This window comes from Ips typographus, linkage group LG3, assembly GCF_016097725.1.
Source record: "Ips typographus isolate SLU linkage group LG3, UJ_Ityp_2.0, whole genome shotgun sequence".
NCBI lineage: Eukaryota > Metazoa > Arthropoda > Insecta > Coleoptera > Curculionidae > Ips > Ips typographus.
In genome coordinates, this window is record NC_138424.1 from 16,098,837 (window position 1) to 16,217,754 (window position 118,918).

General features: G+C 35.6%; 6 protein-coding genes and 1 long non-coding RNA gene across 10 annotated transcripts; 2 read left to right on the top strand and 5 right to left on the bottom strand.

Annotated features, from left to right (window-relative positions):
• Nucleotides 1–2,866: 2,866 nt before the first annotated feature.
• Nucleotides 2,867–18,752, bottom strand: LOC145726402 (kelch-like protein 17). The gene is made up of 15 exons (XM_081975452.1): nucleotides 17,761–18,752; nucleotides 16,893–17,130; nucleotides 14,885–14,981; nucleotides 14,704–14,825; nucleotides 14,199–14,313; nucleotides 13,947–14,053; nucleotides 13,769–13,885; nucleotides 13,499–13,715; nucleotides 11,142–11,277; nucleotides 5,469–5,548; nucleotides 4,125–4,301; nucleotides 4,019–4,064; nucleotides 3,860–3,963; nucleotides 3,699–3,795; nucleotides 2,867–3,628 (listed from the first exon to the last, which is right to left on the bottom strand). Exons 2-15 carry the CDS (start codon nucleotides 17,103–17,105, stop codon nucleotides 3,403–3,405), a joined length of 1,854 nt encoding a protein of 617 aa, XP_081831578.1. The 5' UTR covers nucleotides 17,106–17,130; nucleotides 17,761–18,752; the 3' UTR covers nucleotides 2,867–3,402.
• A 5,321-nt stretch (nucleotides 18,753–24,073) lies between these two features.
• Nucleotides 24,074–26,336, top strand: LOC145726603 (uncharacterized). The gene is made up of 3 exons (XR_014177630.1): nucleotides 24,074–25,843; nucleotides 25,922–26,116; nucleotides 26,180–26,336. It is a non-coding gene; the product is annotated as an uncharacterized LOC145726603 (long non-coding RNA).
• A 1,504-nt stretch (nucleotides 26,337–27,840) lies between these two features.
• LOC145726395 (uncharacterized) lies at nucleotides 27,841–31,094 on the bottom strand. 4 transcript variants are annotated; one of them, XM_081975444.1, is made up of 7 exons: nucleotides 29,855–31,094; nucleotides 29,767–29,802; nucleotides 29,622–29,702; nucleotides 29,236–29,560; nucleotides 28,740–29,124; nucleotides 28,523–28,681; nucleotides 27,841–28,469 (listed from the first exon to the last, which is right to left on the bottom strand). In XM_081975444.1, exons 4-7 carry the CDS (start codon nucleotides 29,243–29,245, stop codon nucleotides 28,259–28,261), a joined length of 765 nt encoding a protein of 254 aa, XP_081831570.1. In that variant the 5' UTR covers nucleotides 29,246–29,560; nucleotides 29,622–29,702; nucleotides 29,767–29,802; nucleotides 29,855–31,094; the 3' UTR covers nucleotides 27,841–28,258. The 4 variants fall into 4 exon arrangements, with proteins under 4 accessions (XP_081831570.1, XP_081831569.1, XP_081831572.1 ...); XM_081975443.1 differs by having other exon boundaries at nucleotides 29,622–29,802; XM_081975446.1 differs by having other exon boundaries at nucleotides 28,740–29,091; nucleotides 29,622–29,802; nucleotides 29,855–31,093.
• Nucleotides 31,095–31,377: 283 nt separating this feature from the next.
• LOC145726396 (kelch-like protein 17) lies at nucleotides 31,378–38,512 on the bottom strand. Its single transcript, XM_081975447.1, has 8 exons — nucleotides 37,933–38,512; nucleotides 37,392–37,569; nucleotides 35,248–35,344; nucleotides 35,067–35,188; nucleotides 34,544–34,658; nucleotides 34,292–34,398; nucleotides 34,113–34,229; nucleotides 31,378–34,059 (listed from the first exon to the last, which is right to left on the bottom strand). The coding sequence occupies exons 2-8, from the start codon at nucleotides 37,542–37,544 to the stop codon at nucleotides 34,006–34,008; spliced, it is 765 nt and encodes a 254-aa protein (XP_081831573.1). The 5' UTR covers nucleotides 37,545–37,569; nucleotides 37,933–38,512; the 3' UTR covers nucleotides 31,378–34,005.
• A 15,331-nt stretch (nucleotides 38,513–53,843) lies between these two features.
• LOC145726403 (kelch-like protein 17) lies at nucleotides 53,844–75,700 on the bottom strand. Its single transcript, XM_081975453.1, has 15 exons — nucleotides 75,561–75,700; nucleotides 70,854–71,031; nucleotides 67,562–67,658; nucleotides 67,381–67,502; nucleotides 66,847–66,961; nucleotides 66,600–66,706; nucleotides 66,428–66,544; nucleotides 66,161–66,374; nucleotides 60,195–60,330; nucleotides 57,980–58,059; nucleotides 55,330–55,506; nucleotides 55,224–55,269; nucleotides 55,065–55,168; nucleotides 54,927–55,005; nucleotides 53,844–54,856 (listed from the first exon to the last, which is right to left on the bottom strand). The coding sequence occupies exons 2-15, from the start codon at nucleotides 71,004–71,006 to the stop codon at nucleotides 54,646–54,648; spliced, it is 1,758 nt and encodes a 585-aa protein (XP_081831579.1). The 5' UTR covers nucleotides 71,007–71,031; nucleotides 75,561–75,700; the 3' UTR covers nucleotides 53,844–54,645.
• Nucleotides 75,701–86,673: 10,973 nt separating this feature from the next.
• LOC145726398 (influenza virus NS1A-binding protein homolog A-like) lies at nucleotides 86,674–88,160 on the bottom strand. Its single transcript, XM_081975449.1, has 3 exons — nucleotides 87,893–88,160; nucleotides 87,743–87,833; nucleotides 86,674–87,672 (listed from the first exon to the last, which is right to left on the bottom strand). The coding sequence occupies exons 1-3, from the start codon at nucleotides 87,954–87,956 to the stop codon at nucleotides 87,456–87,458; spliced, it is 372 nt and encodes a 123-aa protein (XP_081831575.1). The 5' UTR covers nucleotides 87,957–88,160; the 3' UTR covers nucleotides 86,674–87,455.
• Nucleotides 88,161–95,372: 7,212 nt separating this feature from the next.
• LOC145725931 (protein diaphanous-like) lies at nucleotides 95,373–117,395 on the top strand. The gene is made up of 6 exons (XM_081974852.1): nucleotides 95,373–95,405; nucleotides 97,012–97,176; nucleotides 97,232–97,389; nucleotides 97,448–97,524; nucleotides 97,713–97,782; nucleotides 116,722–117,395. Exons 1-6 carry the CDS (start codon nucleotides 95,373–95,375, stop codon nucleotides 116,735–116,737), a joined length of 519 nt encoding a protein of 172 aa, XP_081830978.1. The 3' UTR covers nucleotides 116,738–117,395.
• Nucleotides 117,396–118,918: the final 1,523 nt, after the last annotated feature.

Sequence of the window (118,918 nt, forward strand, 5' to 3'; positions counted from 1 at the left end):
TTCCCGACACTTCCAAGTCGATTTTAAGTACAACTTTAAGCGAAGTTGAGGTTTGAGTGTGACAGATCAGGTGCAAAATGACACAGCCTAAACTAAACTTATCTAAGTTGTCTTTAAACTCTTAAACTTTAAGCCAATGTTGGGAAAACGGACATCGATGCTTAATAATGTTGTTGCAGGATTTAGAAACAGAATAGGTATGTTTGTATTTGTAGACGGATTGTCGTCATTTTAAACATTTTTTATGATTTTTGTTTAGCAAATTTGCAAAGTATTAAAACACTATTTTATTCTAGGCTTTATTTAGATTAGAAGGACAGCTATGTACTTGGAAAAAAAATCAGGTGAATGAAAATCAAAAATCAGTCAATATCGGCTCTAGTTTAAGAAATGTCGATTTTCCTAGAAAACGTTAATAACAATTAGCGGTATGAAAGCTTAATATTGTCACGTTTTGGGGGTAGCGTAGGAAGAGAAACAACAATCGTAGCTCAAGTATGTCTTCTTTATTTGGCACTCTATTACTCTTAGCATCGAACATCGTCCAAGAGGGGGGTGTGTAGGTGTGTGGGTGTAAGGCCTTCTGATGTGCCGCCAAGCGGAACCCGCTCGATACGAGCAGGGTGCCCCTATGTCCGACACGCCCAAAGGACTTACTTAAGGCACTGCAACAGGGTAACGAGCCGTCCGGGCACTAGAAAGTTCGGACTGTCGCTCGTGACCTCCCTCTGGGGATGACCCCAGAGTTCGGTGATTTAGCCGAGCTACGGTGCATCCTTTATACTAGTCAGCGACCTCATTACGCTAACCTTGCTGACACAAACATTGTATTGGGGGAGACCGGGGCCCGACTAGGTAACGGAACATAGTGCAATTTATGTTATTCGTGACAATATCTCTCAGTATCTCCGAAACCGTTCAAGGGAAATCAATCAAACTTCACTCATCCACTAATCTTTTTACGCCTAACAAAATGAAGTGAGACATTTAAGCCATCTTCAGGCTCTATTAGGAAGCGTTTCCGGACCCATGTTCATAATAGTATATTATGTTACTAGGAGTAGAAAGAGGCGATTATTGTGCTGAGCTCAAAAGATTCAGCTAAGACAACTACCGCACCAACAATTACCGCATTCTACTCCCGTGTAACATATACAATTTTTTTTCTAATTTTGGCATGTAAAGTGACACTTTTCAAAACTGATTAGAGTGACAAAACGTTTTACTTTATGTAACTAGTTATGAAAAGTTTATTTCATCACTCCCTGTTTTTATGCATTTCCGTAGAAACATATGGGCGACATCCATCATAACATGTCGTTGTCACAGTTTATACAAGGTGCTATGAAAGTGAATATTTGTGTTAAATCACTTTAAAAGATGGTTTTTACCGCTTATTGGTCAAAAGCGTTTTTTAGTTAAAATTGCAAAATATCGACAGATTCATTGTGACAACCACAACATCAACAACCACAACCAAATTTCCTCACTCAAACCCAATCATCATGTGTCAAAAATTACAATATTGAAATTTTTTTATTACTAGTACAACAATTAAAATATTTTATTGTTCTAGTAACATAATATAGTCTTTCTACGCCGACAGTACACGTCGTTTGAGACCGCTTGAAAAAAAAACTTTTTTTCTTGTTTTGATGAGATGAAGCTGCCCTAGAACGGTGTCCGTGTAATTTTGGGACACCCTTTATAACATAGGAGCAGATGTAACAATTGTGCTTAAAAGTAAAGTAGAAGAAAGAATGATTTCAAAGTATTCCGGTTGGCCTGATGAGACTTTTTAATAAATTTGTAAGTCCTTTTCATTAGGCCAGGAGTTTACTTCACTTATTAAACAGTAAAAAATAATAGCAAACTGACAGTTACCTATCAATTGAGAGAGCAATGATCTGCTGAGCACGTCACAGCATGGCTTTATGCCAGCAAGGAGTACCAAGACTGTCCTGTGTGAGTTTCAAGTGAGGGTGGTCGACGCCTTGGACAGCAGGATGTCCGCTATTGGTCTTTTCGTGGATTTTTCTCGTGCTTTTGATCATCCTATTTTGGTTGCCAAATTGTATAGATACGGTTTTCGAGGTACAATTCGGTTCAATTTGATTCAGTCTTACCTCCAAGATAGAAAACAACACGTTTCAGTTAATGACCAGAAAAGCAAATATTCTATTTTAACTAAAGGTGTGCCACAGGAATCAGTAATTGGGCCTTTTTTGTTCTTGGTTTTTGATAACAATTTATTATTATTTATTTATTTATTATTTATCAATTTATTATAGACATTAATGGGGTCGCTGGGGATGTTTTTGTTACGGCATATGCTGACGACACAAATATCCTTATTTTAGATGCGAGCTCTAAAGGCACTATTGCAAAAACCGAATTGGTTTATAATAAGATTTTGTTGTGGTCCGATAAGAATCAATCAAATCTCAATATAAGCAAAGACCCACTTTCTTCCTTTCTCCAATAACAGAGTTTTGTCGGAGAGAGCGACTATGTTTGAGGATTCTGATCGTGCTATAACTTCTTCTAGGACATCGAAGATGCTGGGATTAACTTTTGACTCCTGTTTACTCTGGTACGATCATAATGGGGCTGTTTGCAATAAATTACGCAAAAATTGTTACGCACTAAAGTTTATGTCAAACCATTTCCGTCTTGATGTGCTTCTGACTCTATATTATGTGAACTTTTATTGTCATCTGCGTTGTAGTATTTTATATTGGGGATTGAGTTCCCAGGTGTCAAGGGTATTTCTATTACAGAAATATGCGAGCCGTATAATGACTGGATCGAGTCTTTCGAGAGTTTCGAACGCGGGTTTTCAGTTTTCGGGGATTGACAGACATAATTTTAATTTTTGAAATTATATTTTTTATCTTTGGACGTTTTCGACAGTTACAATTTTTTATGTTAAATTGCGGAAATAAATGGATTATTATTATTAATACTAATTATAAAACAGTATTTCAAGGTATAACCTAACTGACACTAGTCTAAAGAACTAATAAGTAAATTATTGAGAGACAGATGTGCGATAGTGCATTATAATTATCAGTCGATATTATAGCTATTTATGTACTAAAGGACGTTAGAGAGAACATAGTGACAAGTTTCGGCCTTAATTATAAAAGAAAATGCAGCAAAAGCCAATTAAAAAAGGTTTTGAAGCGTTATAAGCGGGCGTTATTATAATGCCCACAGGTTGTTATAATCTACATCATATCCAAGGTATTATTTGTTCATAATGTATAGGTGAAACATAAATATCATTATAATTATGTGATTCATGATTTTACAGATGGTTTGTAAAAAATAAAGCTACTATATGACAATAGGTACTCGATTTAGAACTGAGAATAGCTTAGAATCTACAGTCTACAGTATTCAAAATGTAAATCCAAAGATTGTATTGTTTCCACTAGAGGACTCTATTAACCAATTCAACACTGCTCCTCCGAATGCACCTCTTTCGGAAAGCATACATGTGGCTATTGTCCATGCGTTGGTTTTAATATCAAACTCTTCCACCGAATTTAAGCTCTCATTACGGTTATTAAAACCTCCAACAGCCAATAACCGACCATTCAATGATACTAATTCATGCCAGTACCTTATAGAAAGAAATATAATTAGGTTAAGTTAAAATAAGTGTGCAATTTAGTTATGCATGTAGTAAGTACCTTGCGGTGTGCATTGGCGTAACAGGTTCCCAACTCATCATCCGTAGGTTCAATCGTTCCCCATTACTTAGAACACTCATATCAGATGTGTCACGTCCTAAGTCCGTTAAATATTATGCTATGCTGTAGTAAAGGTAATCTTAATGCATACTGAAAATTACCTCCTATACAGTACAAATTGCCATCTAAAGCCGCTACTCCACACCTATACCTTGAAGTTGACATTGAAGACACTGAATCCCATTTACCTTCTCGAGGGTCATATCTACATTAAACACATTTTAGTTAACAATACTAAATATTTAGAAAAATAAACAAACCTTTCACCCACGGTGTTACACCCACCAATAGCATAGAGAGAACTATCTGTAAGGATTCTGTTATAAAATATCTAATAAAATTGAAATGTTAGGGAAACGAGTTTACCGAGAACTGCAATTTTGCAATAATCCTTTTGAAAGTTCATAGCAGGACAACTGTTCCAAATCCCAGTCAATGGATCAAAACTTTCCATTGAACTGAGTGTGGAAACACCATCGTGCCCTCCGCAAGCGTAAATTAAGCCGTCAAAGGAACAAGTACCCAAACCGTAGCGTTTGGTTCCTAGAAGTAATTTTAATGGATTTGGTGTTAATTTTGATCACTTAAGCAGATATTTGGATTATTTTTTGGTAGAATAATAAAATAGATGTATAAATACCTATTTATGTACCAAGGTCGATAGAGAGAACATAATGTCCTGAAGGTTTCGGTCATTTTTCGGACATTATACTCTCCCTAACGCCTGTAGTGCATACAATGTTTTATGTTTCACCTAATTCAACAATTATTTACTATTTCTGGCATTGGAAACTAAGGTATACCATTACCGGTAAGTTGTTTAGTGTTTATTTTACCTGAATGCAGAAAAACTAACGAAGGTTTATTACCTAAAAAGTCAAGAGCATCCTAGGATAGGGAATACGAAGTTTTTATAGCATGGAGGAATAAAAATGCCATTGCTAGTATTAAAAAAGGTTTCAGGGCGTTATATTAACGCCCGCTTATAATGCCCTCAGGCTGTTATCAACACTATATCCTACACCGTTTTGAAGGTATTATTTATTCATAATGTATAGGCGAAACATAAGATATATAATTGTAGTTTTAAGTAAAGTTTATTTTTCTTCACTCGTTTGAGAGTGGAAATAAGTGCTTTTCCACACAGAATGCGGCTCCTTCCCGTACCTGACTCGACTAAAGCCACTACGCTCGTCTTGAGAGTGCGGGCAAGTCTCATGCACTTTCTACACTTGTTAGAATAATAACTATATCCACCAGAGCCTGCAATCACACACTGAATCTAATCAATGAACACGGTATACAATATGTTTGGTTTAAAAATGATACAAAGTTAGAAAGAGTGAGTTGAGTTGCAAAAAAAGATGTCAGCTATATCTGGAATAGTTATTTACCTAACAAGTGCGGAAAGTGGTACTATTCCCGCACTAGTGTGAAAAAGTGCACATTATCGCACCCGAGTAGTAAAAACCGTTTAACGAACGGTCTTCAGAAATAGAAAGTCAACCTTCGTAAAAGACTACCTCTAGAGGGCCTAATAAAGATGTCAAACTAAAAAAAATATTCCCGGTTTTGCTTTTTTCGACTTATTTTTTTTTATACTGATCATATTCAATACATAATAATATAGCATTTTAAAACAGTCTTCGAAAATGTTGCATGTTTTGAATTATACCTGACATGAATATTTCCCATTAAAACTAAACTTACTCATTGAAGTTATCGAAGTCCAAGTGTTTGTCCATGGATTATAACATTCAGCTGTAGCTAATTGTGATGCTCCATCATACCTGAATATTGCATTTTAATAAAATACAGGGTGTTCCTATAAGCAGTACAAGCAGCTGTTTTGTCGGAAACTATAACATATGTGGGTACATACATAGTAGCACTTTGGGAAAAAAATGTTTAATAAATGAGGCCACGAGAAAATGCTGGAACAAACAAAAATACGATGAACGTTGCCTGTCGTCGATGAACAATCTTGCAAAGTAGTAGAAGTGATTCAAAATTTTCTTTGAAGGAAATGAAATATCTCGAAAACGGCTGATCATAGAGCCTTTCCCATCACTTTTACACATACACCTCCACTTTGAGAAAAATGGACTACTACTTCACGTTGACATATAATTAGTTATTTTATTTTCAACCAGGTATGTAATAACGTTATTTCTTATGTGTAAACCAGGTGGAAAGATAAAAATTACCTGCTTTTACTTTCCACCCGGGTGGAAAGTGAGTACTTTACGCTAAAAGCAGGATATATGTCACTTTCCACCCGGGTGAATGTCAATATGCGTTTTGTCATATCTGGGCTTTCTTTTTATAGTTAAGAGACTGTGCCGCCACCACTTTCTGAAGACGCAGATGTTACTTATCATCACAACAGCTCGCAGCTCATGTGATGATAAGTAACATCTGCGTCTTCAGAAATCTCCATGTTAAAAGCACTTTAAGAAACATTTCAGCTCAAAATATTAAACACAGAATAGCACAATAATGACGTTGTCAAGATTGTAAACAAATCACCTGTCGTTTATTATGGTTGAAGTCATAACTACTTGTACACCTATACTACCTTATTGTTATAGACTATTAGCAATCAATTTTTTTTTTTTATTTTATTTTAATTTTAATAATTTTATTATAACTGAATGATTTATTAAAAGTTCGATGAGATTTTGATAAATGATTGAAAATAAAATAGTATACAAACCACGGTGGAAAGTTTAATTTCTGTCTCAAAATAAAGTTAAATTACCTAATTTCTCGACAGAAATCAAACACTTTCTACCTGAGTATGTAATATACTATTCTTACGATCGGGCGGAAAAGTGTACTTTGCCGCTGTATCTTCCTTAAAACGCATTTTTCAAGGAAATGACACAATGCATGACAACTTATTGTTTGATGATCTATCGAATGGTGAATTATTGACACTTAAAAATGGACCAAAATGTATAATAATCTTATTTAGGAAAAGTACTTTCAGTTCAGAATAACTTTTTTCTACGAATGTTTGCAAATAAGCTACTTTGCATACGTAAAAGTGTGTACAAAGTGGCACTTTCCCGCACACTATGCGGCAAAAATTTTTTCCCGCACACTTTTTAAAATGCTGATTATACCTTGCAACAGTAGTTTTTTTTATATAGACTATTATACATAAAATCTGCTTAGAATTTTGCGTAGAATTCAAAAATGTAATAATATTCAGGGGTTTCATATAAAAAACACGACTTTTTTCACATTATTCTTCCGTACAGTTTAGGTAAATAAACCACCTTGTCTCTGTCTTTGAAAATGAGGCTTGTTTCCTTAGAAACCAAAGCTCATTGTCAAACAACGCATTTATATGCAGTTTAAAGTCTACAACAGTGTTTATTCTTACTTATTTAAGTTAAAAAAACTATTTTAATAATGGATATCACTGAAGATGAACTTCCGGAAGATGTTCTAAAAGCCGCCAACATGGCTAGTTTGCAATTGCTGCCTCTCAAATCGCGAGAAAAATACGAGAAACAGTACGAGTTGTTTACCCAATGGTGCGAACAAAAGGGGATAAAAACCTTAAAGGAAGAGGTACTTTTAGCGTATTTTGTTACTTTAAGCAAAGAATTCAAACCTAACAAAATGTGGTCAAAGTATTCAATGCTCAAAAATGTAATAAAAATAAAAAGAGACATCGATATCGGTGAATTTTATAAGCTCACTGCATTTCTGAAAAAGCAGAATGTTGGTTTTAAACCTAAAAAGGCGAAAATTTTTACAAAAGAAGAAATATTCAGTTTTATGAACTCCGCACCAGATGAAATTTACCTGTTAATGTGCATGTCGAAGGGAAGAGCTAGCCAATTTAACCACTACAGATATTGAAGACAAAGGAAACCTCATAATTGTTAAAATTAGGGATTCCAAAAATCATACAGCAAGAAACTTTATAATATCAGAAGAAGTTCATAACGGAACCTACCTGCAACTGTACAGAAGATACACCGGCCTACGTCCAAAAAAGTCAAACAATCGTTTTTCCCTAGTTTACAGAAAGGGTAAATGTTTTTCGCAAAGTGTTGGAGTAAACAGTTTTGGAAAAATGCCTTCTGAAATAGCTATTTTTTTGAAGTTGCCAAATCCAGAACTCTACACAGGGCACAGTTATCGTCGATCATCGGCAACGTTCCTGGCCGATTCTGGAGAAGGAATCACTGACATAAAACGCTTGGGGGGTTGGAAATCGACTACGGTAGCTGAAGAATACATTGATGAATCCACAAGTTATAAAAAAGGATTAAGTAACAAAATTCTGACCTTCAATCCTAAAGAAAGTGAAGCAGTTCCAAGTACCAGTATTTTACCTTCAATTGCTCAATCTGCGATCAATTTAAAAAACGCGACCAACTGTACATTTAACATTAATGTTGTTAATATCAATAAATAGTTAAAAGTTGTTGTTTTTAATATCAATAAAAATTAAAAACAAAATCTATAGATATTTCATTCGTAGAAAAAATATTGTTCCTAACACGTGTGCAAAGTAGTTTTCCCGCACTTGAAGCTTATCCGAACTCCGCTTCGCGTCGTTCGTCTAACTGCTTTCGCGTGTGGGAAAACATAACTTTGCACACTGAATAGGAAAACTACTATATTCTAAGGATAATATCTATGGAAACCGTGAAATCAGACGCTGCTATTGGCCAATTCCGTCATTTCTATAGAAATTTTCCTAAGAATAAATTTATTCGGAGGTGAAAGTACCGGCCCTTAGTCAATAATGTTTACACATAGAAAAAAAAATCAATTTTCTTACTGATATAATTGGCACATGTTAAAATTAAAAATATTACCAAATGATAGATCTCAAAAAGTTAATATAACAACATGCAAGCCATTTTGCTCTATCTCATTCTGGTTAGAAATTAAGACACTTGAAAACGTAAAAGTGTCATTTTTCAAACGTCAATATCTCGAAAACCATTGTAGATACTGTTCTCGCGGTCTGAGTTTACCCGTGCGTCATCCCCCTGCGATTTAGAAGTAGACATGCATTATTGACTTCATCCTTGTCTATTGTTCACTTTCAGAAAGAGTAAACATCTAAGTGAATGTCTTCCAAAAAAAGCATTTACTGATTAGCGCTTCTATTTCAGTCATTGTCAGTTTGACAACCATCGAAATTTATTTGATTTGTTTACTATTAATTCTTTTCCGTTTCTTTGTGTTGTTAATCATTTATAAAGTTTTCTATTTACCACACCACCACAGTTCTTTTAAGAGCTATTGTTTCTACACTTTTAACATTCTGTAAGTACTTTCATAATATTATTATTAATATTTTTATTTTTTTTATGTCGGCTGTCACGATCTAACCTAAATTGGCACAATTACTAACCTGTTTTGAAAAAAAAGTGGGAGTGTCTATTATGGTTTTTATTTAGCCATTTTGTTTTTCCTAAATTCGGAATTACTTACTATTACAGTATTTTTTTAGAAAATGCCTGGAAAAATTCTCTACAGACAAGCCCAGCAGTTAATTCTTAACCTTTGTGAATATTTTGAATTGGAAAAAACTAATGGAGGACCTTTAGAAGCTTTATCATCTGTTCAGGAAGAAAATAAGAAATTTTAAGACCTTACATATTCTTACTGATGTATTTTTTTTGATACTAGAAGGTTTTAGCTGCTTTGAAAATTTCCCGCAAAACTGTTTATTCGATACGGGAAAGGCAAGCAAGTAATCTTATGATTTCCACACCTAGAAAACCTAAATCGAGACGTTATCGACGGGTCAAGACCACTGATTTATCTGAAAGCATTAAAATGGATGTTCGAAATACATTATATGATATGTACAACGATAGTATGTTAATAATAGTAAAATATATCTACTTTTGTAAGAAACATCTATTAACATTTCATTGTTTCCAGAGACTGAGATTTTTGGGTTGCATTATAGATTTTTCATAAAAATTTCTTCATACATATTAATAATAAAGTCATAGAAAAAATAAAATAAGCGTCTAAAATGTTTTCCAGCCGGTTTAAAATAAAATTAGTGGATTGCAACCTGAAAATGAGATATGAGATACTACAGCATCACTCAGAATGTCTTATTAAATTTTTAATTTGTTGTATTTATTTTAGAGAAACATGTAACCATCCAGAACCTAAATCAAGAGCTTAAAGTTAAAGAAATACTACATATTGGTGATACATCTCTGTGAATTTTGGTAAATAAATTAGGTTTCAAATTTAGACGGAATTCTATGATCCAAAGGGAGACTTCTCATAAATAAAAAATGTTATTTCGGTAAAGATATTTTGGATTTGCTTTGGTATAAGGTTGTTTGAGTGCAAATTTGCAGCCAAAGATCTCTATTTTCTGACTGACAATACACGCAAAATTTTAAACGTGACGAAGCTTTAGACACTCTCTTTTCTATAATATGAACACAACAGGTTTGTTGACGAAAACTTGATTTGATTCATATGATTATAAATGACGTAGCCTTCGTGACGCACGGGTAAACTCACACCACGAGAACTATATATAGGTTGTACATAAAACATATTTGAAATCGATAGGACTATTCAGAAATACAATGATATACAGAGTGTTCCAATTGAAATAAGCATTTTGCATCAACTTCCGGTCAAACCGAAAGTGAGAGAAAATGAAAATGTTTTTAAAACTTCAAAGTACTCATCAAATTTAATTTAATTCCAAAATTTCAAATTTCTATTAATATTGGATCCTAATATACTTTTAATGAATAGTTTGGATGGTTAACCCTGTATTTGCTGTGCTTTTGTCATCAAACAAGTTGATTTAATAAATAATGTTGTATGCAACCTATGCGAAATTTTTTTTTTTACCAAATTATTTAGCATTAAAGTACTGCCTCCATTTAACTAAAGCTTTATCAACTATAGTTTCTGAGATAGCAATGGTAATGCATCGAATTTGTAACATCCTGTATATAGGAAAACGCCTGACCCTGAGTTAACTCGAATTTTCGAGGGCGTCCCCTGGCTCTTCGTGACATCATTCGCTGTTGTTTTTAAAATGCCCCAAAAAAGAAGTCTTTATGATCAGCAAACTTTGGACCCCTTTATAAGAAGATATCGAAAAAAAAGTTAAATAGCAAAATTTTTCGTCGAGGACAGTCAAATACGTTTGTATTTTTACAATACCTGTCCATTTAAATTTTCAGAGTTTTCTGATTCATTTTAGGGAAATCATGAGTCTGAGCGCTTGAAACTTAACATCAGATTTTATTCTTCTATGTATAGTTGCCGAGAAACAGCCGCGTGCACGGTTTTTTGGATCACCCTGTAAAGTTTGCTTGGAAAATGCAACTGTATACTTAATTGGTGGGTACTTACCCTCCAATCACATATAAACGTTGTTTTAAACTAGTCACTCCTGGAGAAGATCTTCTCCATTGCATTGGTGCTATACGATTCCAACAATCAGTTTTGGGATTATAAACTTCACACTCGGATTTGGGCCCAACAAAACCTTTAAAATTGAAAAAACAGTTGAACTTTTTCGACTCTTAATAAATGTGCCTTGCATTGAAATGTGTTTTATAAATTACGAATAACAAATCCGGCACAAGGATTCAATTACATTTCACTTTTATTTCAACAGGAAATTGGCGATCATTGTCTATATATACAATATTTCCCTCTTGTGTTAAATGTCCCATAGGAGCAGTGCATTATCACCAGAATGACAGCGACAATTCCACTCATGTACAAAAAATGCCATATACGTCATTAAAACACGGTTTGCTATCGGCTAATAAGGAAGGAAGAGAGTTTGCTAGCGGATAAAAAAATCGGATAAATTTTGCTGTTGATTTCATCGTTTCCACGGATTTTCACTACACTTCTATTGTTGCAATGTCTCACCTTAGGATTTTTGCTGGCACTGTCAATTTTGATTTTTGTTCGTATTGTTTTGGTTATGGCTCGCTTCGGATAGAGTTCTACTGCAGAAAATCAAAAGAACCAGAAAAATGTATTTTTGCCAGTACAAGGCAGTCGCAGTCTTATTATATTGTTACGGTTTGGGCCTACTATGCTCGATACTCAATGAAACCGATGCGCCGCAATATCTGGCCGGGCGCGTATTAAAGTAGGCCACACTTAGGAAGCGACACCTGGAAGTATCTTGATTATTCGAAGCAAATCGCGAAGCGTTTCGCGGTCATTCTAGAACGTGGTTTGCGAATATAAAAGAAGCGGCCTCGACGACGGTGTAGTGTGTAGTAGTGAATTTGGGAACGCGGTTAAGTTTAAATAGTGGAATAATTGTGGAATTGTAGTAGTGTTTTTAGTAGCTGTGTTAATTATTGTACGGAGTGTTTTGAAGTGTAATAAATTTATTAATTGTTGAGTTAAATTGACTTTGTGTGAACCCACGGGAAAATCGTAACAATATTATTGATTATATTCATGGAATTGTCTTATCAAATACCATTCGAGCTCAGATTTTGAACAGGATAATTTTTCCGCTTGTCTTCTCATACTTTCTTTATGGTACAAAACTCGACCTGTTTGGCAAAATCACTCGAGCTGCGCTCTCGTGATTTAGTTACAACAGATCTCGCGTAGTTACACCAAAAAGAAAGTGTTCTAAGACAAGCACAAAAATTATCCGGATAAATCTGAGCTCTTATGGTATTGCCCCCGATTATTTCCCTCATTGTACTAGCAGCCAATCAAATTCCGAGAACCTTTCTAGTTCCACCAATGGAAACCGTTTTATACTGATTAAATCCCTGGCTGCTAAAATTTAACAGTGATTAAACACCACCTACCTTTTTCGAATACGTTTTTTGAAGAACATTTGATATTAAACGAAACGGGATTTAGACACATATAAAAAAACACACATATAACAAAAATATACATGGCTGAACGAAAATCTGTCGTCTGCTGGGGTGAGTTCAATATTATCATTAATTTCATCACGTTTAGTTTAGTATTTGTGTTCTAACTAAGGTGTCTTCTTTGGAAAAAATCCTTCGACCTGCGGTCTCAGGATTTTTTTTTTTTTTTTTTTTTTTCAGGCAGATCTTATAGAATCAGAAAGCGGAAGTCTTAGTTCATTTCGTCTTACCCCGAATATTGTATTGTTTAGGATATAGAACGTCGTAGTTCAGGGGTCTGTGAGAGAGAGAGAGATTTATTTCATAGTTTGAAGTTTAAGAGAGAATGCCAATTTCATGAATATTCCCGAATTTCCTCGAATCCATGGAAACCTATATAAACAGCTGGGCTAGGACCGGTGGAGAGTCAGTTAGTTGCAATGATTGTTAACAGTTGTCAGTATTGTTTGTAAACAAACGAAATATACAGTGCGAGTTAAAAGTAACAAGTGGTGTTTTGTGTGAAAAACGGTACAATATAACCCACACCAATAAAGGTACAGAAAACATTGTCAACTTTCAAAACAAGAAACCTTGGTCGTATAGTGAATATTGTTACCTTTATGATGAAAACTATTCAACTCAACAGGAATCAATACACACACAAACAGAAGGGCTGCATGTTTATGTATATGATATGATGCCCAAAAAATCTACAATGTAATGTTGGTTCCATTATTATTGGTCACAAATTCAAAGTTGACTGAGACTGCTGGGCACCTTGTCCAAAGTATAAAAGCAACCGCATATAACAAAGTGCAAGTAATGATGAAAGGTACACCAGAAAAAAAATAAAAGTATTACCTCCTATAGCCAATACATAAGGATCATCTCTTAATATTTTCCTTTCCATAGTTCTCCATGAAGAAATTTCACACCGTCTTTCTGGCGCTAGATGGTACCGCATAGCCTCCAACAGTAAGTCCCGGCACTCGTGATTGTCCTTTATCAATTTTTCATTATCCACTCTCGTCATAAGAAACTCCTTGGTTAGTAAAGGCAGCCTCACGTGATTAAACAACTGTAATTAAATTGCATGTTATTGTTATTACAAGACTAAAACAGTATACGAACTTTAGCAGTATACTTCTCTCTTTCTTTTGAATCGTGTTTGACCCAATTCAAAACTGCAGTAAATACGTCTTCTTCTGAGAATATATTCAACTCGCTGTTTGAAACTAACTCGTTAACCTGTTGATGTAGAATACTTAAAATATCGATTTTGCTTTAGACGAAATACTTTAAAACTAACTTCTTCAAACGGAAGTGACAGAAACTCTTCAGTTGCTATAACTTGTGGAAAGTTTTCTAAGACGTATACGTGCGATTGATGGTGCAAATCCTTGCAGGAATGTGTATCTGAAAATATTAAATATTGTTTCCTTTTCGTTATTTTTCTGAAACTTATTCAAATAATTTAAAAAATCAATCGACCTCATGCATTATTGTCCTTATAATGCTATTGGTATCTTAATTACTATTTACCAACTATTCATTAACATACCTGCAAAACTTCTTATTCCGAGACAATTTGAGGGATGCAACTGCTTTAAAAAAAATGTACAGCAAGCTTCTCTAACGTCTTCCATTTGAAGTAGGCTACTTGCTGGTAATAGTATCTATAAAAGACTTTACTAATTAAACATTTGATCCCCAGAATAACTATTTATATACCAAATGCATAAATAGGTAGATATTTATGACCTGAGGGCGACGATTTTACTGGCCCAATGGTCAAGTCGCCCGAGGGCATAAACATCTGGTAATGTCCATGGTGAATACAAAATTTTATGTTAGACCACTTCTTTACTGTGATTAACACTGTACTGTTACTACTAATTACAAAATCAAGAAGTTGCAATGACAAATTATTATTAATATAGCCATACTGTAGATAGGTCTATGTTAGGTTAGGTAACTTTATTTAAGTAGATGCATGTTTATGTATTTGGTAGATAAGTAATACAAACACAATCATAAATTGTTCAAACATAAAATTACTTAAATACCTGGGCATTATCGACAGTTATAGTAATCTGGCCAGTGTATGCGTAATCTAAGATTAAATCCACAGCTGTAGCGTCCATATCAACCATGGTTATTTCACTTTGGGATTGTTCTTTCATCTCTCCTATAATTATGAAACACCTTAAACAAAGCACCTATTGAATGATTTAAAAAAGTGCTTACCGTTGAACATGGCGAAAAAATAAGGGCTAACTGAAGCCAACACTACTTTGTGTGCGCTAAGCTTTTCTGTTCCTATTTTTAATATTACATCACATAACTAAAACAAAAACTGTGTGTATTGCGAGTCTATATTATGTTATTTTGGGTAAAAAAAAATAAGTGCAACTTTAATAACATAACCACATGTCTATTTGTTACCATTTTGGCTAAACTTGTAATTTTATAGAAATATTGCATGTATTAAGAAAATTCACAGAGGTGAAGTCTGAATAAATGGATCTATAAGCGGTGCAATTGGCTATTCCTTGTGAAACTATACATAGTAGAACCTTGGAGATTTCACTCAGAACGCTACAGAGCTCGGTCCTTAAGCTATTTAAGGGGAAGGTGCCAATATCCGAAGAACATCAAGAACTTAGGTTTAATAGATCAACAGTGGACGCAATATTTAACAAGCCTCTCTTTGTTTGTTTTGTGGATTTAACTAAGACCTGAACAGCAAAAGTAGAACAAGAACAATAACGAACGATGGACTGTCTGAGGAAGTGCATATCAATACGAACCTACGACAAGGGGATAACCATAGTCCTACCCTGTTCAACATCATTATGAACCAAATCATTGAAAATATTAAAAAAGTCAACGCTAAATATGGGATAGGCAATTGCACCATTAAAATATTATGCTATGCAGATGATGCAATCCTCATAGCAGAGAACAAATACTACCTACAACGCCTGTAGTATAAGACGAAAGTAGCAGCACACAAATTTACACAAAAACCAGAGCTGAAACATCAACAACAAAAAGTGTTACCATCACAAGTGGAATAAGAAGCGAGGATATCAGAGAAGAACTAGAAAATAATACAGGATGTGGTAAGATGGGCTAGAACACGCAAAAGGTGCTGGACCCAAACAATACAAAATAATCTGGTAGATGTCTTATGGATAAATTAAGTACTTATTGTAAAATCCACTGGATAGTTATTTAATGGTGGAAGATATCTAGTAGATGTCTATTGGAACTGGATCATATCGGTGCACAAATGTATATGTCTTACAGAAAGCTACAAAAGCTATTTACGTGATATCTCGCACGGATAATTATTAGATATATGGTATCTATATCTAATAGTAATAATTGATTGATATCTATAGGATTTGTCAAAAGTTGTCTGAAAGAAATAAAAATCTGACATTTACAAATGGTAAAACAAATAATTATCCTATACATTATGAACCAATAATAGTCCCTACCCTAGTAATCCCTACCTTGGAAACGGTGTAGGTTATAGTGTTCATAACAATCTGAGGGCATTATAGGCGGGGGTTATCATAACGCCCTCCTTCGAGTGGGGCACTTTTTTAGGGAAATAACCATAAAATGCATGAAAGCTGTTTTTTTTTTTTTTTTTTAAATTTTCTAAAATTTTTTTAGAGAGACACTCTCAAAATTATTCTTGTTGACGCTTTATAACTCGTAATTGTTACTTTTTTCTGTAAGTGATATTAAATTTAAAAAATGAACTAATAACCACACAGAAACATAATAAAATTCTGAAATTGAAAGAACTTTTTATATATTTTTTTATAGTTATTGCCACTTCTGCTTAAGAAAATATAAACGTAATTAAAATGTTATCTTTAGAATGTTAGTATTGCTTTTATAAAAAAAAAGAAAAAATTATGAAAAAGCTTAGTTTTGTTCTTGCTAGTTCACCTAACCAAGAACAAAATATAGTTCCATAGATATTAGATTGTTCTGAAAGTTCTTATAAAGAGCTTGCATTTTGTATGGACATTTCGATAAGGGTCGACATCACGACATCATAAAAACATCACGTTTAAAGTCTATAACTTTTCAATACAAACTGAACTTCTGTGATAATAATGTGCATTTACATAGATTTTTTAGTGCCAAAAAGTACCTCAAGTAAAAGGCCCAAAGTCTGTATCGCTTGCGGTGTTTGTTAATATTGAAGAAAATAATAGCAAGTAGTAAATACCTGTCCATGTTGCCTCATTCGTTGTATATTACCTAGTGCATTTACACTATGTTTGTCGTTTTTAAGACAATAATCCTTATTGGTAAACAGTCGCAAATCTATCCCTTTGAAGGTAGTTTTCGAGGTTTCGAAAGTCTCAGGGCTTTCGGATAAATGCAGTCGGTCTAGAACTACACTAGGATCCACCCAGGTTACTACTTTGTTATTCATCATTGTCGGTTTTATATAGTCTTCAGATCTGAAATTAAATAAAGTATGTTCAATATATTCAATTTATACTCCTAATTAATTCACCAGTTTCACTTTATAAGTTAACAGGTTAATTTTGCAAAATATAGAGTTTTTTTATTTTATACACCATTTGGTAGCCCCACTGTCTAATGGTTTAAAAATGACAAAATTAAAAAAACTGACATAGTCATATCTTAAAGTAGGTACTTTCGTTACTACTCATTCAAAAACTTATCTGCAATATTAACTTTGTGGTGTGTTCTGTAAGTTTTTAGGTAAATAATCCAGGGAAAGTCCACGATTATTAGAACCGGACAAACAGGACCGAAAAATCACTCAATTTTTTGTAAATCACAACCAAATCGTAATTCCTTTACCTCAAATAGTTTTTTTAAATTTTGTTCTGAAAAATCTGACAAAGGAAGAATACGGCTCATCCCACATATTTTTTTTATTTCATATTTGATTAGGACGCAAAAAAATATGAAATACGTATTTTATTATTTTTCAAAATACTAAGTAAAATAGCGTCAATACAAAATAGTGCGCTAAAATATATATTTAAAAATGCTATCAAAATCTTTTATACCATTTTATTCTTGTTCAAGCATACACTGTTATTCAAAAAACAACTCACCGAAATGTTTGCCTTGTCACTTTTAAAACTTCAGTTTAAACAAATTGATACGGTTTTGAGCAAAATGTTTGTTCAATAGACACCAGTCTTATCGATTAGATAAGATAGCATTTGTCGGTCCTTAATCTCCATTTATTGCCTAATAAATTTTATCTAATTGCCATTTACAAATACAAACATAAATCATAACCAAAAAATTTAGGTAAATTACAAAGCAAAACGAAATACAATACTACTGCTACTACTTAAAATAGAAAAGGGTGTTTTTTTTACAAAAATTTTGACAGTAGCCGCCCAAGATTATGTACTACACTATAATAAATTTCCCTTACGATAGTGGTGCCATGCCCTCGTATATCATTCTGAAAATTTTTAGAAGTTTTTAAATATTGCACAAGGCTCTAGAACAATCTGGCAAGTTTTAGAAGCTTCTACAAAGATTTCGAAAACTTTGGGACGTTGCAAAACACTGTAGCACGTTCTGGCAAGCTACAGAAGTTTCTTCAAAGATCTGGAAGGATTTAGAACGTTGCGAAAGGCTCTATGACATTCTGACAAGTTCTAAAAGCTTGTGCAAAGGTCCTTTGAAGGTTTGGGACTGTTGCTAAGGGGTCTAGAACGTTCTGGGTAGTTCTAGAAGATTTATAAAAGGTTTTCTAATGTTTTAGAAGGCTTTATAACATTCTGACAAATTCTAGAAGCTTCTGCAAAGGTTTGGAAACGTTGCCAAAGGCTCTAGAACGTTCTGACTAGTTTTAGAAGCTTTTTCATAACATTGCGACAAGTCCTAGAAACTTGTGCAAAGGTCTGAAAAGCTTGAGAATGTTGCTAAGTACTCTGGAACGTTCTGGCTAGTTCTAGAAGCTTCATAAAAGATTTTGTAGGGTGATCCGTGGTTTGTCATTGGAAACAATGGATTTGAGACATTCCAATACAAATAAGTCACAGGGAGACAAATCGGGTCAGAGAGCAGGCTACGGTACGTCACGATCGTATATGACGTGAATACAAAATTTGTTGGCGTTTTCTTTGTACTGTAACGAAGTTACTAATTTTTTTGTTAATATGTAGTATTAGATTTAAGAAAACAATGCGCAGCCTCACACGCTTAAGGTACAATGCGTCTTCGCGACAGAATGGTGAACGCACCGTCGCGATTGATAAAGGTTCAGCGCGCAGCCGCGGTAGCGTAAACGAAGCAACATCGCGCCGTCGCGACTCGCGAGCTGGTAACCAGGTAATGCGCCGCGCGCTACATTGATCAGTTCGTCAGTGAGTTAGTCAGTTGATCCCGGACCATCGACTAGTGATTACCGACCGACGCTTCAGCCAGCTGAACGGTAAATCTTATTGTTCCTGGGGGCAAGCTTTGAAGGGGAAGGTATTTCGGAATCGTTTCCTTCGGACCGCCAGTACAGGATGTTATAACACTGCCGGTTAACTTCGAAGGATCGAAGGCCACGGCTCCGAAATCCTGTAACCAAACCTGAATTCACCCAGGTCTTTTCGGACTGTCAGCTCCGGCCGATTCTTTGACCCTTCTATGCCCCCAGAGCACAGTTTTCATACCGTCCGAATCCGTCATTCATACCGTAACCGTCTGTTTACCCTGGCTGGGAAAACCGTTTCGATACCGTCTTAGTTTCTCCGTACCGTTCCCCGTTCTGAACACTAGGTTGTGTTGTCCGTTTGTTTTCCGTTTCAAAGTTACCCCTGCTCGGGCGCCAATTTGTAACGCCGCCTTTACGTACCGGTCCTGGTACGGTTTTTGCCACACCTAGGGGTAGGTGCTTTGAAACTCGGGCGCCACCTTAGTTTTATTTGAAGAAGCGTAACTAAGGAACTCGCTTCGTATACCTGGGGAGCTTTTAAACAGTCGAAGACAGAGTTCACGTTTATCTGTAAATGAATGAAGGGAGTGGGACAAAAATAAGGAAACACAGGGTTGTTAGCAAAACTAAACAAGTCATGTTAACCAGTAAAATAACAGTTAACAACCATTCTTATCCTTACTTAAAAACTCTAGCACAAATGAACAAACAGAGAACAACACAGCCTCGTGTTCAAATTAATAAACGGTACAGTCGGACCGAGAGATCCTAACTAAATTAATACGGTAACTTTGAAACGGAAAACAAACGGACAACACAACCTAGTGTTCAGAACGGGGAACGGTACGGAGAAACTAAGACGGTATCGAAACGGTTTTCCCAGCCAGGGTAAACAGACGGTTACGGTATGAATGACGGATTCGGACGGTATGAAAACTGTGCTCTGGGGGCATAGAAGGGTCAAAGAATCGGCCGGAGCTGACAGTCCGAAGAAATCAGTTCGGAAAGACCTGGGTGAATTCAGGTTTGGTTACAGGATTTCGGAGCCGTGGCCTTCGAAGTTAACCGGCAGTGTTATAACATCCAGTACCGGCGGTCCGAAGGAAACGGTTCGGAAATACCTAGGTGATAGTGAGATTGTAGCCTCCGGAGTTGACCAGCAGTGTTATAACATCCGGTACTGGCAGTCCACAGGAAACAACTCAAATCACCGAGTGGTTTTCGGAGTCGTGGCCCTCGGAGTTAACCAGCAGTGTTATAACATCCTGTACTGGCGGTCCGAAGGAAACGATTCCGAAATACCTTCCCCTTCAAAGCTTGCCCCCAGGAACAATAAAATTTACCGTTCAGCTGGCTGAAGCGTCGGTCGGTAATCACTAGTCGATGGTCCGGGATCAACTGACTAGTGATGGAGAACTATCGATGGCACTATCGATAATCATCGATAGTTTTGATGTCAAGCGAATATCGATAGTTTTCACTAGCTATCGATAGCTGGCGATAGCCGATCATTTGAGATTTTTCGATTTTTATTTCTTAGGAGCTACAGACAATAAAAATTAAAAACTCGATAAAATAAAAAACCATAACTAAAACTAGTATATTTGCTTTCCAAATGGTGCTGTCAAATAGCCTTGTAGCCATCTAAATAAAACAAAACAAACCTGTAAATTACCCTAACCTAAAATTTTTAAAAATTTGAGTTATGACTTATGACTGGTATGACAAGTTATGAGTTGAATGTTGAAAAGTGAAAACTGGCAAAAGGCAAAAGCATGGTGAAAGCGGTTAAAGGAAAATTATGTGTGTGATTGTACATGTGATTTGAGAGTGGAATTTGGAAAATCCGGAAATAACTTAAATAAGTGGATCATGGAAAAGTTTTTACGTAACTTGGATAAAAGTAAGTATGCCTATTTTCATACTAATGGTTAAATCTTGGGTATTATACCTAAGTATTGAAATCTTTGTTACAGGTGGAGAGGATAAACACAATCAGAACAGCTCTTGTAGCACTTCCAGCATGGAAGTCATCGAACACTCCACAACAACCTCAACTTTAGATCAGCTTACCAATCTAAGTGGATCACAAGAAATATTGAATACTGATAATAATATGGAGAATGAGAAAACTGTTGAACATTCTCCAAGCAAAAGACGAAAACATTCTAAAGTTTGGAAATATTTCAAGAAATCTGCTGACAAAAAATTTGCAAAGTGTCTTAATTGTAAGAAAGAGTATAAGACTAGTGGAAATACCTCAAACCTAAGTGACCACCTAAAAAGATTTCATGCTGATTTATTTACAAACCCTGATAATGAACTGGATGGGGAAGTTTCTCTTCCTAGTACCTCAACTTCAACATCAGCTAGGTCTAGCACACGCTCTATAAGCCCATTTTTTAAAAGGGAATTACAGTATGACGGGAGTTCTCACAGACAAAAAGAATTAAATCGAGCTTTAGTATTAATGATTGCCAGGGACTTCCAGCCTTTTACCTGTCATTTTGTTGTTGTTACCTGTCATTTTGTAACCAAGGATTTTGAGTTGAAATCTGCAGTTTTATCCACAAAACCACTGGAAAATGGAAAAAATCATACTTCGGAAAATCTTGCTGCTGCTTTAAGTGTTATCTTGAATGACTGGAACATTGAAACTAAATTATCATGTATTGTAACTGACAATGCTGGAAATATGATAAAAAATGGCTGAATTAATGAAGAAAAAACATCTCCCATGCTTTGCTCATTCAATGAACTTAGTTGTCGAAGTATGTATAGAGCTTCCATCAATTAAACAAATTTATGTCAAAGTGTAAACAAATTGTTACATTTGTAAAAAGCAGCAATAATGCTTTTGAGATATTTAAAAAAGAACAAAATACAAACACACCATACAAACTCGTCCAAGAAGTCACTACAAGATGGAATAGTGTTTTTTATATGGTAAGTAGGATATTAAAAACATATGAAGCATTGAACAGAACTCTGTTAAAGATAAAGAAAGCTCCACCACCCCTAACAGCAGATGAAATTATGGTTTTAAAAGAAATAGAAAAGATTCTTATCAGTTTTGAACAAGCAACTCAACAAATTTCAGGCTCAAAGTATGTAACAATTTCTTTAATTATACCTATAACCTTTGGAATTTTTAACAATTTAGTAAGTGACATAAAACCAAACATAACTACAGAAGAAGGAATACTATTTTGTAATTCTTTAATTGAGTCCATGCAAGTAAGGTTATTCAGCTACGAAAGGAGAACAGTTGCTCAAATGGGTACCTTGTTAGACCCTAGATTTAAACAAGAAGGTTTTAGAAGCCCAGAGAATGCGAAGTCTGCAGCACAATTTTTAGAACAAGAATTAGCCTTTCAATTAAAGAAACAAAAAGAAATTGTTGGAGCAAATCAACAGACTTAATCTCAACAAGAACAAGAATCAACTAAAGCAAGTTCCTGTAAAAGTTCCTTGTTTGCCTTTATGAACCAACGTATAAGTAACAAAATTAAGAACTGTGAACAAAATAGTGATCCACTTCTGTTTTGGAAGGTACTACTTATACTACATAGACATTTTTTTTATAAATGATTTTGAATACACATTTTGTTCCAGGTTAATGGACGAGATTTTCATCCTCTGGATGTATGTGCACTGAAGTATTTGTGTATCCCTGCCTCATCTGTAGAGTCTGAACGTACCTTTAGCGCTACAGGCAACACAATTACAGATAGAAGGTCTCGCTTGAAATCAAAAAATGTAGATGTTTTAATATTTCTAAATAGAAACACTTGGCTAATTTAGTATCTTAGTAATTATTGTATCTGTACAAATATAATGCATTACATTACATGTAAAATACTCGTATAATTTTCTATAGACTAAAAAGACTTATTTTTGTTTACAGCTATGTACTATCGATCACAATCGATAACTATCGATCGATAGCGAAGAAGACCACTATCGATAACTATCGAGGTTGAAGGCTATCGATATTTCTCCACCACTACAACTGACTAACTCACTGACGAACTGATCAATGTAGCGCGCGGCGCATTACCTGGTTACCAGCTCGCGAGTCGCGACGGCGCGATGTTGCTTCGTTTACGCTACCGCGGCTGCGCGCTGAACCTTTATCAATCGCGACGGTGCGTTCACCATTCTGTCGCGAAGACGCATTGTACCTTAGCGTGTGAGGCTGCACATTGTTTTCTTAAATCTAATACTACATATTAACAAAAAAATTAGTAACTTCGTTACAGTACTATTAAGGGTAGTACCCAAAATTTCAGTCAGTGTAAGCATCTTCGTAGTAAAATAGCGTCAATATAAAATAGTGCGTTAAAATGTCTTTTTAAATATCAAAATCTTTTATACCAGTCTTGTTCAAGCATCCACTATTATTCAAAAAACAACTCACCGAAATGTCGCCCTGTCAGCTTTTTGCACTTTTAAAAGTCCAGTTTGAACAAATTGATACTGTTTTCAAAAGTTCACTTATACATCGTTTTTATCGCAAATGTTTGTTCAATAGACACAGTCTTATCGATTAGATAAGATAGCATTGGTCGGTCTTTCAACAGAGAAAAAAATTGCCATTTACAAATACAAACATAAATCATCTACAAAAAGCAAAACAAAAACAAAAAATTTAGGTAAATTACAAAGCAAAACGAAATACAATACTACTACTACTACTTAGAATAGTAAAGAGTTAATAACAAAAAGTAATAAAAATATACAATATAAAATACAAAAGTAATTTTGACAGTAGCCGCCTAAGATTATGTACTACACGATAATAAATTTCCCTTACGATAGTGGTGCCATCTGGTGGCAAGGCTAATTACTTATCGGACCACCCTCGTATATCATTCTGACAATTTTTAGAAGTTTATAAATATTGCACAAGGCTCTAGAACATTCTGGAAAGTTTTAGAAGCTTCTACAAAGATTTCGAAAACTTTGGGACGTTGCAAAACACTGTAGAACGTTCGGGCAAGCTACAAAAGTTTGTTCAAAGATCTAGAAGGTTTTAGAACGTTGCTAAAGGCTCTATGACATTATGACAAGTTCTAAAAGCTTGTGCAAAGGTCTTTTGAAGGTTTGAGACTGTTGCTAAGGACTCTAGAACGTTCTGGTTAGTTCTAGAAGATTTATAAAAGATTTTCTAATGTTTTAGAAGGCTTTATAACATTCTGACAAATTCTAGAATTTGAATTCTGCTTCTGCAAAGGTTTGGAAGGTTTGGAAACGTTGCCAAAGGCTCTAGAACTAGGCTTTAGAAGCTTCTTTAAAGATCTGGAAGATTTTGAAAAATGTGACCATCTAGTTAAATAGTGTTCTAGAACCACGTGACAATTGTCACTAACCTCAAAACTGTCAACTGTTGTAACAAAGTTACTAATTTTTCGTTAATTTTATTTTATTGGATACGCGTGACCTTCACTGCTGGGTGCTAGACCGCGAACGTCGTGGGGTCGATGTTGTCGGGGCCGTCCGGAGCCGTTCGAAATGGTTCGGTGGGCGCTGGGAGTGGGTACCGCCACTAACAGCCCCCACCGTTGGTTTTGTGTATAAAAGACGGTCCCGCACCGGAAAACAGGGATTCTTCGATCACTAAAAGATCGAAAACAACCAGCCTAGCCGTTCCGTGCCGTTGATATCTCTTATCTCCGCGTATCTGTAAGTAAAAAATAGGCACATACCGACCGTCCGTAACTGTAGATATTTTAAAACTTTTTTGGGGCATTTTTAATATTTTTCCGTTTGGGGGTGTTTCTGGTAAGACGGCGCCGGCTACAGTAACTTTCTTTTGAAAACAGTTAGGTAAATCTTCTGGTCCTGTTCCTGTTTGTTTGACACCGGGGAAACGGTGTAGCAAGCAGGAACGGCGAATCCTGTAGCTCGTTTACTTGGCTCCGGGGAAACGGAGTAGTGAACGGGTTTGGGGTACTGGAGGGATTAGCGGCTGTGTGACTGGCAACGTCACGAGACTTGAAACTTCTCTTGCATGATTCTGGGAAAACAGTGTGCAGCGGAGGCTCTATTTGTCGAACCTCGGGGAATCGGGGCGGCACATAGAGATTAGGTCGAGTGACGGGAACACCGCTGGTCACGTAATTGGGCCTCTTTGGGTTTTTGGAGCAAACTCCGGCGCCGAGTAGCCAGTTCAGACAGTCATAATCTCCAGTAGTCAGGCTAAACAGTAGTGAAGGGTCCGTAGCTAGTTTTCTTTACCGTTACACGCTTTCCCCGTACCACCGAACAAGGTATGGTCCATTTATTTTCCCGTGGCGATTACGTCATCATTTGCCTTTCTTGTCTATTACATGCGTTCCGAGCGCAATAGAATTCTGACGTCATCTAGTCACGTCGGCAATAAATCAGGACGACAAGGCTCGGAAAATCGGCCGCCATTGTTGACAAAAAGTAAACAAAGAGACATTTTTTATTTTTGATGCAAATTTTACAATTTTCGGTAGTCAGTTTTGAAAATGCCACCTTCTTAATACACTTTACAACTATCAAGGGGCCCAGTGAAACATTCGGAAGGAACTAGAGTTTGTGGAACAGAAAAGGATGCCTTTTCTAATAGAAAACACTGTTACAATGAAACAGCCCATATATTTACTTACTCCCAAGAAGAGTTTTTACAAGAACACTACAAAAGCCAACTTTATTCAAGCCAGTGGTTCTCGAAGAAACATGGATATAGAGTAAAGGCGGTCTATTTAGCAGAAGCTGACAAGGTGAGTTACCTAATATTATAAAAAGGACTCAGGTAGAGGTATTAATGAGCTGCTAATACTAAATAGCTTATGTTTTAGGTACCTTTATTTGCCTAATCTGGAGCTTGAGCTTGAGATTGCTTATCATGCTTTGAAAGGGTCCAAATTTAAAAAGTCCCATTATCAATTACTCTAAAAGACTCGGAACAAAGGGTGTTTGAAACTATGGTTATAATGGTGTTGTCAAAATCCATATGCAGAGTGTTGAAAAAACAAATTTCTAATAAGTTTCAGGTAATATTAGAAAGATACAAGTTACTTCATACATAAATTTGATCAAATGCCATTATTTTGCAGAATTAGCCCTTATAAATTTTGCCGTATCTTCTCTGACTATAAGGCTAGAAACAGATGGTGCTAGTGTTAAATATTTTTCCATCAGATAGTAGGTTAAATTACTATTTTAATTGTATTATTTACACATTATGAAATATACAAATAAAATCTTTAAAAAGTACACTCAAGTTTCTTTTTTATCTAAGAAGTCTAGTTTTCTTCATAAACAATCATAAAATTAGATAATTTCTTTAACTGAGGTACCTACCTGCTCTTATAATAAATTGAACTGAAATTGAAAAAACATGTTAGATAAATCACGCAACAAAACCAAATTGATTTGTATTTAATGCTGGGTAAATTTATAAAAGAAAATAAATAAGCAATCTATATCACAAAACCAAGAAGCAAGTTCTTAAAACACCAACAGTTAAAACACTGCTTTAGGATTTAATAGTCCCCAGGATACACACATTGCCTTTCCTTTCTTGCAAATTTTATGGAATAATTCTTGAAACGTTGGTATTGGGCTGTTAATGACTCGTTTGAATGCACCTATCTGTGATGTTCTTTCCAGATAATTTAAATTGAATGTGGTTGTTGTTCCCAAGCCAAAGTTTGATTGGAACTTTCCGCCTTTGTTTACCACCAAATGTTGCAAATTTTCCAGTTTGGTAAAGAAAAATCTTAAATTCTACGAAGGTCTCGCAATAACAACACTAATTAATAAACTTAAACAACCCTAAACTAAGTTTTTCTTTCTTCTGTTTGTAGTTTTTGGTGTTTTTCAACTTTTTAAAATTCCTAACCTCAAAATGTTGTTTAGAATGTTTAGCCGACTGTCAGTTGGAACTGTGCCCTATGTTGCCACATCTTCCACGAGCAGATGTGAACCTGGTGTATTGTTGGTTGCAGTAATAAACGGACTGATGAATTATACAGATTTCGAAAAAAAAAGAAGCATTTATTGCATGCAAAACATGTGAGATTCTTAGAATGTTTTTTTTCAAAACAATATATGGTCGAGGGCATTAATGAGAGCGATGCACGTCATTGACGTTTAACGCGCCACGTTGCCAGATGTTTAGTTTCTTCATTAAAACCTGAACTTTACATACATTTTGTTTTTATTTACTTCATATAGTCGGATTTTTACCTTTTGAGAATGACGTCATCTTTTTACATCTTTGTGTCTCGCATATCAAACATGTGAAATAAACAATTTTAACAAAAAAGGCACGTTATTAATTTTGTCATTCTGTCAAATTAAAAACGTTGACATTTACTGTCACTTTGATATAAACAAATATCAAAGGTATAAAAATTATGCGCTACAATGAGCAAGCCCAAATGCTAGTTCTAAATGTGCTGCTTTTTTTGGAGTACGAAAAGAAACAGTTTCCAGATGTCATCTCAATTGATCATCAGTCACTTCTGACCACACTAATTTTTCAAAGCATTTGTAGGTTAAAACTTGTGATCTAATTTTAGACATGCGTGTTTTTTCACCTGCATGACGTCATTCTCAAAGGGTAAAAATTTGACTATATATAGAAGTTGAGGCAGTTTTTTAACAGATAATTTTGAATAACATTATTAGTCAATATTCAGGTTTATTTCCTAATCCTTTTGAAAATTACTAAAACTATCTTGTGCTTCTAAAAGCAAAATCAAAAAAAATATTTAAATTTAATATTTTAATTAAAAGTTATTATCTTAGAACTAACAATTATTATACTACTTATAATTAGTTTAAAAATCTGCATAATTGCAAATAAGTAATAATTACATAAATATTTTAACTTGAATGTGCAATATAGTAATAAGGCAATATTAACAAGCAGATCTAATATCTAATTAGTTTAGTTTTAATTATTTTATTTTTTTTTCGTCTCTCTTTATTGAATCAGTGTCATCCCAAAAAAAATTCCGTTTATGGTTTTCCTTCCTTGTAATAGGTCAATCCATTTTTAAACAATAAAAGTTATGTAGATGTAAGTAACAAAAAAATCTGTTCTTTTTTACTTACGCATTTTTAACTCTTACATTTTGAAAATACATGTACAATTTACTTAATAACCTAAAAATAGAAATGTTACATTAATCTGAAAAATTATCCTCACTGCTTGAATCATCCTGTTGGTCGTCTACACATATAATCAGTGGTTGTATTTCTTTTCGGTCCATAACCTGCTCTCTATTGTACCATTTCATAATTTCTTCCTCTGTATGACGAATACTATTTTTCCATACGGCTGGTGTCACGGTTGTTAAATCTTCCTTCCACATATTAAGAGCGTTATCAATAGATCTGAAACATCATAGCTGGTAAAACTAGTTATAGAGACTTTAGACAAATTTTACCTGCCATCCCTGCCAATATGCATATTATAGTAGTTTTTGGACACTCCCCATATCAGTTCAATTGCATTGAAAATGCAGTGATATGGGGGTAAACGAAGAATCGTATGGCCATGTTGCTCTGCTATCTGGTCAATAAGGTATAGCTTCTGAGGTTTGTTCCTATAAATACTTAATTTAAGCAACTGAACAGGTGAATGAATGGTTATCAACATCTCACCGCTTTACCAGTCCTAATAATTCATTTTTAAAGGCATCTGGGTTAAAGTTGACGTTCTCACTTCTTAACCATTCCTGTATACTTGCTTTATTCCAACTGCTGTTTGGAATTTTTTTGATTAATTGATTGTGGTAGGGTGCATTATCCAAAACAATGGCGGAAGGCTGGGTTAAACTTGGCATCAATTCTTCTTGAAACCATTTTAGAAAATTTTCCTGGTTCATCTCACCATGATAATCCCCAGACTGGCTCTTTGAAGCAAATATGAGCTCAGCACCCGGAATAAATCCATTTTCATTACCCGCATGAAGAATAATGAATCTAAATGTTCCAGTAGCATTAGTTTCAACATCTAATACATAAATCATAATTTCCAAATGGGATTCTGACAAAAAGCATCAAGATTAGTATCATGCAAAATTAAAAACAAAAAGATAAGCATTTTCTAAAAAAATATAGTTAAATTTTGACTTAAAGAGTTTTGCTTGTAGCTAACCTTTTGCCATCTACCCTGGTGCTCTTCACACTATGTTTGCTTTCATCCTGCAAGGAATGGCCTGGGGTCCCATTTTGGAATATCCATGTCTCATCTGTAAAAACAAATTGATAGAGATTTTGTTGCTTTATTTCTACATACCTGCGTAAGAATTAAATTCTTTTAAAAGCTATATCAGGAAGTTCCATTAATCCTTTTCGGGGGCAATCTCTTAACCACTTAAACCCAATTTTATGAAGCACTTTACACAATGATTTTAATCCACCAACAGAAATTTCTTTACTCCTTAACTTTTCATAAATACTTTCCCTGGTTATGTGTTCTTCTACAAAAAAGTGTTACCAAAACATTAATGAACAGGACATAAAATAAACAAAACAACTTACTTTGTTCATACATCTCATATATGGAGTTGCGAATAGCTGCAACATCAATATTGGCAATGTCCGTAATAGACTTTGGCCTACCTGGAATTTTCTTTGGTGAACTTAACGGAATGCTTTGCTTGACTTTCTGTGATATAGCACTTACTGTAGAAACACCAAGCCCAAGTGCTTCAGCTACACGCTAAAAATACTGTTGGTAAAAAAAAACTCTATTGCAATAATTTTAGTTTTACTTCTCTCACAGCAGCCAAAGGGATAAAAGGACCTCCGTGATCTCGTTCACGTTCAAAAAATGATAATAAAGCAGCGACAAACTGCTGGCTTTGTTTATTTAAAGCCATGTTTATTAACATACAACACTCACTCTTAAACACCAAAATAATAAGTAATATTAATATGTACACAGACACACACCAACGAACTAAATAACTATTAACTACTGCAGTAAATAATGCCAATTAACCGTAAAAACACTTGAATAATATGAGATATATCCAGAAACTTCTCAAGTTGTTAAAATTAGTTGTCTCTCTGTAAGCAGTTTTTAGTCAAATCATTTGTGCAAGTCATCAACAACAAAAACAAAAACAGCAAACGGTCAAGCAATCTGGCAACAACGCACACAAATCGTTAAACGCCAAGATCGAGAAGGTCAGGTTTGTATCAAAATTGCGTTCATTTAATAAGCGCGTGTTAGAAAGAGAGCGCTACAGGTCGCAACTCATCGCTAAGAAATATACACTGATGACGTGCATCGCTCCCATTAGTGCCCTCGACCATAGTTAATTCATTATGAATTCCATGTTTAATCTTAAAATAGTCACGTGACCATTTGTACCTTGAAATGAGTCACGTGATTTAGAGTTCAAAACTAAAAAACGGTCACGTAATCTTTAAAAGTAAATTTAATCATTGAAAATAGTCACGTGACCCGTCAAATAATATTTTGTCATTTACAGTCACGTGATCTTCAGGGTTCAATTTTGGCATTAAAAAATAGTCACATGACCTTTAAAAAATTAGTTTGATTATCGAAAATCGTCATGCGACTTTATAAACTGTAAAAAGAGTCACGTGACTCTTCAAATAATATTTTAAACATCTAAAACAGTCACGTTACCTTTAGGATTCCGGTTTGACGTGACCACGTTTTGAATTGAAAATGCAATATAAAGAGAGTAACGTGTGTCTTTAAAAATATCAGTTTAAACTGAAAAACGAGCACGTGATCCTTTAAATAACATTTTGACATTCAAAACTGTCATGTGACGTTATAAAATCCATTTTTCATCTTAAAAAAGTCACGTGACCTTTAGGATCCGTTTTGAAGTTAAAGAAGAGTCACGTGGACTAAAAATTAAATTTGATTATTGAAAATCGTCACGTGGCCATTTGCGCATTAAAGGGAGTCATGTAATTTAAAAAATCTCAGTTGAAACTGAAAAACGGTCACGTGACCCATTAAACATTATTTAGCTATTTACAGTCACGACCTTCAGGATTTCGGTTTGGCATTAAAAAAGAGTCACGTGACCTATGAAAATATATTTATTATCGTTTGTATTTTGTCGACTCTGAGTTTTGTTTTCACTTACACTCACTACTCCACTGTGGGCTACTACTTTTCGATATTTATTATTGAAAATCGTCACGTGACCATTTGCATATTATAAGGAGTTACGTGACTCTTCAAATAATATTCTGACATCTAAGACAGTCACGTGACCTTTAGGATTTCGTTTTGACGTTAAAATAATTGAAAATTGTCACGTGGCCATTTGCACTGTAAAAAGGGTCACGTGTCTTTAAAAATATCAGTTTAAACTAAAAAACGATATAGTGATCCTTTAAATAACATTTTGACATTTAAAACTATCATGTGACATTATAAATTCCATTTTGAATCTTAAAAGAGTCACGTGACTTTCAGGATCTGTTTTGACCTTAAAAAAAGAGTCACGCGATTTAAAAAAATAATCTCAACATAAAAACTGTCACGTGACGTTAAAAATGACATTTAAATTTTTACATAATAATTTAATTCTCGTACAATTAGATACGTGATTTAGTGTGTCAGTTTAAAACTATAAAAACGGTCACGTGGCCTTTAGGATTCTGTTTTGACGTTAAAAAAGAGTCCCGTGATTTTTAATCTGTATCTGTATTTTATGTGTATCTTTATTATCGATACCTCAAATCATAAATTCTTATCTTATTCGTAACTTAACTCAAATTTATTTGAAAAAATCAAGCTTTCTTACGCAGTTCAGATGGGATAGCAAAAGAAAGCGATTATAGGAAATACTGCAAAAGTTGGCAACTAGGTCTGCAATGACGAGCTGTATTAGCGCCATCTCTTACCTACAACTGAAGCGGCCGAAATACATTAGGAAGTCCTTGAAGCGTAAACGGCTTCCTTTTTGGCTGCCACTTTAATTACATTGCGCTGATTGACTGTTCTTATCATTTGGTCTATGGTATAAGCTTGTTTTTGCCTTTTCATAAAAATATATCAATTAAAAGAGAATAGTGTTAATACATTTAATTAAACGGGTATTTTTCAGTAATATGTAGCAACAAATTAGAGAAACGACGTTGAGCAGTACCGCCATATTATCGTTCCCACATACAACAGATAAACAGGTCATTGTTGCTGATACGGTTGCTCGACAACCGCTTATACAGGGCAGGCTAAAAGTTTAAATTTTCTCATTTTTGTTTGTGTTTTACGACGAAAGGGCTCAAGTTAGAGATCTGGAAAAAATACAGAAAACTAGTCCGTAATAGGTAGTACAACTTTCATTAATACGATTTTTCGTCATCAAAATCAGTCCATCAAATCAACCGCAAAAAAATCAAAACCGTTTTCCCATGTTAATCTTCTATATCCAGGGTGCTCTTGGACATCTGGTATGTTGGTCAGCATACTCTTCTAAAAATGGTGACTGCATGGCGCCTAACCGTCTGAGGTACTGTTTAAAAAGTGCCCAAAATCCTTTAATTTGATTAGTGCAGACACCATCCAGGTCAGAGGATAAACAGAATTTCTCGAATGGTTGACTGTTTTGTGTATATAGGGAGATACTCCGCCCAAGCTACCCAGACTGGAATATCCCCTCTAACAATCCCCGATCCAGGCAAAACGTGGTCGTAAAAATGACTTTTTCTAATTATGGCATATAAAGTGACACTTTTCAAAACTGATTAGAGTGACAAAACGTTTTACTTTATGTAACTAGTTACATAAAGTATCACTTTATGTAACTGGTTAAGAAAAGTTCATTTCATCACTCCCTGTTTTTATGCATTTCCGTAGAAACATATGGGCGACATCCATCATAACATGTCGTTGTCACTGTTTATACAAGGTGCTATGAAAGTGAATATTTGTGTTAAATCACTTTAAAAGATGGTTTTTACCGCTTTTTGGTCAAAATTAGAAAAAATTATGTATGCAACACGTTTCGAAAATGTCTTATTGTGTAACTCATTCAAATTGTAGGACCTCGCTGCGCTCGCCCTACAAACATTCATTCGTTACACAAAATCGAACTTTTCTTAACTGGTTACATAAATAGCTATTTATTAATGTTTCGGCAGAACGGTTTGGATTATACGATCGAGATTAAATTTTCTTTTTGTAACTACCGATTCATCAATTTGAATCGTATGTCCAACACCACTTTAGTTAAATAAAATAATCACAGTATGCTATACATATTATGTTAAAAAAATGTTCTACTACGAAACCTAATCTATAGAATTCATCCATGTTCAATAATTTCCATGAACTCTCTAAAAAAACGAAATTTCTGTATCCCAGCAATTCTGGAACAACGTGCCAAAGTGGCTGCAGATACTGCTCTAATTTGGCATGCCCACTCCCACATAAAGAACAGTACCGTCCTTATCGGAATACGGCAGTTCAAAAAAAGAACCACATAAAATTGATTTTAAGGCGCGACATTTCGGGCACCGGAATGTGCATCCTAATGGAACCGCCTCTCTTGTTTGGATAATAAAATATGGCCGACAATTTCTTTTCTGGCATCTTAGGCGGATTCGAAGAAGCCCTCTTCTCCTTAGCTCCTTAACTCCTCATCATTTTTGTTAAGTATTTGAAATGACTGAAATACGTTATGAACCTCCATTGCGCACACACAACTTCTAACTATGCTTTAACCTCATAATTTTTTATTTTTTTTGGTATTGCGAACATTAATAATATGAATGGAATGGAATGAATGGAATAGTTACACTCAGTATAATACATGCACTTCAAAGCTTTCCATTTATTTTTAAATATTAAATATATAGAAAGATGGTCGGAAAGAAATTTTGTCTCGTTGCCATGATTTACCCACATCAGGTCATGTTGGGATATTTAAGACTTTTTGGAGAATAGCAGAACGTTATTATTATTGGCAACAAACAACAACTGTAATTAAATTGCATGTTATTGTTATTACAAGACTAAAACAGTATACGAACTTTAGCAGTATACTTCTCTCTTTCTATTGAATCGTGTTTGACCCAATTCAAAACTGCAGTAAGTACTTCTTCTTCTGACTTTACATTCAACTGGCTGTTTGAAACTAACTCGAAAACCTGTTGATGTAGAATACTTAAAATATCGAATTTTGCTTTAGAGGAAATACTTTAAAACTAACTTCTTCAAACGGAAGTGACAGAAACTCTTCAGTTGCTATAACTTGTGGAAAGTTTTGTAAGACGTATACGTGCGATTGATGGTGCAAATCCTTGCAGGAATGTGTATCTGAAAATATTAAATATTGTTTCCTTTTCGTTATTTTTCTGAAAGTTATTCAAATAATTTAAAAAATCAATCGACCTCATGCATTATTGTCCTGATAATGCTATTGGTATCTTAATTACTATTTACCAACTATTCATCAACATACCTGCAAAACTTCTTATTCCGAGACAGTTTGAGGGATGCAACTGCTTTAATAAAAATGTACAGCATGCTTCTCTAACGTCTTCCATTTGAAGCAGGCTACTTGCTGGTAATAGTATCTATAAAAGGTTTTACTAATTTAACATTTGAACCCCAGAGTAACTATTTATGCACCAAAGGCATAAATAGGTGGATGTTTATGACCTGAGGGCGACGATTTTACTGGCCCAAGAGTTTTAAGGTCGCCCAGTCAGGGCATAAACATCTGGTAATGTCCATAGTGAATAGGTACCAAATTGTATGTTAGACCAGTTCTTTACTTTAATTAACACTGTACTGTTACTACTAATTACAAAATCAAGAAATTGCAATGACAAATTATTATTAAAATAGCCATACTGTAGATAGGTCTATGTTAGGTAATTTTATACCCGCGAGGAAATAAAGTAGGTGCATGTTTATGTATTTGGTACCTAAGTAATACAAACACAATCATAAATTGTTCAAACATAAAATTACTTAAATACCTGGGCATTATCGACAGTAATAGTAATCTGGCCAGTGTATGCGTAATCTAAGAGTAAATCCACAGCTGTAGCGTCCATATCAACCATGGTTATTTCACTTTGGGATTGTTTTTTCATCTCTCCTATAATTATGAAACACCTTAAACAAGGCACCTATTGAATGGTTTAAAAAAGTGCTTACCGTTGAACATGGTGAAAAAATAAGGGCTAACTGAAGCCAACACTACTTTGTGTGCGCTAAACTTTTCTGTTCCTATTTTTAATATTACATCACATAACTAAAACAAAAACTGTGTGTATTGCGTGTCTATATTATGTTATTTTAGATAAAAAAAATGAGTGCAACTTTAATAACATAACCACATGTTTGTTTGTTACCATTTTGGCTAAATTTGTAATTTTATAGAAATATTGCATGTATTAAGAAAAACTCACAGAAGTGAAGTCTGAATAAAAGGGTCTATAAGCGGTGCAAATGGCTGTTCCTTGTGAAACTATACATAGTAGAACCTTGGAGATCTCACTCAGAACGCTACTGAGCTCGGTCCTTAAGGTATTTAAGGGGAAGGTGCCAATATCCGAAGAACAGCAAGAATTTAGGTTTAATAGATCAACGGTGGACGCAAAATTCATATTACGCCAAATGATAGAAAAATCGATAGAATTTAACAAGCCTCTCTTTGTTTGTTTTGTGGATTTAACAAAGACATTTATAGAGTCCGACTAGATGGCGTAATTAAGATTCTAGACCAGAACAATATTGATTACCGGTACCAAAAAATTATACCAAGACCTGAACAGCAAAAGTAGAACAAGACCAAAAACGAACGATGGACTGTCTGAGGAAGTGCAAATCAATACGAACCTACTACAAGGGGATAACCTTAGTCCTACCCTGTTCAACATCATTATGAACCAAATCATTGAAAATATTAAAAAAGTGAACGCTAAATATGGGATAGGCAATTGCACCATTAAAATATTATGCTATGCAGATGATGCAATCCTCATAGCAGAGAACAAATACTACCTACAACGTCTGTAATATAAGACGAAAGTAGCAGCACACAAATTTACACAAAAACCAGAGCTGAAACATCAACAACAAAAAGTGTTACAATCACAAGTGGAATAAGAAGCGAGGCTATCAAAGAAGAACTAGAACATAATACAGGATATGGTAAGATGGGCTAGAACACGCAAAAGGTGCTGGACCCAAACAATACAAAATGATCCAGTAGATGTCTTGTGGATAAATTAAGTACTTATTGTAAAATCCACTGGATAGTTATTTAATGGTGGAAGATATCTAGTAGATGTCTATTGGAACTGGATCATATCGGTGCACAAATGTATATGTCTTACAGAAAGCTACAAAAGCTATTTACGTGATATCTCGCACGGATAATTATTAGATATATGGTATCTATATCTAATAGTAATAATTGATTGATATCTACAGGATTTGTCAAAAGTTGTCTGAAAGAAATAGAAATCTGACATTTACAAATGGTAAATCAAATAATCATCCTATACATTATGAACCAATGATCCCTACCCTAGTAATCCCTACCTTGGAAACGGTGTAGGTTATAGTGTTCATAACAACCTGAGGGCATATAGACGGGCATTATAGGCGGGCGTTATCCTTCGAGTGGGGCACTTTTTTAGGGAAATAACCATAAAAATACATGAAAGCTGTTTCTTTAGAGCAATCAGCCTAAATGGAATATTTTCTTAAATTTTTTTAGAGAGACTTACTCTCAAAATTATTCTTGTTGACGCTTTGTAACTCGTAATTGTTACTATAGAACAGTTCGCTCTTTATATATTTTATATAAATTAATACTCCGGATGGGCGGTTTTTTCTTCTGTAAGTGATATTAAATTTAAAAAATGGACTAATAACCACACAGAAACAATAAAATGCTTAAGAAAATATAAACGTAATTAAAATGTTATCTTTAGAATGTAAGTATTGCTTTAAAAAAAAAAATAAAAAATTATGAAAAAGCTTAGTTTTGTTCTTGCTAGTTCACCTAACCAAGAACAAAATATAGTTCCATAGATATTAGATTGTTCTGAAAGTTCTTATAAAGAGCATGCATTTTGTATGGACATTTCGATAAGGGTCGACATCACGACATCATAAAAACCTCACGTTTAAAGTCTATAACTTTTCAATACAAACTGAACTTCTGTGATAATAATGTGCATTTACATAGATTTTTTAGTGCCAAAAAGTACCCCAAGTAAAAGGCTCAAAGTCTGTATCGTTTGCGGTGTTTGTTAATATTGAAGAAAATAATAGCAAGTAGTAATTACCTGTCCATGTTGCCTCATTCGTTGTATATTACCTAGTGCATTTACACTATATTTGGCGTTTTTAAGACAATAATCCTTATTGGTAAACGGTGGCAAATCTATCCCTTCGGAGGTTATTTCCGAGGTAGTCTCAGGTAAGTTGTTATTCATCATTGTCGGTTTTATATAGTCTTCAGATCTGAAAGTAAATAAAGTATGTTCAATATTTATATTCCTAATTAATTCGCCAGTTTCACTTTATAAGTTAACAGGTTAATTTTGCAAAATATAGAGATTTTTTATTTTATACACCATTTGGTAGCCCCACTTTCTAATGGTTTAAAAATGACAAAATTAAAAAAACTGACATAGTCATATCTTAAAGTAGGTACTTTCGTAACTACTCATTCAAAAACTTATCTGCAATATTAACTTTGTGGTGTGTTCTGTAAGTTTTTAGGTAAATAATCCAGGGAAAGTCCACGATTATTAGAACCGGACAAACAGGACCGAGAAATCACTCAATTTTTTGTAAATCACAACCAAATCGTAATTCCTTTACCTCAAATAGTTTTTTTTAGTTTTGTTCTGAAAAACCTGACAAAGGAAGAGTACGGATCATCCCACATATTTTTTTTATTTCATATTTGATTAGGACACAAAAAAATATGAAATACGTATTTTATTATTTTTCAAAATACTAAGTAAAATAGCGTCAATACAAAATAGTGCGCTAAAATATATATTTAAAAATGCTATCAAAATCTTTTATACAAGTCTTGTTCAAGCATACACTATTATTCAGAAAACAACTCAACAAAATGTTTGCCTTGTCACTTTTAAAACTTCAGTTTGAACAAATTGATACGGTTTTGAACAAAATGTTTGTTCAATAGACACCAGTCTTATCGATTAGATAAGATAGCATTTGTCGGTCCTTAATCTCCATTTATTGCCTAATAAATTTTATCTAATTGCCATTTACAAATACAAACATAAATCATCTACAAAGCCGCCCAAGATTATGTACTACACGATAATAAATTTCCCTTACGATAGTGGTGCCATCTGGTGGCGAGGCTAAGTACTTATCGGACCACCCTCGTATATCATTCTGAAAATTTTTAGAAGTTTTTAAAAATTGCACAAGGCTCTAGAACAATCTGGCAAGTTTTAGAAGCTTCTACAAAGATTTCGAAATCTTTGGGACGTTGCAAAACTGTGGCACTGTAGCACGTGGAAGATCTGGAAGGTTTTGAAAAATGTGGCCATCTAGTTAAATAGTGTTCTAGAACCGCGTGACAATTGTCACTAACATCAAAACTGTCAAACTGTACTCAAAAGTTGTAAAAATCAGAATTAAAAAAAGTTTTCTTGCAGTATCCGATATAAAACGTGTTTTTGAGATTTATAACAGTTATTTTGGTAGTGGCCACGCGACTGCCTAGCTAAATTATCCTCTGCAACCACGTGATATCTGTCACTAATGTCAAAATTGACAAATTTTGTATAGAATCTGCAAGAATTACAGTTTAATACGGTTTTTTTACAGTTATTGAAACAAGACGTGTGTCTGAGATTTATGATAGTTATATTGACAATTGTCACGTGACAATCTAGTTAAATATCGTTCTAGAACCACGTGACAATTATCACTATCATCAAAACTGTCAAACTGTACTCAAAAGTTGTAAAAATCAGAGTTAAAAAAAGTTTTCTTGCAGTAATCGATATAAAACGCGTTTTTGAGATTTATAACAAGTATTTTGATAGTGGCCACGTGATATCTGTCACTAATGTCAAAACTGTCAAACTATTCAATAGTTGCAAAAATCAGAGTTAAAAAAGATTTCTTGCAGTATTCGATATAAAACGTGTTTCTGAGATTTATAACAGTTATTTTAATAGTGGTCACGTGACTGTCTAGCTAAATTATCTGCTAAAACCATGTGATATCTGTGACTAATGTCAAAACTGTCAAAATTTGTTACGTGACCGTGTAGTTCAATAGTGTTTTAGAACCACGTGACAACTGTCACTAACGTGAAAGCTGTCAAACTGTACTCAAAAGTTACAAAAATCAGGGTGAGAAAAATATTTCTTGCATTATTCGATATGAAACTTGTTTCTGATATTTATAACAGTTATTTTGATAGTGCCACGTGACTGCCTAACTAAATTATCCTTTGAAACCTCGTGATATCCGTCACTAATGTTAAAACTGTCAAATTTTGTCTAGAATACGCAAGAATTACAGTTTAGTACGGTTTTTTATAGTTATCGAAACAAGACGTGTGTCTGAGATTTGACCATCAAGATAAATAGTGTTCTAGAACCACGTGACAATTGTTACTAACATCAAAACTGTCAAACTGTACTCAATAGTTGTAAAAATCAGAGTTAAAAAAAGTTTTTTTACAGTATTCGATATAAAACGTGTTTTTGAGATTTATAACAGTTATTTTGAGGCCGTGTGACTGCTTAGGTAAATTATTCTCTAAAACCACGTGATATCTGTCAGTAATCTAATGTCAAAACTTAGAAAACAGGAAAAAATTAAAATCTGTATTTTTGAAATATGGTTTATAGAGCGAATTGGTATTATTTTTCGATGTAGAATCGATGATTAAAATGTTTCACAATCATTAATAAACACCCTGTATACTAATGTAAAATGAAATTTGTTTGTTTTTTGATCTACCGTTATCTACCGTTTTTGACCGATTATTCTACCGCCATTAATTATTTTGACTTGGCAACACTGCCTCTAGGACCATTTTGCAACTTTCATAGACCTCTAAATGCTACTGAGAATACATGGTATATAAACATTGATTGGTTGGTCATATACTATACAGGGTGGACCATAAGTAATGGGACATATAGCTGCAGCATATTCCTGACATCAAAATAATACGATTTAGCTAAATTGTCCTATACCGAATGTTAATATTAAGAAAGATACAGGGTGTGAAAGTTGAAATTTTGTTCTTGATTTTTAATCATATCGTCTAGGTCTTTTGATATAAGTTAAGAGAGTTTTGACAGCCGGTAAATACGATGCTTTCATCTATTTTGAAGTAGCTAATAGGGGGCGCTACCTATAACCTTTTCAGCTGCTGAATCGGACATAATTTCAAAATATGATTGCAATATTATATACATTAAATATCTCGAAAACGGTCAACTTTTAGGATCTAAAACTAGTTCACCTTTTTTACATAGAAAACATATTAGAACCATATTTTGAAGTCGTATGTTCGTTTCAGTTGCGTAAAAAAAGGTTTAAGTCTTTTTAAGCAGCTGAAATGGTTACAGGTAGCGCCCCCTATTAGCTACTGCAAAATAAATGAAATCGTATTTACCGGAGGTCAAAACCACATTAGAATGGCACAACACTGGAATCGATCTTTGCCGGTTTTGAGACGAAATAATACAATTTGCCACAGATTGACAATAAACTAGTCAAATTCAGCGACCAATGTAGTCCCAACAGACGTAGAATGGCTCAAAAGTAAAGTAACAAATATGCATACTAGAACAACAGGGGAATCGATCTTTGCCGGTTTTGAGACACAAATTTTCAGTTATTTATATGAAAAGACCTTGATGATCGATAAAAAATCAAGAACAAAATTTCAACTTTCACACCCTGTATCTAATTTAGCTAAACCGTATTATTTTGATGTCAGGAATATGCTGTAGCTCCCATTACTTATGTCCCATAACTTATGGTCCACCCTGTATAATGTATCCTCTAACGCCGCATTCGTTTTCGCGCTCCATGGAGTGAGCAGAGCGTTTTTGACGTCACAATGTCGTAATTTGGCAAAACCATAATTTGACCAGTTGTCAAATTACGTCATTATGACGTCAAAAACGCTCTGCTCCCTCCATGGAGTTTGAAAACGAATGCGGCCTTAGCCTCTGCCTTAAGTTATAACCTAAAACTATAATCATGTTCACAATTTGTTTCATGTTGTTTTAAACTTGTATGTTTTATGCGTTCTCCGTCGTTTGCTTGCGATATCTTTTTTGATAGAGTGGAAAATTTTTTAAACAAATTACCATTAAATTCTAGTGTAATATTGTGCGGAGATTGGAATATAGATTATACTCATGCCAGTTTGTGGGCGGTGCAGCACCTTGATTACGTGTGTTCTAACCTCTGCGATAGTTCGGTTGTTTGTATTGTTAAAGATGCGGATCTCTCGGACCATGAGGCCGTGCTTTCTAATTTCATTCTTGCAAAGCCCAAGAGGAAAACTATTAAGAAATTGCAACGTTTGTTCACAAAAACGAATTTTATCAATTCAGCGTGGAATGGACTGCCATTCATGGCAATTGCTTGCTGCTTGACTTCCATACAAGGCTTCAATCTATTTTTAACAGATCCTTTCCCCTGAGGGCTGTAAAATACAAAAGCAGCCTTGGACTACCAAAGGACTAAAGACGTCCTCTAATAATATGAGATGTCTACACAAACTTGAAAAATACTTTATAACTAACAATTTATTTGTATACAGCAATAGGAGTGATAGGGCTAGCAATAAGCAAATGGAAATAGGGTCTATTGTTAATCAGTTTAGGGGAGCAAAACATGATGGAGTATGCTCGAGGGTCGATTTGCCTGCTGAGACACTCAATTTTTACAACTCCATTGCTCCGAGCAATGCCAACTCAGTGAATGTTATAATTATTGTCGCGATCCTTCGGTGGACGTATTTCCGTTTCAGGTTTCGTACCAGTGGATGTCGCAGAATTAAGAATCACTTTTGCTGAAATAAAAAATAAGAGTGCAGTGGGCTGGGACGGAGTATCTGTCAAAATCTACGAGCATCTTCCTGACGAATCGTTAACTTCCAGTTAACGAATCGATTCTTTGCGGTTACTTTCCTTCTTTTTTGAATCTGCAACAGTACTACCATTGTTCAAGGGTGGTGACTTGGCTTCTAGTTATAGGCCGATTTCTTTGCTGCCCCCGATGGGCAAGATTATTGAGAAAATTATGAAGAAAAAGATCAACGGTTTCTTGGAGAAGCATGGGGTCCTGTCTCCGACTCAATTTGGTTTTCAGTCGGGTTTGGGCACTATGTTTGGGGTCCTGTATGTGGGTATAAATGAGGGTGAGGTGGCGTCAGCTGTCTTTGTTGACTTCACTAAAGCCTTCGACTGTGTTTCCCATTTGACCTTACTTGTGAAGCTCGAGAGGTGCGGTTTTAGGGGTTTTATTTTGGACTGGTTCAGATCAAGTTTGTTTGAACGATCACAGGTTCAGATTTCAGGATGAGGAGTCTGGTAGAGGAGAGCTTGTTGCTGGGATCGATTTTGGGTCCAATCTTGTTTTTGGTGTCGGGTAAATCATTGACATACAAAAGGAACTAAAGAAGGAAGATGTATATCTTTTGCAGATGACACTGCGATTGTGTGGCGCCACAGAAATCCTCTAGTGTTGGAAGAAATGGTGCTCAGAGACCTGGCTGCAGTCAAATTGTTGTGTTCGACTCATTCCCTTACTTTAAATCTGGGGAAAACTAACATAATAAACTTTAAATGCTCTATTCATGGCTCATTTGATAACACAACAATTGCGAGCTTGGAATCGGCGAAGTTATTTGGGACTGAGGTTGGATGAGGGACTTAAATTTGACCAGCATGTTTTGCAATTAAAAGGTGAACTGGCTGCTTCTTGCTATGCTGTTAGAAGCACAAGGAAAATGCTAGGATCTCGGGTTGCTAAGAGTGTATACTTTTCTCTTGTGGAGTCTCACTTGCATTGCTTTTTGGGGAAATTGCTCGGCCAGCCTGTTTCTGGCTGTTCTCCGTTTGCAAAAGCGCGCAATTGGTTTGGACCCTCGAGGTTCGTGCAGGGACCATTTTGGACGGTGCTCCATCTTGTGCTCCAAAACGAGTTTTTTATCAATTGTAACACGCTGTAGCTCTAAAAGGCACCATTTTTAGAAGGTAAACTAATAGAAACTCATTTTTATATTTTTGGACGAGCTGCCTGTACGATACTTCGTGGTTGCTCGTCTGTGGACTGTATTGAACAAGATTTGATGGACATACGAAAATAAAAACACTCCGCGTACTTCCAAAATGAATGTTTTATTTCCAAAACGTGATCGATTAGCGAAAGACTGAACCGGACTCTCGCGTCGTCGATACTGACGAACTCTCGACAATAGAAAAAGCATGCAACCGAGGTGCGAAAGTCGCCTCGATGACGTAGCGTCTGGATTTTGCATTTTAGGAAGATTAATACAATGCATTCTAAAAACGTAGCACTTAATTTCTATTTAAGGCGTTAAATTCATAACATGAAGGTTTTGGTTTAAAGTAGAAGTCCATTGTCTAGCAGTGGAGGTGTAAAAATACAGGGTGTGGAATAACACACAGTCTTCTCCACTATAAATTTATTAACCCACCAGTTAATGGGGGCGCGCGCGAAGCAGATCAATTTTTTAAAAAAGTTAATTTGAATGTTTTTAAAAAATTGATCTGCTTCGTCCATTTGCCCTTGTTCTGCCCTCAGCAACATATATTTGTAAAAAGTTTTTGCACTCCCCTGTACGATTGGGGCTCCCGCGCCTACGGGATGGGGTCCCCCTGCCCCGCGGGCTTATTTTTATAATAATTTTATCATCCTTTAGCATATTACTAGTTACTAAGTGTAGTTAAGTGTTTTTTCTCCATGATAAGTTTGGTTGCCTTCCATTAATGTTACGATAATTCTTTGCTACTAATGGGTCTCGCTGTCTATCCCTGTATAGAAAGACAGCGTCTAATGTGTTAAGCAGCTTTTAAGCTCCTGATGATGGGCATGTCTATGCCCGAAACTAGTAGAGCGCGCCCCCATTAACTGGTGGGTTAATAAATTTATAGTGGAGAAGACTGTGTGTTATTCCACACCCTGTATGAAGGTTTTGATTATTGCCTTAACACTGCCATATCCTGAATATTATAAAACACCCTGTATATTTATTCTGAAACTATCTCAGACGTTCCCAGTCGTTAAAAATCGAGGATCTCCCTAACTTTGCTTTGCCCGAGGGCAGAGAAAAGCTTCTGAAAGATTCTGAGGAGTACGGTTATTCGACCACGTCGTTGTTTTTCTGATTGAACGATTCAAGTAAATCAAGCGTGTTTTGTTATGTTTGACGCGTTTAACCCTGGCTTTAATTAATTTTTTTGAATGATTAACCAAATTGATTTTAACTACTAGGATTGGGTGAAGTTATTAGCATAATACACTGAGTGTTAGGCTAGAAAAAGTGACGCGCGAAAAGTAATTTACGACAACGTATTCCATTTCATATTATAAATGATTAGATTACGTTTCTTAAACACAGTAAGTGATTGAATTTGTTTATTATTAGAACTAATTGATACAAACAAAAAAAACTGAAATGCATACAACAATATCATTAAGAATAATCTGTACAGGGTGTCTCACGTCGAAAGACATCGATCGATATAAGAAAAACTACCGAAAGGTAAGTTTTGAAAATTTGGTAACATATTATAGTAAAGTCAGCATGCTTAATTTTTGCACCTCCGGTTTTACTGGCAGTACGTGTCAACTTCTGGCTGTCAACCAAATGATAGTTCTCAAAAAGTTAAGATAGGGACATGCAAGCTATTTTGCTCTATCTCATTTAGATTAGGAGCTTTGATACCCAATTTTTCCAAAACCTAAAAATATTATTTTTCAAACGCTAATATCTTGAAAACCGTTGCAGACAGATATAAATTATGATAAATGAAAAATGGAGTTAAATTTTAAGTATTAAAACGAGCTATTACTGCTTACGTTTCAACGTTATATCGCTAGTAATTTTTTTAAAGCTTAAAAAGGAAGTTAAAGTGAGACATTTCAACTTTATAACGTATGTGAAATCCGTAAAGTTAGGACGCGAAATACACATTCTACAGGTCACAGGGTCTTTTTTTGTAAAAATATCTTTTTGAGACAGTTCTTACTATTGTTTGAACACTATTGAATAACACAACGCTTAAACGGCATTTTTTCCTAAGCATGAATTACTATAAAATAATCATAAAACATAACCTACCCTACAATTTCAATTCCGTCTTCCTTCCTTCCTGGATCCCCTATCTAACTAGGGGAATATGGCTTCTGCTCCCTTTATGGGTCAATTTGCCAGAGGTTTTCTTTCTGCCTAGATTTGTCTGACTCTAGGCCATCCTCAGGCAGGCCTTTTGGTGCCTCGGTATACAAATCAATTGGTTGTCTTGTGTGGTTTCTGAGGTTTGCTTACTCCTTTATATGGACAGTGCGTACGGTGCTGAGCGTTAGAAAGCAAAATGGGTCCAGGAACCTTATTTACAAACAATAAAGGAAAGGCATTTAAGATCAGTTGTCTACAATCATACTATCTTAATCCCTAGATCTCTACTCAATTCTTATTCTAGATCAAATAGATATTTCATAAAGATTTATGTATTTATTTAGTCGGTTGATTAACATGTTTGTTGGGCTCTCAATCAAACTAATAAAACCCATCGGGGATGATACATCCCCACTCTGCAGGTCTCTATAAAGGTCAAAGACTCCATCATAGTTGATAGGGCATTGGAAAAATATGTGATTCAAGCCCTCGATTGCTGCGCATTCACAAAATGGGGAATCTGTCACCCCAATTCTGAACATTGAGGTTTCTCTCTAATTTTGCCCATTGATCCACTTTTTCATTCCCGTTTATTTTGGAATGGCTTGGTATCCAAGCCAAAGAAATATCAAATCCTGCATCTCTTGCTTCAATTAAGTCTTTCTGTTTTTGAAGTGATATGATCATTTTTAGGGTTTATTGGTATTGTTATCCAATTTTTGTATGGCACTCTTGGAGCCGGTGAGAATTAAGGCCTTCTTGATATTCTTATATGAGATATGTTTTTGGGCCAGTATGGCAACACCACTGTGTCCATTTTCCCGATCATTCCTGATAATATTGTATCCCTTAATGTAAATGTTTTTATTATTTTTAATCCATGTTTCATTCAGTGCTATTATTTGTGGTGTACTTACTAGGCTCCAAATATTCCATTGCAAAATTTTGAAGTCTTTGTGTTCAGTCATTTTTGAATTGAATGAGACAAAGTCTCATGATTTCCTGGTTTCTCTTCTTTGAGAACATCCATACATCATTTACTATTTAGTTAGAATTCGCTATCTGATCCCATTCATCTTGCATTTCCTGACTGTTTATAATACTTGGCATTAATGTTTTGACAATAAGCTGAATTCTGTTATTAGGAATTTCCTTAAAAAAATATGTCCTCTTTTGTAGAGAACGTTCTGTTTTGTTGTCGATGATCTGCACTAGCTGGCAAAGTCTGTTGGGTTAAGGGTGTATAGTTTGTCTTCTTGTATTAATGGGTTCTACTTGAGTTCTTGGGTTTTTTCTCTCTTTATATGGTGGGCTTCTCCCATTGGGGTTTAGAAGTGCTTCATTATGTTTCGTTACTTTTATTATAAGGCTGTGCATCTTGGGTGTTTCGTTTCTTAGCTTGATTTCTAACAACTTGATCATATGTTCTTTTAAATCCCGGCTGCTGCTCTACTACCTCCCTTCTATGCGTTATGGATATTCTATTAGTTTCCTGTTGTCTCGATGGAAGGGGAGGGTGTTCTCTTGGGTTATACTGGAAGTCTCTTTCATTGGTGTATTGCTTAGGGCACTTATCGTTCCGTCTTCCTCGACAGTTGACCCATCGACAGTCCATGCATCTCATTCAACTCACTATAAACAGAAGACAAATTGGGCATGTCCCATTCTATGTAACAGATAGATGGTGTATAAAATAAATATAGTAAGTAAGTATCTGACGTATTTTTGCAGTAAAATGTTGCGTTTTTCAAAAGAAAATAATAGGTTTCAAATATTTTTTACTGCTTATTACAGCAAAAAAATTGTTTTGGTTTACAACCCCATATACAGGGAGATCCATTTAAAATAAGCAAGTTAGGCATCTACTTCCGGTATAACAGGAAGTCATAACATTGAAAATAATTTAGTTGGATTGGCCATGCTAACTTTACTATGTTTGAAAACTTTTCTATCGATACTTTTTCTTATATTGATCGATGTCTTGGGGGTTGGTTGTTGTGGGACACTCTGTATTTGTTATCAGTGACGTCACGAAAGACGTTTTGGTTCAGTGTTTGCGGTTTTATCGTGCTTTAGGGTGATTATCAAGTGTTGTTTTGCTTTTTTCTCGATTATTATTTTTTTGATAGGAAGATAGTAATATGGCGCTCGAAGCCTGGCTAAAGAATCCTCCTCTTTGGGTTCAGTACTTTTGTTTTAATCTCTTTTAGAGGCTAAATTAATGAATTTATTGAGTGGATTAAACCAGGATTTCACGGGCTATACAGTGATCATAACTACACCTCTGTAACTGTCGAAATGACAGAACTACGACCTTTCAAATTTAAAATAACAAAGTTAAGGTTTTTCATGCAAAACTTCCAAATTATTGTTAGTATTTGCTATAAATCTCTAACCGGGGAATTAAAAAGGATTTCACGGGCTACACAGCAAGGGCGTCGCCAATGGAGAGCAGGTAGGGGCAGCTGCCCCCCCCCCACCCCTTAGAAATTCAAAAAAGTAATATCAATGAAAATGTACAGGATTTTCATAATAAAATAGTCAACAATTGATATAATCATGAAATAGGTCTCACTGAAAGAGTTTCTTGCAATTTTAAATAAAATATCATTTTCCCATCTTCCATTCCATAACAACATGCCCCCGCCTAGGTCATAGGCTGGCGACGCTCTTGCTACACAGTGGTCAAAACTAAACCATTGTACCTTTCAAAATGACGGAACTACGAGCTGTCAAAGTTAATATAGCAATTTAACGTTCATACGATATCTGTATCTGTAGAGTGGGGAGGGTGAGTGTAGACCCACAGCACTTAGGCCACATGTGACTCATTGTACATCCTCCCGAGTTGTCCGAGGTTTTAAGCCCGATAAACTTTTTTTTCCTGGTGAAAAGGACCATCTCACTTTTGTCGGGGTTGATCGACAATGAGTGTTCCTTACACCATGTTTTTATTAATTTGAGCCCATCCTGCGCTCTATCGCACAGTGTGTTCACAAATTTTCCGGTCAGCAAGATAACTATGTCATCTGCGTATGCAATCGTGTAGAATCCATTATTGTTGAGGTGATTAATTAGGGTATCCAGAACTATGTTCCAAATATGGGGTGATAAGACCCCTCCTTGTGGACATCCCTTCATGACCAGTGCTCTCACTGTGATGTCTTCTACATTGATACTTATTGCTCTACTGGAGAGCATCTTAAGTGTCCATTCTCCTACTACCAGGGGTACATTCCTGGAGTTAAGTTGCTGGGTAATTGTCGGAAAGGTTGTTTTATCAAACGCTCCCTCGATATCTATGAATATACCCAGAGTGGATTCTTTATTGTCCAATGGACTTTCGATTCTGCCAACCATTTGGTGAAGGGCCGAATCAGTGGACCTACCCGGAGTATATGCATGCTGATTTGGGTGAAGTAGGTTGTAAACCAGCACCTCAACTCTTATATACCGCTCACAAAGCCTCCCCATTGTTTTTAAGAAGAACGATGTGAGACTAATTGGTCGGAATGCTTTTGGTATGATGTAATCCATCCTACCTGGTTTGGGTATAAATACCACTCGAACTTCTCTCCACTTACTGGGAATATACTTCAGAGCTAAAGAGGCTCAGAATACTCCAACCAGGTGCGGCATAAGAATGTCCCCATTGAAGTAGGGCTGGTCTTATACCGTCAGGTCCTGGTGACTTGAAGGGGGAAAAGCCGGATATGGCCCACCTTAATTTGTCCTCATCAATTACTGCACTAGCACATTGCCAGTCGTATTCTGAAGGTGTTGTTGGTACTGCCGTCCAGTTCGTCGTTCCAGGAAAGACAGAACCTGGGAAGTGAGTTTCCATATGAATCTCAGCGCTCTCTTGGAGGATGCCGATACTCTTTTGATGGTTATTTAGGAGTGCTTTCTGTAGCCTAGATACTCGTGGGAAGTCTTCGACTGCCTCACTCAATCATACGATAACTCTTTAACTATTAAACTAAACTAACTTAAGACTAAAAGTCGAATATCTCAGAAACAGTTAGAGTTACCCGTTTACAACTGTCAAGAGAGCATTGGTTTCAAACTTAACTGTTTTTTTTTTCGTACACCCTGTATGTGTTCAATCGTGTTGCGGTTAGCGAGAAGTGAAATAGCAGTTTAAAGCGAACATTTTGAGCTTTTCACAGTCTCTGAAGTTCTAAAAATGGCTGAATTACGAAATTTCAATTCTCGGAAACGATTAGAGTTTTGCAAGAGATCAAAAATGTGCAGAATGACACACATTATTTTTCTTGTATAAATAACTTTTTGATATATTTAGAAATGCATTTGTTCAAAGAAACCCCCAGTATATTATGTGATAATATTAAAAACGTATTTGGAATCTGAATGTTTATATTTTTTTTCTTTTGCAGTCAAATAGCCACGTGACCAGACAATAGATGGACTCAAAAAACAACGAAAGGTTTCATCGCTCAAACAGTCCAGTAATCTGTAGTGATATATGCAATTTGTGACTTAGTATTATTTATTTTCAACGTAAGTTTAGGGCCTAGTTTTTCAATGTCCCTGTTAAGTTACTAAAAAGGTATTGATTTGATTTGATAAATTTTGTGGTACCTTTGTGAAACACTTATAAGGACATTTTATTTTCCCCTTTTTCTAACCGGGGTAAAGAAATTGTATAAATTTATTTAGGTCACAATTGTAAGTAAATGTACATGTTTTGTGAGTATAATTTGTATATTTGAATTTTTATTATAACAGGTAAGTTGAATCTCTGAATTCTTTCCATTGCCACGTCACTATTGTAAATCATGCCTTAACTTTCTATTTAGTAAACTCAGCATTGTGTTATTTCCTTATCTTTGTGATTTTTCTAACGGCTTATCTAGCTTCGTCCACTTAACATTTAGTAAATTTTTCGAGGTATTTTCTCTAAATGTATATTGTGAATAGCAGAATTATATCAAACCTATTTTATTATTAAATTTTGTTTGTCATTCTTGTTTTAATTTTGCGTAGATCGTTTTTTTTACGAAAAATAAAGGAATGTTACTTATACAGGGTTTCGGGAGAAAAGGGAAATATTTTAGGAATGCGTTCAGGAGGTTAAAATAAGATAAATGAACCTATATTGTTTAATCCGATTCTTAACCTTGCTGAAATAATCGGTCCTTAGGTTTTTTGTGACTGTTTTTCATTCTAAAAGAAATACAAACAAATAATTGTGGTCTGAACAACAAAACTAAACTAATTTAGAATATTTTCGAAAACACCTCTACCAACTTCAATACAAGCTGCAGGTCAGCTTGCGGGTCTCTCTTTGGAACCACGAAGGGCCAACCTGTCCGCCTCCTCGTTTCCCCTAACATCGGAGTGCCTTGGAACCCAAGTTAGACGTACCTTGGCCATCCGCGTGAGTGACAAGAGTGTTTTCTTACACTCCAGCACCAGCGCAGACGTCGTTGAATCAGCTTTTAAGGCAGCCATTGCTGCCTTGCTGTCCGTACAAATAAATATATTCTTCCGGCGTAGCGGTGAGTTTAAAATGAACTCTCCGCATCGGATGATCGCGAAGATTTCGGCTTGGAAGATGGTACAGTGGCAGCCTAGAGGGAAGCTAAGCCTCGTCCCCGAAGTCGCAACATACACACCTGCTCCTGCCCCCGTCACGGTTTTGGATCCATCTGTAAACCAGACGTCTCCATGCGACGGGATGATAGAATTTTGAGAGAATTCCCAGTCCTCCTTCTCGGGTACTACAAACTTTAGAGGTCCGCTTGACAGAAGCGTCGGAGGCACCCGATCTTGCTTCATCAACAGTTCCGGGCACCACGTTACATGTATTATGCAATTTAAACTTTTACCACTGTCCAAATTTCATTTAACAAATTTTCACAACTTAAATTACCTTTTTTATGGTCACGTGACTGTTTTTGACCAGTGACACTTTGCCTTTACAATGTTTCCAGCTTAAAAATTGCATTTTTATTCACGTGACGTATACAAAGTGTCCAGGATAAGGAGGGTCACTATGGGGATCTTGGAAACGGTTAAATATACAAATTTGGTTAAATGGGAGAAAAGTTGCATAATCGGGGCCTTAATATGTAAAATGTTTTTCCGTTTTTGAGATATTTTGAAAAAAGTGAATTTTTCGATTTAACATTTAATTTTGTTTGACGTTAATATTGGACCAAAACTTGTCGACAGAAACTTTTAAAACTCGTTAAAGTGGCACTATTAGTTATTTGTATACCTAGGCCGTGAAATGGTATTTTTTCGGTGGAAAGAAAGTTTGGCGTCCGAGGCCGTCTTACGGCCGAGGATAACAATCTTGAGGACGAAAAAATTGATGTGACGTTGATGTGACGTTCAATAATAGACTGACTCTTGTCAGAAATATTTTCCATTTTTTTATTTACCCAAAAATGAAATTGGGAGACGAAGATTGCTGTACTGATATGGATGGGTGTACTGCTGTAATTGGTGCACACAGTGGTCACATAGAGAAATCGTAACCAGCAAGCAATAATAAGCGTAGACGGTGACATAGTGATTGTTAATTTACTTTTTCCCTGTATTTTTTTTTTCGGACGTAGGGCCGTAAAAGTGCATTTTACGGCCGCTAAACTGTACGTGAAGTGAGTACTTCACGTCCGTTTGAACAAAAAAGTTATTTTTTGTAACATTTCGTCTTTGCGGTACCATCATCAACCTCATTTTTTTTTAAATGCGGTCATTGTTTTATAATATCAGATTCTGAAAGGCCTTTTTATTCCGAATTCAATGATGTGTGACACTTTATAGTTTAAATGCGTTTTACTCCGTTTTTTGATTTTAATAAAGAAACGTCCTATATTACTACGGATTTGAAAATTATTTTTTATTTTATTTTTAATTAAAAATTGCCTTTGCCAATAAATTTTTCAAGTTATTCGGAATAAAAAGGGCTTTCAAAATCTAACATAAAAACAGCAGGACCGTATTTAATAAAATAAAGTTGAGGATGGTTCCGCAAACAGGAAACGTCGGAATAGAAAACTGATAATGCCACTTTAAAGAGCTTTAAAAGATGCTGCGGAGAAGTGTCATAAGTTTTGGTGTAGGTCCAATATTAACGTCACAAAAAATAAAACGTAAAATTACAAAATTCAGTTTTTGCAAAATATCTCAAAAACCGAAAAAAAGCCGATGTTTTCTACATGTCATTTTATTAAGGACTATTTGCACCATCGTATTTTTAAGCTGATTTAGTTAAGTCTTGTTTTGACTGTGACATTTTGCAATCTGAACTGTCACATGCAAATGGAAACTGAAATGAAAATTCGTTGGAGCAATCGGCCATAAGACCATGATGAACTTTTCTCCCATTTAACCAAATCTGTAATTCTAACCGTTTTCCAGATCCCCATAGGGGCGCTGCTTATCCTGGACACACTATACAGAGTGCCCGGATTTAGTGTTTTTTGACAGGAAAACCCCATTTCTTGGCTAGATAGGAAAAAAACTAGTATGCATGTCTAGAGCTCGATTTTTGAAAAAAGATTAAAGGCAAAATCCGTATTTCGATATCTTGGCAGTTTGCGGAGCTAGAGGGCGCTTTTCGAATTTCGTCTTTTTTGAAAACTCTTTTGTTTATTAAAATATCGAAGTGCAACAAACACATTCTTAAATCACTTTTTATATGTGATTCCAGTGGCGTGCTTATTTTTTTGCTACTGCCTTCCGTTTTCTCTATAATTGATATAACTTACGTATTTTAAATGGAACTCATAATTGAATATAACTTTTAAAAAATGTCTGTTTTTAAACATTTACTACGTTATAAGTATGTCTATAGTTATTCCTACAAATAACCGAAATATGAACTTGCAATGAGTAACAGATATAGATCGAATAACAAATTAGTTTTTCAGTATTTTCACACGCATTTAAGTATAAGCAAAGACCCAGTTTCTTCCTTTCTCCAATAACAGAGCTTTGTCGGAGAGAGCGACTATGTTTGAGGATTCTGATCGTGCTATAACTTCTTCTAGGACATCGAAGATGCTGGGATTAACTTTTGACTCCTGTTGATCTGGTACGATCATAATGGGGCTGTTTGTAATAAATTACTCAAAAATTGTTACGCAGTAAAATTTATGTCAAATCATTTCAGTCTTGATGTGCTTCTGACTCTATATTATGCGAACTTTTATTGTCATCTGCGTTGTGGTATTTTAAATTGGGGATTGAGTTCCCAGGTGTCAAGGGTATTTCTATTACAGAAATATGCGAGCCGTATAATGACTGGATCGAGTCTTTCGAGAGTTTCGAACGCGGGTTTTCAGTTTTTGGGGATTGACAGACATCATTTTAATTTTTGAAATTATATTTTTTGATCGTTTGACGTTTTCGACAGTTACATTTTTTTATGTTAAATTGCGGAAATAAATGGATTATTATTATTAATACTAATTATAAAACAGTATTTCAAGGTATAACCTAACTGACACTAGTCTAAAGAACTAATAAGTAAATTATTGAGAGACAGATGTGCGATAGTGCATTATAATTATCAGTCGATATTATAGCTATTTATGTACTAAAGGACGTTAGAGAGAACATAGTGACAAGTTTCGGCCTTAAATATAAAAGAAAATGCAGCAAAGGCTAACGAAAGTTTATTACCTAAAAAGTCAAGAGCATCCTAAGGTAGGAAATACGTAGTTTTTATGGAATGAAAGAATAAAAATGCCATTGCTAATATTAAAAAAGGTTTTAAAGCGTTATAAGCGGGCGTTATTATAATGCCCGCAGGTTGTTATAATCTACATCGCTTTCAAGGTATTATTTGTTCATAATGTATAGGTGAAACATAAATATCATTATAATTATGTGATTGATGATTTTACAGATGGTTTGTAAAAAATAAAGCTACTATATGACAATAGGTACTCAATTTAGAACTGAGAATAGCTTAGAATCTACAGTCCAGAGATTGTATTGTTTCCACTAGAGCCCACTCTATTAACCTACCGAAATACGATATTACGGGAACACACTGCTTCGTTTTTCTTTTGCAAAATTAAAGCTTTGGTTTTGTAATATAGCAACTAGCCTAATAATCTGCTAAAATAATTAACGTCCTGTACATATCACATTGTCCTCATTTACTAGGTACTAGTTTGTCCCAAGACGAGCTCTAAATTAACGCAATTCAAGACTGCTCCTCCTAATGCTCTTCTTTCGGAAAGCATAGATGTGAGTAATGTCCATTCGTTGGTTTTAATATCAAACTCTTCCACCGAATTTAAGCTCTCAAGACGGTTATTACCTCCAACAGCCAATAACCGACCATTCAATGATACTAATTCATGCCCGTATCTTATAGAAAGAAATATAATTAGGTTAAGTTAAAATAAGTGTGCAATTTAGTTGTGCATGTAGTAAGTACCTTGCGGTGTGCATTGGCGTAACAGGTTCCCAACTCATCATCCGTAGGTTCAATCGTTCCCCATCATCTCTGTTTTCTCCTAAGTCCGTTAAATATTATGCTATAGTAAAGGTAATCTTAATGCATACTGAAAATTACCTCCTATACAGTACAAATTGCCATCTAAAGCCGCTACTCCACACCTATACCTTGAAGTTGACATTGAAGGCACTGAATCCCATTTACCTTCTCGAGGGTCATATCTACATTAAACATATTTTAATTAACAATACTAAATATTTAGAAAAATAAACAAACCTTTCACCCACTTTGTTACGCCCACTAATAGCATAGAGAGAACTATCTGTAAGAATTCTGTTATAAAATATCTAATATAATTGAAATGTTAGGAAAACGAGTTTACCGAGAACTGCAATTTTGCAATAACCCATTTGAAACTTCATATCAGGACAACTGTACCAAATCCCAGTCAATGGATCAAAACTTTCCATTGAACTGAGTCTGGAAACACCATCGTGCCCTCCGCAAGCGTAAATTAAGCCGTCAAAGGAACAAGTACCCAAACCGTAGCGTTTGGTTCCTAGAAGTAATTTTAATTGATTTGGTGTTAATTTTGATCACTTAAGAAGATATTTGGATTATTTTTTGGTAGAATAATAAAATAGATGCCTAAATACTTATTTATGTACCAAGGTCGTTAGAGAGAACATAATGTCCTGAAGGTATCGGTCATTTTTCGGACATTATACTCTTCCTAACGCCTGTAGTGCATACAATGTTTTATGTTTCACCTAATTCAACAATTATTTTCTATTTCTGGCATTGGAAACTAAGGTATACCGTTACCGGTAAGTTGTTTAGTGTTTATTTTACCTGAATGATGTAACTTTGATAGTTCTGTCAGTTAGTGAAAATGGCAAAATCTGGACGAAATTTTAGAAAATATATAAGGAAATGCAACAAAACTAACGAAGGTTTATTACCTAAAAAGTCAAGACCATCCTAGGATAGGGAATACGAAGTTTTATTACATGGAGGTATAAAAATGCCATTGTTAGTATTAAAAAAGGTTTCAGGGCGTTATGATAACGCCCGCTTATAATGCCCTCAGGCTGTTATCAACACCGTATACCAGGTGTCCAAGAGCACCCTGGACATAGGAGATTAACATGGGAAAACGGTTTTGATTTTTTTGCGCCTGTACGGTTGATTTGATTGAAAAATCGTATTAATGAAAGTTGTAGTACCTATCACGGACTAATTTTCTGTATTTTTTTCGGATCTCTAACTTGAGCCCTTTCGTCATAAAATACGAACAAAAATGAGAAAATTTTAACTTTTGGCCTGCACTGTATAGGCGGTTGTCGGGCAACGGGTAAACAGATCATTGTTGCTGGTACGGTTGCTCGACAACCGCTTATTCAGTGCAGGTAAAAAGTTAAAATTTTCGCATTTTTGTTCGTGTTTTACGACGAAAGGGTTCAAGTTACAGATCTGAAAAAAATACAGAAAACTAGTCCGTGATAGGTACTACAACTTTTATTATTACGATTTTTCATTCAAATCGACCGTAGAGGCGCAAAAAAATTAAAACCGTTTTCCCATGTTAATCTCCTATGTCCAGGGTGCTCTTGGACACCTGATATATAAGAAAATGCAGCAAAACTAACGAAGGTTTATTACCTAAAAAGTCAAGAGCATCCTAGGATAGGGAATACGAAGTTTTATGGCATGGAGGAATAAAAATGCCAATGCTAGTATTAAAAAAGGTTTCAGGGCGTTATGATAACGCCAGCTTATAATGCCCTCAGGCCGTTATCAACACTATATCCTACACCGTTTCGAAGGTATTATTTATTCATAATGTATAGGCAAAACATAAGATATATAATTGTAGTTTTAGGTAAAGTTTATTTTTCTTCACTCGTTTGAGAATGGAAATAAGTGCTTTTCCACACAGAATGCGGCTCCTTCCCGCACTTGACTCGACTAATGCCACTACGCTCGCCCTGAGCGTGCGGGCAAGTCTCATGCACTTTCTACACTTGTTAGAATAATAACTATATCCACCAGAGCCTACAATCACACACTGAATCTAATCAATGAACACGGTATACAATATGTTTGGTTTAAAGATGATACGAAGTTAGAAAGAGTGAGTTGAGTTGCAAAAAAGACGTCAGCTGGAATCATATCTGGAATAGTTATTTACCTAACAAGTGCGGAAAGTGGTACTATTCCCGCACGAGACTGGCAGGAGTTAAAGGGGGGAAAAAGTACCTTTACCGCACTAGTGTGGAAAGATACTCCTAGTGCACTTTTCGGTACTCATTTGAGTGCGAAAAAGTGCACTTTATCGCACCCGAGTAGGAAAAACCGTTTAACGAACGGTCTTCAGAAATAGAAAGTCAACCTTCGTAAAAGACTACTACCTCTAGAGGGCCTAATAAAGATGTCAAACTAAAAAAATATTCCTGGTTTTGCTTTTTTAGACTTATTTTTTTTATACAGATCATATTGAATACATAATAATGTTACGATTTTCCCGTGGGTTCACACAAAGTCAGTTTAACTTAACAATTAATAAATTTATTACACTTCAAAACACTCCGTACAATAATTAACACAGCTACTAAAAACACTACTACAATTCCACAATTATTCCGCTATTTAAACTTATCCGCGTTCCCAAATTCACTATTACACTACTACTCTCTCACTAACTAACTAACTACGCCGTCGTCAACGCCGCTTCTTTTATATTCGCAAACCACGTTCTAGAATGACCGCGAAACGCTTCGCGGGTTGCCTTGACCATTCAAGAATATTCCAGGTAGCGCCTCCTAACTGTGGCCTACTCTAACACGCGCCCGGCCAGATATTGCGGCGCATCGGTTTCATCCTGACTCGAGTATAGTAGGCCCAAACCGTAACAATAATATGGCATTTTAAAACCGCCTTCGAAAATGTTGCATGTTTTGAATTATACCTGACATGAATATTTCCCACTTTTTGTTCTTATCAATATAAATAATAATTAAAACTAAACTTACCCATTGAAGTTATCGAAGTCCAAGTGTTTGTCAATGGATTATAACATTCAGCTGTAGCTAAATATGACGCTCCATCAAACCTGAATATTGCATTTTAATAAAATACAGGGTGTTCCAATAAGCAGTACAAGCAGCTGTTTTGTCGGAAACTATAACATATGTAGGTACATACATAGTAGCACTTTGGGAAAAAATGTTTAATTAAATGAGGCCACGAGAAAATGCTGGAACAAACAAAGATACGATGAACGTTGCCTGTCGTCGATGAACAATCTTGCAAAGTAGTAGAAGAGATCCAAGATTATCTTTGAAGGAAATGAAATATCTCGAAAACGGCTGATCATAGAGCCTTTCCCATCACTTTTTTACATATACATATACCTCCACTTTGAGAAAAATGGACTACTAATTCACGTTGACATATAATTAGTTATTTTCCTACGATCGTGCGGAAGTGTGCTTTGCCGCACGATTTTTCATGGCAGAAGTAGCACTTTTCCGCTCTAGTGCGGTAAAGTACTTTTTCGACGACGGACTTTGAAAGTACCTCATGTACGCTTCCATTTAAAAGCAGAAAGTTATTATTTGCCGCGCGATATCGTCATATTTCGAGCCGAAAGTACTCTCCGCTCTTAATATAGAATATACTATTACCGTACGTTTTTGATTGCATTGAAAATTTAATGTCTTTCGTTAAATTATTACAGTTTAATTATACGTTATATTTAGTTATTTTTTTACGTTCAGTTTAAGTGACTATTTAATAACTACTTGTTAATGTATTACAATTTAAAATTTAAATGAACTGTTTTGCCTTAGTAGTATGGTAGTTAATCTAAGAAAAATATTTTGACAACGTCTAAAATCTCAACTGACAACCCACCTGCAAGAAATTTAATTCACTGGTTTTCTATTGTAACCCCTTCATCTACAAATAACATGACATAAACACTAATTGTAAAATGCTAATGTTCTCATTGTAGTTTTCTGCAGGATTGTAAGAAAAATATTGTACCTAATACGTGCCGGCAGTGTCTTTTCCGCTTCGCGTCGTTCTGTCAGCTGCAATCAGCGTCCGGAAAAGTGTCACTTCCCGCTCTTGTTAGGTAAAGAACGATTACGAACGATTTTATTAGTATATTAAAATTACTAAAATGAAAGCCTCTCTTTGCAAAGATGATTAAAAGTGTATTCTTAATTGAGAAATCAAATATACAGTTGTTGTTTTTTGATTTAAATGTATTCGTTATAGAAAATCGGACGGAAAAATGTATGACAGTATCTCGCATCTGGACAATTTATTTTTAATCTATTGGTCAATTCCGTCATTGTCATTGTGTTTTGTTTCTGTAAAATGTCATATTTAGTTTTACTGTCTTTTGTAACACGTCATGTGTCAGGTAGGTCAGATTTGATTCCCGCTTTTGTGAAAGGAGAGAACAATCAGGTTAGATATTAATGAAGTTGTAGTCCAGCTTTTTCATTAATTTTATTACCATTAAATAATGTTCATGTAACAAGTGATTATTCTTGAAAGTCTCCAACCCATCTTACAAATAAACCAAAACATCAGAGCATAAAAGTCATGGTTTGCGCGCTTAATACATAAATAACTATTAATGAATGGTTTGGGTGGTTAACCGTATATTTGCTGTGCTTTTGTCATCAAACAAGTTGATTTAATAAATAATGTTGCGAATTTTTTTTTTTTCTAAATTATTTAGCAATAAAGTACTGCCTCCATTTAACTAAATTTATCAACTATAGTTTCTGAGATAGCAATGGTAATGCATCGAATTTGTAACATCCTGTATATAGGAAAACGCCTGACCCTGAGTTAACTCGAGTTTTCGAGCGTGTCCCCTGCTCTTCGTGACATCACTCGCTGTTGTTATATTTAAAATGACCCAAAAAAGAAGTCTTTATGATCAGCAAACTTTGGACACCTTTATAAGAAGATATCGAAAAAAAAGTTAAATAGCAAAATTTTTCGTCGAGGACAGGCAATTACGTTGGTATTTTTACTATACCAGTCCATTTAAATTTTCAGCGTTTTCGGATTCATTTTAGTAAAATCATGAGTCTTAGCGCTTGGAACTAAACAGATTTTATTCTTCTACGTATAGTTGCCGAGAAACAGTCGCGTGCACGGCTTTTTGGATCACCCTGTAAAGTTTGCTTGGAAAATACAACTGTGTACTTAATTGGTACTTACCCTCCAATCACATATAAACGTTGTTTTAAACTAGTCACTCCTGGACAAGATCTTCCCCATTGCATTGGTGCTATACGATTCCAACAATCAGTTTTGGGATTATAAACTTCACACTCGGATTTGGACCAAACACCACCTTTAAAATTGAAAAAACCGTTGAACTTTTTCGACTCTTAATAAATGTGCCTTGCATTGAAATGTGTTTTATAAATTACGAATAACAAATCCGGCACAAGGATTCAATTACATTTCACTTTTATTTCAACAGGAAATTGGCGATCATTTTATTGAATATTTCCCTCTAGTGTTAAATGTCCCATAGGAGCAGTGCATTTTCACCAGAATGACAGCGACAATTCCACTCATGTACAAAAAATGCCATATATACGTCATCAAAACACGGTTTGCTATCGGCTAATAAGGAAGGAAGAGAGTTTGCTAGCGGATAAAAAAATCGGATAAATTTTGCTGTTGATTTCATCGTTTCCACGGATTTTCACTACACTTCTATTGTTGCAATGTCTCACCTTGAGATTTTTGCTGGCACTGTCAATTTTGATGTTTGTTTGTTTTGTTTTGGTTATGGCTCGCTTCGGATAGAATTCTACTGCATAAAATCAAAAGAACCAGAAAAATGTATTTCTGCACAAGGCAGTCGCAGTCTTATTATATTATTAATTATATTCATGGAATTGTCTTATCAAATACCAGTCGAGCTCAGATTTTGAACAGGATAATTTTTCCGCTTGTCTTCTCATACTGTCTTTATGGTACAAAACTCGTGCTGTTACACCAAAAAGAAAGTGTTCTAAAACAAGCACAAAAATTATCCGGCTAAATCTCAGCTCTTGTGGTATTGCCCCCGAATATTTCCCTCATGTGTTAAATGTCCCATATGAGCAATGCATTTTCACCAGAATGACAGCGATAATTGCATTCTAAAGTGATAATTGCATTTCGATAATTGCACTGTACGTATCTATAACGACTGCATTGTTGTAGAGCCTATTGCTAGTACACTAATTGTTGTCCACGCGCATTTTTTTGACTTTTTATAACCAAAAAATGTCAAACTCGATGTCAACAAAAATTAATAAACGGTTTGGAACTTGCTCATTGGCTCCATTGAGCAATCTATAGTTGCAGCAAAACCAAAACATTTTCTTTATTCGGGAAATATTCCCCAAAATTACATTCGTGCCTTAAAAATGACCTGATAATTCTGCGTTCAAACTTGTTATCTTTGCAAACTGCATTCGGTCATTTTCATATTTTCTTCTAAAAAAGCCCTCCACCTTCGGTGTCGGGCTCTTTCGCCAAAAAAATATGAAAATAAACTCATGCAGTTAAGAGATAACAAGTTTTCATGCAAAATTATCGGTAATTTTTATGCACTTGTGCAATTACCCCCGAATATTTCCCTCATGTGTTAAATGTCCCATATGAGCAGTGCATTTTCACCAGAATGACAGCGATAATTGCATTCTAAAGTGATAATTGCATTTCGATAATTGCACTGTACGTATCTATAACGACTGCATTGTTGTAGAGCCTATTGCTAGTACACTAATTGTTGTCCTTGCGCAGTTTTTTGACTTTTTATAACCAAAAAATGTCAAACGCGATGTCAACAAAAATTAATAAACGGTTTGGAACTTGCTCATTGAGCTCCACTGAGCAATCTATAGTTACAGCAAAACCAAAACATTTTCTTTATTCGAGAAATATTCCCCAAAATTACATTCGTTCCTTAAAAATGACCTGATAATTCTGCGTTCAAACTTGTCATCTTTGCAAACCGCATTCGGTCATTTTCTTATTTTTTTGGCGAAAGAGCACGACACCGAAGGTGGAGGGGGTTATCTCGATACTCAGAAAAGCTCATTACAACTGAACCCAAACAAATGCTTATTCTCCCAAGAAAAAGTTTACTTCCTCGGATATATCGTTTCTTCAAATGGGGTGGTGGAAGCTGACCCGACGAAAGTTGAATCTATAAAGAAATGGCCTATACCCAAGACTAAAGGAGAGGTCTGAAGTTTTCCTAGATTGTGTAGTTATTACCGCCGATTTGTGAACGATTTCGGACACACATTGCTAGACCTACATCGACTACATCGACGGACACATCATCGACTAACGAACAAAAATAGCCAATTTTCTTAGTCACCAGATTGTTAACAAGCTTTCACAGAATTAAACAAGTACTTTTATTTTGGCTTATTATCAATCTCAAAACGGAACTTTTTCACTGATGCTTCCCAGTATAGTATAGACACCGTTCAGCATTTCCTAGTTTCAACAGTCAAGAAGTGGTCATTAACAATTACAGCAAGTCATCGGGAGAGATTTTTCAATTGTAAGAGATGTAAAACAACATTATCACAGCATCCTATATGGGAAAAAAATCTCTTTATTTTTTTTAGATTTAGATAGGACTATGCGGCACTACAATGGCTGTTAAATTTTAATAACCCGGAAGAACAATTAGCACGCTATTAGAGAAACATCAAGCTGATGATTTTGACTGAGACACTTAAAATGACGATCTCATGGCAACGCTGATAGTTTGACGAGAAGGCCGTGCTGTGAAAAGCATTGCAAGTTTTTCGAAAGGCATGAGAGCAAGAATAAAAATGAGAGCATTAATCAGATACGGAAACTGACAGATGAAGAGGCTAGAGAAACACCAGTTATGGAAAAATAGTGTATCCAGAGAAACCATAATAGAAGAACAGTGTTTAGACACTGATTTGAAAGTAATCAGAGAATGGTTGGAGAAATATTTGAAACCGGAATTTTGAGCCATGGGATTGACATAGTGACGAGTTGCTGGCGACAATGGATTTCACTTCAACTGCGAGATAACCTAAGTCCAGACGAAAAATCCTTTGTATACAAAACAATAGTTGCCAGTTCCTGCAAAGAGAATGTGTTCCGAGAACTACATGAGAGTTGTGAAGGAGGACTCTTTAGAGTAAACCGGACCTTAACCAGAGAAGGATAAAATGGTGTAAAGGGAGGAAAAATGCAAATTATCTCCGGTAGTTCATGGAAAAGAATAGCAGCTGACATACCAAGCACATTTCCCCAAACTGATTCTGGCAACAAATATCTGATGCCATGAACTACTGTTCAAAATGGACAGAACTAGTGCTTCTGTCAAATTAGGATCAAGCAGTCACCGTAGCAGAGTCGCTGATAACCAACGTTATTGCAAACCACGGAGTTCCTTTAAAGACGAAAGTAGAAACTTTGAATCAGATATTTGGAACCAGTTAATATATGTGTTATGGATGGAATAAGAACCACTCGAACAATGCCACTGTATCTGCTGTGCAATGAAATGGTCGAAAGACATAACAGGACTATCAATCAGTACCTTTCCTTTTATTTGTGAACGATAATAAAAAAGTACGTCAAAATATGGAGTAATACAAACAATGAATAGATATTTTGGATGATGTCAAGGGAAATTTTGGCAAAACGTTCGCAAAGCGGTAATTTTCAGGTAATAGTTACAGAATAAATATTGTTACGAAATGGACTTTTAGTTATTTTGTGTTACCTCGTATATTGTATTGTTTAGGATCTAGAAAGTCGTAAACTGCTTGTTCCAACATCAAACCCCCAATTAACGATGGTAAGACCTCGTGGCAGATTTACAAGCAGTTTGAGGCTGCCGCAGAGGCAAACAACAGGACATCGAGTGACAAAGCCACCGCCTTAGTTTTATCGCTCAGAGATGAAGCCCTGAAGGTTTTGCAAATCTTGGATGAAAGCCGTTATAGGAATTACGAAGACTTGAGCCAGCACTTAGAAATTAGGTTTGGAAACAAGCACCTGGAGCAAGTTTACGAGGCACAGTTGTCGAGCAGAAGCCAGAGAAGCCAAGAAACCTTGCAGCAGTACGAAGCTGATATTGCCCGTTTAGTTTACCTGGCTTACCCAGCTTCATCCCAGGACATAAGATCGTTTAGCAGTAGGAGCGTTTGTAAGAGACGTAAAAGATCGTGATACTGAGCAAGCTTTAAGACTAGCCAGGTGCAAAACATTACATGATGCCCTTGCCTACGCTTTGGAGTTTAAGACAGTAAAGCAAGTGTCACAAGGACATGCACAAGCGCGCCAAGTAAGAAGCCGAACACCAGAGCACAGGAATCGATATTCAAGCCCAGGTCGTTCAAGAACCCAATCAGACTGGAATCGTCGATTAGAAACCCGACTAGAGATCTTACGAAAAGAGCTAATGAAAATGTGGAGTAAAGTAAAGGGGCAAAACAATCGTAGTGAGCAAACGCATCCATATTCTCGCTCTTTTGAATGCTGGAACTGTGGAGAGAAAGGGCACATTCGACCTCAATGCCCTAAACCGAGAAGAATAGACAGCCAGGAAAGATAGGGAATGAGAAGGCAAAACTATCAAAATTACCAAAGGAAGCCGTCTGCACGATTCTTGCGATGCTGGAATTGCGGTGAAGAAGGACATAAGCAACATCAGTGCCCCAAACCAAATAGAATGGTGAATTATGGAAGAAAAAGCCTAGCCAATATTCATCCAAAGCAAAAGCTGACTGAAAATAATCATTCTTCTTCAGTTATTAAGGTAGCTCGTCTTCAGCAGAACAATAGCAGCTTAGTAGTGAATGGCAAGGTTTGCGAAAGAAATTATCAAATGGTTGTCGACACTGGAACTTTTTTCACCATAGTAAGACCAGGCATAGTGACACACACAGTTTATATTGGAAACAGCCGGGGGTGATACAAGGACTGTATTGGGAATCCATGAAGCTAAACTCCAGTTTGGACAGCATGAATTCAATCATTTGGTTCTCATAGCCAACCTAACCGATGATATACTGATGAGGCTGGACCTTATGCGGCAACATACGTTTCATTTGGATTTGGAGAATAGCGTCATCAAGACTAAGCGAAACGAATTCAGTGTGAACATGGTCGAGTAGACAACAAGAAAGGTTACATTGCAAGGAAATTACTTGCCCAGAGTCATGAAGGCAAGACCCTGCCAGGAAGGGAAAACTGAATCACCGTGCAGAAGAGTGGTTTTAAAAAGTGAAGCAGTCCGGAGACAGAAAATATTGGATACACATCATCGTCGAGACATCGACTTAGGAGTACCTGTTGAAAAGGCCCCTGAACAGATTGTAGAAAAGAACAAGTTTGGGAGAAGTCGTCGACAAGGCAGATCTTATAGAATCAGAAAGTGGAAGTCTTAGTTAATTTCGTCTTACCTCGTATATTGTATTGTTTAGGATATTCAATGAATAAAAAAAATGTAAACATAGCAGATAGATACTTGTTCTTTTTACTCATTGAGGATATTGAACGTCGTAGTTCAGCTGTTTGTGAGAGAGAGAGAGATTTATTTCATAGTTTGAAGTTTAAGAGAGAATGCCAATTTCTTGAATATTCCCGAATTTCCTCGAATCCATGAAAACCTATATAAACAGCTGGGCTAGGACCGGTGGAGAGTCAGTCAGTAGTCAGTTAGTTGTTGTGATTGTTAACAGATGTCAGTTCGAGGTTAGACAACAGTTGCCAGTATTGTTTGTAAACAAACGAAATATACAGTGCCAGTTAAAAGTAACAAGCGGTGTTTTGTGTGAAAAACGGTACAATATAACCCACACCAATAAAGGTACAGAAAACATTGTCAACTTTCAAAACAAGAAACCTTGTTCGTATAGTGAATATTGTTACCTTTATGATGAAAACTATTCAACTCAACAGGAATCAATACACACACAAACAGAAGGGCTGCATGTTTATGTATATGATATGATGCCCAAAAAATCTACAATGTAATGTTGGTTCCATTATTATTGGTCACAAATGCAAAGTTGACTGAGACTGCTGGGCACCTTGTTCAAAGTATAAAAACAACCGCATATAACAAAGTGCAAGTAATGATGAAAGGTACACCAAAAAAAAAATAAAAGTATTACCTATAGCAAATACATAAGGATCAGCTCCTAGTAGTTTCCTTTCCATAGTTCTCCATGAAGAAATTTCACACCGTCTTTCTGGCGCTAGATGGTACCGCATAGCCTCCAACAGTAATTCCCGACACTCGTGATTGTCCCTTATCAATTTTTCTGTATCCACTCTCGTCATAAGAAACTCTTTGGTTAGTAAAGGCAGCCTCACGTGATTAAACAACTGTAATTAAATTGCATGTTATTGTTATTACAAGACTAAAACAGTATACGAACTTTAGAAATATACTTCTCTCTTTCTATTAAATCGTGTTTGACCCAATTCAATACTGCAGTAAATACGTCTTCTTCTGAGAGTATATTCAACTCGCTGTTTGAAACTAACTCGTTAACCTGTTGATGTAGAATACTTAAAATATCGATTTTGACAAAATACTTTAAAACTAACTTCTTCAAACGGAAGTGACAGAAACTCTTCAGTTGCTATAACTTGCGGAAAGTTTTGTAAGACGTATACGTGCGATTGATGGTGCAAATCCTTACAGGAATATGCATCTGAAAATATTAAATATTGTTTTCGTTATTTTCCTGAAAGTTATTCAAATAATTTAAAAAATCAATCGACCTCATGCATTATTGTCCTTATAATGCTATTGGTATCTTAATTACTATTTACCAACTATTCATTAACATACCTGCAAAACTTCTTATTCCGAGGCAGTTTGAGGGATGCAACTGCTTTAAAAAAAATGAACAGCATGCTTCTCTAACGTCTTCCATTTGAAGCAGGCTACTTGCTGGTAATAGTATCTATAAAAGACTTTACTAATTTAACATTTGAACCCCAGAGTAACTATTTATGCACCAAAGGCATAAATAGGTGGATATTTATGACCTGAGGACGACGATTTTACTGGCCCAATGGTCAAGTCGCCCGAGGGCATAAACATCTGGTAATGTCGATGGTGAATACAAAATTTTATGTTAGACCACTTCTTTACTGTGATTAACACTGTACTGTTACTACTAATTACAAAATCAAGAAATTGCAATGACAAATTATTATTAAAATAGCCATACTGTAGATGATTAGATTATGTATTAGATTACTATGTTAGGTAACTTTATACCCGCGAGAAAATAAACTAGGTGCATGTTTATGTATTTGGTAGCTAAGTAGTAAGACAAACACAATCATAAATTGTTCAAACATAAAATTACTTAAATACCTGGGCATTATCGACAGTTATAGTAATCTGGCCAGTGTATGCGTAATTTAAGAGTAAATCCACAGCTGTAGCGTCCATATCAAACATGGTTATTTCACTTTGGGATTGTTCTTTCATCTCTCCTATAATTATGAAACACCTTAAACAAGGCACCTATTGAATGTTTTTAAAAAGTGCTTACCGTTGAACATGGCGAAAAAATATGGGCTAACTGAAGCCAACACTACTTTGTGTGCGCTAAACTTTCCTGTTCCTATTTTTAATATTACATCACATAACTAAAACAAAAACTTTATGTATTGCGTGTTTATATTGCGAAAAATGAGTGCAACTTTATTAACATAACCATGTGTCTATTGGTTACCATTTTGGCTAAACTTGTAATTTTATAGAAATATTGCATGTCTTAAGAAAATTCACAGAGGAGAAGTCTGAATAAATGGGTCTATAAGCGTTGCAAATGGCTGTTTCTTGTGAAACTATACATAGTAGAACCTTGGAGATCTCACTCAGAACGCTACTGAGCTCGGTCCTTAAGCTATTTACTAAAATCGTCTCGCTAATAGGATAATGGGGAAGGTGCCAATATCCGAAAAACAGCAAGAATTTAGGTTTAATATTTCAACGGTAGACGCAATATTCATATTACGCCAAATGATAGAAAAATCGATAGAATTTAACAAGCCTCTCTTTGTTTGTTTTGTGGATCTAACTAAGACATTTACAGAGTCCGACTAGATGGCGTAAAACACGTTGGCGACACAAAGAGTTTTCTTACATTCTTTCTGTGGGACATTAGTGACATTTCGGTCAAAATTGTACTTTTCATATTTTAAACCGGATAAATGTATAATCATGAAACTGCTGACATTATTTTGTAGTAATTGCTAGTTTTAACCGTGACCCACCGGTGGAGCATGACGGCTGTTGAAGAAAAATTTATTCTGCAGCCATCGTGACCCACCGGTGGGTCAAACCATATCAGCAAAATGTTGAAAAAAAAATTGTTTTTGTCTTGTCAAAAGCAAGAGTGAAAGCAAAAGTGTCAACGTTTTGCGAAGACTGTGAAGGGCAACCCACCATATGTAATCTTTGCTTCAAAAAAATTCACCATTAATTTTTTCCCGATTTTTTAATTTAGTTTCCTTTTCCTCATTTGTTAAGTTGTTAAAATAAAAGAGTTCTTTGATGTATTAATAAAAAATGTAGTTAATTATATTCATAAATAAAGAATAACAGTATTCTTTTAGCATTATATGTTGTTTTAGTTCGTTCTAATCTCAAAATTCCGAATTCTACGAAACCACGCTGCACATACAAAGATAAATCCGTGGTACAGCCGTAGCTCCAACTTCAAAGATGTTCTATATAAACGTAGCTTTCTATAAGCAATATAACACCCAATAGTCCGTGCCCCACCGGTGGGCACAATTGTCCAGTAAGAAAACGCCGCGTGACCCACAAGTGGGTCATGACGTCGCCAACGTGTTAAGATTCTAGACCAGAACAATATTGATTACCGGTACCAAAGAATTATACCAAGACCTGAACAGCAACAGTAGAACAAGACCAAAAACGAACGATGAATTGTCTGAAGAAGTGCAAATCAATACGAACCTACGACAAGGGGATGATAACCTTAGTCCTACCCTATTCAACATCATTATGAACCAAATCATTGAAGATATTAAAAAAGTGAACGCTAAATATGGGATAGGCAATTGCACCATTAAAATATTGTTACGGTTTGGGCCTACTATGCTCGATACTTCTGAACGAGCACTCGATTCGGGATGGAATCGAAGCGCCGCAGTATCTGGCCGGGCGCGTGTTAAAGTAGGCCACAGTTAGGAAGCGCCACATCTGGAAGAATCTTGGACGTTCGATGCAAATCGCGAAGCGTTTTGCGGTCTTCTAGAACGTGGTTTGCGAATATAAAAGAAGCGATGTCAACGGCGGGAGTAGTTAATTTGGGAACGCGGTAAAGTTTAAATAGTGGATTAATTGTGGAGTTGTAGTAGTGTTTTTAGTTGCTGAATTAATTATTGTACGGAGTGTTTTGAAGTGTAAATAAATTTATTAATTGTTGAGTTAAATTGACTTTGTGTGAAGCCACGGGAAAATTGTAACAATATTATGCTCTGCAGATGATGCAATCCTCATAGCAGAGAACAAATACTACCTACAACGCCTGTAATATAAGACGAAAGTAGCAGCACACAAATTTACACAAAAACCAGAGCTGAAACATCAACAAGAAAAAGTGTTACCATCACAAGTGGAATAAGAAGCGAGGATATCAGAGAAGAACTAGAAAATAATACAGGATGTGGTAAGATGGGCTAGAACACGCAAAAGGTGCTGGACCCAAACAATACAAAATGATCCAGTAGATGTCTTGTGGATAAATTAAGTACTTATTGTAAAATCCACTGGATAGTTATTTAAAGGTGGAAGATATCTAGTAGATGTCTATTGGAACTGGATCATATCGGTGCACAAATGTATATGTCTAACAGAAAGCTACAAAAGCTATTTACGTGATATCTCGCACGGATATTTATTAGATATATGGTATCTATATCTCATAGTAATAATTGATTGATATCTACGGGATTTGTCAAAAGTTGTCTGAAAGAAATAAAAATCTGACATTTATAAATGGTAAAACAAATAATCATCCTATACATTATGAATCAATAATAGTCCCTACCCTAGTAATCCCTACCTTGAAAACGGTGTATGTTATAGTGTTCATAACAACCTGAGGGCATTATAGGCGGGCGTTATCATAACGCCCTCCTTCGAGTGGGGCACTTTTTTAGGTAAATAACCATAAAATACATGAAAGCTGTTTCTTTAGAGCAATCAGTCTAAATGAAAAATTTTCTAAAATTTTTTTAGAGAGACTTACTCTCAAAATTATTCTTGTTGACGCTTTATAACTCGTAATTGTTACTTTTTTCTGTAAGTGATATTAAAATTAAAAAATGGACTAATAACCACACAGAAACATAATAAAATTCTGAAATTGAAATAACTTTTTATATTTTTTTTTATAGTTATTGCCACTTCTGCTTAAGAAAATATAAACGTAATTAAAATGTTATCTTTAGAATGTAAGTATTGCTTTTAAAAAAAAAATAAAAAATTATGAAAAAGCTTAGTTTTGTTCTTGCCAGTTCACCTAATCAAGAACAAAATATAGTTCCATAGATATTAGACTGTTCTGAAAGTTCTTATAAAGAGCATGCATTATGTATGGACATTTCGATAAGGGTCGACATCACGACATCATAAAAACATCACGTTTAAAGTCTATAACATTTCAATACAAACTGAACTTCTGTGATAATAATGTGCATTTACATATATTTTTTAGTGCCAAAAAGTACCTCAAGTAAAAGGCCCAAAGTCTGTATCGTTTGCGGTGTTTGTTAATATTGAAGAAAATAATAGCAAGTAGTAAGTACCTGTCCATGTTGCCTCATTCGTTGTATATTACCTAGTGAATTTACACTATGTTTGTCGTTTTTAAGACAATAATCCTTATTGGTAAACGGTGGCAAATCTATCCCTACGGAGGTTATTTCCGAGGTAGTCTCAGGTAAGTTGTTATTCATCATTGTCGGTTTTATATAATCTTCAGATCTGAAATTAAATAAAGTATGTTCAATATTTATACTCCTAATTAATTCGTCAGTTTCACTTTATGGGTTAACAGGTTAATTTTGCAAAATATAGTTTTTTTTTGTTTTATACACCGTTTGGTAGCCCAACTTTCTAATGGTTTAAAATGACAAAATTAAAAATACTGACATAGTCATATCTTAATGTAGGTACTTTCGTTACTACTCATTCAAAAACTTACCTGCAATATAAACTTTGTGGTGCGTTCTGTAAGTTTTTAGGTAAATATTCCAGGGAAAGTCCACGATTATTAGAACCGGACAAACAGGACCGAAAATCACTCCATTTTTTGTAAATCGTAACAACCAAACCGTAATTCCTTTACCTCAAATATGAAATAATACGTTTAGAACTAGAATGTATAAACATTGCAGAATGAAATTTGTGTGGTTTATATTGTTACGAAATAGACATTTAGTCATTTCGTCTTACCCCGTATATTACATTGTTTAGGTTCTAGAACCGAAACAACAAAAAACAAATACCTCAACATAGTCAGTAAAATAAGAGTATATAAATCCACAATCAGACCTGTCATAACGTATGCAGCCGAAACAAGACCATACACATTGAAAACATTACAAATGATGCGAACGGTTGAAATGAAAATAATAAGAAGTATACACGGAAAAACACTATACGACAGAATCAGAAGCGAAGATCTTAGACAACAGAGCGAGATACAGGACATAGGAAGGTGGGTAAGATAGAGAAGAAAATACTGGAATAAACACGTAAACAGAATGGAATAAGACAACAGACTTGTAAAAATGGCAAAAGCAAACAATCCTGTCGGAAAACGAACCCAATGCAGACCTCCAAAACGCTGGAAACAGTGCTGCACATCAACGTCCGAAGAGGCATAATAGAACAAAACAGGCATTAGCCTACCTATATGGACACCCATATTAGAAAGGAAAAAGAAGAAGAATGTTCTAGAACGTCGTAGTTCAGCTGTTTGTGAGAGAGAAAGAGATTTATGTCATAGTTTGAACTTAAGAGGGAAAGAATTTCAATTTCATGACTATTCCCGAATTCCCTCGATTCCATAGAAGCCAATAGGTCTGTTCGCAGAAGCAATCCCTGACTGGTTTCCAACTCAGAAACAGTAAATGTCAAGTTTTATTGGTTGAATGCTCACGTGACTATAACGTATTCTGTACTTATTTCTCTGATTACTACATAGATGATTCTCTCTGTGAACAGACCTTATATAAACAGCTGAGCTAGACCGGTAGTTGGGAAATGAGAAGGATGGGAAAAGAGAAGGCAAAATTCCCAAAGAAATCCGCCTGCACGATTCTTGCGATGATGGAACTGCGGTGAAGAAGGACATAAGAAACATCAGTGCCCCAAACCAAAAGGAATGGTGAATTATGGAAGAGAAAGCCTAGCCAATGTTCATCAGAATCAAAAGCTGACTGAAAATCTTCATTCAGCTTCAGTTATTAAAGAAGCTCGTCTTCAGCAGAACAATACCAGCTTAGTAGTGAATGGCAAGGTTTGTGGAAGGAATAATGGTTGTCGACACTGGAACTGGTTTTACCATAAGACCAGACATAATGAAGCATTGCAGAATTAGTGATACCGGAGCAAAGTTTATATAATAAACAGCTGGAGGTGATACAATGCCTGTATTGGAAATCGATGAAACTAAAGTCAAGTTTGGACAGCATGAATTCAATCATTTCGTTCTCGTAGCAAACATAACCGATGATGTTGGATGACTGATGGGACTGGATCTTATGCAGCAACATAAATTCAGTTTCGATTGGGAGAATAGCGTCATCAAGACTAATCGACACGAGTTTAGTGTGATGAAGATGGTTGAACAGGCAACAAGAAAGTTTACATTGCAAGGAAATTACTTGCCCAGAGCCATGGAGGCAAGACCTTGTCAGCAAGACTGCAAGTGGCTTAAAATGGCTGAGCCTGAAGCGCCGTGCAGAAGAGTAGTTTTAAAACGTGAAGCATTCCGAAAACAGAAAGTATTGGATACACATAATCATCGAGACAATGACTTAAGAGTACCTGTTGAAAAGGCCGCTGAACAAGTTTGGAAAAAGTCGTCGACAAGGCTGATCTTATAGAATCAGTAGCAGTGCAATCCAAACTGGTAACCTGGTCTGGTTACATACCCCAGTTTGGAAGGAAGAAAAATTGGCCAAGTTACAGAAAACGGGACCATACAACGTAGAGAAGAACGGCTGCCACAAAATACAGCAAAGTCCACCACGAGTAAGAATAAAAGTCGTTTAGTTGAATAGTCTTACATCTTTCCGACCACCCGAAGCTGGTCCATTCTTCAGCTACATTCAATTTATGCAGCACGAAATTAACAGCTTAAAAAAATAAATACGCATGCGCCTCACGGAGTTATTTTGTTCGTTTGTTCAATTATTGTTAAAATAAATTGCTTCATGTATTTGTTCACAAGAAATCCTATCAAAGTTGTCTTTACCGTCGTGTTCTAAGATCTCGAAAATGGTTTTCCAGACATTGTGTTTAGCTAAATTGTTTTTATAATTTCGATCATTTTTGGATTATAAAAGTGGGTACTGTTTAACAAGCTCTATTAGCTTGTAATCATCTATTTGTCAGTTGATTTAATACATTGGTATATACTACTTTTGTTGTACTAATTTGTTTTCACAAAACATTCTTTCCTCCTTTAACCTTATGCTTAACTTAAGTTTTTGATTGCAGTTTTTTTTAATTTTGTTATTGCCCAAATCACTTAGGCGGAAAAATCTGACAAAGGAAGAAAACGGCTCATCCCACATTTTTTTTTTTATTTCATATTTGATTAGGACGCAATACGTATTTTATTATTTTTCAAAATACTAAGTAAAATAGCGTCAATACAAAATAGTGCGCTAAAATATATATTTAAAAATGCTATCAAAATCTTTTATACCAGTCTTGTTCAAGCATACACTATTATTCAAAAAAAAAATCACCGAAATGTTTGCCTTGTCACTTTTAAAACTTCAGTTTGAACAAATTGATACGGTTTTGAACAAAATGTTTGTTCAATAGACACCAGTCTTATCGATTAGATAAGATAGCATTTGTCGGTCCCTAATCTCCATTTATTGCGTAATAAATATTATCTAATTGCCATTTACAAATACAAACATAAATCATCTACAAAGCCGCCCAAGATTATGTACTACACGATAATAAATTTCCCTTACGATAGTGGTGTCATCTGGTGGCGAGGCTAAGTACTTATCGGACCACCCTCGTATATCATTCTGACAATTTTTAGAAGTTTTTAAATATTGCACAAGGCTCTAGAACAATCTGGCAAGTTTTAGAAGCTTCTACAAAGATTTCAAAAACTTTGGGACGTTGCAAAACTGTGGCACTGTAGCACGTTCTGGCAAATTACCGAAGTTTGTTCAAAAATCTGGAAGGTTTTAGAACGTTGCTAAAGGCTCTATGACATTCTGACAAGTTCTAAAAGCTTGTGCAAAGGTCTTTTGAAGGTTTAGGACTGTTGCTAAGTGGTCTGGAACGTTCTGGCTAGTTTAGAAGCTTTATAAAAGATTTTGTAATGTTTTAGAAGGCTTTATAACATTCTGACAAAGTCTAGATAGAAGTCAAAGGCTCTAGAAAGTTCTGACTAGTGAAATGTTGCAGAAAGCTCTATAACATTGTGACAAGTCGTAGAAACTTGTGTAAAAGTCTGTAAAGCTTGGGAATGTTGCCAAGTGCTATGGAACGTTCTGGCTAGTTTTAAAAGCTTTCATAAAAGATTTTGTAATGTTTTAGAAGGGTCTATAACATTCTGACAAATTCTAGAAACTTCTGCAAAGGTTTGGAAGGTTTGGAAACGTTGCCAAAGGCTCTAGAGCGTTCTGACTAGTTTTAGAAGCTTCTTCAAAGATCTGGAAGGTTTTGAAATACTGCAGAAGGCTCTATATAAGATTCTGACAAGTTTTAGAAGCTTGTGCAAACGCTTGGGAATGTTGCCAAGTGCTCTAGCGCGTTCTGGCTAGTTCTAGAAGCTTCATAAAAGATTTTGTAATGTTTTAGAAGGCTTTATAACATTCTGACAAATTTTAGAAGCTTCTGCAAAGGTTCGGAAGGTTTGGAAACGTTGCCAAAGGCTCTAGAGCATTCTGACTAGTTTTAGAAGCTTTTTCAGAGATCTGGAAGGTTTTGAAATGTTGCAGAAGGCTCTATAACATTGTGACAAGTCCTAGAAAATTGTGCAAAGGTCTGAAAAGCTTGGGAATGTTGCCAAGTGCTCTGGAGCGTTCTGGCTAGTTCTAGAAGCTTCATAAAAGATATTGTAGGGTGATCCATGGTTTGTCATTGGAAACAATGGATTTGAGACATTTCAATACAAATAAGTCACAGGGAGACAAATCGGGTCAGCGCGCAGGCTACGGTACGTCACGCGTTAAAATGTCTTTTTATATATCAAAATCTTTTATACCAGTCTTGTTCAAGCATCCACTATTATTCAAAAAACAACTCACCGAAATGTCGCGCTGTCAGCTTTTTGCACTTTTAAAAGACCAGTTTGAACAAATTGATACTGTTTTCAAAAGTTCACTTATAAATCGTTTTTATCGCAAATGTTTGTTCAATAGACACAGTTTTATCGATTAGATAAGATAGCATTCGTCGGTCCTTAATCTCCATTTATTGCCTAATAAATTTTATCTAATTGCCATTTACAAATACAAACATAAATCATCTACAAAAAGCAAAACAAAAACAAAAAATTTAGGTAAATTACAAAGGAAAACGAAATACAATACTATTACTACTACTTAGAATATTAAAGAGTTAATAACAAAAAGTAATAATAATATACAATATAAAATACAAAAGTAATTTTGTATAACATAACCCAAGATTATGTACTACACGATAATAAATTTCCCTTACGATGTTGGTGCCATCTGGTGGCAAGGCTAAGTATCATTCTGACAATTTTTAGAAGTTTTTAATTACTGCACAAGGCTCTAGAACATTCTGGCAAGTTTTAGAAGCTTCTACAAAGATTTCGAAATCTTTGGGACGTTGCAAAACACTGTAGAACGTTCGGGCAAGCTACAGAAGTTTGTTCAAAGATCTGGAAGGTTTTAGAACGTTGCTAAAGGCTCTATGACATTCTGACAAGTTCTAAAAGCTTGTGCAAAGGTCTTTTGCAGGTTTGAGACTGTTGCTAAGGGCTCTAGAACCTTCTGGTTAGTTCTAGAAAATTTATAAAAGATTTTCTCTTCTATTTTCTTCTTTGGAAGGTTTGGAAACGTTACCAAAGGCTCTAGAACGTTATGACTAGTTTTACAAGCTTCTTTAAAGATCTGGAAGGTTTTGAAAAATGTGGCCATCTAGTTAAATAGTGTTCTAGAACCGCGTGACAATTGTCACTAACATCAAAACTGTCAAACTGTACCCAAAAGTTGTAAAAATCAGAATTGTTTTATTTAGAAAAAGAATTAGAAAAAGTTTTATTGCAGTATTCGATATAAAACGTGTTTTTGAGATTTATAACAGTTATTTTGGTAGTGGCTACGCGACTGTCTAGCTAAATTATCCTCTGCAACCACGTGATATCTGTCACTAATGTCAAAACTGACAAATTTTGTATAGAATCTGCAAGAATTACAGTTTAATACGGTTTTTTTACAGTTATTGAAACAAGACGTGTGTCTGAGATTTATGATAGTTATATTGACAATTGTCACGTGACAATCTAGTTAAATAGTGTTCTATAACCACGTGACATTTATCACTATCATCAAAACTGTCAAACTGTACTCAAAAGTTGTAAAAATCAGAGTTAAAAAAAGTTTTCTTGCAGTAATCGATATAAAACGCGTTTTTGAGATTTATAACAGGTATTTTGATAGTGGCCACGTGATATCTGTCACTAATGTCAAAACTATCAAACTATTCAATAGTTTCAAAAATCAGAGTTAAGAAAGATTTCTTGCAGTATTCGATATAAAACGTGTTTCTGAGATTTATAACAGTTATTTTGACAATTATCACATGACCGTCAAGCTAAATTATCTGCTAAAACCATGTGATATCTGTGAGTAATGTCAAAACTGTCAAAATTTGTTACGTGACCGTGTAGTTCAATAGTGTTTTAGAACCACGTGACAACTGTCACTAACGTGAAAGCTGTCAAACTGTACTCAAAAGTTACAAAAATCAGGGTGAGAAAAAGATTTCTTGCAGTATTCGATATGAAACTTGTTTCTGATATATTTTGATAGTGCCACGTGACTGTCTAACTAAATTATCCTTTGAAACCTCGTGATATCTGTCACTAATGTTAAAACTGTCAAATTTTGTCTAGAATACGCAAGAATTACAGTTTAATATTTTTTTTTATAGTTATCGAAACAAGACGTGTGTCTGAGATTTATGACAGTTATATTGACAATTGTCACGTGACCATCAAGTTAAATAGTGTTCTAGAACCACGTGACAATTGTCACTAACATCAAAACTGTCAAATTGTACTCAATAGTTGTAAAAATAATCTCCATTTATTGCCTAATAAATTTTATCTAATTGCCATTTACAAATACAAACATAAATCATCTACAAAAAGCAAAACAAAAACAAAAAATTTAGGTAAATTACAAAGGAAAACGAAATACAATACTATTACTACTACTTAGAATATTAAAGAGTTAATAACAAAAAGTAATAATAATATACAATATAAAATACAAAAGTAATTTTGTATAACATAACCCAAGATTATGTACTACACGATAATAAATTTCCCTTACGATGTTGGTGCCATCTGGTGGCAAGGCTAAGTATCATTCTGACAATTTTTAGAAGTTTTTAATTACTGCACAAGGCTCTAGAACATTCTGGCAAGTTTTAGAAGCTTCTACAAAGATTTCGAAATCTTTGGGACGTTGCAAAACACTGTAGAACGTTCGGGCAAGCTACAGAAGTTTGTTCAAAGATCTGGAAGGTTTTAGAACGTTGCTAAAGGCTCTATGACATTCTGACAAGTTCTAAAAGCTTGTGCAAAGGTCTTTTGCAGGTTTGAGACTGTTGCTAAGGGCTCTAGAACCTTCTGGTTAGTTCTAGAAAATTTATAAAAGATTTTCTCTTCTATTTTCTTCTTTGGAAGGTTTGGAAACGTTACCAAAGGCTCTAGAACGTTATGACTAGTTTTACAAGCTTCTTTAAAGATCTGGAAGGTTTTGAAAAATGTGGCCATCTAGTTAAATAGTGTTCTAGAACCGCGTGACAATTGTCACTAACATCAAAACTGTCAAACTGTACCCAAAAGTTGTAAAAATCAGAATTGTTTTATTTAGAAAAAGAATTAGAAAAAGTTTTATTGCAGTATTCGATATAAAACGTGTTTTTGAGATTTATAACAGTTATTTTGGTAGTGGCTACGCGACTGTCTAGCTAAATTATCCTCTGCAACCACGTGATATCTGTCACTAATGTCAAAACTGACAAATTTTGTATAGAATCTGCAAGAATTACAGTTTAATACGGTTTTTTTACAGTTATTGAAACAAGACGTGTGTCTGAGATTTATGATAGTTATATTGACAATTGTCACGTGACAATCTAGTTAAATAGTGTTCTATAACCACGTGACATTTATCACTATCATCAAAACTGTCAAACTGTACTCAAAAGTTGTAAAAATCAGAGTTAAAAAAAGTTTTCTTGCAGTAATCGATATAAAACGCGTTTTTGAGATTTATAACAGGTATTTTGATAGTGGCCACGTGATATCTGTCACTAATGTCAAAACTATCAAACTATTCAATAGTTTCAAAAATCAGAGTTAAGAAAGATTTCTTGCAGTATTCGATATAAAACGTGTTTCTGAGATTTATAACAGTTATTTTGACAATTATCACATGACCGTCAAGCTAAATTATCTGCTAAAACCATGTGATATCTGTGAGTAATGTCAAAACTGTCAAAATTTGTTACGTGACCGTGTAGTTCAATAGTGTTTTAGAACCACGTGACAACTGTCACTAACGTGAAAGCTGTCAAACTGTACTCAAAAGTTACAAAAATCAGGGTGAGAAAAAGATTTCTTGCAGTATTCGATATGAAACTTGTTTCTGATATATTTTGATAGTGCCACGTGACTGTCTAACTAAATTATCCTTTGAAACCTCGTGATATCTGTCACTAATGTTAAAACTGTCAAATTTTGTCTAGAATACGCAAGAATTACAGTTTAATATTTTTTTTTATAGTTATCGAAACAAGACGTGTGTCTGAGATTTATGACAGTTATATTGACAATTGTCACGTGACCATCAAGTTAAATAGTGTTCTAGAACCACGTGACAATTGTCACTAACATCAAAACTGTCAAATTGTACTCAATAGTTGTAAAAATCAGAGTTAATAAAGTTTTCTTGCAGTATTCGATATAAAACGTGTTTTTGAGATTTACATATAACAGATATTTTGATAGAGGCGACGTGACTGTCTAGCTAAATTATTCTCTAAAACCACGTGATATCTGTCACTAATCTAATGTCAAAACTTAGAAAACAGGAAAAAATTAAAATCTGTATTTTTGAAATATGGTTTATAGAGCGAATTGGTATTATTTTTCGATGTAGAATCGATGATTAAAATGTTTCACAATCATTAATAACCCTGTATACTAATGTAAAATGAAATTTGTTTGTTTTTTGATCTACCGTTTTTGACCGATTATTCTACCGCCATTAATTATTTTGACTTGGCAACACTGCCTCTAGGACCATTTTGCAACTTTCATAGACCTCTAAATGCTACTGAGAATACATGGTATATAAACCTTGATTGGTTGGTCATATACTATACAGGGTGGACCATAAGTAATGGGACATATAGCTGCAGCATATTCCTGAAATCAAAATAATACGATTTAGCTAAATTGTCCTATACCGAATGTTAATATTAAGAAAGATACAGGGTGTGAAAGTTGAAATTTTGTTCTTGATTTTTAATCATATCATCTAGGTCTTTTGATATAAGTTAAGGGGGTTTTGACAGCCGGTAAATACGATGCTTTCATCTATTTTGAAGTAGCTAATAGGGGGCGCTACCTATAACCTTTTCAGCTGCTGAATCGGACATAATTTCAAAATATGATTGCAATATTACATACATTAAATATCTCGAAAACGGTCCTTTTAAGATCTAAAACTAGTATTCCTTTTTTACATAGAAAACATATTAGAACCATATTTTAAAGTCGTATGTTCGTTTCAGTTGCGTAAAAAAAAGTTTAAGTCTTTTTAAGCAGCTGAAATGGTTACAGGTAGCGCCCCCTATTAGCTACTGCAAAATAAATGAAATCGTATTTACCGGAGGTCAAAACCACATTAGAATGGCTCAAAAGTAACAATTATGCAGATTAGAACAACAGCGGAATCGATCTTTGCCGGTTCTGAGACGAAGGAATACAATTTGGCACAGATTAATCACGAACGAGCCAAATTCAGCGTCCAATGTGGTCCCAACAGACGTAGAAGTGGTCCCAACAGACGTAAAAGTGGTCCCAACAGACGTAGAATGGCTCAAAAGTAACAAATATGCATACTAGAACAACAGGGGAATCGATCTTTGCCGGTTTTGAGACACAAATTTTCAGTTATTATTATATGAAAAGACCTTGATGATCGATAAAAAATCAAGAACAAAATTTCAACTTTCACACCCTGTATCTAATTTAGCTAAACCGTATTATTTTGATGTCAGGAATATGCTGTAGCTCCCATTACTTATGTCCCATAACTCCACTGTCCACCCTGTATAATGGATCCTCTTAGCCTCTGCCTTCAGTTATAACCTAAAACTATAATCATATTGTTTTAAACTTGTATGTTTTATGCGCGTATCGTTCTCCATCGTTTGATTGCGATATCTTTTTTGATAGAATTGAAAAATTTGTAAACAAATTACTGTTACGGTCTGGGCCTACTATGCTCGATACTTCTTAACAAGCGCTCGCTTCGGGATGAAACCGATGCGCCGTAATATCTGGCCGGGCGCGTATTAAAGTAGGCCACAGTTAGGAAGCGCCGGACCTGGAACAATCGTTAAAATTCGACGCAAATCGCGAAGCGTTTCGCGGTCATTCTAGAACGTGGTTTGCGAATATAAAAGACGCGGTGTAAACCGCGGGAGTAGTGAATTTGGGGAAAGCGGTAAAGTTTAAATAGTGGAATAATTGTGGAATTGTAGTAGTGTTTTTAGTAGCTGTGTTAATTATTGTACGGAGTGTTTTGAAGTGTTAATAAATTTATTAATTGTTAAGTTAAACTGACTTTGTGTGAACCCACGGGAAAATCGTAACATTACCATTAAATTCTAGTGTAATATTGTGCGGAGATTGGAATATACAGGTGTGGTAAATCCAAAACCGACCATAGGAAAACCGTGTAACTGACAGAGAAACGTAGATAATTGCATGCGTCGGACAAAGACAGTAAACGAAAAAAATACCAAGTAGGACATATTTTCAGTACGCTGTTGCCAAAATCCAATACCGTCGACAAAATTAATTATGTCGACGGTATTGGATTTTGCGTTTCAGGTTTCGTACCAGTGGATGTCGCAGAATTAAGAACCACTTTTGCTGAAATAAAATATAAGAGTGCAGTGGGCTGGGACGGACTATCTGTCAAAATCTACGAGCATCTTCCGTAGCACTGGCTGCTTTAACGGTTGTAGTTAAGGAATCGATTCTTCGCGGTTACTTTCCTTCTTTTTTGAAGTCTGCAACAGTACTATCATTGTTTAAGGGTGGTGATAGACACTTGGCTTCTAGTTATAGGCCGATTTATTTGCTGCCCCCGATGGGCAAGATTATTGAGATAATTATGAAGAAAAGGATCAACGGTTTCTTGGAGAAGCATGGGGTCCTTTCTCCGACACAATTTGGTTTTCACTCGGGTTTGGGCACGGGGGATGCTATGTTTGGGGTCCTGTATGTGGGTATAAATGAGGATGAGGTGGCGTCAGCTGTCTTTGTTGACTTCACTAAAGCCTTCGACAGTGTTTCCTATTTGACCTTACTTGTGAAGCTCGAGAGGTGCGGTTTTAGGGGTTTTATTTTGGACTGGTTCAGATCAAATTTGTATGGACGATCACAGGTTGTCAGATTTCAGGATGAGGAGTCTGGTAGAGGAGAGCTTGTTGCTGGGATCGATTTTGGGTCCAATCTTGTTTTTGGTGTCGCGTAAATCATTGACATACAAAAGGAAGTAAAGAAGGAAGATGTATATCTTTTGCAGATGACACTGCGATTGTGAGGCGCCACAGAAATCCTCTAGTGTTGGAAGAAATGGTGCTCAGAGACCTGGCTGCAGTCAAATTGTTGTGTTCGATTAATTCCCTTACTTTAAATCTGGGGAAAACTAACATAATAAACTTTAAATGCTCTATTCATGCCTCATTTGATAACACAACAATTGCGAGCTTGGAATCGGCGAAGTATTTGAGACTGAGGTTGGATGAGGGATTTAAATTTGACCAGCATGTTTTGCAATTAAAAGGTGAACTGGCTGCTTCTTGCTATGCTGTTAGAAGCACAAGGAAAACGCTAGGATCTCGGGTTGCTAAGAGTGTATACTTTTCACTTGTGGAGTCTCACTTGAGGTACGGCATTGCTTTTTGGGGGAATTGCTCGGCCAGCCTGTTTCTGGCTGTTCTCCGTTTGCAAAAGCGCGCAATTAGTTTGGACCCTCGAGGTTCGTGTAGGGACCATTTTGGACGGTGCTCCATCTTGTGCTCCAAAACTAATTTTTTTTATCAATTGTAACACGCTGTAGCTCTAAAAGGCACCATTTTTAGAGGGTAAACTAATAGAAACTCATTTTTATATTTTTGGACGAGCTGCTATATCCTGAATATTATGAAACACCCTGTATATTTATTCTGAAACGGGTTTATCTCAGGCGTTCCCAGTCGTTAAAAATCGAGGATCTCCCTAACTTTGCTTTGCCCGAGGGCAGAGAAAAGCTTCTGGAAGATTCTGAGGAGTACGGTTATTCGACCACGTCGTTGTTTTTCTGATTGAACGATTCAAGTAAATCAAGCGTGTTTTGTTATATTTGACCCGTTTAACCCTGGCTTTAATTAATTTTTTTGAATGATTAACCAAACTGATTTTAACTACTAGGATTGTGTGAATTTATGAGCATAATACTGTCACACCCGTGTTAGTAGTTACGGTGCACACCCAGTAACCACCATAGGTCAGCAAGGTTAGCGTAATGAGGTCGCTGACGAGTATAAAAGATGCACCGTAGCTCGGCTAAGGCACCGAACTCTGGGGTCATCCCCAGAGGGAGGTCACTGGTCTCTAGGTCGGTCTTCGAGCAAGGTCTTCAGTCTTCGAGCAGGTGTTAGGCTAGAAAAAGTGACGCGCGAAAAGTAATTTAAGACAACGTATTCCATTTCATATTACAAATGATTGGATTACGTTTCTTAAACACAGTAAGTGATTGAATTTGTTTGTTATAACTAATTGATACAAACAAAAAAAACAAACTGATATGCATGCAACAATATCATTAAGAATAACCTGTATAGGGGGTGTCTCACGACGGAAGACATCGATCGATATAAGAAAAACTACCGATAGGTAAGTTTTGAAAATTTGGTAACATTATAGTAAAGTCAGCATGCTCAATTTTTGCACCTCCGGTTTTACTTGCAGTAGGTGTCAACTTCTGGCTGTCAACCAAATGATGGTTCTCAAAAAGTTAAGATAGGGACATGCAAGCTGTTTTGCTCTATCTTATTTAGATTAGGAGCTTTGACACCCAATTTTTCCAAAACCTAAAAATATTATTTTTAAAACGTCAATATCTTGAAAACCGTTGCAGACAGATATAGGTTATGATAAATGAAAAATGAATGAGTCGTAAATCATAATGGATTTTAAATATATTTTTTAAATTTTAAGCATTAAAACGAGCTGTTACGTCTTACGTTTCAACGTTATATCGCTAGTAATTTTTTTAAAGCTTAAAAAGGAAGTTAAAATGAGAAATTCAACTTTATAACGTATGTGAAAGGCTAAAGTTAGGACGCGAAATACTCATTATACAGGTCACAGGGTTTTTTTTTTGTAAAAATATCTTTTTGGGACAGTTCTTACTATTGTTTGAACACTATTGAATAACATAACGCTTAAACGGCCTGTTTTCCCCGCAGAAGATAACTTCCTAAGCATGAATTACTATAAAATAACCATAAAACATAACCTACCCTACAATTTCAATTCCGTCTTCCTTCCTTCCTGGATCCCCTATCTAACTAGGGGAATATGGCTTCTGCTCCCTTTATGGGGCAATTTGCCAGGGGTTTTCTTTTTGCCTAGGATTTGTCTGACTCTAGGCCATCCTCAGGCAGGCCTTTTGGTGCCTCGGTATACAAATCAATTGGTTGTCTTGTGTGGTTTCTGAGGTTTGCTTTCTCCTTTATATGCTGAGCGTTAGAAAGACAACACAACTACTGGCTGAAAGCAAAATGGGTCCAGGAACCTTATTTACAAACAATATAGGAAAGGCATTTGATCAGTTGTCTACAATCATACTATCTTAATCCCTAGATCTCTATAACAATTCAAATCAGTTTAAGTACAAATATATGTTTTTTTTTTAAATTAAAACTATTAGTTTATTATTATTTTACGCCATTATTATCATTCTTATTCTAGATCAAATGGATATTTCATAAAAATTGATGTATTTATTTAGTCGGTTGATTAACATGTCTGTTGGGCTCTCAATCAAACTAATAAAACCCATGGGGGATGATACATCCCCACTCTGCAGGTCTCTATAAAGGTCAAAGAATCTATCATAGTTGATAGGGCATTGGAAAAATATGTGATGGCCACATATGATAGTATTTGAAGTTCAACACCAATCCGCCTCGCACTTCAGCTATATCCAGATCATTTTTTTCAACTTCAGCATCTAAACCCTCCTCTCGTCCAGAATCAATCCTTACGCTTGGAAACATTCCAGTTTCCTGGATCCTTGCAAAACATTTTTGAAAAACTTTTCGATTAGGAACTCTTCGATTTGGAAAACGACGTCGATAATAATCAACAGCTCGCATTGCGCTACCATTGCAGAAACCATACACGAATATCATGTCGGCATACTCTCTATGGGTGAATGTGTGACGCATCACTTTTGGAACCTTTTTTGTCCACACTGAACAACAACTAAAAGGGCTTTCAAAATCTAACATGAAAACAACAGGACCGTATTTAATAAAATAAAGTTGAGGATGGTTCCGCAAAGAGGAAACGTCGGAATAGAAAACTGATAATGCCACTTAATAAAGCTTTAACAGACACAAAAATAAAACGTAGAATTACAAAATTCAGTTTTTGCAAAATATCTCAAAAACCGAAAAAAAGCCGATGTTTTCTACATGTCATTTTATTAAGGACTATTTGCACCATCGTATTTTTAAGCTGACTTAGTTAAGTCTTGTTTTGATTGTGACATTTTGCAATCTGAACTGTCACATGCAAATGGCAACTGAAATGAAATTTGTTGGTGCAATCGGCCATAAGACCATGATTACGCAACTTACTAAAATAATTAATGGGGTCGCTGCGGATGTTTTTGTTACAGCATATGCTGACGACACAAATATCCTTATTTTAGATGCGAGCTCTAAAGGCACTATTGCAAAAACCGAATTGGTTCATAATAAGATTTTGTTGTGGTCCGATAAGAATCAAGTAAATCTCAATGTAAGCAAGACCCACTTTCTTCATTTCTCCAATAACAGAGCTTTGTCGGAGAGAGCGACTATGTTTGAGCATTCTGATCGTCCTATAACTTCTTCTAGGACATCGAAGATGCTGGGATTAACTTTTGACTCTTGTTTACTCTGGTACGATCATAATGGGGCTGTTTGTAATAAATTACGCAAAAATTGTTACGCACCAAAATTTATGTCAAATCATTTCAGTTTTGATGTGTTTCTGACTCTATTGGCGTTTCAAGATAAGAGATATTCCCTCTAGTGATCAGTTTTGAAAACCGTTTCGGGCATTCCAGCTGTCATTTCCCCGTTTGTTTACATTGATTTCGGTTAGGAATTTAGCAAATATGAAGTGGCAGTATCATATTATTTACATTGTCAGGTTAGAAACGGGCTGCCCGATTTTAGTTCAAATGGCGCTGCGATCTTAATTTCGCGAGTTCGCAGGTGTCACGGGTCTTCGTCAATCATGTAGAGAGTCGTTTGTTCGACTGAAAAGATTACCTCTGGCGAGCATCTATATTTTTGAAATCTGCGTCTATGTTTTTAAGAATAAAGCTCTTTTTGAGGCGTCTCGAGTATCGCATAATCATGACACTAGATATAAGGATCGGCTGGTACCTGGATTGCACCGTACCGCAGTTTATCAATAGAATATGGTTTTTAATGCCTGCAGGTTTTATAATAACCTCAAAAGTACCATTAAAAGTTTTCCAACAGTTCATGTTTTTTAATTTAAATAAAAAAAATTTCTACTACAAAAGTGCTGCTTCTTCGGAGCATTTTTTTTTTAAACGCGGGTTTTTAGTTTTTGGCGATTGACAGACATAATTTTAATTTTTGAAATTATATTTTTTATCTTTTGACGTTTTCGACAGTTACATTTTTTTATGTTAAATTGCGGATATAAATGGATTATTATTATTAATATTAATTATAAAACAGTATTTCAAGGTATAACCTAACTGACACTAGTCTAAAGAACTAATAAGTAAAATATTGAGAAACAGATGTGCGATAGTGCATTATAATTATCAGTCGATATTATAGCTATTTATGTACTAAGGACGTTAGAGAGAACATAGTGACAAGTTTCGGCCTTAAATATAAAAGAAAATGCAGCAACAGCTAACGAAAGTTAATTACCTAAAAAGTCAAGAGCATCCTAAGGTAGGAAATTCGTAGTTTTTATGTAATGAATGAATAAAAATGCCATTGCTAATATTAAAAAAGGCCCGCAGGTTGTTATAATCTACATCGTTTTCAAAGTATTATTTGTTCATAATGTATAGGTGAAACATAAATATCATTATAATTATGTGATTGATGATTTTACAGATGGTTTGTAATAAATAAAGCTACTATATGCCAATAGGTACTCGATTTAGAACTGAGAATAACTTAGAATCTACAGCCTACAGTATTCAAAATGTAAATCCAGAGATCGTATTATTTCCACTAGAGGACTCTATTAACCTACCGAAATACGATATTACGGAAACACACTGCTTCGTTTTTCTTTTGCAAAATTAAAACTTCGGTTTTGTAATATAGCAACCAGCCTAATAATCTGTTAAAATAATTAACGCCGTGTACCTATCACATTGTTCTCATTAACTAGGTACTAGTTTGTCCAAGAGGTGCTCTAAATTGACGCAATTCAAGACTGCTCCTCCTAATCCACCTTTTTCGGAAAGCATAGATGTGATTAATGTCCATTCGTTGGTTTTAATATCAAACTCTTCCACCGAATTTAAGCTATCAAAACGGTTATTAACCCCTCCAACAGCCAATAACCGACCATTCAATGATACTAATTCATGCCCGTACCTTTTAGAAAGAAATATAATTAGGTTAAGTTAAAATAAGTGTGCAATTTAGTTGTGCATGTAGTAAGTACCTTGCGGTGTGCATTGGCGTAACAGGTTCCGAACTCATCATCCGTAGGTTCAATCGTTCCCCATTACTTAGAACATCAACTCTGTCTAGTCCTAAGTCCGTTAAATATTATGCTATAGTAAAGGTTATCTTAATGCATACTGAAAATTACCTCCTATACAGTACAAATTGCCATCTAAAGCCGCTACTCCACAATTATACCTTGAAGTTGACATTGAAGGCACTGAATCCCATTTACCTTCTCGAGGGTCATATCTACATTAAACACATTTTAATTAACAATACTAAATATATAGAAAAATAAACAAACCTTTCACCCACGGTGTTATACCCACCAATAGCATAGAGAGAGGGAGGATAGATAAGGATTCTGTTATAAAATATCTAATAAAATTGAAATGTTAGGAAAACGAGTTTACCGAGAACTGCAATTTTGCAATAAGTCCTTTGAGTGCATATCAGGACAACTGTTTCAAATCCCAGTCAATGGATCAAAACTTTCCATTGAACTGAGTCTGGAAACACCATCGTACCCTCCGCAAGCGTAAATTAAGCCGTGAAAGGAACAAGAACCCAAAGAGGAGCGTTTCGTTCCTAGAAGTAATTTTAATGGATTTGGTGTTAATTTTGATCACTTAAGCAGATATTTGGATTATTTTTTGGTAGAATAATAAAATAGATGCTTAAATAGCTATTTATGTACCAAGGTCGTTAGAGAGAACATAATGTCCTGAAGGTTTCGGCCATTTTTCGGACATTATATTCTCCCTAACGCCTGTAGTGCATACAATGTTTTATGTTTCACCTAATTCAACAATTATTTACTATTTCTGGCATCGGAAACTAAGGTATACCGTTACCGGTAAGTTATTTAGTGATTATTTTACCTGAATGATGTGACTTTGATAGTTCTGTCAGTTAGTGAAAATGGCAAAATCTGAACGAAATTTTAGAAAATATACCAGGTGTCCAAGAGCACCCTGGACATAGGAGATTAACATGGGAAAACGGTTTTGATTTTTTTGCGCCTGTACGGTTTATTTGATTGAAAAATCGTATTAATGAAAGTTGTAGTACCTATCACGGACTAGTTTTCTGTATTTTTTTCAGATCTGTAACTTGAGCCCTTTCGTCGTAAAACACGAACAAAAATGCGAAAATTTTAACTTTTTACCTGCACTGTATAAGCGGTTGTCGAGCAACCGTACCAGCAACAATGACCTGTTTACCCGTTGCCCGACAATCGCCTATACAGTGCAGGCCAAAAGTTTAAATTTTCTCATTTTTGTTCTTGTTTTACGTCGAAAGGGTTCAAGTTAGAGATCGGAAAAAATACAGAAAACTAGTCCGTGATAGGTACTACAACTTTCATTGTTACGATTTTCCAATCAAATCAACCGTACAGGCGCAAAAAAATCAAAACCGTTTTCCCATGTTAATCTCCTATGTCCAGGGTGCTCTTGGACACCTGGTATAAGAAAATGCAGCAAAACTAACGAAGGTTTATTACCTAAAAAGTCAAGACCATCCTAGCATAGGGAATACGAAGTTTTATGGCATGGAGGAATAAAAATGCCATTGATAGTATTAAAAAAGGTTTCAGGGCGTTATGATAACGCCCGCTTATAATGCCCTCAGGCTGTTATCAACACTATATCCTACACCGTTTCGAAGGTATTATTTATTCATAATGTATAGGCAAAACATAAGATATATAATTGTAGTTTTAGGTAAAGTTTATTTTTCTTCACTCGTTTGAAAGTGGAAATAAGTGCTTTTCCAAACAGAATCCGGCTCTTTCCAGCACTTGACTCGACTAAAGCCACTACACTCGTCTTGAGCGTGCGGGCAAGTCTCATGCACTTTCTACACTTGTTAGAGTAATAACTATATCCACCAGAGCCTACAATCACACACTGAATCTAATCAATGAACACGGTATACAATATGTTTGGTTAAAAAATGATACAAAGTTAGAAAGAGTGAGTTGAGTTGCAAAAAAAAAACGTCAGCTATATCTGGAATAGTTATTTACCTAACAAGTGCGAAAAGTGGTACTATTCCCGCACGAGACTGTCAGCAGTTAAAGGGGGGGAAAAAGTACCTTTACCGCACTAGTGTGAAAAAGTGCACATTATCGCACCCGAGTAGGAAAAGCCGTTTAACGACCGATCTTCAGAAATGGAAAGTCAACCTTCGTAAAAGACTACCTCTAGAGGGCCTAATAAAGATGTCAAACTAAAAAAATATTCCTGGTTTTGCTTTTTTCAACTTATTTTTTTTATACAGATCATATTCAATACATAATTATATGGCATTTTAAAACAGTCTTTGAAAATGTTGCATGTTTTGAATTATACCTGACATGAATATTTCCCACTTTTTGTTCTTATCATTATAAATAATAATTAAAACTAAACTTACCCATTGAGGTTATCGAAGTCCAAAATTTTCTTTGAAGGAAATGAAATATCTCGAAAACGGCTGATCATAGAGCCTTTCCCATCACTTTTACACATACACCTCCACTTTGAGAAAAATGGACTACTACTTCACGTTGACATATTATTAGTTATTTTCCTACGATCGTGCGGAAGTGTGCTTTGCCGCACGATTTTTCATGGCAGAAGTAGCACTTTTCCGCTCTAGTGCGGTAAAGTACTTTTTCGACGACTGACTTTGAAAGTGCCTCATGTACGCTTCCATTTAAAAGCAGAAAGGGATCCATTTTCTGCTCTAGAGCGTTTTCGCTTTCTACTTACAATCTACTCACCAACATTTTCGGCGATTCCATAACAACGCTTGACAAACCTGTTTGAAATAAAGGCATTCCGTCAAAGTGATTTATCGGTGACAATGAGTTCGAGCGACGAAAATGATGTGAATTGTCCTTCTACTCCACCCCACAGCAGTCGTCGAAAAAATATCGTCATATTTCGAGCCGAAAGTACTTTCCGCTCTTAATATAGAATATACTATTACCGCACGTTTTTTATTGCATTGATAATTTAATGTCTTTCGTTAAATTATTATAGTTTAATTATACGTTATATTTAGTTATTTTTTTACATGCTCAGTTTAAGTGACTATTTAATAACTACTTGTTAATGTATTACAATTTAAATGAACTGTGTTTTGCCTGAGTAGTATGGTAGTAATCTTAAGAAAAATATTTTGACAACGTCTAAAATCTCAACTGACTACCCACCTGCAAGAAATTGAATTGACTGGTTTTCTATTGTAACCCCTTCATCTACAAATAGCATGACATAAACACTAATTGTAAAATGCTAATGTACGCATTGTAGTTTTCTGCAGGATTGTAAGAAAAATATTGTAGCTAATACGTGCCGGAAGTGTCTTTTCCGCAATCGATAGCTGACCGAACTCCGCTTCGCGTCGTTTTGTCAACTGCAATCAGCGTGCGGAAAAGTGTCACTTCCCGCTCTTGTTAGGTAAAGAACTATTACCTCACAAGTGCGGAAAAAGGTAGTTTTCTGCACGAGACTGCTGTTGCCCGAACGACGCAGAGCTCCTTAAATTGAACGAAAATGTATAGTAAAATTACTAAAATGAAAGCCTCTGTTTGCAAAGATGATTAAAAGTGTATTCTTAATTGAAAAATCAAATATACAGTTGTTGTTTTTTGATTTAAATGTATTCGTTATAGAAAATCGGACGGAAAAATGATTATGACAGTATCTCGCCACTGGACAATTTTGACAAACGTAATTAACAAAAATAATGAGTATTAATTTCATAAGTATTTGTTCCAAGTTTGGTCAAAATTGCTCCAACGCAACGGTCTGACAGTTATACCAAAAAAGCGAATTTTTTTAACTAAGCTTTGAAGAGGAGTATCTTCCTTAAGACGCATTTTTCAAGGAAATGACACAATGCATGAGAACTTATTGTTTGATGAGCTATCGAATGGTGAATTATTGACACTTAAAAATGGACCACCATGTATAATAATCTTATTTAGGAACAGTACTTTCAGTTCAGAATAACTTTATTGCAAACCGTGAAATTAGACGTTGCTATTGGTCAATTCCGTCATTTCTATAGAAATTACCCTAAGAATAAATTTATTCGGAGGTGAAAGTACCGGCCCTTAGTCAATAATGTTTACACTTGTAAAGAAAATCAATTTTCTTACTAATATAATTGACACATGTTAAAATTAAAAATATTACCAATTGATAGATCTCAAAAAGTTAATATAACAACATGCAAGCCATTTTGCTCTATCTCATTCTGGTTAGAAGTTAAGACACTTGAAAACGTAAAAGTGTCATTTTTCAAACGTCAATATCTCGAAAACCATTGTAGATAGATATAGGATAGATACATAAAAAATATTTGAAATCGATAGGACTATTCAGAAATACAATAATATACAGAGTGTTCGAATTGAAATAAGCATTTTGCATCAACTTCCGGTCAAACCGAAAGTGACAGAAAAATGAAAATGTTTTTAAAACATAGCACTCACCAAATTTCATTTAATTCCAAAATTTCAAATTTCTATTAATATTGGATCCTAATATACTTTTACTGAATGATTTGGGTAGTTAACCCTGTATTTGCTGTGCTTTTGTCATCAAACAAGTTGATTTAATAAATAATGTTGTATGCAACTTATGCGAATTTTTTTTTTTACCAAATTGTTTAGCATTAAAGTACTGCCTCCGTTTAACTAAAGCTTTATCAACTATAGTTTCTGAGATAGCAATGGTAATGCATCGAGTTTGTAACATCCTGTATATAGGAAAACGCCTGACCCTGAGTTAACTCGAATTTTCAAGCGCGTCCCCTGCTGGTGGCAAAATGCCCCAAAAAAAAAGTCTTTATGATCAGCAAACTTTGGACCCATTTATAAGAAGATATCGAAAAAAAAGTTAAATAGCAAAATTTTTCGTCAAGGACAGGCAATTACGTTGGTATTTTTACTATATCAGTCCATTTAAATTTTCAGAGTTTTCGGATTCATTTTAGTAAAATCATGAGTCTTAGCGCTTGGAACTAAACAGATTTTTTTCTTCTATGTATAGTTATCGAGAAACAGTCGCATGCACGGCTTTTTGGATCACCCTGTAAAGTTTGCTTGGAAAATACAACTGTGTACTTAATTGGTACTTACCCTCCAATCACATATAAACGTTGTTTTAAACTAGTCACTCCTGGAGAACATCTTCTCCATTGCATTGGTGCTATACGATTCCAACAATTAGTTTTGGGATTGTAAACTTCACACTCGGAAAGGATTCGTGTTCGGGAGCGCGATTTGGACCAATTACCACCTTTAAAATTGAAAAAAACAGTTCTTAATTGGTACAACTTTTTCGACTCTTAATAAATGTGCCTTGCATTGAAAAGTGTTTTAAAAATTGTAAAGGTAGTAAATGATACTCCGGCAAGTTCCCTGTATTCAATATACAGGGTGTCCGGAAAATACGTGTACAACGTTTGACGACAGACTCCTGACGTCAAAATATGTCGATCTAAGCCGACTTAGTTATATCCAAAATTGTCTCGTTTAGCCGGTAGAGGGCGTCAAAAATTTGTAAAAATGTTGGGTACAATTTCATTTCTTAAAGAGATAAGTGTATTCAGCAAGATGGCGGTCATTTTACACATTTGCTTAAGTAATGTTTTTGGTTTACTTAGTTTCTTACAATAAATAATTTCAACTTTATTATACCTACTTTGATGTATGCAGGTAATTGTAAATTTTTTTTTTCTGGCGAAACAGCTCATCCACCGTGAAATATTAAAGAGGTAAAATAGCTTCAAAATACTTCCGGTCACTCGACAAAAATATCTGGGTTGTCATAACGCCGTTCATATAAAAAATGAGGAGAAATGTTGACGTATTATATCACTTTTATAACACTTCCACTTATTTACAGCCGGTGACTATACTACTAGAAAACGTCATTTTATAGTATTAGTCTACATACTAAAATTCATTAAAATCCATTAGCAGGTTTTCACGTAATTTAGTAAAAAACCAATATTTTTACAAATTTTTGACGCCCTCTACCGGCTAAACGAGATAATTTTGGATATAACTAAGTCGGCTTAGATCGACATATTTTGACGTCAGGAGTCTGTCGTCAAACGTTGTACACGTATTTTCCGGACACCCTGTATATTTGCTGAATAAATCGATTATATTTATCGTACTCTATTATGCCTACTCATACAATATAATATAGGTTGCTGTGTATACATAAAATACTTATAATAGCAAACCGATTGATGCAATACGATTAATAATAATACTTAGCTATGCATGTCAATGAACTGTTACAACTTCAACTAACTATGTTACATCTGGCTAACGCGCGCGGCCAGTGAAACAAACTTCCTCTTCCAATAACACGATTTGAATATTGCTCGCCTAAATGGTGACGAACGTTTCGGTCAGAATTCGCCGGACATCCATCAAGTTGGAACCACATATTTCTTCTTGTTTCCAAAGGCACGTTTTCCAAAAGTGGTGGAAGGGAAACGTTTAAAAATTCCAAAAACCCATCTCCATTATCAGTTTTCTTCAATTCAATTTTTCCTTCCACGATTCCACACCATACGTTTAATCTTCAACGATTTTAATGTTCGACTTGTCGCATTCAATGTGGGTTATTCTCGGACCAGTAATGCATGTTTTACACCCCCTGCGCTACTGAAAGTGGATTCGTCCGTCCATAATACACGTGATAGAACATTTGGATTTTCCCGAATCATATTTAAAAGCCAATGATAATAGTTTAGTCTACAGTCATAATCAGTGTCAGTTAATGCCTGATGTAGAACAATGTGGTAGGGGTGCATTTTTTTATTTTGCAGAATGTCGTGAACAATTGTTTTAGGAACTCCCAAGTCCTCAGAAATATTTTCTGGTACTTAAGGTGGGATCATATTGAACATAGGCCAACACGTTAGTAATATTTTCTACGGTGCGTGTTCTGCGAACTCGTACAGGTCTTTGAACGGTCTGCACATTACCAGTTTCCAGTAGTCTCCTAGCTAACCTGGAAAACACTTCACGAGAAAAACGTCTTTTCTGTGGAAATTGCAATGCGTATTGTCGCGATGCAATTGCAGCATTTTTGAAACATTTTATACTTTCAGGTGATTGTTGAGTGAGTTTTGACAGTTATGACAGCTGTTCCGTGACGCAAGCAAATTATTAAAGTGTTTCTTAACGTTCCAACTGTCAAATTTGGCTCCATAGAGCTGTAAAGACTACTTACGGTGTGGTTCCTCCAAGATACACATCTACTTCGCATTTTATACTTTCCAAATGATCCAAAGTCAATTGCTTGAATTGTTGCTTTTGATGGGCACTTATTAGCCTTTTCTTTATCATTTCCTTGAATTCTCCTAAAGTTCCTTAGCTATCCTCCCCTCCTAAGTGCCGTCTCGTTTGAGGTTGGCAACCAATATGACAAATTGGTCTTTGTTTTGGGCTTAGTGCACATTCTCTCATGTTTCTTAACAATGATTTCTTCTTTCTTCCCATACCTCGCTTTCCCTCAATCTTGCCTTCTGTAATTAGTTGGATCTGGCTATATTCCTGGTGGCGCATTATGTGTCTGAGGTAGGCTGTTTTTCGAATTTTAATCATGTTGACTAGGTTGGAGCGAGTATTCATTCTAGTAAGTACTTTTTGATTGGTTGTTCTACCTGTCTAACTAATCTCTTGCTATATGGATAGGATGAAGTCGAGTGTTTCCTCATAACTGAACGTCAGGCCTTTGCTAGAGATTTTTTGCCATATTGGTCTGGGCTCGCTTTGTTCCTTTCTCAACAACAATGGGCCTATGTCGCTGTCTTCTAGTTGATCCTTCCTAATTTCATCGGGACTCCATTCATCATCGGTTTTCAGCTAAACTATTCTGACGGACACGTTGTTCCGCTTTCTGGCAATGTTTGCATTCTTCGGCGCAAGATCTTCTTGATAAAACATCTGCGTTATTATGCAGCTTTCCGGGTCGATGCTTGATGTTGAAATTATACTGCTGGAGTTTTTCCTGGTCCCTTCTGGATGGTTGTACGTCCCTCGTTGGAGAGCGGGAAGGTGTCCTTACTTGACAATCTCGTTTAATGTGTCCCGTACGTCCGCATCGATAACACTCCACTGTCGTGATCGGGCGTGGTCGTTCTAACTGTGTGAAATGATCATTTCCTGATGTTGCCATTTGTTGCACTAATTGGCCGACCATTGATTTAATTTCATTTATTGATGTAGCAACATGATCGGCTGGCGGTACTCTCTTTTCTTGAATAGTCACGGCCCTGGTCTTTGGCTTTAAGTCATTGCACGCAGCTTCAAACTCCAGCGCTCGAACCAGTAATTTGCTGCTGTTGCTCCCTTTGAAAATTTTCAGCATTGTCTTTACCTCCGGATCTCGAATCCCTTCTACAAAATTCTGTGCCACAATTTTTTCTTGGATTTCCTACGGGACGGCTGGGTAAGCCAGATGCACAAGGCGACGAATTTCGGCTTCAAACTCTTGTAAATTTTCATCACTTTTCTGCTGTAATGCCTTTAATTGTGTTTGATACAGTCCTTTCCTATGCTGATTCCCATAACGTCGTTCTAATGCAGCTGCTAGGGCTTCATAGTTGCTTTGTTGGGCGATAGGCAGAGTCTGTAACAGCTCCAATGCAGGTCCTCGTAATGCCACCACCAGTGCTACAGCCATTTCCTCGTTACTCCATCCATTTGCATTTTACGTTGCTCATGAAGTTTAACCGTCGTATGTGGGAGGCTTGATCTTGTTGAGCCCGTTTCCGGTGATCACTGTAGAGCTGGCTCTTCTGCTGTCAATTTTCTCGTTCTAAATGGCGTAGCTTTATCTCGACATTATTCTGAATTTTATTCATGTTCTCCTGAACATCATTTAATTTTACCTGATCATCATACTCCATCTTTTTGAGACGGGCTATATACTCTTGGATCTCTGTCTTGTTCCCCGCTAGAACGTCCAATATTTCTACGTTACGCTTTCATTGCCGCTCTTTGGCTTCTTGACGCATTTCTATATCTTGTTGTTCCTTGTCTTGTTGTCGAATCCTTTCTTGTTCTTCTTTGTCTTGTTGTCGAATCCCTTTTTGTTTTTCAAGCATTGCAATAATAGCTGCAAGTTGCTTGTTATTGGCATAAAATAAATAATACACTTTTAAGCAATTAAAAGTAAAACAACTAACTTTTTTTCACTGTATTGTCAATACTTTTTTCCTTGACTGAACCACATTTAGAAATTCTCCAAAGAAGCTCGAGAACAGTGCGACGTGATGCAAGAGATGTTTAAAAAAATGGAGTTACTGTACATGGAACTGGCCGAGTATTACGCTTTCGACAAACAAAAGTACACTCTGGAAGAATTTTTTACGGATTTGAAAACGTTTAAGGATAGTTTTATTGTGAGTAGATCCGATTTTTGTTGATGTAGCGTGACTTAAATTGGATTATTTACAGCAAGCTAAAGCTGACAATCAGAAAGAGCGGGATATGGAAGAAAAGAGGGAAAAGATGCGTTTGGCAAAACAGAAGCAGGAACAAGAAAGGGCGGAAAAGAGCAAGCGGAAGCTAATCGATATGAATCCCACACAAAACCAAGAAGGTGTAATGGATAGGTTCGTTTTATATTATTTTTATTTGAATTGGGGAATGTTTAATTGCCGGTTATTTCAGCTTATTGGAAGCGCTATCCAGTGGAAATGCTTTTGCTAGAAATGAGAAGCGAAAACGAGGAAATCGTCCGTTAGGAGGTGAGTTAGTTCTCTAAGTTATCAAATTTTATAATTCTTAAAATAACTATTGTCTAACAACAAGAATACGAGGAAGTGGAAATTATATTCGAAGGTATGAAAAGTGTCTCAGACTACTAAATTGAAACATTTTATTTATACACCAGTGACCAAATGTTTTAACGGTTTTTTCTTTAATTAATTTAAAGCCGAAAGAAGAGCTCAACTCCAACGTTCCAGATCAAGAACGGGTCTGATTGCCGGAAGAGAACTTAGTAGGTAAAAGGTGAGCTCTCTAAATATAAGAATCTCAGTGTACACACTACAGGGTGTTTCATAATATATGCGCGCAGGGCTTGAGGATATGGTAACTCGTGGTCAACTCGGTTGGCATGTTGTTCTGCTCCTCTACCTCTTCTCTCCATGTTTAGGGATAGCTTTTGGATTTTTTTTTCCTTTTAATCCAAGTATAACTTGCCCCTTATACCCCTTGTTTCCGCTAGGATAGTTTTAACAACCCCACACCTGACACCAAATGTAATGGCCCAAAAATGCCTTATTCCAATTTTTGGGTCTTACAAGCCTATTTTTGGGGTTCGAGGGGCAAGCGCTATACCCTAAATGACACAACCACCAACCTCGGATCAAACATTTATTCAGGTTCCAAAATCATAGACAATTTCTCAGCTAGGTACGGTTCGGTTCCAAAGACTTAGGTCTAGTTAGCAATTCTGGCTTTAACGTACCTTTTGGACATGTTGAGTTAAGTTGAAGTGACAGGCTTTAGGTCAAGCGGCTACGTGGTTTCTTTACGAGAATTTTGAAAGGTTTTCCAAACACCTTAGTTTCACAGATCTTGCATACTGACTAGAACTAGAACTAGACCCATTTGGGTCTTTTTTAGACTTTAACTTTATCTACCGTTTTTGACCGATTATTTCCTTCCTATCAATTTTGACCAATCGCTATCAAGAATTAGTATAACAAATGTAAATTTTAAGTGGAAAAATCACTTAACAACTGTCAACTTAGCTATCAGCAGTTTTTCCGGGAAAAAATTCGAAAAAATTTCACACTCCTCACAGCAACATAAAGAATAGTACGAAAGGAAGGAAATGACAAACAGTCTTCTCCACAATACTAGAGTATTGCGAGAGTGGTTTTAAAAATCATCCGAGTCGACTCTCGCTCATGCTATTTGTTAAAACAAATTACTTAGAAACTCGTTTTTCCGGAAAAATTAAATGCACTAGGGATATTACCCCCGATTATTCTACCGCCATTTATTATTTTGACTTGGCAACACTGCCTCTGGACCATTTTGAAACTTTCATAGACCTCTAAATGCTACTGAGAATACATGGTATATAAACATTGATTGGTTGGTCATATACTATACAGGGTGGACCATAAGTAATGGGACATATAGCTGCAGCATATTCCTGACATCAAAATAATACGATTTAGCTTGTCCTTGTACCTAATGTATTGTTACGATTTTCCCGTGGGTTCACACAAAGTCAATTTAACTCAACAATTAATAACTTTATTAATACTTCAAAACATTCCGTACAATAATTAACACAGCTACTAAAAACACTACTACAATTCCACAATTACTCCGCTATTTAAACTTTACCGCGTTCCCAAATTCACTACTCCCGCGGTTTACACCGCGTCTTTTATATTCGCAAACCACGTTCTAGAATGACCGCAAAACGCTTCGCGATTTGCGTCGAATATTAACGATTGTTCAAGGTCCGGCGCTTCCTAACTGTGGCCTACTTTAATACGCGCCCGGCCAGATATTACGGCGCATCGGTTTCATCCCGAAGCGAGCGCTTGTTAAGAAGTATCGAGCATAGTAGGCCCAGACCGTAACAGTATATAATATACCTATTGTCCTATACCGAATGTTAATATTAAGAAAGATACAGGGTGTGAAAGTTGAAATTTTGTATTCGTATACTAATATAGTAATATTCATATTTTGAAGTCGTATGTTCGTTTCAGTTGCGTAAAAAAAAGTTTAAGTCTTTTTAAGCAGCTGAAATGGTTACAGGTAGCGCCCCCTATTAGCTACTGCAAAATAGATTAAATCGTATTTACCGGCGGTCAAAACCACATTAAACAAATTTTCAGTTATTTATATGAAAAGACCTTGATGATCGATAAAAAATCAAGAATAAAATTTCAACTTTTACACCCTGTATCTAATTTAGTTAAACCGTATTATTTTGATGTCAGGAATATGCTGTAGCTCTATGTCCCATTAGTTATGGTTCACCCTGTATAATGTATCCTCTTAGCCTCTGCCTTAAGTTATAACCTAAAACTATAATCATATTGTTTTAAACTTGTATGTTTTATGCGCGTATCGTCCTCCATCGTTTGATTGCGATATCTTTTTTGATAGAATGGAAAAATTTGTAAACAAATTACCATTAAATTCTAGTGTAATATTGTGCGGAGATTGGAATATAGATTATACTGATGCCAGTTTGTGGTCGGTGCAGCACATTAAGGTTCTGCTGCTGTCTAATGGCTTTGCAATGCATGTCAGGAGTTATACAGGAGACTGACTAAGCTGACGTCCACTACTATTGATTACGTGTGTTCTAACCTCTGCGATAGTTCGGTTGTTTGTATTGTTAAAGATGCGGATTTCTCGGACCATGAGGCCGTTCTTTCTAATTTCAATCTTGCAAAGCCCAAGAGGAAAACTATTAAGAAATTGCAATGTTTGTTCACAAAAACGAATTTTACCAATTCAGGGTGGAATGGACTGCCATTCATGGCAATAGCTTGCTGCTTAACTTCCATACAAGGCTTCAATCTATTTTTAACAGATCCTTTCCCCTGAGGGCTATAAAATACAAAAGCAGCCTTGGACTACCAAAGGACTAAAGACGTCCTCTAATAATATGAGATGTCTACACAAACTTGAAAAATACTTTATAACTAACAATTTATTTGTATACAGCAATAGGATTGATAGGGCTAGCAATAAGCAAATGGAAATATGGTCTATTGTTAATCAGTTTAGGGGAGCAAAACATGATGGAGTATGCGCGAGGGTCGATTTGCCTGCTGAGACACTCAATTTTTACAACTCCATTGCTCCGAGCAATGCCAACTCAGTGAATGTTATAATTATTGTCGCGATCCTTCGGTGGACGTATTTCCGTTTCAGGTTTCGTACCAGTGGATGTCGCAGAATTAAGAATCACTTTTGCTGAAATAAAAAATAAGAGTGCAGTGGGCTGGGACGGAGTATCTGTCAAAATCTACGAGCATCTTCCTGACGAATCGTTAACTTCCAGTTAACGAATCGATTCTTTGCGGTTACTTTCCTTCTTTTTTGAAGTCTGCAACAGTACTATCATTGTTCAAGGGTGGTGATAGAGACTTGGCTTCTAGTTATAGGCCGATTTCTTTGCTGCCCCCGATGGGCAAGATTATTGAGAAAATTATGACGAAAAGGATCAACGGTTTCATGGAGAAGCATGGGGTTCTTTCTCCGACTCAATTTGGTTTTCAGTCGGGTTTGGGCACTATGTTTGGGGTCCTGTATGTGGGTATAAATGAGGGTGAGGTGGTGTCAGCTGTCTTTGTTGACTTCACTAAAGCCTTCGACTGTGTTTCCCATTTGACCTTACTTGTGAAGCTTGAGAGGTGCGGAGGACTGGTTCAGATCAAGTTTGTTTGAAAGATCACAGGTTCAGATTTCAGGATGAGGAGTCTGGTAGAGGAGAGCTTGTTGCTGGGATCGATTTTGGGTCCAATCTGGTTTTTGGTGTCGGGTAAATCATTGACATACAAAAAGAAGTAAAGAAGGAAGATATATATCTTTTGCAGATGACACTGCGATTGTGTGGCGCCACAGAAATCCTCTAGTGTTGGTTGAAATGGTGCTCAGTCCTGGCTGCAGTCAAATTGTTGTGTTCGACTCATTCCCTTACTTTAAATCTGGGGAAAACTAACATAATAAACTTTAAATGCTCTATTCATGGCTCATTTGATAACACAACAATTGCGAGCTTGGAATCGGCGAAGTTATTTGAGACTGAGGTTGGATGAGGGACTTAAATTTGACCAGCATGTTTTGCAATTAAAAGGGGAACTGACTGCTTCTTGCTATGCTGTTAGAAGCACAAGGATCTCGGGTTGCTAAGAGTATATACTTTTCAATTGTGGAGTCTCACTTGAGGTACGGCATTGCTTTTTGAGGGAATTGCTCGGCCAGCCTGTTTCTGGCTGTTCTCCGTTTGCAAAAGCGCGCAATTGGTTTGGACCCTCGAGGTTCGTGCAGGGACCATTTTGGACGGTGCTCCATCTTGTGCTCCAAAACGAGTTTTTTTTATCAATTGTAACACGCTGTAGCTCTAAAAGGCACCATTTTTAGAGGGTAAACTAATAGAAACTCATTTTTATATTTTTGGACGAGCTGCCATATCCTGAATATTATGAAACACCCTGAATATTTATTCTGAAACGGGTTTATCTCAGACGTTCCCAGTCGTTAAAAATCGAGGATCTCCCTAACTTTGCTTTGTCCGAAGGCAGAGAAAAGCTTCTGGAAGATTCTGAGGAGTACGGTTATTCGACCACGTCGTTGTTTTTCTGATTGAACGATTCAAGTAAATCAAGCGTGTTTTGTTATGTTTGACGCCGTTAACCCTGGCTTTAATTAATTTTTTTGAATGATTAACCAAATTGATTTTAACCACTAGGATTGTGTGAAGTTATTAGCATAATACACTGGGTGTTAGGCTAGAAAAAGTGACGCGCGAAAAGTAATTTAAGACAACGTATTCCATTTCATATTATAAATGATTGGATTACGTTTCTGAAACACAGTAGGTGATTGAATTTGTTTGTTTAAACTAATTGGAACAAACAAAAAAAAAACAACTGATATGCATGCAACAATATCATTAAGAATAACATGTACAGGGTGTCTCACGACGAAAGACATCGATCGATATAAGATAAACTACCGATAGGTAAGTTTTGAAAAGTTAGCATGCTCAATTTTTGCACCTCCGGTTTTACTGGCAGTAGGTGTCAACTTCTGGCTGTCAACCAAATGATAGTTCTCAAAAAGTTAAGATAGGGACATGCAAGCTATTTTGCTCTATCTCATTTAGATTAGGAGCATAGACAACAGCATTAACACAACTAGATAGATGTTAATCTCCGTGTTAACACGGTGAAGCAGTGTACTGTTCTCGCGGAGTTAGTTTACCCATGCGTCACGAAGGCTACGTCATTTATAATCATATGAATCAAATCAAGTTTTCGTCAACAAACCTGTTGTGTTCATATTATAGAAAAGGGCGTGTCTAAAGCTTCGTCGCGTTTAAAATTTTGCGTGTATTGTCAGTAACAAAGTAGAGATCTTTGGCTGCAAATTTGCACTAAAACAACCTTATACCAAAGCAAATCAAAAATATCTGGACCGAAATAACATTTTTTATTTATGAGAAGTCTCCGTTTGGATCATAGAATTCCGTCTAAATTTGAAACCTAATTTATTTACCAAAATTCGCAGAGATGTATCACCAATATGTAGTATTTCTTTAACTTTAAGCTCTTGATTTAGGTTCTGGATAGTTACATGTTTCTCTAAAATAAATACAACAAATTAAAAATTCAGTAAGACATTCTGAGTGATGCTGTAGTATCTCATATCTCATTTTCAGGTTGCAATCCACTTATTTTATTTTAAACCCGCTGGAAAACATTTTAGACGCTTATTTTATTTTTTCTGACTTTATTATTAATATGTTTCAAGAAATTTTTATGAAAAATCTATAATGCAACCCAAAAATCTCAGTCTCTGGAAACAATGAAATGTTAATAGATGTTTCTTACAAAAGTAGATATATTTTACTATTATTAACATACTATCGTTGTACATATCATATAATGTATTTCTAACATCCATTTTAATGCTTTCAGATAAATCAGTGGTCTTGGCCCGTCGATAACATCTCGATTTACGTTTTCTAGGTGAGGAAATCATAAGATTACTTGCTTGCATTTTCCGAATCGAATAAACAGTTTTGCGGGAAATTTTCAAAGCAGCTGCAACCTTCTAGTATCAAAAAAAAATACATCAGTAAGAATATGTAAGGTCTTAAAATTTCTTATTTTCTTCCTGAACAGATGATAAAGCTTCTAAAGGTCCTCCATTGGTTTTTTCCAATTCAAAATATTCACAAAGGTTAAGAATTAACTGCTGGGCTTGTCTGTGGAGAATTTTTCCAGGCATTTTCTAAAAAAATACTGTAATAGTAAGTAATTCCGAATTTAGGAAAAACTAAATGGCTAAATAAAAACCATAATAACCACTCCCACTTTTTTTTCAAAACAGGTTAGTTAGTAATTGTGCCAATTTTGGTTAGATCGTGACAGCCACATAAAAAAATAAAAATATTAATAATAATATTATGAAAGTACTTACAGTTAAGTCAATAATGCATGTTTACTTCTAAATCATAGGGAGATGACGCACGGGTAAACTCAGTCCGCGAGAACAGTATGTATGAATTCTTTCGAGTCGCAGGGGTCGCCACATGTTCACATTTGATGGTCGTCAGATGTCATTTTCACGTCTTTATTGTCAGATTTTTAAAAGCGCCATCTGTTGGTATACTTCGATAAACTGGTATTGGCGGGCTTTTTGAATTAAATTAAGTCCTTATTTCATGATTTTGGTTCAAGAAACAGGTAAATAAAACAAAGTCCAGTGCATACAATAGCTATTTATGTAACCAGTTACGAAAAGATCGATTTTGTGTAACGAATGAATGTTTCTAGGGCGAGCGCAATGAGGTCCTACAATTTGAATGAGTTACACAATAAGACATTTTCGAAACGTGTTGCATACATAATTTTTTCTAATTTTGACCAAAAAGCGGTAAAAACCATCTTTTAAAGTGATTTAACACAAATATTCACTTTCATAGCACCTTGTATAAACTGTGACAACGACATGTTATGATGGATGTCGCCCATATGTTTCTACGAAAATGCATAAAAACAGGGAGTGATGAAATGAACTTTATCTACTCCTAGCATGGTAATCATTCATTACATAGCTCATTTTGAGTTACGTAATGAGCGATTTTACCGCACTAGTGAGATAATAATCGATTTTATCGCACTAGTGCGATAATAGTTATTTACGTAACAAGTAGGATATGAATGTTATTAACGCACGCATGTGAAAATTTGCACGACGAGGCCGCAGGCCAAGTCGTGTAATCACACAGTGCGTTAATAACATATCCTACGTGTTACGTACAACATTTTATCTACAACGATTATTATTTTAATAATTAATTGAAAAAAAAAAATAAAAAAAATAAAAATTAAAAAAATTAAAAAAATAAATAAAAATATTTTCAGCAACTTGTTAGGCATGTCAACATATGGCATTAATTTATCCAATTGTAAAGAGTTTACCATTAATATTTATCCTAATAATAATTGAGTTTTCATGTAATTGTATGTCATGTTTTTTAATTAAAAAATATCTAACTAAAAGTTACTTTTAATATTAATATTAACAAGAAGCAAGATAGTGGAGGCAACAGAACTCCAGATGTACAAACAAATTGTTCACCGATTATTAACGCACTAGTGCGGTAATAGATTTAAAAAAGCACTAGTGCGGTAATAATAATCATTATGACACTGAAAATAGTGCGAAATTACGATATTATGTAACTGTTGTAGATAAAACAACTTTAAATGAAAATTTCTGCTGTAATTGTTTATTGAATTTAAACATAACTTTGATAAAACCATGAACAGACCTATCTTAAATAATAACTATATTTTACTTTTTATAAATATTAAAAGTGAAATGAATTCCTGAATTAGAAAGTTCTTGGATCGAATTTACACAATGATTTGAAGACGAAGAAACAGATTTAATCGAAGAAAATTCTTCTTTTACATTTGTCTTCTGCGTAGGAACTTTTTCACCCAGTATTTTCTTAGCGGTTGTCTTTTTATTTGCCGTTGAAGTGTCAATGTATCCTTCGGCAACAGAATTACTTTTCCATCCTCCATGGCGCTTGACAGTTAGAAGGTCTGCTCCTGAATCAGCCAACAAGGATGTAGAAGAACGCCGGAAACAATGTCCAGTGTATTCATTCACGTGAGGCAAATTCAAAAAGGATGCGATTTTTTTGGGCATATGTACGATTTGTCGATGTAGTGGCGCATCCCTAGTTGTGACGGGCGACGTTCGACAAGACAAGGACATTTGATTTTCGGCAGTTTTTTTTTGTTTTTGACGGATGATAGAATTAAGTTTTAGCGGTAGTAAAATTATGGTTAGAAATTTTGGTGGATTTGCATGTAAATGTGCCCGAGTGCACCCTATTTTTTGATACAAATAAACAAGTCCACAGAAGCTAAGAAATCGTGCCTTCATTAATTTTCATGGTCCTTCGAGCGAAATCAACAAGCAAATCCCGGTATATGAATCAACAACAAGTTCTAACCTAAAAAAAATAAGGTGGGAATAAGCACCGTTTCCTGATCGTGCAATCTCAATTTTCCAAAAAGAAAGCCTTCAGTTCAGAAGCCCGAGACAGCAAGTGCTCCGTGAGTACGTGTATGCAGAGTCAAGCAGAATAAGGTGGGTCGTATCCTTTTACCTTGGTTGTTCAAAATAAGCTATTTTTAACCTTATTGAAGTTATTCCTTGTCCCCATGTTTAATGCCCATATTGATTAAGCAAAGATTTGGGTTTTTGATCGTTATTAAGCTTCTTTAAAAAATAGTAAACAATGCCTAATGAAACGGAGGTATACCCAGACCCCACAGAGGTGGAGGAATTAAAAAAGTTAATATGTCGAAGAGGCCAGTTAAAGGCCACTCTAACGAGATTTTCCACTTATTTAAATGGGGAAGAAGTGGACCCGATAAGTTTAAAGTTAAGGCTATCCAAACTCGAGTCTACTTGGACTGAGTTTGAGGTTGTCCAATCCAAAATAGAGTTACTGAAACCAGAACAGGCCCTTGAGAGAGATTCTTTTGAGGATGATTATTTTTATGTAGTAACCAAAGCATCTAAGATAGTGTCTTCTTATGAGCAAAGCATGAACAGCCCTGGAGCTGGTGTAACAAATTCCAGTGGTAGTGCAAATGCAATTCCTAATTTACAAAATCTAGCAGTTAGCAATACGGTTACGAGTTCAGCCAGATTACAGGCAATATCATTACCAAAATTTAGTGGTACATATGAAGGTTGGTTAAATTTTTTTGAAATTTTCCAGGCTCTTGTACATAATAATACTGAAATAAGTACGATTCAAAAGTTTTATTATTTGCAATCTTGCCTTACTGGTGAAGCAGTGCAAGTGTTGCAGTCTTTGGAGATATGTGAGGCAAACTACCAACAAGCTTTAGATTTGTTAAAAGAAAGGTATCAGAACAAAAGATTACTTATCCATAATCATGTTAGGAATTTGTTTGACATTGAACCAATCATTAAAGAGTCAGCCCAAGGTTTTCGCAAACTGATTGACAATCTTATGCGGAATATCAGGGCTCTTGCAAGTTTAAACCAGCCAGTTGAACACTGGGATACTATCTTAGTGTATATGATCTCACAAAAGATAGACCTTAACACAAGAAGAGAATGGGAACTTTTTAATAAAAAAGATGCGCCCACATTCCAAGAATTTTTAGAATTTTTAAAAAACAAATGTCAGGTATTAGAAACAATAGGCAATAAAGAAAAGATTCAGAAAGAAAATGTTTCAAACCGATATTCTCAGTCCAAGCATTCTGTCAACTTTAGTTTATCCAAGCCTGATGAAGTGACTTTAGTCAACCAGGTTAATAACAAAGCAAACACTTTAAATTACAATAATTTAAAATGCTATTTTTGCAATCAAGTTGGACACTTTACCTATAAATGTTTTAAGTTAGTTTCTCTTTCTTGTAAAGATAGGTTGGTCGAGTTAAGGAAAATAGGTTTGTGCACAAATTGTTTAAAACCTGGACATACAGCTGAAACTTGCACTGGAAAAAGGTGCAGGATTTGCAATAAAAAGCATAACTCAATGCTTCATGATTTTACTTACAATATCAATGAAAATAAACCAAATTTAAACAATTCAACTAGTAGCTGTAATTTAGTTGTTCAAAATGACACACATCAGCAATGTGTGACCCCAATAAATAAGTCAAATAACTCTAATCCCTTGCACACTGACAACACGGTTGCAGGAGAGTCCTTCGCTACTTTTAATACTTGTACTTTGAGTAATCAAGAGCCAATTAATACTTCATATTCTAAAACTCAGGTTTTGCTACCCACAGCAGTCATCAATGTTTTGGGCAACAATAATAAATGGTTTAAATGTCGAGCACTGTTGGATTCCGCTAGTCAATCTAATTTTTGCTCATCCCGAATATTACAACAGCTTAATTTAACAACAAAGTCGGTAGAAATTCCTGTGGCAGGGCTAAACAATATCACATCCAGCATTTTATCAAAATTCAGCACAACTATAAAATCAGTGAGTGAGTCGTTTGCATCTAACATAAATATTTTAGTGGTGGAAAATATAACGAGTAGACTTCCACAAATGGCGTTTGATATTTCACAGCTAAAGTTGCCTAGCAACATCAGATTAGCTGATCCATCTTTTGGAGACTCAGCAGAAATAGATTTTTTGTTAGGTGCAGAGATTTTCTTTTCATGTTTAGAGGGAGACCAAATTAAGCTAGGCAGTAGATTACCTATTTTACAAAATACGAAGTTTGGTTGGGTATTAGCTGGGCCCCTAGATTTTGAAATGGCAAGAAATAAATCTGCTTGTTTTCTGACTTTAGATTGTTTAGCCGACAATCTGTTGCAAAATACTGTGCAAAAATTTTGGCAGATTGAAAACATACCAAGTGATCGAAGTAAATTTAGTAAAGAAGAGTTAGATTGCGAGATGCATTTTCGGGAAAACGTAGAAAATGATAGTTCAGGTAGATTTATTGTCAAACTACCTTTAAGGGACAATTTTACAAGTCTAGGTGAATCATACTCTATTGCGGCAAGATGTTTCAATTCTTTAGATAAGAAATTAAGTTTGAATCCTAATTTGAAGAACAGTTATAAGGAGTTTTTGAACGAATATGAACAATTGGAACATATGTCTAAAGTAGATCCTAGCCTTGATAAACCTGAAGATTTACATGTTTATTTTAGTCATCATGCAGTCTTAAGAGAGTCGAGCAGTACTACAAAACTGCGAGTTGTATTTAATGCTAGTCTCAAAACTTCGACCGGTTTGAGCCTGAATGATGTCCTAAAAGTCGGTCCAAAAGTTCAACCAGATATTTTTAACACTGTCTTACGTATGCGTACATATTTGATTTTATTAATTGCAGACATTGAGAAGATGTATCGGATGATATTGGTACATCCATCCCAAAGAAAACTACAAAGAATATTATTTCGTGACCCGGTGTCTCAAAAATTAAATCATTATGAGCTAAATACCATAACTTATGGTACAGCTAGTGCTTCCTTTCTTGCCACACGTGTTTTACATGAAATTGGTTTGCGATGCAAGGAGTCCAATCCTGAAATCAGTGAAATAATAATTAATAATTTTTACATGGACGATTTAATTTTTGGACACCATGATGTAGAACATTTAAACAGCTTAAAGCAGCAAATTGATTCCACATTACTTTCATATGGATTTAAATTAAGAAAATGGCTTTCAAATTGTAATCTTCTCATTGAAGGTCATGAGGGTTCAGGTCAAGACGAATTTTACATTCGAGCTGATTCTGACACTAAAACATTAGGAACCGTTTGGAAACCTGCTGACGATACGATTAGTTACGATTTTGATGTGAAATCTCCATCAAGTTCAATAACGAAGCGTACTATTTTAGCCAGTATTGGTCGGTTATTTGACGTCCTAGGTTTGGTTAGTCCAGTAATTGTCAAAGCCAAGCTTATCTTACAAAGCGTATGGCGGATTCATTTAGACTGGGATGAGGAGGTACCCAACCATTTGGCTCAAACATGGCTTAATTTCAGTTCAAAGTTGTCATATCTGAATAATGTACAAATTCCCAGGTGCGTATTAAATGCCACAAACCCGCCTGAGTTTACAGCCCTATACGGTTTTTCTGATGCCTCTGAATTGGCTTATGGTGCGTGTGTATATATTGTTTCAAGAGATACCAAAGGCGGCGGTAGCCAGTCGCATTTATTATGTGCAAAGTCTCGTTTGGCTCCGATGAGTTCCTTGAGTCTACCTCGATTAGAACTCTGTGGCGCTCTTTTGTTAGCTCAGCTTTTTAACAATGTAGCGTCAACCTTAAAATTTTCTTTTGAAGACGTAACTCTATTTACTGACTCGAGCATTGTGTTAAGCTGGTTAAACTCCGAGCCAAACAGATGGAAAGTATTTGTCGCCAATCGCGTGGCTGAAATCCAGCGGTTGACCGAGCATTGCGAGTGGAGGCATATTGACTCCAAAAATAATCCAGCTGACATTGTGTCCAGAGGAGTTGATCCTGAAACTTTGTTAGATTTAGACCTTTGGTGGCATGGACCAGAATTCATGACTAAACCAAAAGATGAATGGCCCTTTAATAAAATTTCTCCTGTTGAGGTTCCAGAAGTACGCAAAGTAAAGTTGCAACTGTCTTTCCCGGTTGTCCGAAAAAACGTTTCTACTGACGGTCTTTTTAAATGGTCTTGTTTTTCTAAAACTGTTAGGGTTTATAGCTACATTCGTAGGTTTATAAATAATACTAGGAAAACTATTAAAATTCAAGGTCCCTTGACAAGTATTGAGTTGGATGAAACTTTGTTTCTTCTCTGTAATTTGGTTCAATCGGACCATTTTTCTGCTGAACTGGTAGAAATTAAAAAAGGCAATTCCGTACCTCGCAGTAGTAAATTGTTGAGTTTAACACCATTTCTAGATCCTAAAGGTTTATTGCGGGTAGGCGGTCGACTTAGCAATTCTCAGCTAGAATACGAAAATAAACACCCAATTATTTTACCGGCCAAGCATATATTTACTGAAATGCTTATAAAATATTATCATTATAAATTCTTACACGCGGGACCACAATTTCTTTTGACTCAAATTAGAAATAAGTTTTGGATCATAAATGGACGGCAAGTGGTTCGTAAGGTTCTGCATCGTTGCTTGACTTGTTTCCGTGTCAAGCCGTTGTCCATCAAACAAATAATGGGAGATTTACCCGAATCGCGAGTTGTTCCTTCTCGACCATTCGCTTCATGTGGCGTAGACTATGCAGGTCCTTACCTGCTGAAAGATGGCAAAACTCGTAACCGCGTTTTAATTAAATGCTATGTATGCATATACATTTGTTTTACCACCAGAGCGGTTCATGCTGAGTTAGTTTCTGATTTAACTTCTATTGCATTTATGAATTCCTTTAAAAGATTTGTCTCTCGGCGGGGATTACCTAGCGATATTTTTAGCGACAACGCTACTAATTTTGTAGGAGCCAATAATGATCTCACTAAATTATGCAAGCTTATCGAAAACACCACTAGCTGCGATAAATATAACAGGTATTTTTCGGAGCATAAAATCAATTGGCATTTCATTCCTGCCAGATCGCCACACTTTGGCGGGCTCTGGGAATCTGCCGTGCGTTCAGTAAAGTATCATTTGAAAAGAGTATTGGGAGATTGTCACTTAAACTTTGAAGAATTTTATACTTTGCTTAATCAAGTTGAAGCTATACTCAATTCCCGACCTATCCTTCCCTTGAGTGACGACCCTACCGACATGGAAGTGCTTACGCCAGCACACTTTCTGATTGGTGGCAGTCTGGTAGCTGTTCCTCAGTCACGAGTTCCTGATGTAAACATTAATCGCCTGCAGCGCTTTAAACAAATTCAGCAAATGCTACAGCGATTTTGGGCTATTTGGAGTAGAGACTATCTTAACACTCTTCAGCAGAGATCCAAGTGGAAAGTAGTCCAAAACAACCTTAAAGAAGGTGTTTTAGTTCTAATCAAGGAAGATCACGAACCCCCGATGCACTGGCCATTAGGACGAGTAGAGGCAGTTCATCCAGGCAAAGACGGCTATGTACGAGTGGCGTCCGTGCGGACAAAAGGAGGAGTCTGTCGTCGAGCTGTTACTCGATTGTGTCCTTTACCCCTACTGGATTAGCCAAGTGCCGCGTTTAGTGCAGCGTGCTTGTGTATGTGACCAGTTCTGAGCGAGTGTTTTTTTTGTTAATCTTGAAATAACGGGATATTTCAAGGTGGCCGGCATGTACGATTTGTCGATGTAGTGGCGCATCCCTAGTTGTGACGGGCGACGTTCGACAAGACAAGGACATTTGATTTTCGGCAGTTTTTTTTTGTTTTTGACGGATGATAGAATTAAGTTTTAGCGGTAGTAAAATTATGGTTAGAAATTTTGGTGGATTTGCATGTAAATGTGCCCGAGTGCACCCTATTTTTTGATACAAATAAACAAGTCCACAGAAGCTAAGAAATCGTGCCTTCATTAATTTTCAGCATACTTGCAGGAGTATTGATACCAACAGGCTGCCTTATGCACACTCCTTGTCTAAAGCCGACAAAAAAGCGTCCGCTCTGAAGACCTATACAAAATGTTGCGTATATTTTTTGAAATCGCATTTCCAAAAAATGTAACAAACCTGAAGGACGTAAAGATATGTACCGTCGTACAATATCAGACAGTTTCCATGCTTCCAGCAGTGATATAAAATTCTCTGGCAATTTTTGTTTTTGTATTTGGAATTTTTATGTGAAAAACACTGCCTTCATCAATAACGTCTCCATATAATAAATCTGTCATTTCCTGTTTTCGACAAGCCCCAGCAATTCCAATAATTAATACTACCTATTAAAACATGTATTAAAAATAAGAATAAAACACCAGGTAAAGCAATAAGATCAATATCTCAGTAGATTTTTGTAATAGGAGGTTAAACAAAAACACCTTACTTTGGTAAGCAAAAAAGTCTTATCGTCAGCTTCCTTTAAAAACCTTTCTATTTCTTCTCGACTGAAAGTTCTTGATTTTTTTGGTACATAACCCTCGGACTTTCTTTTAAGAAATGCTTGTAGCTGAGTATATTTGCTGATGTCTACGTTGTTTTTTGTAGAAATAGTAGCTCGAAGCATCGAGTAAAATGACCAAAGGCTGGATGAACTATAGGTTGCTGCCAAGGTTTCAAAGTACACGAGTAACACTTTTTCTTGAAAGGGACTCTTTATGTTCTTGGTTTCGCACCAGGTGACAAAACGTTGATACATTTTTTCATATTTCTCCTTTGACATGGCAGGCAACAAGCCAGATACCACGTTTGCGGCAGCTTCTTCAATATCTGACGGAAGTTCTTCAGACATGTTCATAACGAAATGCACTTTTAAAAATTTGTGACTGACACTGTTAAATTGTCGCTTAAGTGATATGTGGAAACAAATGGCCACCATAGCAACAACACCAAAACAGTACAGCGTAGATGACAAAATTTAAGGGTAACAAATAACTACCCGTAGCAAGCATATACGAGACGTTCCTAAATAGTTCACATTGCACAAAATATGAATTTTTTTCTTACTTTACGCTGCTTCTGATGGTCGTAGATAAAATGTTGTACATCACCCGTGGGGTATGGCAAATTAACGTACTCGTGTGATCACCACAACTCGGTCTACGACCTCACTCCTGGCAACACTCCCACTCGTGACTATAAAAATTCCCATACCCCACTAGTAATGTAAATAACTATTTCATAACTAGTTACATAAAGTGATACTTTTCGTATACGAAAAGTAAAACGTTTTGTCACTGTAATCAGTTTTGAAAAGTGTCACTTTATATGCCAAAATTAGAAACTAGCTATTTATGTAACCAGTTACGAAAAGATCGATTTTGTGTAACGAATGAATGTTTGTAGGGCGAGCGCAGCGAGGTCCTACAATTTGAATGAGTTACACAATAAGACATTTTCGAAACGTGTTGCATACATAATTTTTTCTAATTTTGACCCATAAGCGGTAAAAACCATCTTTTAAAGTGATTTAACACAAATATTCACTTTCATAGCACCTTGTATAAACAGTGACAACGACATGTTATGATGGATGTCGCCCATATGTTTCTACGGAAATGCATAAAAACAGGGAGTGATGAAATGAACATTTCATAACTAGTTACATAAAGTAAAACGTTTTGTCACTCTAATCAGTTTTGAAAAGTGTCACTTTATATGCCATAATTAGAAAAAATATATTATATATATTTTAAGGAAATGAATATACAAAACACATACTCTACAAAAATAATAAGCTTTTGGTTAGTAAGTTTTTGCACCAACTTACTAAACCCAAGACTTTAAGACTATATAGTTAAGAATAGATCATAAAGCTATACTTTATACATAAAACATTCATACACATACTTTTTACCTTATTTCTATTAAGTACTACTATTAGTAGTACCTAGGTATAGTGCAAAACTAGGGTTATAAAACAGATACATAATACATTTATTAACTTTGAAGTCATAGTGCTGTTTAAACGCACTTAAACACTTACACAATACAAAAGAATACATTAGTTTTCCACTAAACTTACCAAAATAATCGTCATAAACTAAGAAGCTTGACTATTGAGTTCTACAAATCATTACACCTATTTTCTCTTTGCCTCCTTGAAAACCTCTTATAGTAATCCTCTTACTACCTTAACATTGTAACGAGTAAAAATAAACTTTACTTGAGATCTTACCTGCTTTAAATTATTATTAACTATAAGAAGTAAAATAAATCGTCCTAAAAATTGTTTCCACAGTGAAAAGGTAACACTGTCTTTTTCCGGGTTAGGAAAACGAAATCGTCGGGAATGTTTTGAAGGGCTGCACCCCTTATGGCACATCCCGTCTTGCCCATAGTGACAAAATTCTTTGTAAAACCCAGCCAAAAGCTAAAGAAGGAAACTAAAAAAACCTATTGTGCAAAAATTGCACAAACGAGAGAAAACACTATAAAAACACCGCGCACGAATTAGCTAAGAGTATAAATTAAAAACTTCAACCGTAATATCAATATTTGAATAAATAGACTTGCCTAAAAAAATTTGAATTTGTCAAAAGTTGTTTATATCCTTTTCATTTTGTTTTGCTTTATTAGGAGCTTTGACACCCAATTTTTCCAAAACCTAAAAATATTATTTTTCAAACGTCAATATCTTGAAAACCGTTGCAGACAGATATATGTTATGATAAATAAAAAATTAAGCGCGCAAACCATGACTTTTATGCTCTGAGAATGACGTTTCCACTTTGTGTCGCGCAGCAATCATTCGATAAAGTAAACTCCTCAGTAAAGGGTAACTTTTCGTTGAGATTTGGAACCGAAAAATGCATCATTATTATTGAATGTTTGTAGAAAAAATACATTTTTGTTCAAACGGACGCGAAGTACTCACTTCACGTACTGTTTAGCGGCCGTTAAATGCACTTTTACGGCCGAAAAAAAAATACAGGGAAAAAGTAAATTCACAATCACCATGTCGCCGTCTACGCTTATAGTTGCTGGTTATGACTTCTCTATGTGACCACTGTGTGCACCAATTACAGCAGTACACCCATCCATATCAGTACAGCAATCTTTGTCTACCAAATTCATTTTCGCGTTTTTTAAAAAAATGGAAAATATTTCTGAGAAGAGTCAGTTTATTATTTAACGTCACATCAACAATGCATAACCAGCAAACATAACAATAAACAGGGTGCGGAATAACACACAGTCTTCTCCACTATAAATTTATTAACCCACCAGTTAATGGGCGCGCGACTAGTTTCGGGCATAGACATGCCCATCATCAGGAGCTTAAAAGCTGCTTAACACATTAGACGCTGTCTTTCTATACAGGGATAGACAGCGAGACCCATTAGTAGCAAAGAATTATCGTAACATTAATGGAAGGCAACCAAACTTATCATGGAGAAAAAACACTTAACTACACTTAGTAACTAGTAATATGCTAAAGAATAATAAAAATTATAAAAATAAGCCCGTAGGTGCGGGAGCCCCAATCGTACAGGGGAGTGCAGAAATTTTTCAAATATATGTTGCTGAGGGCAGAATAAGGGCAAAATGCCCTATGCCCTATGTATTTTGCCCTTGTTCTGAAAGACAGCGTCTAATGTGTTAAGCAGCTTTTAAGCTCCTGATGATGGGCATGTCTATGCCCGAAACTAGTCGAGCGCGCCCCCATTAACTGGTGGGTTAATAAATTTATAGTGGAGAAGACTGTGTGTTATTCCGCACCCTGTATTCTTACACCTCCACTGCGAGACAATGGACTTCTACTTTAAACTATAACAATAAACGTCACCGTGATTGCTAGACCCTTCTCATTTTATTTATCAAAAATTAGGAATTTCTAACTAAATATCGTTTGAACCAAAAATGTTGTGTACACCTCGGCCGTGAAATAATTTTTTTGTCCTCAAGATTGTTGTCCTCGGCCGTAAGACGGCCTCGGACGCCAAACTTTCTTTCGGCCGTAAAAATACCATTTCACGGCCTAGGTATACAAACAACTATTTTTTAGGTCTCAAACTAGCTGTGGTGTAAGCCTGTTGGTGTGACTTTCTGGTTCTAGACGGGAAAAAAACGCAGACATAATTTAAAACTTTGAAAATGTTTGTTTAATGACTTCAACAATTAATTACAAGTATACTATTTGTTATTACTTTTAGCTGGTATGGGCTTTTAATGGCTTAATTTAGGAAGCCGTCAAGTAGTGATGTGTATTATTTTATTGTTGAATAATAATATTAAATCATTTCAAAATAAATAGGTATTACCTTAACTTTTGTTGAACTGATTATGTTTACAGGATAAAGAAACACTAAAAACGAGTGATGAAGGAATATGTTGGCATCAATTCAAATACCGGAAATAAGAAATGAAGGTTTAATTAGTATTAAGTTTTAAATAACGTTTTGATATATTTAGAAATGCATTTGTTCAAAGAAACCCCCAGTATATATATATATATATAAACAATCTTTATTTTTCAAAAGAAAAAACGGCTATCGACCGTTACGGTCTTTCTGCCTAGCCCAGTATATTATGCGATAATATTAAAAACGTATTTGTAATCTGAATGTTTATATATTTTTTCTTTTGCAGTCAAATAGCCACGTGACCAGACATTAAATGGACTCAAAAAACAACGAAAGGTTTCATCGCTCATACAGTCCAGTAATCTGTAGTGATATATGCAATTTGTGACTTCTTATTATTTATTTTCAACGTAAGTTTAGGGCCTAGTTTTTCAATGTCGCTGTTAAGTTACTAAAAAGGTATAGATTTGATTTGATAAATTTTGTGGTACCTTTGTGAAACACTTAATCTGCCTTAATGAGGACTTTTTTTTTCGCGTTTTCTAACCGGGGTAAAGAAATTGTATAAATTTATTTAGGTCACAATTGTAAGTACATGTACATATTTTGTGAGCATAATTTGTATATTTGAATTTTTATTATAACAGGTAAGTTGAATCTCTGAATTCTTTCCATTGCCACGTCACTATTGTAAATCATGCCTTAACTTTCTATTTAGTAAACTCAACATTGTGTGATTTCCTTAACTTTGTGATTTTTCTAACGGCTTATCTAGCTTCGTCCACTTAACATTTAGTAATTTTTATACAATGATGTACACACTTCAGTCACTAAAATATACTTTTCTACTCGCATTTTTCGTAAATATTTCGAGGTATTTTCTCTAAATGTATATTGTGAATAGCAGAATTATATCAAACCTATTTTATTATTAAATTTTGTTTGTCATTCTTGTTTTAATTTTGCGTAGATCGTTTTTTTTTACGAAAAATAAAGGAAATTTACTTATACAGGGTTTCGGGAGGGAAATATTTTAGGAATGCGTTCAGGAGGTTAAAATAAGATAAATGAACCCATATTGTTTAATCCGATTCTTAACCGTTGCTGAAATAATCGGTCCTTATAATAATAATAATATAATAATAAAACTCCTTTATTCCATTTGACATACAAATATGTTTGGAATGCGTCACAAGTCAGATACGAACACTTAACACAGTAGACAAAACAAAGTTCGACAGACAACAAATAACAAATTAAACAGACTTTTCCATATTTAAGATCCACCAAAGTACTCAACTATACTATAAAATTCCCTCTCGATAAGGTATCGCTTTAACGCAATTTTAAATCTTCTGAAGTTAATTTCAGACTTTATACTTATAGGTAGTCTGGTAAAAATGTTTATGCCCGCGATGTGAGGAGAGCCTTTACTGATTTCCAAACGACATCTAGCAGGCCGAAGGTCCATTCTGGCCCTTGTAGAGTAGCAGTGCATGTCCACGCCGGCAGAGAAACAATTTTTATTCTGATGTACAAATTTACAAATTTCATAAATATAAATTCCCGTGAGTGTCAGAATACCGAGGTTACGGCAACACCCTCTGCACGAAGGCCGATATCCCGCCCCCATAATGCATCGCAAAATTTTCTTTTGTGCTATAAACACTCTCTCAGAAGTCGGCGACACACCCCAAAAACAAATTGCGTAGTGCAGTCGTGAACCTACATAAGCGTGATACACATTTATAATTTGCCGAGCGGACAAAACAGATCTAAGGTTTCAGACGACAAGACGTCACACTGTTCTTTCCAGTTTAATTTGTCATCAAAGATGAGTCCTAAAAATTTTGTAGTATTAGAATGTGAAACTAATTCATCTCCGACTCTCAAAGACAGAGCAGGATTACTCTTACTCTGATAAGTATAAAATCTCAAAAAGACGGTCTTCTGAATGTTTAAACAGAGAGAGTTATTGTAACACCAACTTCTGAATGCTTCCAAACCCGAGCCACACCTGTGCTCTATATCATCTGCATTATCGGCCACAATGAACGAAGAATCGTCAGCAAAAAGTGTTGTATCCATCTGACTGCCTATCTCCGAAATAAGGTCATTGACATAAGCAAGAAACAAATAAAGTCCCAATACGACGATACGATTGCGAGTAATAGTATATTTCATTACCAGTACAGAAATGAGGATTTTTCCGTGCGCGCGTGACAAATTCTCGTGTGAGGCGCAGCCGAACACGGGAAGTCATGCAAGAACGGAAAATCCATTTCTGGACGAGTAATGAACGATATTTTTTATTATACTTAGGTACCTGAAATCAACATAAACAAAAAATATAGCAAAAAATTATTAAGAAAATCGGAAATATTTATTTTTATTTTTAAAACAGTAAAAATGTAAGTACATACAACTTAAATTAACAAAAAAAATACAAGTAGGTAATTCTAAGAAAATTAATTTTGGACAGA

Bases quoted from the DNA above. Each gene is read 5' to 3' on its own strand.
- LOC145726402 (XM_081975452.1), bottom strand. From the start codon at position 17,105: ATGATGAATAACAAAGTAGTAACCTGGGTGGATCCTAGTGTAGTTCTA. The intron at 5,549-11,141 runs GTAAGTACCCAC...TGCAATATTCAG, and splicing joins CGTTTATATGTGATTGGAGG to GTATGATGGAGCATCACAAT. The intron at 4,302-5,468 runs GTAAGTTTAGTT...AATTACTTCTAG, and splicing joins GACTTCGATAACTTCAATGA to GAACCAAACGCTACGGTTTG.
- LOC145726396 (XM_081975447.1), bottom strand. From the start codon at position 37,544: ATGATGAATAACAACTTACCTGAGACTACCTCGGAAATAACCTCCGAA. The intron at 34,659-35,066 runs GTATTTAAGTAA...AACCTTTTATAG, and splicing joins TTACTGTCGATAATGCCCAG to ATACTATTACCAGCAAGTAG. The intron at 34,060-34,112 runs GTTCGTATACTG...ATTTAATTACAG, and splicing joins GAGAGAAGTATACTGCTAAA to TTGTTGTTTGTTGCCAATAA.
- LOC145726395 (XM_081975444.1), bottom strand. The intron at 28,682-28,739 runs GTGAGATGTTGA...AAGTATTTATAG, and splicing joins TTATTAGGACTGGTAAAGCG to GAACAAACCTCAGAAGCTAT. The intron at 28,470-28,522 runs GTAAAATTTGTC...ATGATGTTTCAG, and splicing joins CATATTGGCAGGGATGGCAG to ATCTATTGATAACGCTCTTA.
- LOC145726398 (XM_081975449.1), bottom strand. From the start codon at position 87,956: ATGTCAACTTCAAGGTATAATTGTGGAGTAGCGGCTTTAGATGGCAAT. The intron at 87,834-87,892 runs GTAATTTTCAGT...TAACGGACTTAG, and splicing joins CAATTTGTACTGTATAGGAG to GACTAGACAGAGTTGATGTT. The intron at 87,673-87,742 runs GTACTTACTACA...TCTTTCTAAAAG, and splicing joins ACGCCAATGCACACCGCAAG to GTACGGGCATGAATTAGTAT.
- LOC145725931 (XM_081974852.1), top strand. From the start codon at position 95,373: ATGTTGACTAGGTTGGAGCGAGTATTCATTCTA. The intron at 95,406-97,011 runs GTAAGTACTTTT...AACCACATTTAG, and splicing joins TGGAGCGAGTATTCATTCTA to AAATTCTCCAAAGAAGCTCG. The intron at 97,390-97,447 runs GTTCGTTTTATA...CGGTTATTTCAG, and splicing joins CAAGAAGGTGTAATGGATAG to CTTATTGGAAGCGCTATCCA.
- LOC145726403 (XM_081975453.1), bottom strand. From the start codon at position 71,006: ATGATGAATAACAACTTACCTGAGACTACCTCGGAAATAACCTCCGTA. The intron at 67,659-70,853 runs GTACTTACTACT...TTTTTGTTTTAG, and splicing joins GAATGAGGCAACATGGACAG to TTATGTGATGTAATATTAAA. The intron at 67,503-67,561 runs GTAAGCACTTTT...TCATAATTATAG, and splicing joins TTTTTTCGCCATGTTCAACG to GAGAGATGAAAGAACAATCC.